General features: G+C 35.9%; 4 protein-coding genes across 6 annotated transcripts in view; 2 read left to right on the top strand and 2 right to left on the bottom strand.

The window, feature by feature from the left end:
* Positions 1 to 8,122: 8,122 nt before the first annotated feature.
* On the bottom strand, positions 8,123 to 12,122 carry LOC117327275 (dnaJ homolog subfamily B member 13-like). The gene is made up of 7 exons (XM_033884193.1): positions 11,979 to 12,122; positions 10,976 to 11,082; positions 10,594 to 10,755; positions 10,159 to 10,316; positions 9,728 to 9,860; positions 9,276 to 9,447; positions 8,123 to 8,793 (listed from the first exon to the last, which is right to left on the bottom strand). Exons 1-7 carry the CDS (start codon positions 12,044 to 12,046, stop codon positions 8,640 to 8,642), a joined length of 954 nt encoding a protein of 317 aa, XP_033740084.1. The 5' UTR covers positions 12,047 to 12,122; the 3' UTR covers positions 8,123 to 8,639.
* Positions 12,123 to 12,357: 235 nt separating this feature from the next.
* LOC117328320 (cilia- and flagella-associated protein 47-like) lies at positions 12,358 to 55,887 on the top strand. The gene is made up of 64 exons (XM_033885844.1): positions 12,358 to 12,608; positions 13,909 to 14,063; positions 14,321 to 14,528; positions 14,662 to 14,708; positions 15,097 to 15,325; positions 15,889 to 16,058; positions 16,531 to 16,667; positions 17,217 to 17,477; positions 18,053 to 18,211; positions 18,832 to 19,045; positions 19,374 to 19,526; positions 19,831 to 19,934; positions 20,419 to 20,501; positions 20,725 to 20,821; positions 21,013 to 21,116; positions 21,335 to 21,447; positions 21,826 to 21,959; positions 22,196 to 22,306; positions 22,845 to 22,975; positions 23,521 to 23,643; positions 23,888 to 24,097; positions 24,412 to 24,480; positions 24,672 to 24,753; positions 25,075 to 25,172; positions 25,675 to 25,956; positions 26,177 to 26,191; positions 28,320 to 28,527; positions 28,950 to 29,145; positions 29,723 to 29,814; positions 30,118 to 30,247; positions 30,810 to 30,909; positions 31,239 to 31,410; positions 31,612 to 31,864; positions 32,186 to 32,413; positions 32,723 to 32,945; positions 33,463 to 33,658; positions 34,553 to 34,650; positions 34,996 to 35,112; positions 35,349 to 35,483; positions 35,697 to 35,960; positions 36,640 to 36,657; positions 40,045 to 40,312; positions 40,424 to 40,679; positions 41,009 to 41,046; positions 41,178 to 41,317; positions 42,970 to 43,095; positions 43,924 to 43,974; positions 44,770 to 44,893; positions 45,739 to 45,944; positions 46,251 to 46,394; positions 46,872 to 46,990; positions 47,111 to 47,165; positions 47,915 to 48,063; positions 48,516 to 48,663; positions 49,066 to 49,241; positions 49,546 to 49,653; positions 50,110 to 50,326; positions 50,785 to 50,941; positions 51,803 to 52,049; positions 52,751 to 53,019; positions 53,325 to 53,496; positions 53,770 to 53,931; positions 54,458 to 54,626; positions 55,086 to 55,887. Exons 1-64 carry the CDS (start codon positions 12,459 to 12,461, stop codon positions 55,308 to 55,310), a joined length of 9,795 nt encoding a protein of 3,264 aa, XP_033741735.1. The 5' UTR covers positions 12,358 to 12,458; the 3' UTR covers positions 55,311 to 55,887.
* Positions 55,888 to 57,125: 1,238 nt separating this feature from the next.
* LOC117327273 (nucleolar protein dao-5-like) lies at positions 57,126 to 68,212 on the bottom strand. 3 transcript variants are annotated; one of them, XM_033884192.1, is made up of 8 exons: positions 68,076 to 68,212; positions 67,225 to 67,280; positions 66,809 to 66,895; positions 65,262 to 66,207; positions 63,558 to 65,162; positions 61,747 to 61,815; positions 61,447 to 61,533; positions 57,126 to 58,539 (listed from the first exon to the last, which is right to left on the bottom strand). In XM_033884192.1, exons 1-8 carry the CDS (start codon positions 68,184 to 68,186, stop codon positions 58,378 to 58,380), a joined length of 3,123 nt encoding a protein of 1,040 aa, XP_033740083.1. In that variant the 5' UTR covers positions 68,187 to 68,212; the 3' UTR covers positions 57,126 to 58,377. The 3 variants fall into 3 exon arrangements, with proteins under 3 accessions (XP_033740083.1, XP_033740082.1, XP_033740081.1); XM_033884191.1 differs by having other exon boundaries at positions 63,843 to 65,162; positions 68,076 to 68,206; XM_033884190.1 differs by having other exon boundaries at positions 63,558 to 65,246; positions 65,364 to 66,207; positions 68,076 to 68,206.
* A 38,024-nt stretch (positions 68,213 to 106,236) lies between these two features.
* Positions 106,237 to 114,358, top strand: part of LOC117327272 (frizzled-9-like) — an 8,296-nt gene continuing 174 nt past the window's right edge. The window contains exon 1 of the mRNA XM_033884189.1: positions 106,237 to 114,358. This exon is cut by the window's right edge and continues 174 nt beyond it. Coding sequence (XP_033740080.1) covers positions 106,427 to 108,244 — 1,818 coding nt within the window. The 5' untranslated portion in view covers positions 106,237 to 106,426 and the 3' untranslated portion in view covers positions 108,245 to 114,358.

The raw sequence follows: 114,358 nt of genomic DNA, 5'->3' as shown, positions 1-114,358 counted from the left end.
AATGCACCCACAGCTCCGACAACACCTGCTGCTCCCACAACTACAGGAGATCCTCCTAAGAAGCTAAAACCATGCTGTGCTTGTCCTGAAACCAGAGGACCAAGAGATGAATGGTATAGCTTTCACTTTGTATGTAGATGATGTACTGTCAGTGACTGGTTATTCAAGTAACTGTGACCATATAAAAAATTATATATCAGTCAAATTGTGGTAACAGTAACCGGTCATTTCGGCTGTTGGTCAGTTGAAATAAATGTGTTGTGAAAATGTGACTGAAAAGTTATCAAAATTGAGTTTAGTTTCCATATGAGTGGTTAAAAATTACAATGCAGAGCACAGGCGTCTGCTTCTGGTTAGTATTTATAGATGAAGAATATCAGTTCCTACTCGTGTGCAATGAACAACTTGTATTGATCACCTCATCGTCAATTTATTACATCCGGCTCAGTGTAGAAAATTTGCTGTGAGCTCATGAACATGATTTTTCATCAAAATCAAGAAGGATGGAAGCAATTTATAATTAATAATGTAGCGGGACTAGACTGGGTCGATCATCGGTGACCAGGTAGCTCAATTGGTAGAGCATCCGGCTAGTGTTTGGAGGTCCCGGGTTCGAACCCCGGTCTGGCCGCTACATTTTCTCCTCTCCTGTTACAAAATTGGAGCCCAACTAAAATACCCATGGTGGTGGTATAAGGGTCTCGCGTGTCTTTGAGGGCAAAGACTTGGAAAAAAGGAGGGAGGTGTGTAGCGGGACTACCGGACTAGACTGGGTCGATCATCGGTGACCAGGTAGCTCAATTGGTAGAGCATCCGGCTAGTGTTCGGAGGTCCCGGGTTCGAACCCCGGTCTGGCCGCTACATTTTCTCCTCTCCTCCGCTACATTTTCTCCTCTCCTGTTACAAAATTGGCGCCCAACTAAAATACCCATGGTGGTGGTATAAGGGTCTCGCATGTCTTTGAGGGTAAAGACTTGGAAAAAAGGAGGGAGGTGTGTAGCGGGACTAGACTGGATCGATGACCAGGTAGCTGATCAATTGGTAGAGCATCCAGCTAGTGTTCGGAGGTCCCGGGTTCGAACCCCGGTCTGGCCGCTACATTTTCTCCTCTCCTGTTACAATAACAACAAATCAAAAACATTTGTAATATTATCTTTGGTATAACTAACTTTTTAAAAAATTGTTGAATTTACCAGATCTATATATGTAGAAAGAAATTAATTGCCACAGTATAACATACAAAATGTACTTACATCTTCACATTAGCACATTGACGAGAAAAACATGAAGAAATGTTTCAAATTTTTGAGCTAAATAGAGCATAATATGCACATGCATATTTTACCTATAGGCTCTTAAGGACAGACTCGATCAGGCCAGAGATCTATATTGTCTGCTTTGCAACCAGACAGAAAAATATATTGATAGTTAAACTTAAAGGAAAGTATATCAAATAAATGCATGGTACTAATCTGAGGATCATGAAATCCGAAAATGTTATGACTTGTATATAACAGTTTAATATTAAATGAGAGTATTTTGTCATGTTCATTAAATTTTAGCTGACCTGGCCAAGGGCCGGTGACCTTATGCCATGGTGCAGCGTCCGTCGTTCTTCCGGTGTCCGTCAACATTTCCTTTAAATTCCTGTTAGTCTTGAACACCTGAATAAATTTTTATGAAATTTTGTCTGGGGCAAAATTTGGCAAAGGAGATATCTAACATTGTGTAAACAGAGGATATGGCTCACATGGGGCCAGAGGTGTGGGGCCAAATAGGGGAAATTGAGGTAAATCCTTTAAATCTGGTCTGAAGCATTATTGGGCAAAGGAGATTGATGTTATGTTATAAAAATGAAGGATGTGGCTCCCCTTGGGCCAGAGGGGCGGGGCCAAATAGTGGAGATTAAGCTTAAGTTAAATCCTTTAAATCCCTATACTAGACGTCTTGAACACATGAATGGATTATGATGAAATTTGATCTTGAACGTTATTGGGGAAAAGAAGATATATTGTTTTATGAACAAATGATATGGCACTCTTTTGGTGGGAGTAAGCTAAGGGGGCCCAATAGGGGGATTATAGTAAAAAAAAAACAACCGAAAAACACATAAAAATTCTTTTTCTTTTTCAAGAATGACAGGATTTGATCATGAGTCACCTGTAGTTTGAACCATTGTTGGGAGAGGCAGTTCAAAAGTAGGAAAACATTTGAAATATAACTTCAATGAGAGTATTTTGCTATAATTACAGAAATATTCAGGTGAGTGATACAGGCCTTCTGGGTCTCTTGTTTTTTTTCAATATGTATCCTGCAGGCTAGGTGAGATATGAGTAATGCAGGCCATCTTGCCTGGATGCATCGGTTGTTTTACCTGCCATAAGATGCATTTAGTTGTTGATAAATTAGCTTGCCTTGGTAGTTCAAAATTAACTGTTTTTTGTTTGTTTGTTTTTTTGCAGCATAGTTCTAAAGGGAGAGGAAAACTGTAAAGACCTGATAGAGGCCCACAGGGAATGCATGAGGAAGCTGGGATTTAAAGTGTAACATAAGACAAATGTTTTACAGACAGAAAGAGGTAAGTTAATCACTTTTGTAAGAGTACTAGCAATTGGCTGTTCTATAGTAAAACAAAATTAATGTACCTGAATTGAATTAATTCCAAAGTAGAATTTTCAAATCAATGACCTTGACCTACATTCAAGGTCACAGGCCTAGTGATCAAATATGCTAAAATCTAAACAATTCTTCTCAATAACAAAGAGCCTAGAGGTCCAGTCCATATATTGGGCCTTTAGCATGTAGTGCTGCTTAGTTGTTCAAATGAATGTTTCTTACCTACAACATTCAAGGTTATGAGGTCAAATATGCTAAAATAATTAAACAACTTCACCTGATAGATTTGATGGTAAGTTTACATACTGGTAGGTCTCGGGGTTATGCTGCTCCTTGATATTTTCCTCCGTTGTTAAGACACAGGGTTCTCTGAATTGTCTGCTTTTTACACATCAAAGATGGCTGACATTGGTTGTGATTGGTCAAAAGCTACATATGGCCCAATTTTTACCAAATCACAGTACTAGTAAATGCACCTTATACATCCTCCAATATGGCCACCATTTATGACTCAATAACTTTTTGTTTATAATTTCAGACATGAATGAGATTCTGGATTAAACTTGAGATCTTTCCCTGGATGAATGTTGCATTTGCTGTTTATGAAAGGATGAGTTTATTTATTGGCTATGAAAGCACATGGACCATTGAACAAGGATATGTATTTATATCAGATTAGCCAGATGCTATCTAAAAGTACTATTACAGATATAATAGGACTAAAACATGTTGTCAATCTATAGTATATAGAACTATCAAAACACTGTGGGACACTCCACATTTCTTCAACAGTGGATGGATTTCAACTGCTATAAACATTCTTTTCTTTAGTTAACTACATGCATAGTGGATTAAAACTACTTTATGTGATAGATTTACATCATTTTCACGAAATCCCTTTAAACCACCTATGCACACATGTACAAGACAAGTTCAATGTGGTAGAATTTACAAATAACATTTTTGAAGTGCTTTTTGAATTATTTTATACTTTGTTTTGTGTATATATTGTTTGTAATGTTATGATTTTGTGATATGATGAATCAAATCTAGCCTTGATCTGTAAATAATAAATAAATGTAGAACTTGTCCATGTTTTGTATCTTAATTATCCATTTACAATGCTTTTAATGATTATCAGATGATTGGCTATTTAGGTCAACCTTCCTTCATGGTTCATTGCCTTCTATCCATCAGATTACACAATTCTTGTTCACTATTTCTCAAGAAGTATGGAAGGATATATATATAATATCTGTCTCCAGTTCATTATGTAATGTAGGATCCTAATGTACATATGAACGCAAAGATTGATCACTTTGTTATTATGTACTAATACTGTATAAGAGACTACTTTTTAGGGGCCACGGTGGCCGAGTGGTTAAGGTGTCCCGACACTTTATCACTAGCCCTCCACCTCTGGGCTGCGAATTCGAAACCTACGTGGGTCAGTTACCTGGTACTGACTGTAGGCCGGTGGTTTTTCTCTGGTACTCTAGCTTTCCTCAACCTCCAAAACCTGGCACGTCCTTAAAAAAAACCTGGCTGTTAATAGGATGTTTAACAAAATAAACCAAACTAAAGCAATGCTTTTTAGGGCTTAACAGTATGTATATGTGAAATGCCAACGGTTATTTGTTCAGGATACAAATATTTAAAATGACAAATCAGTGTGTGACATGGTTATGGGTCTGTATGCTCAAGGTCAAGGTTATTGGCCAGGATTACTCACTTTAGATACAGGTCAATGAGTTATTTTAAGGATACACCTATGCATGTTGGAAAGCTGATGTCATGTTCCAGTGTCAGGTATCTCATCCTAAGGTCAAGGTCACATTGGTGTCAAAAGTCAAAACACAGGTCATAGATTCTTACAAAGGGTAGGTCAATGGAATTTTATGGTTTTGGTAGTCATTGTTCAATGACAAAAATTCAGCTCTCAAGGAAGTCATTGTTTGAGCTCTTTGTTAGCTCACCTGTCATAAGGGAAAGAGATTTTATGTTGTGGTGCAGCATTGGTCCTTTATCTGGTGTCGACTTTTCCCTGTATACAAATTTTAAATTTACAATGGGACCATTATTTTGAGCGAGTAGCATACTGAGATGAAGATCTACAAAAGTTTGTTCAAGTCAATCATGTTTATCTACTTTAAAGCTCACAGAGGTTAAAAGTGCAAATTTTTCATATGACTTTTCCTAAACCAAGAGTTCCCGGGTCATGATATTGGGCAAGTAGCATACTGGGATGAGGGCTACAGAGTGTTTTCAAATGAATCATTTTGATTGACTTAAAGATGTCAGAAATGTGTGAAATTTTCTAGATGACTTCTCATTCACAAAGAGTTCCATGGTCATAATATATTGGGCCAGTAGCTTACGGAGATTCAAATTAGGAGAGATTGCTCACTCGAATTTGAATGCAGAAGTGTTCTGCTTAACGTCCAAGTCAACGTTAAAGTTGTATTAGTAGGAGCGATACATGCCATCTTGGTTGAACTACATGTATTTATAAAAGTATAGGTAGGTGGTGTTACAAACAATTTTAGGGTCATGTGTACCAAGTGACCACCTATCTTTTGGAGTTCTGTTTGTGAATTCTCTGAACAATCAGTTTACACAGTTAACATATAGAAATGCTCTTTGATTTGAATCCTTTGTGCAATACATGCTTGCACATTCAAGTTGAGGTGAAATTTTGGAGTGCATAATCAGAATTGGAATCACCCTGTCAAACTGAAAACTTTTTATATGCCCATCAAATATGACGTGGTATGATGTTGGTCCGTCCATCCAGCATAATCTTTTGTTTGTTCAGAGATCTCCTCCTACAGTTTTTAACCCCGATCTCTTTAAACTTTGTATACAGTATAATCATGATATGAAGTTGTGTTTTCCTGTGTAGAATTTTGATTTGAATACAGTATATTTCCGAAAGTTATTGCCCTTTGTTTATTTCAGTATTTGATTTTTGTTCAGAGATCTCCTACATTTTCGGAATCATCTCTTTGAAACATAGTATACATTATAATTTTGCTATGAAGTTGTGTTTTCCAGAAAAGAATTTCTATGAAATTATTTTTGCAAAAGTTATTTCCCTTTGTTTATTTCAGTATTTGATACTTTGTAAATTCTTGTACATTTTTAGCTCACCTGCCCGAAGGGCAAGTGAGCTTATGCCGTGGTGCGGCGTCCGTCATCCGTCCGTCCGTCCGTCCGGCGTCAACTTTTTCATTTAAACAACTTCTTCTCAATAACCAAGAGGCCCAGGGACTTGATATTGGGCCTGTAGCTTGCTGGGGTGAAGGGCTACAAAGTTTGTTCAAATAAATGACCTTGACCTTCATTCAAGGTCACATGGGTCAAATAGGCTATAATCTTCAAACGACTTCTTCTCAATAACCAAGAGGCCCAGGGACTTGATATTGGGCCTGTATCGTGCTGGGGTGAAGGGCTACAAAGTTTGTTCAAATAAATGACCTTGACCTTCATTCAAGGTCACATGGGTCAAATAGGCTATAATCTTCAAACAACTTCTTCTCAATAACCAAGAGGCCCAGGGACTTGATATTGGGCATGTAGCATGCTGGAGTGAAGGGCTACAAAGTTTGTTCAAATAAATGACCTTGACCTTCATTCAATGTCACATGGGTCAAATAGGCTATAATCTTCAAACAACTTCTTCTCAATAACCAAAAGGCCCAGGGACTTGATATTGGGCCTGTAGCATGCTTGGGTGAAGGGCTACAAAGTTTGTTCAAATAAATGACCTTGACCTTCATTCAAGGTCACATGGGTCAAATAGGCTATAATCTTCAAACGACTTCTTCTCAATAACCAAGAGGCCCAGTGACTTGATATTGGGTCTGTAGCATGCTGGAGTGAAGGGCTACAAAGTTTGTTCAAATAAATGACCTTGACCTTCATTCAAGGTCACATGGGTCAAATAGGCTATAATCTTCAAACGACTTCTTCTCAATAACCAAAAGGCCCAGGGACTTGATATTGGGCCTGTAGCATGCTTGGGTGAAGGGCTACAAAGTTTGTTCAAATAAATGACCTTGACCTTCATTCAAGGTCACATGGGTCAAATAGGCTATAATCTTCAAACGACTTCTTCTCCATAACCAAGAGGCCCAGGGACTTGATATTGGGCCTGTAGCATGCTGGGGTGAAGGGCTACCAAGTTTGTTAAAGTAAATGACCTTGACCTTCATTCAAGGTCACATGGGTCAAATAGGCTATAATCTTCAAACGACTTCTTCTCCATAACCAAGAGGCCCAGGGACTTGATATTGGGCCTGTAGCTTGCTCGGGTGAAGGGCTACAAAGTTTGTTCAAATAAATGACCTTGACCTTCATTCAAGGTCACATGGGTCAAATAGGCTATAATCTTCAAACGACTTCTTCTCAATAACCAAGAGGCCCAGGGACTTGATATTGGAGCTGTAGCATGCTGGGGTGAAGGGCTACCAAGTTTGTTCAAATAAATGACCTTGACCTTCATTCAAGGTCACAGGGGTCAAATAGGCTATAATCTTCAAACGACTTCTCCATAACCAAGAGGCCCAGGGACTTGATATTGGGCCTGTAGCATGCTGGGGTGAAGGGCTACCAAGTTTGTTAAAGTAAATGACCTTGACCTTCATTCAAGGTCACAGGGGTGAAATCGGCTTAAATCTGTAAACAATAATTTTGCGATAGCCATGAGCCTCCGAGACCTGATAGTAGGCCAATGGAATGCTGGAATGAAGGACTAGAAAATTTATTAATATGAATAAACCTAGATTACTATATTTGAATAAAGAGGTAATCAGCATAGTATCTGTAGAAATGACCTCAATCAACTTCAAAGTTGCTGTAGAGCCAGGTGAGCGATATAGGCCCATTGGGCCTCTTGTTCATTTTTTGACCAATTTCTTTGAAACTCTGTAGGTTTTATAATCCTGATATGTTGCTGTGTTTCTTTGAAAAGATTTTCAATATGACATATTTTGCAAAAGTCATTGTCCTTTGTTTATTCCAGTTTAGTTATGGTCTGGAGATCTCCCAACATTTTTCGACTGGTCTTCCCAACAAAATTTGATTTCAATATTTTTGCAGAAGGTAATTGCCCTTTCTTTATATTGAATACTTGAATCTTTCCCAGAGATCTCCTTTTACACTTTTCTATCAATATCTTTGAAACTTGGTAGGCATTACAATCAGAAATCAAATTGTGTTTCTGTTTAATGAGTTGATGGACTTTGTACAAAGTTAACTCATTAAATGTAACTTGATATCCGACACAACTAATTACACTCAACCTGCTATCTGATTGTAAAGCCTATCAAGTAAAAGTTCAGATTTATAGCATGCCAGCTAGCCAGGCAAGTTGATGTGAATCTTATTATCATGCAAGATAGTATTCTTGTTTAGGATTTTTCATTTTTTCAGAATTTTTGTAAAAGTTTGAGTAAATGTTGGTGATATACAAACATTGGTAAATATACATACAATATACAAAACATAGTTGTATACTTATTTATTTTTATATTATTAAATATATGTACAGTTTTATCTGAAAATTAATTTCAGATATGTGGCAGGGCTGAAATCTGCTTCTAATTGATATTTACAAAAGTTTAGAAAATATAAAAGTATCAACACAATTCACAGGTATCTGTCTCCCCTTTGTTGATACTTTTCAGGACCTGAAATAATTTTTAGAAATAATAATATTTCATAATATGAATGACAAAGAAAAGTTTAAATTGGTATGCATTTCAAATGCTGTAATAACAATTTATGTATACCTTGTAAACTTCACAAATATTTTTCATGATATAATTTTTAAAAGCTTAACATATTTGATGTAAATAACATCTATCACAGTTTGAAGATCAACACAAGCTGATAAAATTTCGACATTTTATGATGCTCTTCGTATCATTTTCTTTTTCCAAATGCACTTATTTCAGAATTCACACTTGATTTTTCTTGTAAATCTTGTTGTCCGATGGTATGTTGGATTTTGTACAGTACCACTACTGTAAAAGTGACCTCCTTATCATATCTTTCCTGTCAGGTGTTAAAGATGTAGGAAATTCAATGTCAAATTCTATCACTAGGTCTCCCTTCTGTGATGGGTTTTGTGAAATTGGCATTCCTTCTCCAGGGACTCTCTTTGTGTATCCAGGCCTGAACAGGACAGTCAAAGTATTAATAACAAAATCACATAGACATTACAACACAGTTAATAATCATAACATTAAACAATAGATTTTGATAATAATATTTGAACCATTGATTAAGCTGTATATGCCACTTTGGTTTTCAGGAAGATGTTGAAATTTTTTTTAAGGAATTTTTGATAATGAATTATCAATATTTCATTACTGCTTGCTGTAAATAGAGAGCACCAAATTTAAATGAAAAACATCACAGCATTTAGAATACAATGTGATTATATTTTATTTTCATAGATCTGTACTTGGATCAAATATACTACATTATTTGTATATTATATCCCAAGTTATTATTTTTGATTTTTAAATTTGTAAAAAGCTTTAAAGAAATACATTTGAGGGTGTAGCTGTCACAGACCTTGTGAACATCTAAAGACCTATGTGATAAAGTTATCAGCACTTTACACTATAATATATACAGAGGCAATTACTTACTTGATGATGTCGTTGATGGGGATGTGTAGTACACGCTCGTCCAGAGTGATGATTTCCACATCACACCCTGTGAGAGCCTTACCAAGTGGTACTTTGGCTGTGTGGACAAGGTTTACTCCACTACGTCTGAACCGAGGATGGGGCTTGTCTTTTACGATGAATACAATGTCAGCTGAAAACAGAAGATTTTATTGAGACTATTTGCTAGCTGGTAAATAGGTTAACCTGGAACATACACATTTTAAAGCAATTTATTTTACAAATAACAAAAGAAAATAATTTCATATGTAAGTGTCATAAGACGAAAATATTAAAATTTGTCAAAGATCATTTCAGCTTGACAAGCAAACTACAATATCTTGAAGGATTGGTATACATTAGTGTCTTGGAGATTGAAAGTAATTCATACACATTGTAGAGAATTCCAATTACTACATAACCATCATAATTACCTGGTACATTGTTTGGTCCCTGGTCACCTTCCTCTGGGAAAGTGATTTTTGTTCCAGGTTTCCATCCCTTTTTTACTGTGATTGTCAGAATTTTGTCCCTAATGCTTGAAGTATGGCCGTCCTCATTCATAACCTGAAAATATGTAAATATTATATATATACATGACATGACTGCGACACAAAATTCAAAAATTCATATCATTGCATGCATAAAACATCTTGGAAAATTTTGCCCACAATTGCTAACCATTATTTGCCAGACTGCCAGTTTTTTAAAAATACCATGAACACTCCCTATTAAAATTATCCATGGAGATACCATTAAAACCACCTAAATGTGCAATGGAAACACATTAAAATGACTAGAAATGGTCTTATGACCAATAGTAAGTTTACACCCACCAAAAAGTATGTCAAACCATTTAACACACCCTTCTTGAAATCTTCATCTTTTTTGTGCAACCATGGAAAACCTCTTCTAGTGACAAAAATAAGTCTCTCTCAATGGGAGGATCTTGCTTCTTGCGACCTCTACCCTGCAGACCTCCAAAACCCATGCTGAGATCACCATCCACTCGGTCATAAAATTCTGTGGAAATTAAAATTTACATTAATTATAAACAACTATCAATTTACCCACTGATACTATCTCTTGTATATGAATTAATGATCCACTGTAAAATTGATAGATTTCATAACACATGATTATATCATCACTTGGTGAATTTTAATTATTTTATGAAATCCAATTTGAGATATTGGGATGAAAGACTACTCAAATCAAGGCTTCATACATTGATTTCAGTTTGAAAACAGATGAGAACTTATATTTGCTTACAACTTCTACAAACAGTTGTCAGTGTTACCTTGATATGGATTATCTCCTCCGAAGAAGTCTCTGAAAACCTTGTCGGAATTGCCATGAAATGTGTATCCCTGAGTCCATGCTCCAGTTTCCCCACTTCCCTCAGGCACGCCATTCTTCAAACCTTCTTCTCCAAACTGATCATACACTGCACGCTTTGGAGCTAAAGTAAACATAAAATTTTGGGATGGAACAGTAATTCTAATAAATTTTCCCGGTATTCCTGATTTCGAAATGTATGTGTTTTCATAGTAAAATCTCTAAACAACAAATCTTTATAATTTTTATATAAATGGACAATGCTAATTAAGTCTGTACAATAACTAAAAGTCTGACAGTGTGACAAAGTCAATAAATATTTTCCAGCTTTGTGTATGACTTACGGTCACATAATACATCATAAGCCTCTGCCACCTGCTTGAATTTGTCATACGCTGCTTGGTCTCCAGGATTTCTGTCTGGGTGGAAACGTAGTGATAACTTTCTGTATCTGTAAATAGAGAACATTCATGGACAAGGTTAACTTTGTTTAATTATTTATGACACAGGATCACATCGAACTTCACTATGCTTCAGGATACATGAGCATTCTTGAGTGTACATTAGCATGCATTTAGTACTTTACTCAAAAGGTGTTATAAAACAATTAACATAAAAAAATACATGCAGGGGTCAGTGTAATAAAGGCGATATAAACATCAGAACCCTTCAGATTAGTAGAATGTGTGGCGATTGGGTTTTGACAGGCTGCATTACTTATGCTTGCAAATTGTCTCCTTGTGATTGCATCGAACTGACGCCAACTTTACAGTGCTGCTTCACTGGAATATACTGCACATTGTCCAAGTTGTTGGGTCATTTGGATAATTTTGGATAAATGCAGAATATATCTACGCTAAAACTACTGTACAGTACTGTAGGTCTACAAGAATTATTTCATGCTATTTTTCTTGTATTAGTAGTATTTAGATAATTATCCATTTCTTACAATTGCCCCATATACCCGTATTTGTGTCCACCGGGAACAACACTAAAAATAACTCATTTGGAAAAAGAATAGCTCATCATTGTCATCAATAATAACCCAGAGAACACATTTCGAGTTTCTGGCCACACATAACAGACGTTATTAGACCTAAGCTATTTGACGAACAGATGCCTGTGTCTAATGTCTGGTGGTGTGCCAGAGAAAATCGGACTAATTCATATTTACCTTTGCCAAACGTCTATATTTTATGACAATGGCCATAAATACAGTAGACTACTGTATGTATTGTACAAATCGAGCTACACAACTCACACGGTGGTTTGTTTACATGGTTTCAAATACAGTTATGACTTAATTACAATATATGTAAGAACGTGTTCACCCTCCTTTTGACTTACTGTTTCTTAATGTCAGCATCGGTTGCACTCCTCGATAGACTGAGGATGTTGTAGTAATCTACTCCCATTTTGACGTTTCAGTGGCTGAGACTCGTGAAACGTTATTGAAAAAATGGCGTGTATCGCCTGGCAACGGTAAACACTGAGCTACGCTTTATGGGTTAGCTGTAGTTTCGTATAAAATGTTTTTGCATTTATGAAGTATTTACTTTGTGCCTTCTTACAATATGTCGTTGGTTATATACATAGACAATGTTCTTATATTTTAATAACTGTAATAAGTATTTACTTGTTCAATTGCTGTTTTTAAATTTCTACGAAATTTCTACGATAAAAACAAGGATATATATATCTCCGAGCAACAATATCAAACAATATGGCCGCGTCGTAATGAATACATTGAGCGGCAGGAAAGATTGATGGAAAGTGTTTATTGTTGGACTTTTTGACGTACGTTGCTATCGTCGTCTATTCGAAAGAATGGAAGGGGATAAATGTGGCGTTCGGATTACGCCATCGGTGCTAGAATTTTATGATGCCGAAGTTAACACCGTGCATCAACTAAATGTCACTGTCAAAAACACAAGTAAGACCAGCAAAAGTATTCGTTACTATGGCCCAAAAACTAAGGTGAGTGTTTATACCATATTCGACATACCTTATGCAGTTTGGATGTTTATCATTTCAATAAAGCTCGCAGGAAAATGTATATGTTATGTAGTTACTTGCCAGATGACCACAGGTTCGATTTGCCATGCTTTGCTAAACTGATCATCTTCTGTATCATGCAGTGTACTATGTAGTTGATGCAGCTAGTAGGTTTCCTTCCCATTGCAATTTTACAATGTGTCTGTTTGCCCCATTACACTCGTATTTTGTTAATCATTTGTACTCAATGGAATAATATTCTGAGATAGGCATATATGTATAAAATAATTCAACTGCATTTTTGCTGGATTTATTGCACCATATTTTGCATCTGCAGAAATGATTTACCTGCTGGGTAACTGTCAGTTACTAACAGATGCAATTTAGATTTAATATTACTTGTAAAAATGTAATGTTATATTCAAAGAAAATCTCGGAATTAGCATGATCAGATCTAAAAGTAGAAGAGGTACCTGAGGTGAACGAATTCAACAGCATGTCAATCAGCAACATGTTCATTTTTACTTATGATAAAACTCGCTGTATTTCATAAAAACTTGCGGTTTTTCGTAAAAACTATATTCATGCTTGGTAACGCCGACAGTGTATGTTACATATAATTATTCAAAGATAATGAAATTAGCAGAGAAAAAATTTAAATATGCAAATTGCAGTCTATATGTCAGTGGTAATCAGATGGTTTCTGATGATTTGTCGGCCTAAAAAATCTGGATATTCAACCCACATAAGATTTTTAAAAGCCTTCTGTATAAAACATCCAAAACCTTAGATTATGTCAGCGAGTGCAGATTATAACACCTTGGATTGGGATCATTCTATAGAAGTGTGACATCACTGGAATGTATTATGTTTTCAAAAATACAAATACACATATTTCGAAATGCATGGTATATGATAGAGAAATAAAATCATTAAGTCTTGAAATCAAGTGACACTATCAAGATGCATCAAAAGAACCTAAGAAGCTTAATGCGAGGATGTCAACAATCATGAACTATAAAAGAATGATACAACAATACATTTCATTCAATAGTCATATACCTGGTACCAGATCTATACTTATGACTTCAGCTCAACCGTAATGGTAATAAAAGATCCCAAAATTTTTGTTCACAGTCAACATTAGCAAAATCTCATAAAAACTGTAAGTACATGTACATGATACGACTGCCTCTTTTATTTAGAAGTATTTTAAACATTTATATTAAACAAAATATACATATATGTACATGCACTGTACTGCAAACTTATCATATTTCAGCATTTTCAACTAAAAGTAAGAAACCCAACCAAACCTGTAGCCCCGGGACTATGTGTGCCCGCTGTGGTGGAATTTGAAATCAAAGAGGAGGAGGAAGTCAAAGATAGACTTGTAGTCACCGTAGATGGAGACGTGATCGAAATACCATTGGTGGCGTAAGTCAAAAACAACAGATTTCATTATTTATTGTTTTATTAATCATAAATTTAAATCCAAAAAAATGTGTGGACGTCATAAAAATAAAACTGAATCCATTCATATTAATCTTGTTTGGTAGGAAAAGTTTTCTTCTTCAATTTATCATTACGTTAATTTATCATTACGTTAAACATGTACTGCTATGTGATAATGTATTCATTTCACGACAGTTTTATACTGACTTGTTATTTAGAAGTAAACATTGTTTCCCCAGATATCCACCACAACCTCTGCTTGAAATTGAACAAGTAGTAAACTTTGGAAATCTAGTGGCCAACAGTAAGACTGTCTCACACGAGATCTCCTTGGTAAACCATGGCTCAAAGGCTGGAGACTTTAAAATCAAGTACGGCGGGGACAAGCCCATAGCCATCATGCCCAGTAGTGGCTCTGTACCCCCTAAGAGTGTCCAAATGATAAAGGTATGCAATTATTTTTTGCAATTCTTATACTTTGAAGATTTGCTGAAATTTGTTGATTGCTTGTTTATAAACATGTAACAATACACAGTATACTTTGTGCACAGTATAATTGTTGTTAACTTGTTTATTTCAGGTTGAATATGTTACAAAACAGGCTGGAATATTTGAAGAAGTAGCAAAGTAAGTAATGTGTTATTTCTACCTGAAATATACCATAGCATGTGACTGCTTAAATTAGGAAAATAATGTCTTATTCTTGATAAGGAAAACTTTCATGTTTTTCTGATTTTTTTGGGAAATAACAGGTTTCTTATTTAGTATAAACAACACGTTGGGTTTTCAGCTGTTAATTAAGAAGTATAATCCATTTCTTGTCTTTCTAGATAAAGTACAATGTGGATGATGAGTGTCCCTTACAGTTTAATTGTTTGTGTCTCAGAATATATTGTAAGCAGAACATGAAAAAAGAAAGAAGAAAAAATAATACAATGTGTACAATAAATTGATTTTTTCTCCTTTACTAATTACATTTTTATTAATGTACTACATGGTCATTTTTTCACAACAGGGTCAAACTTGAAGGGAAGGAAACCAAAAATCTTGTGATAAAGGGGATGTTAGTGGACAGAACCCTTGAGGTTTTGGCCATGAACTCACGAAAACCTTTAGAATGTGTTCGCTTTGGAAGTACTTACTATGGCTCGGACAAAACAGAATGTGCTCTACTGTTTAACAACGGACCAGAACCTATCAATTTTGTGGCTGTTCTGGATGAGGATGCAGTTGCACAAGAAATGGTATTAAACTATTTTCTATAATAAAAAGTTAATTATCATAATTATATGAGAGAAAAACAAAAATGTATGAAAATGTCTTAATGATTCTTTGATATTGTCATGAAAGTGCGTAAAATGTTTAACAAATATTATTAAAACTTAATGCTTCATATAAGATATCTCATCGAAATATCATCACTCTTCTTTAAAGTTGGGTTGCATAGCTTAAGAAATGCATACAGACATTTTATCTTTATGTGATGATTTGTTAAAGCTTGAAAGTTGGAAGATTAATTATAAAAACCAGAAGTTAGATTAAGTCATGACTACAATGATTAGCTAATGATTTATTACTAAATTTGATTTTTGAAATTTCTTGTTATTTTCCATTTTTAGAGTAATTTCAATCTGCTGAAAGTCATTTAATCACAAGATAATGATTCTGTCAAATATACGGTAATGTTAAAATTTTCACATTAACTATTCTAAGGATTAATTAAGTTTGATATTTAGAAGATATTATAATCATATATTAGCCTGATAATCATTTCAATCTGCTAAATGAAAAATTTGTGCTTACCCAGGGTGTGGACTTAACCAAGAGTACTGTGGATGCTTTAGCTGACCAAGGTTCAGACGGTGAGAAACCTCAAGGCAGAACTAACGTTCTGACCTCTCTGATCACAGCTATCCCTAACCAGGGCATGCTGCAGCCATATGAAAAGATACCAGTATTCTTCAGGTTCAGTCCTAGGTATGTATAAACTGAAAAACACTTTTCACTGTAAACTGAGTAACCTAAGAGACATGATATACAATAAATGTCCTTGTGAAATATCAGAAAATGTTCTATGCCTTCAGTACACATTTTTGTCTTTTGTCTGTGCAATTTGTAATGCTTATAGAGTATTCCTTAGTTTTCTGACAATGACCCAGCTGTACTTCTTTGGAAATAACTTTCATATGTTTCACATTAAAGAATTCGTCTTGAATTGGTATTTATCATGAGAAAAAAGCAAGCAAACAAACAAGCAAAGGATCAATTCCATTTCTTTGTGAATAGCATGAAAATATAAGTGTATCTCACAATTAGATAATTAAGTTTATCATTTCCACAAGGACCTAGTGTGTTGCGGTTATAAATATTATGATGTCACAAAAACAATAAACAGGAAAATTGCTGCAATAAACATCTGTTTACTAATGGTATTCCACTTTGTATCTAGGTGGAATGCCTCTAAAGAGGGGTGGAAGGGACAGAAAAAGCCCCCTCCCAGGAAAGACTTTGCTCTGTTTATGAGGATTCAGATTGTAGGCTCAAGTACAGGATTCAGTTCCAAGTCGCCCAGTAAATATGCAGATGGTAAGTACAGCACTGGTAGAATTAGGGGTTTGTGATTTCTGAATACCATAGCTTTATTTCATCAATCTTATTGAGAAAATCATATTGCTTAATTCACAAGTCCTGAGGCTCTGAAATTTTGTTGGATTATGTTGGGGGGTTTTTTTGCAAAAAAAGGGAAATTAAGGATATTAAAAAGATAATTTAAAATCAAAAATATATAATGAAAGTCATATTGATATTGGATATTGAAAAAAAGGGAGGAAAGATAAAATTGAAAATTTTTGTCTTTACACTTTCTTTTTTCTTTCCTTTGTCAAGATCTTGTAAAATTTGTCTGGGTCTAAGTGATTAGGCCTATCTTATACCTATATAAGAAGGTTCCCTTTAGATTCAACCTGCACTGAACAAAAATTAACACCAATATTCATCTTCACAATGTACACGATTTAGATAACTTTCAATCTAGCTGGTATAGACAAGTATGTTGATTGGAGCCTCTGTATTACATAGGGTGCTGTTTACACAGGTTTTACTGTGTAGTATTACAATGTATTACTATTACAACAGGTTCGTTTGTGGAGGTTGCCCTGACCGGTACAGCATTACCTGTATTATTGTCTGTGATGCCGTCACTGAAGTACGACTTCGGGGAGTGTCCTATCGGAGAACATGCTGACGTCCTGTGTACTATTAAAAACGAGTCCACAGATCTAGCCACTACGTTCCAGTTCAGAAGGGTGGCTCACTTTTCCACACATCCGCCGAGCGGGAAAATCCCAGCAAACCAATCCCAGGATGTTATATTCTCCTTTTCGCCAAAACAAATTGGTACGTTCATTAAAGGTGTTATCAAAGTTTAACATGTACTGTGAACATACAAGATTTAGTACATTGTAGTAATTTAATTGTGATGAGCACTTTGATCACTATTATCTGCGCAAATAGGGATATTGCTTAAATTGCAGTTTCTGTGTGTTATCATTTGTGGCAAATATATGGGTCCTGCAATTGATCATTGCACTAATTTGGCTACATGTGGTAAATTTTGAATGCAAAATAAGTTAATAATTTAGAAGAAAAAAAAGTTTCCTACCTTTTGTGTAGCTATAAGATGTGAAGATTACAAAACATTTTGAGGTCATTGAAAGTCTGTAAATGACGTTCACTTTTATTTAGAACTGATAACATATGTTGTTCATGAAGTGGATGTGCATTGATGAAAAATATCTCTGTAACATACACATTGACGGTATCAATCACTGGATTGCATATTTATATCTACTAAATGTATTAGAAATGTCGCGGTTGGTGTGTTGCTTGTTTATGTATCATTAATGACTGTCGTTTGACTATAAGGACTATCCGTGTTTGTAATATTGTCGTCCTATTATCTTTATAACCAGGTGGGTTCAAGACAACCCAGATGCTGGATGTGATAGGACAGGTGGCAGACAATCAGAATCCAATGGAGATCAACCTACAAGTTATTAGCTCTTTCCCTCTCACATTCCTCGGCAGAAGTGATCCTATCTTCAAGAAAAAGCAACCCAAGTACAACCCAGGTATATGATCATTTTAATGTTTAGATATTCAGAATTAGGTTATATTTAATCTGTGGACTGATGTTTCTCAAGTTACCAGCTACCACAGGATCTGTAATACAACATCAGGCCCCAGCTGCATCAACATTTTTTTATACAATTTAAAGAAATTCCTTGGACTAAAATTTTCAATAGGAAAGCATCACAAAATTTAAGGAAAGTCTTCACAAAATTGTCCTGTGTATTCTGTTATTTGAATGCTCTCGGATGAAAAAAAGTAAGTTGATAAGATTTGCGTAAGTTTGGGAAGATTATGGAACTGGGGTGAGGTGTCTTTAACAAGCCATAGATTCAGACAATGGAGTCCAACATCTGCCAAAATTTCTATAATATTTGCATCAGATTATCGCAAAGGTTATATATAAATTGCAAACTTAATTGCCTCATTTATTGTGTTATACAGTATCTCAAAATGGAATATTAGTCTTATTAATTGATCACTGTTAATAAGTGGTTTAACTGATTTGTAAACAGTAAGTACTACATAAGTTTTCAAGCTTTATCATTGCTTAAATAACTTGTACATGATGAGAAATACAAATTTGGACCATTTCTGACATTTGAGTCGTATTGTTTTTCAGGTATCACACCTTACATCAGCAACGAGGTGGGAATGTTTGTGGACACCACCTTCTCCCAACTTGACGAAAACCCCAGGAATGCCGTAGCAGGGGGTGTAAAACCCGGACTCCATTCTCAGAAAAATGTTGACCCTACCGACGAAAATGCCAGAGTGTCTTTCCCCAATGACAGGGCAACCAGCATCCGACCTAGTGAGAGGGGCGAGACCTATAAGTAAGTTTGAATACCATATTTGGCTGCTTTATATATGTAGGGTAGATTAGACACGTTTGCTTAAAACTGACGAAAAAAGGTTTTGAAATAATCGTAGTATTTAATCAGAAAATAGGAACTAGACTACTGATAGTAATAATTTTGTCTGAATTAATAGATTTGAAATTGATAACATGTAGCTGATTGTTTAGAATTTCCATCGTTAATGTTTGGTAAATAGAGTAGTTTTTGAAACTGTTTTTTGTTTGGCGAAACATTTTGACTGCATGTCAGTACTACCAGTAAGTGTTTGCTGAAGCTTTATAATCATGATCTCGCTTCATTACAGAACTATTTTTACCAAGACAAAACGTCATAACTATGTAGACCCTGACTATGCCCTGAATCTCAATGAAGAAGCCAACAAAGTAAATCATCGTAACAGCTATGTTGGCATGCTACGTCAAATGAGGCAAAACCGCCTAAATCAGATCAAGTCCAGGTACCTAGCATTTAAATCAGGATCAAGTTTTTAAAAAACCTTATCGATTACCAAAATTGTGTTTTATATATAATTGCTTAAAACATATTTTCAAAATGAATACTAAGATTGTTGCTATTTGTTGAATTTGTACATTTCTCTTTTATTTTTTGTTTCTTATTATGTGACAATGTATTAGAGCATATGTGTGTACAGTTCAGTAGTTCGTGATGAAATTTCAAAGCACAATGATTAACTTATAACAATGCTATCTAACCTATGGGGTCACGCTTTTTGATTTATTTCATTCTGAACAATTTTACAGAGAGTTTAAGGACACCAACAATAAACTGGATATAGGAATCAAGTCTGCTGCTGGTCTGAGGCCAAAACGTCTCACACAGATGGAGATTAAACCAGACCCTAGGAGTGAGTATTAACCAATACTATCACTGTCTTCTCGAGTTCTCACAAACAACAGTGATACACTTGTGTTTTGTTTCCTTCCCTCTCAGCCACCTATAAGATCTCTCCTTAACCTATATCTTGTTTTTGTTAGCCATCTATAGCTAGTTCAATTGATTAAAATCATCTGTTCATTGGTTCGTTATTGTGCTGCTATTCCTGAACATCTGAAAGTACCCCATGGTACAACCCTTGAACAAGTGATTTTAATAAGATTAAAGCTTGTTAGATCTGTTAGAATACTTTGCTGGTTGTTTGTCAAAATACTGTTACAGTAGTAACTAATAATTCTATTCCAGAATATTTAAAAAGGTATTTAAATTCATTCTGCCGATGTATTATGTAATGAATCTTCTTGAAATAGTCAACCTGGTTGTATATTTTGTTAGGAGACACTGTGCTGAGTGTATAATAAATTCAATTAATAATAAATTGTATTTAAATTTAGGTCCTACTCCACCAAACGCAGACTTTAAACTCTTGAGTACAAAGGAATTGTCTGCTGCGGAAGCTGAAACTATTACTAAAGAGGTAAGTCCATCTTATGTATACACTGCCTTTAATTACCAGCTTAGCCTGTTGAAAAAATGTATTTGATTGTTCATTCAATTTTTAATTCTTAAAAAATGTTTTAAATTCTATCCACACTTTGTTAATTGTACTGATATGAAAATTCAAAACATATGTGCACTATGTGTAGTGATATATATGTCTGGTTGTCCTTATGTATTTAACTTAAAATGTTTATGTTTAGGCTTGTGAGGGTCTGAATGCTGTACCAACTACCAAAAAGGAAAAACAGGACTGTTCCAAGGTCCTGTCACCACAAATGCTGCATCAGATCATCATAGGTTAGTTATCTATAGTGTCACCTCAGATTCTGATGAGTTCAAAATGTAGCATGACATTTGATTTGTCAATGGAGCCAGTTATAACGTTTTCTCAACACTGGAAACAAGAACATCACCATTAGGCATGCATTTAATGAATGCTGAGTGAAAACTCAATCATCTATATACATTAAATCTTATGTATGTTTTAGGTCCTCCAACCCTGGACTTTGGTCAAGTGTGTCTGCGGTCAGTCTGTACAAGGAATCTGTCCATCATTAACAACTTAGACATGTACATACATGTTGTGGCAGAGGTAGGTTGTTCATTACATCAAATGTCATACAAATTCTTTTATTTATTTTGGACTTACAACAGTTTCAGTAAAAACGTGTTTCCATACAATTTAGATCTTGATTTGTTTTTATAAAATTATAATAAAAAGATACCAGTTTCTTTTTTTTGAAGAATTTGGTTTGACAGCATTTGTGTAAAACTAGTTTTACTTAAAAAAATGTTCTCTTTTTTTTTCAGATTGACTGTCGTGAATTAAGACAGAGCAGTCCATTGTCCCAGGTTATTCCTCCGAAGTCCAAGGCTCACCTTCCCATCGTGTTTGAATCTAACTCTAAAGGAAAATTCCAGAGGTGAGATGCTGTCTGGTCTCCTACAATCAGTAAAAGTACAATAGATGCGTTATTGTATAAAAGGAACACCAGTTAATAAATGTAAAATTTTAACAACATCAGAAATTAAATAAATCTTGGCTTAGAGGCAGGAACCTAAAAATGACTGTGAGAAGTATTTAATGCTACATTTGAACAATGGGAAATTGAATTTGGATACTCTCCATGTAGTTGTCATCTCTTTTATTTGATAGATATTCAACATGAGAGGTATAAATTTTATAATAAATTTCTAGATTTCTGAAACTTTCAAATACTGATAGGCACTGTTAGGTCTTTACTAAATACTGAATATTGTAAAATTCCTCAACTTGAATGTGACCTTGCCCTTGCCTATAGGTCAGTTTCCTATACTGTCAATGGTCACTACAAGCACCATGTCACAGTCGTGGCCGAGGTTGTCCATGTAGCCCTAGAACTCTCCACCGAGGAGCTCATCCTCACACCTGCCTTTGGACTCCCAGCTGAAGCAGGTAAAACTTATCATAACTAAAGCAAAAAAACAGGTAAAAACGGATCATGAATAGAAATTAATCAAGACTGAATTACTTTATGGATTTAAAATCACTGAAGCTGGTTAGAAAATTACAATATTGATTGAGAATATGAATTTATTTAATTTGATCTTTCATTAATTGATTTAGGAGTCAATTAAGATATAAAAAAACAAACTTCTTGTATTCATGTTGCTCATTTGACTTTGTTTCAGAGTTCCGTGGAGTGATTACATTGTATAACAAACTCAATTACCCGGCAGAGTTTACCTGGGCCCCTAACCTTGGGGATAGAGGCACTGCTTTCTCTATCAGGCCAGCTACAGGTATGTAATTAAAACAGGTAAATTACTAGGCCAGCTACAGGTATGTTATTAAAACAGACGTAAAATACTAGATACCTGATGCGTCAGTTCCTACACTAATCAGACTGAATTATTTCAGAATTAGATTAATTTGCCTCAGAATCATAATTTATATATGTGACATAATTTTGACAGAAAATAAAATGGTTTGTCTGTGTATTTGTTAATTTAAAAGATGTATTTCAAAGTTGATATTTGTCATGTGAAATTTAATATTTGTGTAAAGTTGATAAAATTTGATATTTCACAATCCAGTGTAATTCAATTTAACTAGTTACAAGGCCCCATTCCCCCTACAACCTTCCCCCTCCTCCCTAATCTCTGTAAAGGTATTTAAAAAAATTCAATTAAAACATATACATTTTGTATACACAATTGCATTACATATTGATAAAGTAATAAAACATTAAATTCTTACTATACAGACTCAGACCCGGTTCCCCTTCCACCTCCCTCCCTCCTCCCTATTCCTATTCAAATGTATATAAATTATCCCCAGGTATCGTCGACGCCCACAAGGATCTGGACTGTGAGGTGGTCTGGCACCCCTCCTTCCTCGCCCCTGAGGATGGATCCTTCTCCCTCATGGTACATGGTGGACCCACGCTGCAGCTCCAGTGTAAAGTTGAGGTCAGTTATTGATAAATTCTCAGAAGGAAAAAAAATACTCTCAAAGTTTTACTTTTGGCCCCTAACATCACTGAAAAGTCCAAGAAGGACAGAACAGCTGTATAATGTCCCCTGCATCACTTACAAGTCCATGAAGGACGAAATAGCTGTATGATGCCCCTTACAACACTGACAAGTCCTAGAAGGACAAAATAGCTGTTTGATGTCCCTTACATCACTTAGAGTCCTAGAAGGACGAAATGGCAGTATGCATGATGCAGTTACATATTCAGGATTCAGCATTTATAGTGTCTATTGCTAAATCCATATCAAAATTACTATAATGTTCTGCAGTACCATTCTTCACATGTTCACTTAGCTTAATTCTTCAAAAATTTAACGGCCTACTCCAATGAAAGAGTAGACAAACATTGGTTTCCTTTGGAATGCTAAGAATTATCTTTGGTCAGGACTCAAAGCAAATAAAAATATTTTCTCAGATAGACAGAATGCATAGCACATGTGGATAATTTGTAATAAATTCTGTCCTATATCTGGGTTTACAGATGGGAACACCAAATGTCCAGTTCATGGAGAGGAGGGTGATGTTTGGCCAAACACCAATTAATCTGACCACAATAAGGAATGCCCTACTGGCCAACACCGGTCAACACCATGCCTACTTCCAGGTAAGGCACCTCACCTTTAATTTTAGAGTGTAAAGCTTCAGATATCTTAATATTTTGTTGTAGTTGATCTTTAAATATTCATTATTTTTTCACAGTATAATTAATGTTGTTAATTTTTGTCCCCCAGATTTCGGTGCATGGTAATGTACCATATTAAAAATCAGTTTTTTATTTGCATAAATCTTACTCAGTAAAACATAGCAACATACGAACAAATATTTTTATGTATGTTTTATTCGTGTAGGTGATCGACTCCAACCCGTTCCCTGGCCTGATGGTGACTCCCTTACACGGAGTGGTGCCTGTCGGAGGTCATGCTGAACTCAAAGTCCAGCTGACTCCTTCAGCCATCCTCAAGTTTGACACAAAGGTTCAGGTGGCCATCAAGGGGGGTAAGGTGCTGGAGTTGAGGATGGGTGGGACAGTCGAGCCACCCACCGTGGACATAGACATGGTATGTGATTAGTACCTTCATCACACTAACACAAACTCTTACCAGTACTGTCAAAAAGGTTTTTACTGTTTGACAGTGTTATCAGTTACTTTTGCATTAATTAGTGAAAAAATCAAAAAAAAAACAAAAAAAATCTTTAAGTTATATAATTTTGAGCATTGATATTGTTATTGTTATATCTTATATTGTTACAAAATTGTATAAAAACCTTTACAGACAAAAATGTAGACAATTTCTTTGTAGATTATTTACATTTGATCATATTTTTTTTCCATAAGATGTTTTAGATAAAATGACTGGCGTTTCTGTTACAGGATTCATTTAACTTTGGTGGTGTTTACTGTGGATCTGGAGCAACTCTCCCATTTAAACTCAATAACAAGGTCAGTATTGTGTTCTAGTACAGAATCTAAGGGATATGACTAAATCCTTAATGGGTTTTAATTACAGACTGTTAGACAGGTTTTTCAGGCCTGTCCATACGGTCCATCAACAGAAACAGTATGAAATATTTATACATTATGGAATTTTATTGTTAATGCAAAATCTATCTTTGTTCTTAAAAAACTTTCAGGCAATCACAAAGGTGAAGTTGGAGTTGGATTTGACAAGATACAAAGATTTCTCGCTCAACTTCTCTGGGTACCAGACTCAAGGTTTGTTTATAATTTGTTTGAAATGTATCATATAATGTATGTAGGTGTTAATAGTCTGGATACTAGATAGATTTTTCACCAAGAATATTAGCACTGGAAATCATTGCAGAAGTTTGGTTGTTTCGAAAATATATTAACTTTAATGTACTGAATTTTCTATGTATCTGATGACTGACTTTAAATCATTTTAGGTACCTGTGATACATTTAAGTGGATTTATAAAATTTTGAAAACCTTAATGTACAAATTGAATGAGAAAAATATCATTCCTGGACATAAACAATAATGATTACTGATGTTGTGTACTGTGTACCCTTTCAGATGACTACAGTTATCAGATGTTGAATCCAGGGATGTATACTGTTACCATGGCACCAGAGGAAACCATTGAAGGGGAGATAATCTTCACTCCAACTGAGGTAAGGATTTGTCAAGCTTCCAGGGTCTGTGATAAACAGGCCAAGCTTGATCATATATATATTTATACATTTAAGCTTTAATATTCAGAGACTTTAATTCCTGGTAAGATTGTTGTTGGATGTGATATTTAACAAAATTATTAGCTTGAAAGTCTGACAACTGGGCAGAGCCGCTGTGGCCGAGTGGTTAAGGTGTCCCGACACTTTATCGCTAGCCCTCCACCTCTGGGTTGTGAGTTCGAAACCTACGTGGGGCAGTTGCCAGGTACTCACTGTAGGCCGGTGGTTTTTCTCTGGGTACTCCGGCTTTCCTCCACCTCCAAAACCAGGCACGTCCTTAAATGACCCTGGCTCTTGATAGGACCTTAAACAAAAACAAACTGACAACTGGTTTACAGGTGGCTGTATTTACGAATGCTTCGAATCTGGTATTCTTATTAAAATTTATGTACACGATGTAAGCCTGGTCACACCTTGTGAAATTGATTATTCTCTATTGCAGGTGGCAGCATATGACTTCATCATGCCTGTTATAATTAATCAGATCGGAGCTCCATCTCCAGCCCCCACCCCTTTCCCTCCCACCCCGGCCCCCTCAAACAAGAACAGCATACAACATATCATCAATCCCCGCCCTCAGCCTGTGTCTATTGCCACTCCGCGGAAACATGTGATTGCCACAGCTCTCCGTCAACCACTACAACTCTCTTCTAACAAGATTGAGTTTTCATTGCCGTCCACCTTTGAGGATCCCACTGCCTCTACAGGAATCGGAGTGTCTAAGGTAAGGATTATCTATAATGATCACGTTTTTAAGTCCTTATAATATTTGGTTAAAAATTAATTTGCTATATCATATTGTGAAATTTTTAAAGAATCTTCAGATCTTTGAGATTTTAAATTCAAAGAAACATCAATTTACTGTAACATAATATTTGAAGGATTTTTAAAAGTCATTGTAAAATGTCTGAATAATTTAGAATCAACGATTGTTTAAATTTCAGCATGCTATTCAAAAGGTAAAACTACCACTTGTGATCCGTTACTTCCTATATACTGTACCTGCATCATGCCTATGTTATACCTATATATCATTAACAGCTTCTAAGTTGTATTACACAATACACCTGTCTGCATATCTTATACTTCGTAATAATCAAAACTCTGCTTCAGCTAGATATTTACTGGGAATAATGGATTCTAAGTCAAAAGGTGCTTTTTTAGTCCTAAATACGTACTATCATTGAACAATATATCCAAACTATGTTTAGAATATAATATGAAAAGATCTTGGAATATTTTCACAAAGTCCTCCTTGGTATATGGTATTTTATCGACAGCTAACAAAATTATATTCCAATATTTACAAATATATTCTCTTATTCACAACAACAGTTAAATCTAGCATAATGTCACAGTTACATTCTTTGCAGCACATGTAATGTCAAACTTTGGGTGTACGGTTTTTATACAGAAATGTACAAGTGATCATATAATTATAAGAGGAAATACTGACAGCTTAACAAAGATGTTGGTTATGAATTTAGAAAAAATAAGAATGGAAAAAGGAATTCAAATGTATGAGATGGGACAATGATGGGACAGTGCAGAAATAAAAAGAATACAAAGATAAATGAATGATATGGGACAATTCTTCAGTAAAAATGATAAAAGATATATTTTGTATCCTGCTGCATCCAACTCTGGACATTTCACATTTGTTCCTGGTATTATCAGTGAGCACCCATATTTCTCACTCCACAAAACCCACAAGTGTCAATTGTTAATCCATGTGTACAATAAGAAGTTTTGTATTTCCCAAGGATGATATGAGTCAATTCATGACGTCAGGTCACTTAATTGTCTGTTCGACTATTTGATTAGATCTTCAGTTTTGCTACATCAACACATCTCACCCCTTATTTACATGTTTGTCCTGTATTTTATATTGTTACACTTCGTACATGTCAGGATGTTTATGCAGTCAAGTTTGTCGTATCACTTTCACCTTTCCGCACAGCATGTCTTCCTTCGGCTTATTTCCTGCATCTGCTATGAAATATCAGATATGCTTTGGCTTGTAATTAAAAAAAAAAAAATAAATAAGCATGTATGTAAATCTGATGCATGGTTGTCAGGCTTGTTTATTATACTGGAGCTGAGGTATATTGCATGTTATTGTAATGAGTAAACAGTTATTTTGTCATTGGTTATGTTGTAGCCCTAAATATGTTGTTTACCTTACCCCATCTTCGCTAGCCAAGGCTTCTGATTACGTTACACTACACGAACCCTTGGCAGATATAGGCGTCAGTTCTGGCCCTCTAGCGGAGATTCAAAATTACCACTCTTTACGCATGAAATTTTCGACCAATCAAAACGAGCGTTACCGATTTACTTCATCTGTGATGTTAACAAACACACATGGAGGCTTGTGTCATTTCGATGAGATATGTGATCAATGACTTAAATAGATTTATCAAACACTGCGAATGTTCCCCTAAAGATTGTATGTCTCTGTATATAGGTAAAATGCCATGACATAGTCGACATTGTAGCTCTACTGGGTGCCGCAATTTTTGTTTTACTGCGAAACCAAGCCCTAGTGTAAAACGCGATTTGATTGGGTGCCCTGGGATTCCAGGGGGCGACGGTTTGAACATGACTATATCCACCAAGGGTTCGTGTAGTGTAACGTAATCAGAAGCCTTGGCTAGCGAAGATGACCTTACCCTGTATATAAATTGTTTACCTGTGCGTAATAGAACATGACAAAAGTGGAAAAAATAAACTTTTTGTTTCTGTTTCTTGGATCTTAAGACTAGTTGATAGAATTAATTTATATCATAAATGATATTTACTCACTATGCATGATGTATTTTCTAAAGACCTACTCTACTTGATGTATGACCATTAATCTCCCATGAACACCCCAAGACACAAACTCATTAAATTCCTGTTAATTTCCCAATTAATTCATGACATCTTAATTGAAATTAAATGGTATTTTCATGGTGTTTTAATGAGTTTATCATCTGATAATGTAAGTTGTCACATCCAAATTATCACTTGTAGTAGCTGTATTAATGGTTTTTTTTGTATTTTAAAGCATGTTTATCTAACATATGTGGACCTATTTGTTCACAGGGTACTGTGCTTGTCAATAACAGTGACAAACCTCTGAAATGGTTGCTGGATCTGACTGCTCCAGTCAAAGCTCTACAGGACGGAATCATCAAGTTCATCCATCCGTCAGGTGTACCGTTTGTGGTGATGAACCCACAGGACAGTAAAGGTGTGGAGGGTATTCTGGAAGCCGGACAGACACAGCATATTTCTGTCTTATTCTGTCCAAGTAAGTTTCATGACAGCTTCTTCCCTAGATTGTGTAAAAGCTAAACTAGTCCAAGTTGCTTCTGACTTTGCATTGACAAAAAAACTGATAGGTTGACAATGCTCGATTTTCATAACTCTCCATTTCTTATTAATGGAAAATCTTATGCCTTGACAATGGGGGAGAGTCGATCAGGTGTGATATCATGTAAAAATATAATGTCATAAACCCAAAAGATAACTTAAGGATAAACAGTTTAGTCTGATGTATGAATTCAAATAAATATAGACCTCAAGATCAAAACTTGTATTATTTGTATGGTAAATTAGAAATGTGACAGGTGCCAAATCAACAAGCACTTATTTTAATCAAAATTTTCTGCTCAGCTTTTTGTTTTGTTTTGTTTGAAGGTTAGGATATACATTATTTGTGTAATTTTCTAGCTGAGCCATGTCGTCACGAGTTGGTGATCCCTATTCTGATCAATGACCTTGAGAAGCCTTACCAGTACCTACAGGTCATAGCCGAGATGAAGTCCCCAAAGCTTTGGTTTGACCCTCTGGCTATCGTCATGACCCCTGTGCCTCTTATGACAGAGGTTTCGGCAGAGTTCACTGTCCTGGCAGGGCAGTACAGCAAGTAAGTTGGAAACTAGTAAGAGGATGCATGGAGGTGGAAATACTAGCTTCTAATGAAGTCATTTCAGTTAGTCTTTCTATGAAATCAGTGGAGACTACAGTTTTACATTGTGTTCATCTGTCCTATTGTCCTTCACTTAATCTTGTCAAGGCTCTATTATCTTTACAACTTGTTGCTTGAAATTTTTACTCGGAGCATGAGTTAACCTAAGTGATGCAGGGTGTAATGTATTAAAAGTAGGTCACCCTGACCTTTATTTTGACCCTTGACCTAAATCAAACAAGAAAGTTTGTCCATTTTTGTGATAGAATTTCATATTTGGTGGGGGATAATTCTCCTAATAATCTTGTTTTATGTACTATGCTCTTCTTGGCAGAATTTTTTTTTCATGAATTTTCAAATACTAAAAATTTTCATATGATCATTTCAAAGTTATTCTGATTAGAAAGTTTTATTCTTGAATTTAATTTTATCTTTAATCACCAAATGATGTATGAGATTACGACTGTTAAATCAACATAATATCCTGCAGATTTAAATTACCTGACACATCAATATTGTTAATGATCTATTGTAGGCCCTCCCATATCTCGGTGATAACTCCCACAGTGGAATGTGAGGATGGCAGTACAATTTCACCCATCAGTGTTGTCTGGCCTGAGGGATCAGGTAGGTTGTGTGTCCAACTGGAGTCAACTATTGTTGATAAACATCTAATTTTTGTAAAGATAAAATCGTTTTTAAATATCATTAAAACCAAACTGATAAATCTTATTCCAAAACTTCTTAATTCATTAAACTGATGATTACCATGTACAATGCATTAGAGTATTTAGATATTTGAAAGCTGAAATTTGGTTTAAAAAAAATATTTATGAAAAACTGGGTCATCCTAATTCATTTCCAGAAAAAAATGTGTCTGTAAACATTTACTTTGTCAATTGTATTAAGTTTTAACGTCTCCAATTACAGAAGTGAGTCCATGCTGCGGAGACGATGGACAGATAGAACCATGTGCTCTACCCTGTAAACTCATCTTCTCTAGCCCTAAACCAGTCTCCTTCGCAGAGCCAATCCTGTTTGTGGATTCTGAGGACAGGAAGTAAGTACTGCACAGACTAGTGTTGATAGTCCTGTTAAACAAGGTCTAGATTATTTAAGATTATTTTTTTATTTAAACCATCTTGGGTGATTCATTTGTATCAGGTCAATTGTAAAAGGTGTAAGCTTCTTTGCTAATCAGGGAAGTTGTGACATCAAGTTTGTTTTAGATTAATTTTGTCTTGATCTCACATAGCGTCCTGTATAATTTATAAAATAAACTTACGATGAAATGAAACCTACCTGTACTGACACTGTATGGGACAAAGTGTCGGATACCGCAGTGTGTCAGTAAAGTCAGTGTCGGTAATGACAGTGGAGCATTGTCACCGTTCTGGTGGATATGGTCGGACGTTACAGTATGTCGTTAAAGTCAGTGGTCGGTACAGTCAGGTTTCACTGTAGTAGTATTTAATCAGAAAACCTGTACACCCCAGACCCTCAGCTATAAGTCCTACTGTATACATTTCTATATTAATCCTATGTTGTCCAAGATACCACATTTTAAAAAACAAAAGCTGGTGTTGCGTTATATGATTTAATGGTATGTTTTGCGTGTTTAGATTTAAGTTGATGGTGATGGCGACAGCTGACAACTGTCTACTGACATGTTACCACTTCCTAGCCCTGCACAGGACTGACCACCAGATTGTGTGTGAACAGGTGAGGACAGAATTACCGTATATTTTACTGCAAATAAGCCCCCCACCCCCCCTCACCACTTTTAGTCATTTTTTTTCTCTAGGGGAGGGGGCTTATTTGTGGTAAAATACTGTACTTACAGGAGTACACAACCACAGAAAAGCACCTTTACAGCATAAAATGCACATGAATAATCAATTTGATGATAATAAAATACGCCAAAGCTTGTGTTTAAAAATTTTGATATAATAAAACTAGATTATTATAAATAGAGTATTTTATTATTTAATTTGCAAATTTTTGAAAGTAGATGGATTTCAGACAATGTTCCAATTTTGCTCTGGTTGTAGGGTGCATCACCAAAGGGTCGTAAGTTCCTGACAAAGGAGAACCTTAATGGCGGTGAGGCTGTGATTGTCCCCTGTGTGTCCCCAACACACAACAGTCGTCCCAGCACCAGTGCCACCAGCTCCAACTTCCAGATCTCCTCCTCCAGCTATGAGTCGTCTGGTAGTGTTACAGGTAGGTATTTTCTGAAAAAAATATTGATCAGCAACAGAGAAAAAAAAATTATTCCAGTCAACATGAAATAATCCAGTCACATATACCACTCAAAAATTGGCAGGATTTGAAGATGTTCGGACTATTACTTGTTATTATCATTCATATTTGGTGCCATTTCTGCCTGCCAATAATACATCACTGTGTTATTTTCACTTGCAGACTCTACGGACGGCAGTACCCCTGTAAATCGTGAGGGTGCTATGAACAAGCCTCCGTCTGGCTCCGAGCATGCCATGAGTCGTAATCAGCAGGATCTGGCCTCGCGTTCATTAGGCTCCGCAATGTTCCCAGATGAGGATTCCGAGGAGGGAATATTCCATTTGGAGGTTCTCCTGGCAGTCCAAAGGTGGTACTCATCCCAGGGCTGGCCCTCAGGACAGTTCCCCATCAGTATACCACACTCACTTAGAGGGTATGTGATTAATGTTTTACTAGACTTTGAGTGGTCCACTGTCCTGATAAAATACATGTACCTTGGTAGTATTGGCTATGACAGCTATTGACCTGCCCTGTGTATAGGAATATAGTATCGACTTTCAAAATAAAAAGATATCTGAAACAAAAATTTGAAATTTTTTATTAGTCAAAAGAATACCTATTCTCCTTATCTAATATGTTGATCATGTAACTGGTCTGTAAATTTTCGGAAAATTTTATATGGCTCATAAAAAGTCATTTAAGATCCTATGTGATATATACAATCATAATTATACGGAATGTGCTTCTCTCACAGTGGTATCAGTCGGAAGCCTGTCAATGATGACATGCCTAAACAGGCAAAGGCTGGCAGCTGGGACACCAACAACCTGAAGAAAGAATTCAAGACTATCTATGACATGATGTGTCACCTTGCTGGACGACCTATACCTGGTATCCCACTCAACTCACCTTTACCCTCTGACCCCATAGAGCGGGTCAAGCAGGTGTACTGGCAACACTCCACATTGCTTACATTCCTCAAGTAAGTTTATGAAGCGAAAAAACAAATTTGCGCTCAATTGATTTTTTTTTTTAATTCGGTTATCAACATATTAACACCAATATTTTAAATGGTAATATGTGAATGTAGTTAAGAAAATAAAAGACAAGTCAAAATTTTATACAGACTATTGTCTGTAGAAAGAAATAAAGCTTTCTTCTGAATCCTGGGTACATTTAATGGTGGATAATGTAGTTACCATGAAACGTCATGGTAGATGATGATCACATAACCTTGACAACAAGTCAAATTGCCTAAGTAGCTGACATGACCTTGACCTTTAACCCCTAGGTGTCAGGGTGCCTGTGTGGCGTCGATAAAACCTGAGTATCTGATGGAACCACGGGACTATCACCTATGGAAACAGATGCAGAAGCAGCTGAAGCTGGAGCTGGTGACCCAGGGAGAGGAGGAGGAGGCAAAGAAGATGGATGAGGAGGAGGAACTGGAGGGTGATGTGTTTGAGGCAGTTTCTAAACGTGCCTGGACAGATATCCTACTTCAGCTTGTCAAGGTAATGTCATCTTAGAAATAGTGGAATTAATTTGTCAATACAGTAGAATAGAGATATCCTACTTAAGCTTGTCAAGGTACTATCAATACAGTAGAATTAGAGACTTTAATAAAATCTCACATATTCATTGGTTTGGGATGGGATGTTGCCTCATTTTGGGTAGACAATTAGAGATATGGCAAGGAAATTTTCAGAAGTAAAGTATAAATTTTGTGAATTTGGCTTCAATATTAAAATAATTTCAAGTTGGAATATTAATTAGGCCATTATCAACCAAAAAGACAAAAAAAACAACCAAAAAGGATAATTAAAAGCCCTGATTTTCCTGACTTAATCCTGACTCTTTTGTGGGTTCCTCATACCACAAAAGTCACTGAAATAGCTGGCCTGCATAAATAAGCTATATACAGTATCTTAAACTATCTGTAGGCATTTAAATTGTATTCATAAGAATTTTTGTTCTGTTCATTTTAGAATAGTACTGACCAATTTGCTGATTTTGTCTTTACTGTTGCAGGTTATGGTCCTAAGTAAAGTGACTCCACGGAGCCTGAAGAGCCTGGTTGCTCCGGAGAAGAATGTTGAGATGCCCGAGGTGAACCCTGACCCACTCAGTAGCAACATCTATAGTGTAGGGGAGAGAATTATTCTGACATGGCTCAACCACCACTACGAACAGTACAGGACTCGCATCTGGTCAAACTGTAGCAAAGGTGAGTTTTATGTGTTTCATTTTGCATAAAATTAAAATGTTTGTTGTTAAATTTCCAACAATATCTTTCACAATGTGTTTATCATCTTCCTTCCTTTGAATTTTATGTACAACTTGATGTTTTATAACATTTGTAGGTGGATTATTTCCCCTCCTTTGAATTGTTAATCAAACTTAGGGCGAATTTGTTCTCCTAAAACCAGTTTTAGTTTCGAACCGGTTCTGTAAACTTTCCATTTGTTGAGTAAACCAGTTTCAAACCACATTTAAACTGAAACCGGTTCATTCATTTGTTTCTGATAAACCTAAACTAGTTTATTAAACCATTCAAACCACCACCGGTTGTGGTTTGGAAGGTTTCGTTTCTGAAAACAAGATGGCGAATGTTGTCAACACACATGCAGAATGTGCTCTTGAAGTGCGCTACGTGCTCCAAACTTGCCAGCTATAGCTTGTAGTGTCATTTGACTGGACAAATAAAATATAAATTATAAATATAATAATTGTTTTCCCATTGGTATGACAGTTTTCCCTTGTGTTTGAAAGAAAGTCTGCTAGAACTGCATGCGTTTCCCTGTCATTACATTGAATTGTGGAAGTATGTCTTCAACATAATTTGGGATTCGGGGGATTTTTGTGCGTTCATGAGGTATTAACGTTTCAAATACTGCTCTGAAGCTTTTTCTCCCAAAGACACCATATTGAAAACTAGAATTTCGCATTTGTTTCTCAAGAGCAAACTAGTTTTAGTTTACAAACCGTTTGGAAAACCAGGTTTAAACCATAAACCCAAACCTAAACCAGTTTATTTGCAACAAATTTGCCCTTAATATCTTATGAGATTTGTAGGTGGATTATCTCCCTTCCTAAACTCAATATTTGATGACATTTGTAGGTGGAGTTCCTCCCTCTCGCTGGATTGTGAACTATGACTTTGACCTGTTGGATGGACTTGTACTTGGAGCTGTCCTTGGGGCTCACATGCCCTTCCTGGTGAGTTTCTCAGTCAGACAGTCATGTCAGGACCTCGTACAGATACAACTGTCTGCCCAGTAATAATTTAGTCAGAAATTATAGAGAATTAACAGTGACCTATATATTTTAGTTGTTAACGATATTCAGTTACATTCAGTGTTTGGATGCTGATTCGACAAAGATAATTCCAAATTCTTTAAAAAACATTTCACTGTAAGTGATTTCTGTATACAAATAATTGTGACAGTTTGATGTTCCACAGTGAGTCAAATATTCCTGTAAGTTTGTACCTTTAACATTACTTTACTTTAATGGTTGTGATATAAGTAAAGTTTAATAAACTCTGTGATATCAATGTTACAGATCAAGACCCACCTCCAAGATATGTACACTCACCCTGCTACAGCAGAACAGTGTCTTCACAATGCCCTCAAGATTGTTAATGCCATGAGATATGCTGGTATTGACTACGACATACAGGTACGTCTCGAGTATAATGTCACAGGTAGGTCTCGAGTATAATGTCACAGGTATGTCTCGAGAATAATGTCCTTCCTCTACAAAGCTTCAGAAAGCAAAAAATTGTTTTCTGATTAATGATTTCATGATAGGAATATCAAAAGTTGGCTCATTAAAAGAAACATTACTGAAAAATGGAATTAAGATTGATATAACTTTTCCCAACAAATATAAGACATGTATTTATTTATTTTCAGGCCATTGACATCACTGACCCTAACCCGATCGCCCTGTTGTTACTGTGCGTGAATCTTTACCAGCGACTTCCCCAGTACATCCCCAAGGCCACTATAGACTACTCTGGTAGTCTACACGCCTCCGTCACCAGACAGGTACATCAGGCGACAGTCTACCTAGTTATCAAAATATGTAGTACCGTTCACATCTATATTATGAGTTAATTTTAACTTTGTAGAGTTAGGATTTGTTTTATTTTCTTGTTACAATGAACTACATTTTCTGATGTCAACTAACAAATTTATTTTGCTATGGAAAGATTTAACTATTGAAATTTCTAATTTAAAACTTTTTTTTTTTACTTCCAGGTGAAGTTGAGTAATCCAAGTGGTAAGACACTAGTGTACCAAGTTCTGATTGCTGGGTATGACGCTCGTGACTTCAGAGTACCCAAAGGAGACTTTGTATCCATTGCACCGAGATCGACCCTATATCTCAATGTTGACTTCGTAAGTCGATTCCTACGCCCTGCAGAGGCTACTCTGGTTCTGGTCGGCCGACGTCATGGATCATCAGTTGGGACGACGCTGACGTTCAGTCTAAGAACCCAGATAGATAACATCACACCGAAGGTAAGGCAATGTTCTACTAGTACTGTTTCACACTGTATATTTTTCTGGTTTCTGGTTTGTATGATTATAAGATGTGAAATTATGACGTAATTAATTGGTTATGGTGAAATTAACATTCTTCCTCATGTTTAATTTGTATCTAAATCTTCCCTATATCTTTGGTAATGGGATCTCTTAAACAATGCATGTTTCACAATATTTGTCTATTTTTAGCTAGAACACGATTAGAAATTAGATCCTTGACTATACTCAGAAAACTTCAGTAGAATAATGTTTCAAATCGATATATATGCCTTTCCTTTATTTTATCTAGTTTCATAGTTTTATTTTCATTGTACACCTTTTTGCAGTGCTAGATATTTTCTCATTGATAAAAGCACATCAGTTTTGTTAGTGCTATTCCACTATACAATAGTACTAGGTTATAAGGCCTGTATGTATATTGAAATGCTGCATTAGTGATGTACCGTTTTATGTATGATATGTCCTGTAATAATTAAATGGCTGATTATGTGTATTGCTATATGGTTATGTGTATTGCTATATGGTTATGTGTATTGCTATATGGTTATGTGTATTGCTATATGCTATCAGTATATATGTATGTATACATGTATATATCCCAAGCTTTCTGTCTCTGCTTGTGCTTATCAATTTTTGTCTGCCTATTTTATTTCAGCAGAAGAAAACAGAAGAGGTAGATTTCAATGCATGTTCACAGGCTCACTATACTAACTTCCTACTACAAGTATTGTAAAATAGTAGTCACGAACGACTCTAACTAATAAACACACTCCGAGGGTAGGTACTTCAGGTCTGGGACGACATCGCTGGTATTACTCTAACTAATAAACACACCGAGGGTAGTAGGTACTTCAGATCTGGGACGACATCGCTGGTATTACTCTAACTAATAAACACACTCCGAGGGTAGGTAATTCAGGTCTGGGACGACATCGCTGGTATTACTCTAACTAATAAACACACCCAGGGTAGGTACTTCAGGTCTGGGACGACATCGCTGGTATAACTCTAACTAATAAACACACCGAGGGTAGTAGGTACTTCAGATCTGGGACGACATCGCTGGTATTACTCTAACTAATAAACACACCGAGGGTAGGTACTTCAGGTCTGGGACGACATCGTCTGGTATTACTCTAACTAATAAACACACCCAGGGTAGGTACTTCAGATCTGGGACGACATCGCTGGTATTACTCTAACTAATAAACACACCGAGGGTAGGTACTTCAGGTCTGGGACGACATCGCTGGTATTACTCTAACTAATAAACACACCCAGGGTAGGTACTTCAGATCTGGGACGACATCGCTGGTATTACTCTAACTAATAAACACACCAAGGGTAGGTACTTCAGATCTGGGATGACATCGCTGGTATTACTCTAACTAATAAACACACCCAGGGTAGGTACTTCAGATCTGGGATGACATCGCTGGTATTACTCTAACTAATAAACACACCAAGGGTAGGTACTTCAGATCTGGGATGACATCGCTGGTATAACTCTAACTTCAGATCTGGGACGACATCGTTGATATTACTCTAACTTCAGATCTGGGACGACATCGCTGGTATTACTTTAACTTCAGATCTGGGACGACATCGCTGGTATTACTCTAACTTCAGATCTGGGACGACATCGCTGGTATTACTCTAACTAATAAACACACTCCGAGGGTATGTACGGTACTTCAGATCTGGGACGACATCACTGGTATTTCTTCTCAAGTTCTGTCAATACTTGTTCACTCTATTAAGATATATCGGGACGAAATCAAATCCTTGGAGATTTTATGTTGAAGGATATAAAAGGATGCTATACATTTCTTATCGAATGTAAAAGCATGACCTTTTGCCTCTTATTCTGGAGTTTCCCTTGAGAGTGTACAATTTCTAAACTCTTGATATGAATTGGTACTTGAAAATCTTTTCTTTCCTCCGACACTTTCATACCTTGGTTTAAGGGATAGTGAGTAGCAGGTCATTGACAATTTCTAAGATTAGCAGCTGCTGTACTTTGATACTTAAGTACTTTCATATGAATCATTTCATCACATCTAAATAAAAAAAAAAAACTACCTTAGATTACTATGATGTTTACCTATCAAAAGCCTCTACTCCTCCCCCCTCCGCAACCCCTGCCAAAAATAAAATATTAGTAATGATGAAATAAATTTGGGTAGAGAATATAGCTATTTTACAATACTTGTATAATATATAACATAACTATTTGTTTCCCATTATAGTCCAGTAAGGTCTTCTAATGACATCAGTTATCATTTTTCTAGAATTAGTTAATTTATTTAATACAAGGGCATGTTCCTTGATGTGTGCATTGGCTTTCCTTGTTTGTTTATTGTTTCATTAGGAAACCAAATTTTTGCCATCTATGTTTCATGTTCCAAATACATGTATTAATGAATCCATAGTAAATTAAATACTTGTTACCAATGTTTGTTGTCTCCGTAGCAAATCATGTACATGTTCATATGTTTGTTGTTTCTATAGCAACAAGGACATGTCCAAATGTTTGTTGTCTCCATAGCAACAAGGACATGTCCAAATGTTTGTTGTCTCCATAGCAACAAGGACATGTCCAAATGTTTGTTGTCGCCATAGTGAATCATGTATTGTCCAAATGTTTGTTGTCTCCATAGCAATTCATGTACATGTCCAAATATTCATTGTCTCCATAGCGAATTCATGTACATGTCCAAATATTCATTGTCTCCATAGCAATTCATGTACATGTCCAAATATTCATTGTCTCCATAGCAATTCATGTACGTATACATGTCCAAATATTCATTGTCTCCATAGCAATTCATGTACATGTCCAAATATTCATTGTCTCCATAGCAATTCATGTACATGTCCAAATATTCATTGTCTCCATAGCAATTCATGTACATGTCCAAATATTCATTGTCTCCATAGCAATTCATGTACGTATACATGTCCAAATATTCATTGTCTCCATAGCAATTCATGTACATGTCCAAATATTCATTGTCTCCATAGCAATTCATGTATATGTCCAAATATTCATTGTCTCCATAGCAATTCATGTACATGTCCAAATATTCATTGTCTCCATAGCGAATCAGACTCACCAAAGAGTATAAGTATACCTACATATACTTACCCTTCATTGTATCGTACATCATTTATCTCAACACACAAATTATTTTCATTTGTCACAGAATTTTTGTTCAACTAAAAGCACAGAATCACAAAATTATATATTTATTTTATTTAACAGATAAGTTTGTGAAGCACATCTACACATAAAATTTTACAAGTTATAACTCCATTCCATGTAATCATGCAGCCATATTAATGCATACAAATATCCATATAAAATTGATGTTTAACTTTCCTTACTCTGTCATACACATGTTAGTTATTTGTTCATTTGCCAAATCCTTTAGTTGAAGTCGTATTTTGAATGTGATTTGGTTGACCACTGACTTGCATGTCTGGGTTTTTCAGCAAAAAATATTGCCGCCAAAATGACTTGAAAGCATGTATTTTAACACAATGGGATTATTTTTTTTTTTTTTTTCACACAGTGGGTTTATTCTTTTCAAAAATATATAGTTTAAAAATAAAATACATGTGCCAAGTATGTATACTGGATTTAAAATAATGGAATCAGTACAAATATCGAAGATACAACCCTGAAATTGGTTTTATAATTAATACAGGTTGTATATAATAGACTGATATTATTTTAGGTTTGAAATCTTATGTTGACAAACAATTTGGTATATATTTTATATCAAGCCTCAGTTTAACTATATTTTGATAAGGTACTATGTATTGTAACTGATCATTTTTGTTATATAACTATGATCTAACAGTTAAGTGCCTTACCATTTTAAAATCTAGAATAAGAGCAAACATTTATTCAGAACTGTCTATGAATATGTATGTCTACACTTTGATAACACTTCATGAATATGCATAATTTTACTGATTCTCCTCATGAATATTTTCTATTGTTTGATGATCCTCATGTTTATGTATGTTTACATTGTTCTGTTTCTGTTCACAGTACACTATCAAGTGTGAGGCCCCATGTTATGAACTGGAGAAGATCCCTATAAATGTTCGGAATCCATTTGATGATGCTGGAGACTTTAGGATAGTTTTGGTTGAGGCCCAGTCTAGTCTTCTTGAACCGGGAAAACCAACATCTCTGTTAAAACCTAAAGACAGGAAGAAAAGGAAAGTGAGAGCTCGTATAGATCATGGTCAGAAACGTCCAGAAACTCCTCCGACTCCTCCACCAAAGCCACCAGAGGAAACTGATAAAAACAATGGTAAGCTCTTGATTCAGTTTTTCATATTACATAAAATTTTCATAAAATAAAGGTTTTCTTTATTAAGGTGTGTCAACCATATACATTTTTGGCTATCTTGTTTTTTTCCAGATGACCAGGCATCCATGAGTGCTTTCTACAGTCCGAATTCCAGCGTCCACCTGGATGCAAAGGGCTCCTCCACCATTGAGATCTACTTCTTACCTTTCAACATTGGTGAGCGACAAGTGTCTGTGATCTTCCTCAATGAGTCCATAGGAGAGTTCCTGTACTCGGTGGAGGCCACAGCCACCCTGCCCCTCCCAGCCGTGGTGCCCTTCGTCAAAACACCCCATAGTGTTAGGATCAGCAGTGCCTGCTGCAGCAGGTACGTTACTGTTACTCTTGTGGTTCTACTTCCTGTATGTTCCTTTATGGGGTCCATACTAGTTGTACCAAATAATGGAATGCATTTGAATCTCAAGTGAGCTCTGAAGATGACGACCTTCTCCACGAAATATATGCTTCAAACACAAAAAACAATTAATTTTTGTTTTAAACAATGTAAAATCACCTGAATAGCTATGTCAAACATTGACATAAAGATTTATATAATTTCATTACAAATGCAGGTTTCCCATCTTGTTTTCTACAAAGTTTAACACTTATATGTATGACAAATGTAGTATCCCTGAAGTTCTGCCATCTACATTTCAGGAAACGAACAACGCGAACTGGTTTTGTTCTGCTGTTAGGTAGTGTTACATTATGAGTAGTAGTAGTCAGCAAAGTTGTATCGGTATTACTGGTACAATCCTGTAAAAATCCCCCTGGAATGTACTAAGGACTAGTGTGTTGTTGGTAACCATGTTATTTACTCCCTCAGGTACTGGGCGTGGTCTCTTTGGAGGGGATGATCGAGTCGTGTACTGGAAGTGTGAGTCAGGTCAGACACTTCAGGAGACTCTCAAGGTCCCAGTCATCAACAAGACTAAGGAGAAAGCCCTCCTGATGGCTGCCCAACAGGTAAGTGGGAGGGGCTCGTAGATAATGGGACATATTTATTGTCGGTGTGAGATCACCCAAGAGACGTTCAGGTGAGGCTGATAAATAAAAGGAAGAGTTAGGGTGTTAAAAACTTGCACCTGAAATTTACTTTGGCCAAGACACATTGCTCGTTTAAATTTATAGACCAGTGTCTGGCTGGCCCAGATGTGAGATTCTCTGACACCGGTTGGTGTTACTAAGCATTGCGGGGCCTGACAAATAAATCCATTATGACACAACACTTATCTTGTGTAAATTCAGTATCGATGAATGTTGTAATCATTAAAATCAACCCAGAAAAAATAAACCACTGTTCTATGCAGCTCCCCTTGGTTCTTGGTTGTTAATCTTGGAATTATGGGATGTAAATGGGCAGATCTTGATGATCAAAGAAAAAGTGAGTGGCTCAGCACTGTTATACTGACGACATGTCATTTTCTAGCAAAGGATAAAATTGAATACTCAAACATTAAAGTAGGAATGTTTGACATAGTAATAAATTTGATATCACAGCATTTCAGTCTTATAAACTTCATACAATATTTGTTTTGCAATAAAATTTATCTTTGAATTTGTAGTATTCTATATGGTATCATGGCTTGGAGATGCCTTTTTTGTAGTTAATTCTTTTAAATATTCTTGCATCTGATGTTTTGTAGATTAGTTGATGAAGATAGATGTTATAGCTGATTAGTTGATTGATCACAGTAGATAAATGATCACAGAAGATAAATGATCACAGTAGATAAATGATCACAGTAGATAAATGAATGATCACAGTAGATAAATGAATGATCACAGTAGATAAATGAATGATCACAGTAGATACATGATCACAGTAGATAAATGATCACAGTAGATAAATGATCACAGTAGATAATTGTACATATTGTTTTACCTGTTAAATATGTAGATATCAGTATACATTGTATATGCTTTACCATGGTAACTATACTGATGGCACTATTAAGGTGGAGGGTTGTATGTGTGGATTTGTATACCTGGTATACTGTTTGATGTCCGTCATGTTATACCTACACTGTGATTAGTTTTGTTATGTAAGTCTGGGGTCTTGTAATCTCTGTTGCTTGAGGAATGTTTTACTGCATCAGCTTTAATTGATTAAAAGAGAATTACAGCTAACATGTCTTCTTTTTTTTAAAGTTATGTTTAGTATTGATAGATATTATGATATGCAACTATTTTTCTCAAATTTTCATGGCATGCAGAAAACAAAATGCATGAGAAAAAAATGACATTTATCCAAATTCTAATTTTAGGCATGGGTTCCCTATGTCTGTTTCACACATAGTTTCGTCACAATGCATTGTCATAGATTTATGACTTCCATAATTCCAGTATCTAAGTCGACTAAGATTTGAAACAAACCAGGTCACTTAAATAAATTTACATTTATCAAAAAAATCATGTTCCTGTATAAATTAAAGCTGATTCAGTGTTTTATGTTGTTTGGAAATTTTAATAATTTGAATTTTTGTGTGTGATTTATTTATGTTTCTGACATATGTTTGATAATGTCTGTATGATATAAATGTCAGACAAGGTGATGGGATACTTTGTTGTATGATGTGATGTTTCACTTTTGTTGTTGTGACTGCCTGTTTTTACAGCACATGTCATCTACGGAACTCCAGCGACGACAGATTACGGAAACCCTCAAAACTAGTAGTGTCACCTCGAAAACTATCTCTCTGCTCACCAACAACATAGCACAAAGCATTAGCAGTACTGCAAAGGTGAATCATGCATGTGTCTTCATTAACCTTGATCCTCCTCATCTCACGTTCTGTCATCCTCTCTCCTCCTCATCTCCACGTTCTGTCATCCTCTCTTTCTCACTAAAACAATGTATTCCAGATACTAGAGTCATAGTGCACAGATAAAAAGAGTATTTGGGATGATATTTATGCACAATGCATATTTTGTATACTGTATGAAATTAAACTTTTTTTTTTTTTTTTTTGTATATGGTGGTTGATAAGGAAACAAAAATAAATACGATGAATTAAGCTGTAATACTAGACTGCAAATTGACTATGTGGTGGGGTGTCTGAAAGTTTGCACAATGAAAGTGTCTAATTTCATTGAACAACAAATTTAAAAAAAAAGTACCTGCAAAAATGCATATTATACAGTATATAAGTGTTGGTATTAGGTAAAACATTCTTCTTTTTAAAGAGTTACAATGATGTTACTGCAAGTAAATAAGATAAAGACAAAACCTTTTGTTTTTATATGTACAAGCTGAAGGGGGGGGGGGGGGGGGGGGGGGTTATGATCCATATATATAGTTGTGTTAAGCCTGGATGGATTTCTGTGTATACCCTTATCTTTATCATGAGCTCCTTTGTGAACACCCATGATCATTCATTACCATTCACTACTGCGATGATGTGAAGACACCACTAACTGCATGATTTTCACAAGATAAAACTTTCCTGTTTTGTGCAAACGAACCACCACCCATTCATTCACAAAATTTCACTAAGTCCCCTCCTCTCAGATATGTTTGTGTTTTATCATTACTATGAAAATGTTAAATTTCTGATCCCCACGTTGGACAGGTTGTGTCATCTTCAACAGGACCACAAGAGACTAACGACTCCCAAAATGTGGTATAACTGTTTTTTTCGCTGTTAAATCATTGCATGCTACCTAATTTTTGTCAGTGGTAAACAGTACCTGTTGTCCAGTACCATATCATACACTGTCACTGTTGTTAAGGTTATGTCATTCCTGTCACAACCGAAAATAATCCACACGTATTTATCAAAATCAGTTTAGGATTTTAACTTTTTGAGGAAATTGTAGAAAAATGATTTTTCGTATGATATGTAGACTAGAATTAGCAGTAGTAAATTTTATCAAAGATTGCAATTTGATTGTCATTAAGTTGAAGTATCAAAGAAATATCTTGATTTGATTATACTAGATATCTGCATGGTATATTTCAGGCAATGCACACTACCCTTTTCTTTACTCATATTTCTCTTCATTTTAAAATTTTATCATTGCATGGTTTGTTTGATTCCTTTCCTGTAATAAAATCATTCTTAGATTTGTCTCCTTTTGTTTCATGTTTACTGTTACATCTTGAATTCACCAACAACTTTTTGATTTTATTTATAACTGAAAGCTTTTAAACGTTTTATCTTCTAAAATGGTAGTGCATTTAAAATGACATTACTTGCTGTTTTTTACTTTGCTTGATAACATTGAATTACCTAATGTGAATGTTCTGCTTTTTAAATTTTTTGCGGCGCCATTTTAATATCTAATAGCTGCTTCATTAGATCTTTGTTACCATAGAGATACCTATACAGTAAGTATATGATAAAAAAATGTATATATATATATATATATAACTAACAGAAGAATACCTGTACTTACTGAAATACCTGAACTTTCAGCCCAGCAAATCTCCATACGAGGCTGAGTTTACTGTGGAGGTGGACTCGGAGTTCTTCACTCTACCCAACAAACTGACAATGAAGCCTCCTCCATCATCACGATCACAAAGCGCTTCAGCTGCTGGTAAGATATCCGATGAGGCTCTCAATTACTTTGTCACTTTGGGTTTGCACCATTATATTTAATGTATGATTTTAGACCTGAAATTTAATAATTTAAGTACTTTGACTCGTGAAAGAGAAATAACTGAAGAGGTCGCATTTGGCACACATACGTCCCGTGCAACGTGACTTTTAAGTTCTCAAGCAAAGGAGAAAACAATTTGTTTATAGTTGAAACATGCTTTAATAAATGACTGTATTAAAGAACTGTAGTTATATCTGCATTGGGCCTTTTTGTTGAAATAACTGGGGTTTTATTTCGACAAAATGTTTCAGGCATAAACATAAACTGCAGATATTTACACAGTACTTATTAAAGTCTTTGTCAAGTCCTGCCAGAAAGTAAAATGAAGTCACCAAGTCTGTCCTCTGTGAATGTGATTTCATTAATGAATAACTCCAGACCATGATAAACAAAATCAGCCCTGGTTATGTCTTTACAACAAAATAAGACATATTTACATATTTGTCTAATAAACATGTTGTTGTTTGATTGTTTCTTGGGACTGAGAACAATAATTAAAAAAAACACATTTTGTTATCCCTCTGGGATGAAGTGTTCCATTTATATGTGTGTTCGTATGTTCACTTTCTATGAGCGTTCAAGCGACTTCACTTTTAAACAGATTCTGATCAAATTTCAAATAATGGTAAAGTATGAGAATACCTCAAACAAGTTGGGGTGCCAAGGTCAAGGTCACTGTTACTATCTATATATAGCAGGATATTTCAGAGGTCTAACTTGGCATGCCAGTGGATTTGTATCGCTTACTGTGCCTTGTTAATGAATGTGACATCTTTTCCCAGAATGCCATGGCAGGGAGCCTTTCATGGAGCTTCCCATCAAGTTCAAGGCCAAGGAACCCGGTCACTACCCCTGTCAGGTTGTCTTACGCGGCTGTGACGATGTTAGGGTCTACAAGATAGAGTGTACCGTCAATCCAGAGGGCAGCACTGCAGAGTTACAGTTCAAAACACCTGTCCATCAGTCTGTCTCACAGGAAATACCAGTTGTAAGTTCCTCTCTTCATTCATTGATCATGTGAACCATGCCTGATAGTCTATCTATAATACGCATGGTATGGTGTAACCAACATATATACATTGTGTTAAAATAAAAGACATATTCAAAATTGATGTAAAATATTGTAATATTTTGTATTAAAGGTAAAATACTTCAAAAATTGTTAAATCTTAAACAAAATTCTTCAAATTTAGAAATAGAACATGAGTTTCCAATAAGTTAACAATAACATAACGGTTTAGTTGTTTTTGCCAAAGTTTATGTTCTGCATTCTTGATAAAATGTTATTTCACAGGTAAACATGACAAATCATGATTGGCCACTAAAAGCATCCATAGAGGGATCTGGGTTCTACGGACCCCCCACAGTGCTGGTGAAGGCATACAACCCCACCACCTACCCGCTGGTCTTCAAACCTCAGAACGAGGTTGAGGTCAAGGTCAGTATATTGTTACTAGTCCTCACCAGTTAACTATCTAAAATGGATATAAGTTGCAAAAAACAAATTGGTCAGTTTGTTGGTGTGTATTACATATTGTCTGGAGTATATCTCATACACTATATACACTTGACTAGCTTTCATCAAAATTCTTTAAAACTTTGAGTGTGCTGTACCTCTTATGATAGTGGAGTTCCAAAATAGTGTTAATGTACGAGAGTGGTTCACTCTTCATAACTTCCTGGACAGTATATATCTGATATACTATCTAATTTATCTACAGTTGGTAAATTTTGTGTGCAAGCAACTCTGTAGATGCCAGAGTGTAACATCGATCCTAGTAAACTCAATGCTCTGTAGTCTTGTTTTATTCATAAATTTATATACATGAATATTTTTAATTTTACAAAGTTATCAGGATTAATCTATGATTAATTGTAAGACATTAGACTTACAGTTGTAATCTTTGATTTGTAGGGAAAGCTGATACTTACTAACACTGAAGATGGTACGGAGCACATCTACCACCTCCATGGCCGTCCGGAGAAACCACTTGCACTTGATCATGTGGTCATCAAATGTGAGGCTAAGAAAAGGTCAGTCTGACAATAGATATGTTTATTTAATGTTCAGTTCTACAGAATGTTTTATCTACCCTTGAAGTAAACCGGTATCCTTGATGTTTTTTACTGACTTTAATTTTTCTTCTTTTCCAGCACATCACATATCCTGAAGATTCCAAATGTAACCAAGAAGAAAATGTGTTATAGAGTAAGTTGATATATGTTTGTTCATCAGGCTGAGTATTTTATAAACTTTATTTAAATTTCTTTTTATTTTATTTGAAGAATCTGTAAAAGACTAACATTGTGAATACAGATAATTAATGTCTGCATTACCAAACCAAATCTGTTCTCATTTGTCTTTATTCTAGTTACCCTCTCTTACCTCCCCAGGTTGAGTGTTACCTGCTGTTTTATGTGTCGTTCCACCTCCCCAGGTTAAATGTTACCTGCTATCCTATGTATCTCTCCTCCCCAAGTTTGAGTGTGACCTACCATCCTGTGTATCTCCTCCTCCCCAAGTTGAGCGTGACCTGCTATTCTATATGTCGCTCCACCTCCCCAGGTGAAATGTGACCTGCCATCCTGTGTATCTCCTCCTCCCCAAGTTGAGCGTGATCTGCTATTCTATATGTCGCTCCCCCTCCCAAGGTTGAGTGTGACCTGCCATCCTGTGTATCTCCTCCTCCCCAGGTTGAGTGTGATCTGCTATTCTATATATCGCTCCCCCTCCCCAGGCTGAGTGTTACCTGCTATTCTATATATCGCTCCCCCTCCCCAGGTTGAGTGTGACCTGCTATTCTATGTATCTCTCCTCCTCCCCAGGTTGAGTGTTACCTGTCATTCTGTGTATCTCTTCTCCTCCCCAGGGTGAGTTTGTCCTGCTGTTCTGTGTATTTTTCTTCCTCCCCAGGTTGAGTGTAACCTGCTATTATATAATTTTCCCTTTCTCCCCAGGTTGAGTCCGATCTGCCATTCCTGAGTGGAAACACTTCCCTGACAGTACTCCAGGGTAAGACTGGAGTGTACAACATGTCCCTCACACCCTCTAAACGAGGTGTCTACAAAGGCATTGTCGCCTTCATCGCTGGCAAGAACCCAGTCATGTAAGTATCAATATTTACTGATCAGTCAGAGAAAAATACATGTGTGTTGATCTTACACTGCTTGTTATCCATTACATATGATGTATCCGAAATTCTGGTAATTCATTAATGCAGTTATTAACTAAATTCAAAATCTTAATTGAATGAAACAAGCATATTAAATTTTTGTCAACGAATAGAAACATTTACCCTCTCAAGATTGATATCATGATCTCAGTCTGAGATGGAACTTGTTTTGAATGGGAAACCCCACTCTAAACCCTAGGGTGAGATGTGGGTTACACTTGTCCAAGATGAGAATAGAATATTTTCAAATGGATTTTTTTATAAAAAAAAAAGAAAAAAAAGCTTTATATATGTGACATTAATTTGTTACCTAACACAAAGTTACTTAAAAAATTCTACCTCAGTCTTTAACATCATGATAAGAATTGAATTTTCTACCTTGACAGTGAGGTGGACAGTGACGGAGATGAAATTCCCGAGGATGAGGATGAGGAGAGCAGGAAATACTATGGTTACCGTATCTGGTACTCCCTGGAGGTCCATGTGAAACCCCCACCACCAGAGCGGATCATGTCTGTTGTCTGTGCTTGTCAGGTATATAAACTTTCAGTAAAGTTTAAATAGTTAAGTAGGTATGTAATACCTGTGATGTACAAAACTTTTTCCACACCTCTGCAGCATTAAAAAATATAACTGATACATTTTCTTAATAAATTTTTCTCTGTGTTTAACAAATGAAATCAGAATGGATCACAGATTGGAGATATTTAAAAAAAATATATATATACCTTGGTATAATAAGTACACTGTACCTGCATCCCTCACTAACTTTAAAAAAATGGTCTGAGAAACTTTACTTTTTTTATTTGGTTTAAAGCTTAGTTAGTGATTGATGGTCAATCTCTACAAAATGATGTTATATTCATAACCTCTGTAAATCCAGTTTTTGTAACAGCTAGATAATTGTAATCATTCTGTGAATCTTACCTGTTATAGAAAAAGGCAGTGATAGAAGTGATTGTGAGAAACCCCACACCAAACAGCATCACCATACAGGCCCAGATAGAGGGACGTAACCTCTCTGGACCGTCCAGCATTACTCTGGATGCTGGAGAAAAGGATGTGTACACTGTAATATATGCGCCGGCCATCGTAGGGAAACAGAGGGGAAGGTAGGTTCTCATGGCTTTTATTACAATCCTTTTGTACAAGTTATGAATTATTTTTTATGCATCATCATTTTTTTCTTGAATAATTTGATTGAAATCTTAAGTTAAAGTCTGGCAATGATGAAACAATACATAATCATACCAAATATAAAATGGTGTGACAATGGTTTCTTCAAGTTTTTTTTAAGAATAGCTTTTGTCAGTACTTATATGATATTTTTTCAAGTTTTGATTTTAAGTGTTAATGCATATTTGCATCATGATGTCAGATAATGATAACCTGCATCATATCTAATCTAAATTCCAGTCTGATATTTTACCATGAGACTGTTGGAGAGTTCTGGTACGACCTTCGTCTACAAGCCGAGCCCCCACCACAGACTACACTTCCTCACATGGAGTGTGATCTCGGGCGGTAAGTTTCACTTTTTGTCTGTAAAGGGAAATGTAGTGTGTACATGTACTCTGTATACTTTGAAGAGTTAATAACTACAATGTATAAATTGTATGACAAGTCGTAAGAGTGAAGACTAGATTATAAAGTGCTCTACATAGAGTTATGGCCTCGTACAGGGTGTTCACTAGACATACGTACAATTTGTAGGTTATATAATGTACTATCCATGTTTTCCTGTAAAATGTGATATGTCCCTAAGTTGTCTGTTAAGTTCTTATGTCTTGCATCAATATAGGGAAGGTAATTTCATTTTGATGCATAGGCATATCATATCACAATATTTACCTTTGAAAACCAGCAAATTTATTCCTAAAGCTTTACGTAATGTGAAACTTGGGTGTGAAATTCCCATAATCCATAATTTCAGAACTGTTGTTAAATCTCAATTGCTCAATTGCTCTATTTCTGCTTCAGGTGGACAAAGCAGACAATTTTATTGGAGAACCCAACAGATGAGACACTGGAGCTGATCCCGACGATGTCGAACACCAATAATTTCTCACTGGAGCGTGACAATGAACGGCCTCTGGTGCTGCGACCACGCTCCTCCATCGAGGTGCCCATCCACTTCATGCCGTCCACTCTGGGGCAGGGTGACCATCTGACTAAGGTCATCTTCAATAGTGAACAGGTGAGAAGAAAGGTTTTCAATCATTTGACGGATAGATAACCTTCTAATCTCTGGAAGGTGATGATCTAGACTTCTGTAATATTTGTCGTAATAAGAGCATCTGTCTGTATAGAAGCATATCCTCACGCTTTTCTTGGAAGGAGGATGGGTGTGCTTAATTGAAATCCATAAAAATATTGCTTTTTTGCTCTTTGTTGATTAATATACATTCCAGAGAAGCACTTAAAAAACTCTAATTATAATGATTTGTTTTGTTTTCCAACCCTGATTTTACATGAACAATAGTTTCTCTTTTGTTTTATTCTAAAAGCACTGTGCGCTTGTTAAGTTGAATACTGTAAAAAAAAGAAGAAAAATCATATATTCTCCAGACATTAATGTATATCAATATTTTTTTATGCTGGAACTATTGTTAAAACATGATCATAGCAGTTAAATGTTATTTTTCCTGCCCACAGCTTGGTGAATGGGTGTTCATCGCTTCAGGGACAGGGCTGCTGCCTCTCCCTCAGGATCCAGTGAGCGTATTTACAGAGGCTGGGTCCAACACCACTCTCATCATCCCCTTCCGTAACCCAATGGACCATGCTGTCCTTGTGGACATCTTACTGAGAGGTGGGTACAATGTAGATTTCTACCAGTTATCATTATACCCCCCGCAACAAAGTTAGGGGGGGTATACTGGAATCAGGTTGTCCGTCCGTCCGTCTGTCCGTCTGTCCGTCTGTAGATGCAACGATGTACCGACTACTCCTCCTAAACTACTTATCCGATTTCAACGAAACTTCTTGACAATAACCCTTATACATTGTAGATGTGTGTAATCTATATAACATCGTAATTTTTTGGTTACCATGGTAACCAAGGGCACAAATACCATGGTAACCAGGGCACAGACCTTTGCTTTCTCATAACCTTTTTAATTTTTTCTTTGTTATAAATTGATCAATTGAAAAGATTTTCTCATGTGAAATCATTTCATAATGTCATGTACAACAATTTATTCATAATATAGATAAAAAAAGAATTAGGGTAACCAAGAAAACTGAATACGACTAAGTGAGATTTAACTGTATATCTCGTTTATTGTATAAATGAACACATAGTAACGATGGGGGTTGCAGGAGCGGGGGGTATGAGTTGGCCCTCTGGACGACAGTTCTAGTTTATGATATACATTTGATCATTATGGAGCAGAGAGTGACGTTCACAATTGCCATGTTTTTCAGCCATATAGGTAACATATAGTAATGGAAACTGACTTTCGTGCCAGAAATTGATCTTATGTACATATACATATTTGTATTATAAAGTGTTTTCCTAGACTCCAGCTAAAATTGAAATACCTGTGTAGAATTTGTTACAAAATTTCTTTTAATTGCTTCTTCATAATTTGATCAGAATTTTACTCTCAAATTAAAAAATAAAAATGATTGATATTTTTCTTAATTTTCTGAAAAAAATCTTCCATTGTAGACACCAACTCTGAGATTGAAGGATTGATGAATGGGAAAACAAGTCCTTCATATAAAATGGATGAAGATTCGGCCTTCTGCTTGCTACTCAAACACAGAAATATGATCCGAGTCGGACCAAAATCCACACTGGACATCCCAGTATGCTTTGCTCCGACAGAGATGATGAAGTATGATGCTCTGTGTACAGTGGTGGTACGGAAAGAGAACAACGGAAAATGGCAGTATGCTCCTCGGGATAATGAAGGGTAGGTCAACCATACAGTATAGCCGGTATAAACTTGTGTAGGCCGTCCGTTTTCCTTTATTGCAGTCCAAACAGTTTCGCCGACTGCATGGAGCAGTTGTTTGTTTATGAAATAAGGACAGGCTTAGCGCTTTTATGTTGATATCTTGGTACAGATTTCTATGCCTGTATTAACAGGTCCATCAAGATTTATGCCAGAAATGTTGTATTTAATAATTTGACAAACCAGTCTGTCTGCATATAACAATTAAAGGCCCCCGACTGCTGAAATGAAAATTGCAGCATGTTAATCTGCCTGTTGTACAGACAAAATATCAGGGAATCTTTCAGTCAAAATATAAGTTTTTGTGTGAATAAAACTGGCATTTCTTGAAAATTCTGAATAGTATACATATATATATATATATATCTGGTCCTGGTGATGTGCAGTCTAGCTAGATAAATTATACATAGAACCTAGCTGGCTCATCAGTTTCACCAATGTTAACTTAGAGATATTCCACAACATAAAGTTTCCATAAGGAAGTACTATTAGATTTAAAGGAAAAATTTCCATTAAATACTTTAGTGAATTCTAAGATTATAAGTTTAGTAAGAAATGTTCTTTATGATATAAGGAATATTGATGAAACTGCATGAGGACAATTGTACAGACAATTATTTCTGCTTTTCACGTACTGTATATTCATTGTTTGTTGACAGCTACCAGTTGTCCACTACGGGCAGTGATGGTCTCCAGGAGATCAGATGGGTCTACCCCATTAGTGGCATCCCAGAGTCCAAACCAGCGAAGGACACACAGGGGGCGGTCATCGAGTGCAAGGCTAGGGACCGTGTGGAGGAGAGGTTAGAGGTCACGCTAGCAGGTGTGGCCCCAGCCAGCTCGGGTCCTCAGAGAAGCATTCTAACCAGATCTGTTACCCCGAAGAACCAGAAACCCAAGGTCCCTGATGGTGTGGTGATTGGAGAAAGTAAGATTCTTTCAATAAAAAAAAATCATGTTCACTAAGAAAACACCTGTCAATGTTTTAAAATGTATTGAGTTTTCTCCCTTTAGTGATTTTAAAACGTTAATTTTGTTTCTGTCAATAACAATACAAGTCAGTATCCAAGTAGTATACATCCATGCTAATTTTTTTATACTATTCATACAAATTTCATAACCAAAACCAAATTAATACATATTAAGATATTTCTACATAAGTGCATGAAGACACATTTTTCTTCACCAATATTAATTTGATAATCTCACATGTTGTAACACTTTGGTTTACAGCATTAGCCACAGCAGAAGAGTTTGTTCACGAGTTGGGTTTCACTGACAATGAGGCTCGGGAGAATCTTCAGAATTCTGTGGCTGTGACGTTGGTTCGTCAACAGCGCGACACCAGCTCCGGCCTCGTCATCCTCGTGTACAATGTTGTGTATGCACCCTTCAAACCAATGAGGTGAGAAGATTGCCCCCTTGTTTTTTTATCTCGCTTTATTTCCAGTAAATGTACCGTAATCCTTAAAAGTGTTTGCCAAATTTAGCTCACTGGATATATCAGAGAACTGGGGTAGGATAGATATTTGGCTTGAATGTAGCCATTTTAAACAGCTGTTTTCATGATATGATCATCAGACATTACAAAATCTATATGACATGTCAGAATATAATATTTGTAAATCACATGTTTGGACATTACTGCGTTGCAATACTTATTCATTTTGTGTTACAGCCATAATGTTGAGTTGGTGGTGAAGGCGGCCACAGGTGGCCTGTGGCGCTTCCCCCTGAGGTTTGTGGCAGCAGAGCCACCAACAGACGACACTATCACCATTGAGGCCACTGGCCTGAACCAGGAATCCAGTGTAGGCTTCCGACTCACCAGTCAGGCAAAGTAAGTATAGCAAGGTGTCTCTTGTGTCCGGGGGATTCAATCCATTGTGTCCTTAGTCTTTAAAGATGCTATCTTTATCATGTGTTGTGTGCGTTCTGCATGATTTTAAGGATAATGCCACAATTAGAAATCAAAGGTCTTAAAATATTTTTGTAAAATGAATATGTGCATGTGTTAAGAGCTGATACATCATGCAACACTCTACTATTCATACAAGGGACATAAATGTACTACACTATATTTGAGCATGTTTTGTTTGGTGTCATAAATATAAATGTTGATACCACTATATAGGTATAAATGATCATTTACACAAAAAAACAATCAAAATTAAAAGAGTACATGTTGTATAGATTCATGTTTTATAGGCAAAACGTAGATGTATTTTATACAGTAGGAATTTTTCTATGGAATTGTCATAGGAAAATTAGAAAAAGTTATTGGATATTGATGAAATTAGTCAAAATTATATACTATGAAGTGACTGACCTCTCCATTATTCCTGTACTAATATCCTATTTTGCAGACACCCTGTGATATACAATGCATATTTTGCGGCGGGAAGTGATCCAGAGTTTCTTGTAAGTCCACAGTCTGGCGAACTCCTACCACAGGGAACCAATGGAACACTGCTCAAAATCAACTTCAAACCAGCAGTCTACGGCAAACTATATCAGGCTAAAATGATTATACAGGTGTGTATAGACGAGATAATTCTCTCAATTTATTTCACTACTACTGTAAGATTTATGGGTGAAAGAGGCAAAGTTTTTGGCTAACAGTCAAGAAACAAATTCACTTTACAATTGTATTATTCCTGAGAAGTAAATTTTTAAAGACTAGAAATTCCTTAAAATGTCATTTGAAAATTAAATTGCCAATTGAAATAATTTTGCATAATTAATTCTGTGCTGGGGTGGTTGTGTTGGGAAAGACACTTTACCCTGATTTCTCTGGATGGCATGCAATGGGCCTTCCATATATTGTTTAGTGTGGAAGCCACCATCTAATACAAGAAGACCCAGCCTCCTTAGTTGTAGTTGCAAGTGACATGGATTTCCCTCTCCAAATTCCATTCTATGGTATGTGTTAATACATACATCAAATGCTTGTCAGGTAGTTACATAGTTAATCCCCTGTATATTTGTGTTTAGACACCCGACATGCAGTGGAGCTACAATGTAAAAGGTGTGCTGCCACAGTACAATCCACCTCGAGGGATCTCCACCCAACCCATGGCTGGACCACACCCTGACCCCCGACTCAGAATGGAACGGGTCAATTACATCCGTGAAAACATTCGATTGCTAACCACTGCAGTGTCGTCACCAATCAAGGGAGCAAATCTAGTCCCTCGTAAACTTGTCCAGTTCTCGTGATGTTGAAAAAAATTAATATAATATACAACTATATCGGAAGAATGAATATCAATAAAGATGGATATCAATAAAGATTTTAAGAAACATGTGGAATTTATTCCAAACTGTGATGGAAAACAAATGTGAGATGTTTGGGAGTGATTTCAGAGTCATTGAAGTGCTGCTGTGTAGTACATTAAAATATAACGTACAAATAAAGAACCTGTTGTTAATGGATGTACTTGTTATTGATAAGAACTGTGATATTTGTTAAGAGATATGAAAGATATTTATGATATTTATTACAGAATATGGAATCTGTACAATCCGTGAAACAGCATAAGAAATATTTTGGTATATTTCTGTATATAAAGTTGTATTGTTAATAGATATATATATATATGGAAAGCTTGTAGTTTTCTATTTTTCAAAGTGTATAAATCATGTCAAAGAATTTATGAATTATTGTAAACCTTGCTACCCTACTGAATGCATTATCTCCCTTTATTGTTTATATTGTATATATAACTCAGTATTACATATCAAAAATCACAAAATGCCAATAAATGAATTACTCACGTCTAGGTCAAAAAGAATTCTATAATTAACACTTATTAAAATATAATGCGTGAACATTTAATTCACAAATGGAACAAGGACTAAATAACCCCAGGACCACTGCTGCTTTCACAAACTCAGGCATTGCAGATTTACCGAAAGTATATTTTCTACTTTTATAATAGGATGTATGATATTTTATGTGCAATCAACTCAATGATCCGTCCATTCAATTTGAAAAGGAAAAAAAAGTGTCTATGGAAATATGTAATTAAATCTTTGTCATATAGGAACATGTAATAAATGAAGAGGTGAATCCAATTTGAGTTCGGGTTTGTAAATGCAAAATTTTCACTAACAAATTATATGTTATGTCATCATTTGTCCAACATTTTGACTTGAGGCGGACCTGGTTCAATTTCACTTCTAGAAGTGTTATGTGTATGCTATCTGATATTCATGTTAAGTTAAAGTCCTGTCAGCATTCTATCATTACTGTCAGCATTCTGTCTGGTTCTGTGATAAATAGTATGTACTAACTGATACATAATCAGGTATTTTCGCATTAATTACACGGCGTGCTTTACAATGGAGGATAGAATCAATTCTCCATACAAACCAATGTACACGGCAATATTTCGTCAGCTCTGTTTAATGGGCTTTGGCTGATCTGTTGTTTAAGTCACTGTAGGCTAATTGTACTCCTAGTCTCCCTATACTAAATCTGAACACTTAGTTTGTATGCTGTTGGTGTATGAGGATTTGTTAGACTTATGTTGACGTTACCAAGCTGTACAAATTATATTTTCTTTGTCAAATAAATTATGATCTGTACATTTATGAGCTGTTGACTTATCATATTTTCATTTTATATCCTTGGAAATATATGTAGATTTTTATTAAACACTTAAGGGCTACCTATTCAAATAAAATATCTACCCTATGGGAGGACTCCAGGTCTGTTAAACAGGAGTCATTAACAGAAATTATTTAATTGAAACAGTACATATACATGTACCAGTATATTTACACATTGTAGAGTAATAAGCACATTTTTATCATGTGCTCACCATGGAAAGAATTTCATTTCTGGAGTCCTCTCGTAGGATATGCATTTTACTATATTCTTCAGTTTCAATAAATTATCCTTTATCTTAATCAGGTCTATATGATGTACATATGTGTATAACTACACTTTGAAGTTTAAATCGATGGATAGATGAGAAACTGCTAACCATTGTTAAATGGTGTTCTAGGAAACAATACACTGCCACATCAATTGCTTTATAACCTTTATTGAGCTGACAGAGTTTCAGAGTTGTAACATCGATGCCAGTTTCATTGTACAATTGAAGCAATGATACCAACAAAATGAATATGAACCAACATCTTAGCACCTTTGACAACTTCCGGTAAACATTCCCTCATCCAACAATCTCCTAGCCAATCATTTTACAGCAAATCTGTTCAGATGTTACTGAAAACTATGCTCCAATTTGGTGTTAAGCATTTATTTTTTGGGAAAGCATATGGTGTTTGGATCCATCAAATGACAATTAGAATTATCAAGAAACGAATTACAGACAGAATTTTTATAATATTTATTGCTATGTAAATAAGTTCAGAAAAGCCATGAAAAAGAATGCCATAATACCCAAACCTTTTATGAATACAGCAATTAAGTTCTTTTTCAACTACTTATAGCTACAAAGTAGAAATTTCAGTTCACTAATTCTTTTATCTACAGTACATAGCAATTTCCAAAGCAATTCTCAAATATCCTCAACCTCCGATAGCAGCTCTCTATCCTTTTAGTACTAGCTCCCAACTTCATCATTCATATTGAAGTGGCTCTACCTAGATTCAAATTATTTCCTATATAGAACTCCCTGAAAAATATGATACCCAGGTGATCAATTTTTTACAAATACCTGTTTTAATGAAAAATGATCCTCTATAGGCATTAAGTAAAAGTTATTCTCTGGAATCAACCAATAACAAGATATCCCATTACGAGCCTATGCTGAATGACATGCTGGATGGAAAAATAGCAACATGTGATATGTTGTTGTGAATGACAACCTATAATCAAAGAGGTATAAAGTAAGAGACAGTGTACAATCTTACTTAGTTTGTGGACAATAAAGTATATACAACAACACCGGTGTTCTTAGTGAGTAATACATATCAACTGCTGACAACACAAAAATATGATTAATCTTGTCCTCTTATATCTCGGTTAAAAATAACGTTTGTAGATATTTTGTGTGATAGACCGGTAAGAACTGTACATGGAGACACATATATACAAAATCTGTTTTGAGGCAGTCGAAGTATTGAAATACATAAATATGTAATGTATCATCGATATTAATTCACACAATATCCCAATAATTGGGAAGATCACCTATACATGTTGTAATGTCTTTCTCCAATGGTGGAGTACAGGAGGATCTGTTTCATCATTAAAACATACATTGTTTTTACATCTCTTGTACGTCTGAACACATTCTATTGTCTCTTTGACGATCTAGTCACTGTCGTCAAATTTGATGGAGTGAGTGGATGTGTCGATGGCTCCTCCTCGGTAACTCCCACGCTTTTTCTTGGTCTTTTCATGCCGGAATGATTTGCCCTTTGTGAACTTGAGATCTTTGTTGGCCCGCTCTCCCCATGACCCAGTGGCACCAGACTGTAAAAGAAAGAAAATATCAATGAAATAGGACAAGAAGGTGGCTCCTAATTTCTCATCTTAAGGCCAAAACACAAATATGTTTAGCAACATCGTAGATCAATACCGAAGATCACGTGGGGACAACATTACATAAATGTATAAATGAAAACAGGAGGCCATCACAGATTTCAGATTTTGTTGGGTAGAGTTGTCTTCATTACTTCTCAGACCCGAAAGATGTTCATCATTGTATAAATGGCTTCTGTATGTGTACTTATTATACATAAGTATTCTGTTATAATCACTACAATGTCTTTATAACCTTGACAAATATCTAGATTCAGATGCTGTCAGAGTCAAAGTCTTTGATTTGTTGAATGTTAAGTTCCTACCAACTTTTCTATGTTGAGAATCCACTTTTACAACTAAATACAGAATCTCATATTATAACATGATACAAATGACTGAATTGATGATTCAAACAGTGAAACTGAAGAACACATGAGGACAATATGACATAATTTTATAAATGAAGAGAGGAAGCCATCACAGATTTCAGATTTTGTTGGGTAGAGTTGTCTTCATTTGTTCTCAGACCCGAAAGATGTTCATCATTCTATATTGGCTTCTGTATGTGTACTTGTTCAGAAAAATTCTATGAAAAATAACTAAAACACTGTCTTTAAAACCCCTACAAATATCTAGACTCTGCTACCGACTTTTCTATCTTGAGAACCAACTTTTACAAACTACATACACAATCTAATATTACAAAACAATGTGAAGCACTAAACTGACAATTCAAACAGTGGTACTGAAGATCACCCGAGGACAACATTATAGAATTATATATATATGCAGACAGGAAGCCATCACAGATTTCAGATTTTGTTGGGTAGAGTTGTCTTCATTAGTTCTCAGACCCGAAAGATGTTCATCATTCTATGAATGGCTTCGGTATGTGTACATAATCAGAATTATTCTGTGAAAAATAACTACAACAACATCTTTATATCCCCTATATATATATCTAGACTCAGATTCATAATTCAAATGATGGCACTGACAATCATGTGTGCATTGCAAAGGACTGAACTGAAGGATCACGTGAGGACAACATTATAGAATTATATACATGCAGACAGGAAGCCATCACAGATTTCAGATTTTGTTGGGTAGAGTTGTCTTCATTTGTTCTCAGACCCGAAAGATGTTCATCATTCTAAATGGCTTCTGAATGTGTACTTATTCAGAATTATTTCGTGGAAAATAACTACAACAATGTATTTATAACCTCGACAAATATTCAGATTCATAATTCAAACGATGGCACTGATATTCACGTGTGCATTGAAAATGACTGAATTGACAATTCAAACAGGGGAACTGAAGATTATGCGAAGACAACATTACACGATTATATACATGCGGACAGGAAGCCATCACAGATTTCAGATTTTGTTGGGTAGAGTTGTCTTCATTAGTTCTCAGACCCGAAAGATGTTCATCATTCTAAATGGCTTCTGTATGTGTACTTGTTAAGAAGTATTTTGCAAAAAATTGCTACTACTAGTACTACAGCATCTTTATATCTCCAACAAATATTCAGATTCAGATTATGTCAAAGTCTTTGATGTGTTTAATGTTAAGTTCCTACCCGCTACTGACTTTTCTATCTTGAGAATCCACTTTTACAAACTTCGTACAGAACCTTATATTACAATACATGCAAATGACTAAATTGACAATTCAAACAGCGGAACTGAAGATCATGCGTGGATAACATTACATGATTATACATGTTTATACATGCAGACAGGAAGCCATCACAGATTTCAGATTTTGTTGGGTAGAGTTGTCTTCATTACTTCTCAGACCCGAAAGATGTTCATCATTCTAAATGGCTTCTGTATGTACTTTTTCAGAAGTATTTTGCAAAAAAAATACTAGTACAGCGAGACAGTTCACGTGTACTGTAACCACTCGACACAAAAAGACGAAATAGTCGAAATACAACACAAAAACGGACTGACAGTTCAAACGAAGTTGAAATAGCTAGTCAACAAAGATAAATGGAACAAATTACAAATGCAAAGCAACAGAAAAACCACTGAAATGCAAAGAAAACCCATGAAAAACTAAGCTCAAGTCAAAATCCTGCAGGAATGATGGCTGCCATACGCAGAAGTGAGGTTTTGGGTCATGCGCAGTGCATTCGTATCGGGCATTAAGGGTCCTCTCACGGGATATTCATTTTCTTTTTTTGGTAATGTAATTATGGGCTGCCAGGGGCGATACGCTATTGTCTATATGGTGGTGAGCTATTATTGAAAAAAACATTTAAATTCAGATTATGACAAAGTCTTTGATGTGTTGATTGTTAATTTCCTACCCGCTACTGACTTTTCTATCTTGAGAATCCACTTTTACAAACTAAATACAGAACCTTATATTACAATAGTGAATACGATGCAAATGACTGTTTTGACAACTCAAACAGTGGTACTGAAGATCATGTGTGTGCTGAGAAAGACTAAATTGATGATTCAAACGGTGGTACAGATTGAAGATCACCCGAGGACAACACTATAGAATTATATATATATGCAGACAGGAAGCCATCACAGATTTCAGATTTTGTTGGGTAGAGTTGTCTTCATTACTTCTCAGACCCGAAAGATGTTCATCATTCAATAAATGGCTTCTGTATGTGTATCTATTCAGAATTATTCTTTGAAAAAAAACTGCTACAACATCTTTATATCCCCTACAATTATCTAGACTCAGATTCCCTCAAATTCAAAGTCATGGATGTTTTGAATTTTGATACAAGGTATCAAACACAAACTCCTGATTACCTAATGATCGAGACACTCCATAGCCTACATACAAAATCACCCTACAGCCTCCAGTCTTATTACTAACCTTAGCTTCAAATGAATTGTCTCCCAAACGAGTATCAACCGATATCTGCTCAGATTTCACACGACGGAAAGGTGTGTTTGGAGTTTTCTGAAAAAATAAAGGTATAATTCCTGTAGTACACAATAAAATGTACAAAAATCTCACAAAGACTTGCTATCAAGTTGATAGATACCATGGTTCACCAGTACTGGGACCCTGTGTAAAGGTAATTTATCCTCTGTATGATGTCAAAGAACCCATTTTATTTTCTAGACGATCAAATTTTAAATAATTTATCGAAATACATGACTAAGTACTCACTTTACTTTTTGGAGTGTTTTTCTGTGTATCTTGATCCTTTGGGGTGTTGAAATTGTCTCCATTCATCATCTGGAAAAACAATGGCCATTATTTACTGTACATATACTGCAGTGTGTATTTGACAATATTATACCTATGATGTGCACTTTCATTCTCTTATTAGAAATGTTTAAGTGATTATATATATGCATTTGCACATTAAGTTTAAACTTTAAATTTAAAATGTTAACTGCTATCAATATCAAAAGAGTGGTGAATCAAAATCGCATCTTAATCTCAATAGAACTTTTCAATTAATAAAAGATTCCATGGCCTGTTTTTAGCAATTATTAAGACAAATTACATGACAACGAACAAATGAAAGATGCTCAATGCAAGCATGGTGCATGCATAATACAATTTCACAAGCGTACATATATATGCAAATGTAATAATTTTTAGTAATGTGACAATATTCGTTGAAACTGGTGTCTTGAAACAAGATGCACACGACTGATCCATAGTCTTCAAACACCATAAAACATTACTGTAGCTTGTTATCTTACTGGATATTGTCAGAGGAACTATGAAGATTTCAAGAGTTCAAGTTGTATATTCCTAAAATTCCAGTTATTGATGAAATTTATCATAAATCTGGTCATAAATTTCTGGGCATATGCATATTTTTAAGTACAGACCTGCTAGAAATTCAAAGGTCTCCCGAAATATGGGCCTTATATACAACTAATCCTGTTAACTCGAACTGGTAGATTTTTAAGTAGCTTTTAACTTATTATATAATTACAGGTATTTGTATATGGACCAGAATTTGTGAGAGTAGTCGAAATGTATAGTAGTGGTGTACTGTACAAATGTATTTTAGTTTTCAAAGCTGCTATTTTCACTTTATGGTTGATCGAGTCAAACAGCAAATTAAGTGTCACTATCTCATGCGTGTATTTATACTGAAGCTACACCCAACGGTTGTGCTCGTAAGACGAGGGACCGGGAATGAATATTACATAATAAAACTTCAATGTGAAAGATTAGTTTCATTACATTGATAAAATCAAACAATTTTACTAGTTAGGTGACTGGCATGGCAGCTGCAGGTGGCTTACCAAATGTTGTATTTAACTGATTTAATACATTAACTTTATAAGTTTACACACTGCATCAGCTTAGACTTACTGAAATTTTCAGTCACCAAGGAATTGACACCAGAATAATGTTTATCAGTCACAAACATTACTCATAATGCCATTGTCAGTACATGCTTGCTTGTGTATGTAAAGTATTAGTTACAAATACAGGTGTGATATGTAGTATGTTGACCCAACTTGCTATTGCCATTATATAATTAGAGGAAACCCAAAATCATGTTGATCAGCCACAAACATACTTATAATGTTAGAGTCAGTGCATTGTGTTAAGCTTGCGTAGGGCTATTCCAGAATTATGTGTGGAAGGGGAGGAAGGCACTTGTATTAAAATTGGATGGGAATAAACCCTCATTTTTCTAATATTCTTTATGCTAAATGTATTTAATAGTTGATGGGTGGAGGGGTTTCCAAATAAATGCCTCTTGCCTCTCCCACACAGATTTTTGGAACAGAAGTCCTTGCTAACTCTCTTAATTCTGTATGTATAATTAGTGAGGAAGATATATGAGAAATACATTCACCTATTTACTATTGCTTTTGGAGGAAACCCAGAATCGTGGAAAATATTAGTTAATAGTTATAATGCTATTGTCACTTTATAAAAAGCTTCGCTTGGTTACTATATATATCTACTCTACAGTATTAGTGTAGAACAGACAGGGTATTCACCTTTTTACCGTCACCATTGGAGGAAACCCCAGAATCATGGTCATCGGAATCATCGCCCTTCCCTTTCACGGTCACAGCTGGGGTTGATGTTGCTGGACGGTTTTTTGTTTCAGTTTCAGATTCAGAGCTGTCCGAATCTGATGAGGAAGAATCTTTCTTAATTTTAGATATGTTCGGAGATTTAGGTGTAGATTTAGTATTTTTTTTAGCAGAATCATCATCTGAAGAGTCAGAGTCACTGGAACTACTAGAAGCTTGTGCTTTCTTTTGAGACACTTTACTTACACTTGATGGTGTAACTGGTTTTTTCTTTGATTTTGATTTCTCGTCCTCATCTGAACTAGAGTCACTTGAATCGCTACTACTACTATCATCCTTTTTCTTTGCTGGTGTTGCTTTAGCTGGGGTTGCCTTTTTAGTGGGTGTTACTTTAGCTTTCGATTTCTCATCTTCATCTGAACTAGAGTCACTTGAATCACTACTACTACTATCATCCTTTTTCTTCGCTGGTGTTGCTTTAGCTGGAGTTGCTTTTTTAGCGGGCGTTACTTTTGCTTTAGATTTCTCATCTTCATCTGAACTAGAGTCACTTGAATCACTACTACTACTGTCATCCTTTTTCTTCGCTGGTGTTGCTTTAGCTGGAGTTGCCTTTTTAGCGGGCGTTACTTTTGCTTTAGATTTCTTGTCTTCATCTGAACTAGAGTCACTTGAATCGCTACTACTACTATCATCCTTTTTCTTCGCTGGTGTTGCTTTAGCGGGAGTTGCTTTTTTAGCGGGCGTTACTTTTGCTTTCGCTTTCTCATCTTCATCTGAACTAGAGTCACTTGAATCACTGCTACTACTATCATCCTTTTTCTTTGCTGGTGTTGCTTTAGCTGGGGTTGCCTTTTTAGTGGGTGTTACTTTAGCTTTAGATTTCTTGTCTTCATCTGAACTAGAGTCACTTGAATCACTACTACTACTGTCATCCTTTTTCTTCGCTGGTGTTGCTTTAGCTGGGGTTGCCTTTTTAGTGGGTGTTACTTTAGCTTTAGATTTCTTGTCTTCATCTGAACTAGAGTCACTTGAATCACTACTGCTACTGTCATCCTTTTTCTTTGCTGGTGTTGCTTTAGCTGGGGTTGACTTTTTAGCGGGCGTTACTTTCGCTTTAGATTTCTTGTCTTCATCTGAACTAGAGTCACTTGAATCACTACTACTACTATCATCCTTTTTCTTCGCTGGTGTTGCTTTAGCTGGAGTTGCCTTTTTAGCGGGTGTTACTTTCGCTTTAGATTTCTTGTCTTCATCTGAACTAGAGTCACTTGAATCACTACTGCTATCATCCTTTTTCTTTGCTGGTGTTGCTTTAGCTGGGGTTGCTGCCTTTTTAGCGGGCGTTACTTTAGCTTTTGTTTTCTCATCCTCGTCTGAACTAGAGTCACTTGAATCACTACTGCTACTGTCATCCTTTTTCTTCTCTGGTGTTGCTTTAGCTGGGGTTGCCTTTTTAGCGGGTGTTACTTTTGCTTTAGATTTCTTGTCTTCATCTGAACTAGAGTCACTTGAATCACTACTACTACTATCATCCTTTTTCTTTGCTGGTGTTGCTTTAGCTGGAGTTGCCTTTTTAGCGGGTGTTACTTTCGCTTTCTTATCTTCGTCTGAACTAGAGTCACTTGAATCACTACTACTGCTATCGTCCTTTTTCTTTGCTGGTGTTGCTTTAGCTGGTGTTGTTGCCTTTTTAGCGGGTGTTACTTTCGCTTTCTTATCTTCGTCTGAACTAGAGTCACTTGAATCACTACTACTACTATCATCCTTTTTCTTTGTCGATGCAGCTGGTTTAGTTGAGGCTACTGGCTTCTTGGAAGGAGTTGCTTTTGCCTTTTCATCCTCTGAGCTGGAATCACTGGAGTCACTACTGCTGCTGCTATTGGCTTTCTTTGCAGGAACTTTCTTTAAAACTGGTCCAGCTGGTTTTGAAGTAGGTTTGGTCTTTTTCTTTGAATCACTGTCAGAGTCTGAAGAATCACTGCTAGAATCACTGCTGTCACTGTCAGCAGCCTTCTTTGCTGAGACAGCAGCCTTTGTTGGTGTAGCCTTGGTAACGGGTTTAGCTTTTACAGCCGGTTTAGCATCCTCATCAGAACTGGAATCGCTAGAGTCATCACTGCTACTTTCTGCCTTTTTCTTTTGCACTGTCTTTGCTCCGGTTAATTTGGTCTTTTTCACTTTCTTGCTACTTTCTTCTGATGAGCTTGACTCGGAATCGCTGTCACTGCTATCATTTTTCTTGGACACACTTTTCCCCTTACTAGAAACTGGAGTAGTTGCAGTCTTTGCTTTTGTGACTGCTTTGGTATCTTCTTCTGAGCTGGAATCTGAGCTAGAACTTGATGACTCCTGCTTAGCCTTTTTACTGGGTGTAGGTTTGATTGCAGAAGCTTTAGCCGGCGTAGTTGCTTTCTTTTTCTTCTTGTCGTCATCAGAGCTGTCTGAACTAGCACTATCTGAACTGCTACTGTCCTTCGCAGGCCGTTTCTTTGGGGTTTTCTTGGCATCACCAGTTGCTGTTGGACTGGTCAGACTTGAGGGTGGTGGAACATTGCCATACTTGGCTTTAGGCTTGGTTGTTTTTGGTTCGCCATCCGAGTCAGAATCACTACAAAATATAACAATACCAGTTTTACAAACATTTTCCTGCAATATATATATATATACATGTGCGTGTGTTTGCTGAGCCAGATATTCATGTATTGGACCATTTCATCTCACAGAAGTCAGTATCTGTAACAGGATTTCAGCTTGTTTTTGGTTCTTGTAATATCTAAGATCATGTAAGAATGTCAACTTCATAAACCATGCAAGTCTACATGTAATCCTTGGTTTGGTATAATTTTTGTTTAATGTCATATTAACAGCCAGGGTCTTAAAGGACTTGCCAGGTTTTGGGGTTGGAGGAAAGCTGGAGTGCCCAGAGTTCCCGAAGAAAAATCCGGCCTATGGTCAGTACCTGGCAACTGCCCCATGCGAGTTTCGAACTCGCAACCCAGAGGTGGAAGGCTAGCGATTAAGTGTTGGCCACAGATACCTTAACAACTCGGCCACTGAGACCACAATGTAATCCACAGAGCAACTTATCAGATATCATCATATAGACATAACAAGTATTAACCTGCAACATGAACAAACATGCACAACTTTGCTGACCCCCTAATACTAATACAAGTCAGATATCTGTCAAGGTTACTACTGAATACTACCTTGAGTCGTCACTGCTAGAGTCTGTTGTCTTCAATTTTTTTGCAACCCCTCCGCCTGAAGCAGACTGCTTTCTTTTTCCTCCAGATCTGTAATTACAATGAAATAATTAGTGAAGAAAATTTTTTTTAAACAAGATACCTATTTATTTTCAAATTAAATACCATCTTAAAGAGTAAAATCACATTTTAAATTCCACACTTTTCACACATACTTTCTATCATTTCGATTAACATTGATGAATTGTTCTGTCACTGTGTATGTCTGCTTACACAAAATCTTTCAAAACTAAGAACGAAATAAAGAATGTTTTCATTTGCATAGAAAAAAGAACGGAATAACACTTAATTGTATTTTCATAAATTTTACTTAAAATTCTACTTTGCAAAATCACTATGTAGTACCACAAAAAGCTTACTGATTCCAATGACTGTAAAGTTCCTGCAATTTAGGAGATCCACTTTCAGGAGGATTCTGAAGTAAAATGGAAAAAATGAATTAAAAAGTTGATAAAACAAAACAAATTTATGAATATATAGTACATTCAATAATTTTGTAGAAGAATTAATATTGGTTCAAAGATATCAAGATAATACTGCTACCATTTTTTGCAAAAATAGACTATATGGTTTACCGTTAAAATAACTTCAGGGTAGGCACTTTTTTTGGCATATTTATCTGACATTTTCGTTTTTTAATTCTTTCCTTTTATATCAAAATGTTAAAAGGAGAACATTCACACAAAACCTGTGTATATATCGAAAATGATACACGTATAAATTAAAACGAAACTTATACATATGTTGTACAAAGGTACATGTATTGATATTACAGCCAATTATGTTGTGGTGTACAGTACTATACCTGGTTTGTACAGTCATCTAAAAGTCACCATCTAACATAAATCAATTTCATTATAACAAGACTTTCAGATTGTTTATGAAATACCTTAAATGTGACTGTATTATATACTAGTCCACACCCACCATGAACAAACCCCCATTGATCGTATTATCGACACTAGTTCGTTGTCATGATCTGACTAATTTGTTCTGTCAAAAATTCATTGCACTTACAAATAAAGTATCATAATCATTAAAAACATATAATATTGAATTATCATGAGCAGATGGAATACAGTGCATTCCACTAGGCCTATTGTGGAATTAAAGCCACGTGCTCGTCTGTTTACTACACACATAGCACAGTGGATCGAGCATATAAGGATAGAAGGAGGACTTCGGCTACCGTAATTTCAAGTGAACTTACAACTTTTAGTTTCTTCTTCAAGTTATCTGCAACGTCTTTGCATGTTGCTTTCAGATATTCATATACCATCGGCAATAAAGCCGCAGACCCGGGTTCACCACCAGAAGCCATTGCAACACGCGAAAAAAGGACAGGATGTGACGTTGTGAAGAAAGTCTGCGTTTTCGAAACGCTTTTAAATTGCTTTTGTGAGGCCCTTCGACGGGTTGTGCCCCAAGATTAAACTGGTATCTTGAGCGAAAGGAACATCATGCATTCAAATGAAAGACACAATTTAGCCTACAAGCCAATCAACCACAAAATAGTATTGAGCTTGAGAGCAAACACTGTAATATGATTTTCATTATTTTCACGAACCTTAAAGACATGAAAAACCTATTCAAATATGTACAGCTATACAAAAAGAGACATTCAAAATGTATTTTTTTTTTAAATTAATTTTGACGATTTTTTTCTATGAATTCTTATAATGAAAAAAACATGTACAGAATTATTTGCTTCTTCCTCTAATACTATTTGGTATTACTGTCGGTAGCCGATTCAAGATTATTATAGAAATGGTATAACCGTATAAGAATAAAGAGCAAAACGTTTATTTAAAGAAAATTAAGCACGGGAATACTTTGTAAAAAATACCGGGTGAAACAATTTTCCACTTAGGTATGAAATTTAAAGAAAATTCTTTGAAAATTTGTCAAATTGAATCGGCGATTCATGTTTATAGTAAAATTATTGTGCGTCTCAATACTTTTTTGCATGTCTCTGTAAGTAGCTAGGTACACGAAGTTTACATACTTTTGAAAAATAAAAAATAAATCATTCACGGTATAAATGTAAATTGTAGTAAGTTTGAAGCCACTCGGTCGATATAACTTTGCCAGATCATTTCTGCAATTTGTTCTGTAATTTATTTTGGAATAATTACTTTCACCCAGGCAATGGTTTTAAGGAATCATTGCCTGGATGAAAGTAAATTACAGAAAAAAATTAACCTTGGTATCATTTTCCCTCCAATTGTTACATAAGGAAATCGATTCCGTGTCCATGAAGATAACTAAAAACACACAAAATAAATATTTTAAAAAGTCTAAATGTAACACGAATTATACACTAGGCCACATGTGTCTCTCTTTTGCCGAAAACTTCGCTGTCTATTTTGCTTTTTTGTAGTTAGATCGATACAGTATCATATTTATCATTACACCAACTAGTTCTAACTTTTATTTCATATTGCATTATGATTGATACGTCCCTAATCTTATCAATAGTATATGAAATTAGTTCAGTATCATTTTATTAACACAACTTTTTTCAGATTTCATTCAAATATAAAGCTGTTTTTTAAACATCATGAATTGCACGCATCCAGATGGAAGTGCGTTGATTGTAGTAATTAAAAGTTATGTAAAACATATTGCCTATAATGTTACTACGGACGTATAGATTGCATGCAGTCATATCATTCCGTTATACAAATCCCAGATTTACGGGCACTTACAAAATTAACGACGATCATGTCAAATTGAAAAAGAAAATAACAACACCACTGTAGCATTGTTAACTACCATGGTCATTTGCAAGGATATATAAAAACAAAAACAAAACAAAAAACACACACACACATACCAAACAAACAGATAAAGATAAACAAAAACAACATCAGTATAGCATTGTACGTGCAAGTTGCCAGCATATTAGTATGAGAGTTGTCTTTCTTGGCTCAGCATTCAGCATTCAAGAGGAACTTTCAACGTTATGATTTAAAAAAATTACTGAACAGTTGCGAAAACGAGAAATAAAACCCACTTCTCTATGCCAGGTTAACACATATAGTTAAACAGATGAATAACTTTATGAGAACGAAATATATAATTCGCGATTTGTCATTCGCAACTAAAAAAAAAACAAACTTACAAATAGCTAGTACGCCAGACTGTCGAACAAGATAGTATCAGATCCATAATTATAGGAACGGTATTGTGACGTCACAATACAATTCCCGATGACGTCATTGTTATAGTGTTGTTATGAGCCTGACAACCCGAGCCCGCAGGCCGACATGCTGTTGACCACGGGAAGGTAGGAGCGAGGGAATGGCGAGGAGAATTGCAGTATGGCATGAATGTTCACGGTCAGTATATAGTTTCAGAGATGCATTGTACAGTGTTAACGGAACCGAGTTATGACCATCGACATGGAGACTTAGAGGGTTACACTTAGCAGTGTTGGCATCGAAGTCGTACATGACCACGTTGTACACATTAGATAAATCCCATATTTGTAATGACATCAGGTCCAACTAGTAGATGAGTAGGCCTAATGGTACCAAATGAAATTCTGTAGAATCTCTAAGACCTTTCTCTTGGATACCGCATACTAATTGTGTCTGATTACCTGCTCAATGAGCAGACGACACATATTGATATCCTCGCGATCGTGCGTGGTCCCAACAACTAGATCTAGTCCTCTCTATATTTTTTCAATATCAACTGAAGAGTTTCTCACATAACATTGTCAGTTTGACATGATCTTAAATGCTCGATTGTCCAGTAAATATCGAATGAAAAATATCGAGATGTGCAGCAAAATTAGCCAAACCAAGTCGTTAGGTATTGTCTACCATTATCAGCCTCCCACAGCTAGGGATGTGACACACTGTAGTCACTTCAAGAGAACGGCATGAAGATCGTAGTGTGTAGTCGACCCAAATCACAAATCTACAAAGTATGTCAACTCTCCAAAACTTTCATGATCATTACTCGCCCTTAATTCGAACACTAGAGGCAACCCAAATTGGAATGGAATGTAAGGATCGACTCCCATTTTGTTAAACTTCAATCAATTTTTAAGCTTATAAATATCACCACCCTGGCCAGATTTGCTTGGACAAGTTTAGACAGAAAACATTGTCAACTCTCCTCCCAGTTTCATCGCTCCTTGCCTGTGACTCAACCTCACCTACGTACATGCACGAATGCATTGGCTTAATTGTAATTGGCAGCAAACTGTAAGTCTTTCACCGAACCACACGAGGAAAGCTGATAAAATTCAAGTAAGTGTGTTGTTTTTTATACATAGTTTGTTTGCATGACATATGATTTGTTGAAATGTAATTATTTAATATCGTCCGAGGAAACGAGTGTTTCCAATGGTTAAACTGTCTATGCTATCACCCAATCGCATGGAAATAATTGTTTGTTAAATTGTTAAATATAATTTTGATTTGGTTATAGAGCTGTGTGATGATTTCTCAAAAGAAAGAGTACTAGTTTGTGCGAGAAATTTGGACATCTCTTATATTCAAAGGTTGAACCTTTCCACGTATCTGATAAAGGTAGGAGAATATGTAGCGCGCACGCGCGTCGGTTGCTGAAATTCATAAACATTTTACAGAATGGCCTACTGCATGAAAGGAATATTGCTAGGCGACTGGATTCTGGACTGGGGTAATATTTTTTGTTCAATCCAAGCAATGTGCCAGTTCAATCGAATGACCTTTCCTATTGAGAACAACTGAGCAGGCTTTGTAGTTTGTCGTACCAATAGGTCAATAATAAAGAACATCTATATTACTTAGTATTGTCATCAAAAGTAACAATGTCTAAAAACATATTTAGTAACAAATAGTGCATGGTGAAGTAAGTACAGGAGTTATCTCTCTTAGTTCGTTTTCTGAGACATTGTAAATCATCCTAGGGCCCTGTTTGTTTATGCGGACAAACCGGTTCGTCAGTTTTTAGATGTAATGTTTCAAACATATATCTTTACCGACCTGTAGATGTTAATACAGGCCATGGAAGTCTTTGTAAAAGCTCGTCTGAAAACAATATAAAATCACCAGGTCCGCCTTTATTTAATAAACGAACAACACTGGTACAACTGGTCCAACCGTTTGGACAGCAAAAAACGAAAACGGCCCTGTGCTCAAGGAAGCAAGTTCCACAGTATGTTAGATATATGTCGGCTAAATGCATCCACCTGTTCGTAAACAAAACCAAGTATGGGACGTGGACCTATGAAGGGATCTGGTATACAAGGTTTGCTATCGACAATTCACAAGAGATTTTTGATGTCTCCCGTCTGTCCGTGTCAACAATATCCTCCCTGATGGTTTTTGTGTCTCCCGTCTGTCCGTGTCAATAATATCTTTCCTGTTGGTTTTGGTGTCTCCCGACTGTCCGTGTCAATAATATATTTCCTGCTGGTTTTGGTGACTCCCGAATGTCCGTGTCAATAATATCCTTCCTGCTGGTTTTGGTGTCTCCCGTCTGTTTCTGTCAATAATATCTTTCCTGTTGGTTTTGGTGTCTCCCGACTGTCCGTGTCCACAATATCCTTCCTGCTGGTTTTGGTGTCTTCCGCCTGTCTCTGTCAACAATATCCTTTCTGCTGGTTTTGATATATCCCGTCTCTCCGTATCTACAAGATCCTCCCTGGTGGTTTTTGTGTCTCCCGACTGTCCGTGTCAACAATATATTTCCTGCTGGTTTTGATGTCTCCCGACTGTCCGTGTCAACAATATCATTCCTGCTGGTTTTGGTGTCTCCCGTCTGTTGGTGTCAACAATATATTTCCTACTGGTTTTGATGATTCCCGACTGTTCTTGTCAACAATTTTCTTCCTGCTGGTTTTGGTGTCTCCCGACTGTCCGTGTCAACAATATCCTTCCTGCTGGTTTGGTGTCTCCCGACTGTCCGTGTCAACAATATCCTTCCTGCTGGTTTTGATGTCTCCCGTCTGTTCTTGTCAACAATATATTTCCTGCTGGTTTTGATGTCTCCCGACTGTCCGTGTCAACAATATCCTTCCTGCTGGTTTTGGTGTCTCCCGACTGTCCGTATCAACAATATCTTTCTTGCTGGTTTTGATGTCTCCCGACTGTCCGTGTCAACGATATCTTTCCTGCTGGTTTGGTGTCTCCCGACTGTCCGTGTCAACAAGATCTTTCCTGCTGGTTTTGGTGTCTCCCGACTGTCCGTGTCAACAATATCCTTCCTGCTGGTTTTGATGTCTCCCGTTTGTTCATGTCAACAATATCCTTCCTGCTGGTTTTGGTGTCTCCCGACTGTCCGTGTCCACAATATCCTTCCTGTTGGTTTTGATGTCTCCCGACTGTCCGTGTCAACAATATCCTTCCTGCTGATTTTGGTGGTGTCTCCCGTCTGTTCTTGTCAACAATACATTTCCTGCTGGTTTTGATGTCTCCCGACTGTCCGTGTCAACAAGATCTTTCCTGCTGGTTTTGGTGTCTCCCGACTGTCCGTGTCAACAATATATTTCCTGCTGGTTTTGGTGACTCCCGTCTGTCCTTGTCAATAATATCCTTCCTGCTGGTTTTGTTATCTCTCGTCTGTCCGTGTCAATAATATCCTTCCTGTTGGTTTTGATGTCTCCCGACTGTCCGTGTCAACAATATCCTTCCTGCTGATTTTGGTGGTGTCTTCCGTCTGTTCTTGTCAACAATACATTTCCTGCTGGTTTTGATGTCTCCCGACTGTCCGTGTCAACAAGATCTTTCCTGCTGGTTTTGGTGTCTCCCGACTGTCCGTGTCAACAATATATTTCCTGCTGGTTTTGGTGACTCCCGTCTGTCCTTGTCAATAATATCCTTCCTGCTGGTTTTGTTATCTCTCGTCTGTCCGTGTCAATAATATCCTTCCTGCTGGTTTTGGTGTCTCCCGACTGTTCGTGTCAACAATATCCTTCCTGCTGGTTTTGGTGTCTCTCGACTGTCCGTGTAAAAACAATATCCTTCCTGCTGGTTTTGATGTCTCCCGACTGTCCGTGTCAACAATATCCTTCCTGCTAGTTTTCGTGTCTCCCGTCTGTCCGTGTCAATAATATCCTTCCTGCTGTTTTTGATGTCTCATTTATGTCCGTACGTCTTTGGATGTTGATGTTGTGGTTGAGGTTTTGCCAATTTATTCATATATATATATTTTATGTTTTAAAAAGTTTTTACCTTCCAAGAAGTTAAAAAATGTGCTGCACGTGTTCAAATTGTAAAGACTAGACATAGTGCAGTAAGCGATTACAACGAGCCTTTAACGGGAAAGTTTACAACCCAATAGAACACCGCAATGAATTCAACCTTAATGTTTTATTCTGACAAACGACATTACAAATGGCGTGTTGCACGCCCGATAAGGCAAGAAAAACAGTGACGCTGTCGGACAACACTGCATACCTCCGCAGTCCCGATCTCCCTCTCATTATACACATATTACAGTTGTCTACCCTTCTTCTCGTAATGCACCACTATTACAATTAATGGCGCTTCGGTGACTCCTAGCGACCTCTTCGTCGGGATACAGGCATTTTGAATAATATCAATCACCAAAGAAGGTCAAATCTCGCGATATCTCGGGGTAAAAATTTATTGGCTATAAAACCGTTTTCACATCGATAGAAAGACATTCGTGTCGGTTCTTTTCTCTTGGTAACACTGACACAGCTTTCATATGGTTTCGAAATTAATGTTGCATAGGAAATTGGCTTGCTTGACACCGATAACATTGAAGTATCTACTATTTTATATCAATTTGTTAAGTACATATCCCGGTCGTAATATTAAATATTACATTGATTTGACACTTGCACACAAAAAATCCCTGAAATGTCGATTTCAATTTTGGTTATAAATGTGGCAAGGCCGGATATGTTTGTTTCGTTGTGTAATGTTGGTCGCTCAACGTGGCAACATTCATTGAAGGGGCGATGCTAACGCTTTATATAATAATATCAGGGTGTCTTTATATACTGTATAACATATCTTACATATCTTATCAAATGTAATAAGTTGATGACTTTTCTATATTAGTGATGGTAATGTATTGTTATTTAATTCCTTTGAACATCAACCAATTTCAACATAAATTTCATCTGTTCACGGCATACTCATTCACAAACAATTCGTATTTTTGTTTCATGATCCGTGTTTCTCTAATGGTATTGACCAGGCGATAAGTGTACACGCTGGTCATGTGACATCATCACATGACATATAACGTCATGTGATGTCACCTGACATATAACGTCATATAATTTATATTTATGACGTCAGATATACTAGTATGTGTTGTTTAGACCAATTCAAGGGAATGTTTACAGCAGAAAAAAAATATTATTGAAATGGATGTTTTTGAGACGTTTGGCTTTTTTGCAATTATTTACCAAAGACATTGAAAATGATAACATGTAATTTAAAGTCAGCTATTAAGATAAATGATACTGAGATATCTGTGAAGGGTGTTAATTGTTTACAGCGACACTGATAATGGAAAGACCCAAAACAGAACACAACTTTGACTTTTACTTTCATCACGTGCACGTGGTGCATGTATCGCTTGGTTGATAAAATCTTAACTTTCTTCCCTTTCCCATTATATCCTTAACTGATAGTTCGATATAACATACTGGTTTTACACTGGTTATTTGTATCAAGTTTTCGTTACATCTACTTGCGATAAAAATATAACGAAGAAGTTCTGAGGACAGTCTTAGATTGCCAATGCTCCGATATGTTATACAGTGGGTCTATTATCGTCGTTATGTGCCGGGAACAGAAAGCAAAAGCATGTTAATGGAGCTGTTTATTGTATCGAGGATCTCCGAAAAACGGATAACTGGTGTCCACACAGGGTGGTAATGGATCGGCAGAGATTGGACAGATAACAGAGACACTGCGAAGTGACAGACAACTTACGTATATTCTAGTACTTTAACATAATTGTCTCCATGACAAGAGGACTAAGACACAAAATTTCACCATTAACTCGAGAGAAACATCTTTAATGAAACAATCCACTACAGCAGTGACTAAATAGCGATCTTTTAGTACATGTATCATTATATGTTAACGTGAAAATATCGTGAAGAAAAGAATAACTGTATCGGTACGATTTTTGTCTTTTTCTATTTCATTTAATTATTTATTTACTTATTTTTGCTTATATGGTCAATCATATTAAATACGTGATGTATGGTATTGGTATACATAAAGGAGAGTCAACGAAGCAAGACAACACAGAAGGAAATACCAATTAAGTACTGAACTTCATATAGCAAAGCCAAACAAGTTTTTAATTACGCAAATATGTTATGGGAGAAATATGACACTACCCCCTAAAGGGCATTGAAGCATGAAGTAGCATATCAAATGTTAATAAGACATATATATAGACAACTCAATGAAGTGTGAAACTATAAATAGGAAGCAAGTTTTCAATAAAAAAAAGTTGGCAGAAAATATCTCGTCTACTTTAAATTGAAGAAAAATATGTTTTGGCATTTATTATTGACTTAATAACTGAAACCAATCAATTGAGTGTCAATGTATGCGACACTGATGGTGCCGAGTTCAATTCCATCCTGTTTCTTTATAAATATTTATCTGGTGATGTAGTATTTGATGTTTTTATTTGGCCAAATCAAGTACTCTTTTTTGCTCTTTTTATGTCTGTCGTTGCCCATTCTATAACGTTTGGGTTGGCATCAGATTATATTTTGTTTACATGGCCTATTCATTCCCTCTTTAGCCCGTGATTTACACAGACCAAAGATAGTGTTGATTCTCTGAACTACATGTATACTCTTTGTTTTAAAGTCGTGAAAGCAAAATACTATCCAGAGTATTCCTGTATAGTATCGTGTCTAGAGAACAGTCGGTCCAACATTATGTCTGTGAATCTTTCTAGAATTGTACACAGAAAGGAATGGCGTCTAGGATAATGTTCATTCGCATTTGGTGCTTAACCTCCTTGGTCTCACGTTATTCTTTAATGTTTCATCTTGCCGTTGAAATGCAATCTACCATTTTTCGTAATCCTAATGCCGAGATGTGTGAGCTGTCCGAGAGCATATATCCCTGTTGACTTCGGTGCTTATTAGTCAAACTTTGGTAAAGGTTGTAGAATTGCTGGCTTTGTGTATGCTCCTCCTCCTTCCTCGTCCGACAGGACATTGTCTATAGCGGTGTTAATGGCATTAATCTTTACCCCTTAACAGATTAACTTCACTGTTTTATGTATTATTTCTATCTTCGAGGTAAATAGTTGTTAATCTTGTAGGAACAAACAGAGTCAGCGCCATATTCAACAGGCATGCCTTTTCTGCATAGATACACATTGGATACTATTAATTCAATTATGTTGCATCGCTCTTGGTGAAAATTACCAACGTTCATCGGATGCATATTACTTAAGCTAATACATGTATTTAAGTGATGAAATAACAACCACAGACGAGGCCATTGTTGCTTTCTGAAGCAATTCACACTATCGTCAATCAGGATCTACAGTAAACAAAGCACACAATAGGTACACACACCAGATGACGAAGTTTTGTTTGGATCTGCTTGTTTAATAAATATCTACGTTTACCAATGAGCGGACCAATAACATGATATACTGTGCATGTATAGTGCATTCAAATAACACATGGTTAAGTGGTAATTGGAATTGAAAATTTTAACCTCTTTTTCTGCCTTTGGCGTGGTTTGGTTTATGGTTTATTTTGTTTAACGGCCTATTAACAGCCAGGGTCATTTAAGGACGTGCCAGGTTTGGAGGTGGAGGAAAGCCGGAGTACCCGGAGAAAAACCACCGGCCTACGGTCAGTACCTGGCAACTGCCCCACGTAGGTTTCGAACTCGCAACCCAGAGGTGGAGGGCTTGTGATAAAGTGTCGGGACACCTGAACCATTCGGCCACCGCGGCCCCCTTTGGCGTGAACTTTCGAAGTCTATATATAACATTTCTATAATATGTGAGCTAAGGGTTTAGCGCGAAGCAGTAGATTTTCATATGAGTAGGTTTTCACTGTGAAAATAGCAATTCTGTAACATGTGAACTCGGAGTTTTGCTTGAAGCAGTAGATTTTCATATGAGTAGGGTTTCACTGTGAAAATAGCAATCCAATAACATTTTAACTCGGGGCATATCGTCAGTAAACAGGAAAACGTTATATGAACGGATTGCGAATAGCATTTCTTTAGTATGTCATAACGAGGTTTAGCATGTTAGAGAGGAGTTATTTATATAACGTGGTCTCGTGGTCTACCGTGAAGCCGGAGAGTTTTATATGAAGTGATTCAGGCCAACAGAAGGACTGGATTTGTATAAGACGCAATAACATGTTTTATCAGTTGCCATAAAATATAAATGTTTAGATATTAAACGATAAAACTGGTGGGAATATTGAGTGTGTCACATGTTTTACAGCATCTCGTGGTTTTTATGGACCAGTGTTGCGTCTTTTGAACACATGTATGCTGACCGAAGTTGCGAATTCATATTTATTTGGTTTTTGAGTGTTTTACCTGCGACACAGGTAGACGACTTGGAGGAGAACCGTAGGCGGTGGACGAGTTTTACTGGCTCTTCGGTAGACGTTTTGGTCGTAAGACTAAATTGTCTTGCAAATTGCTGTCATTACATTTTGGGTGACCGAATACTAGCCACAAAACACATTCAATTTGGAAGCCCTGTCAACAAGCTTATCGCCTTTTTTCATCGAATATTTTATCGCGCAAACTTATGTAAATTTATTTTAGTAGCGATGTAAAAGCCATTGAATCTGTCGATAAAGGAATAGCAAACCCAACATAAAACGCTGACTATTATAAATGGTGTTTTATCTGTGCCTGTATCTCCGCGTCCCCAGTCTTTACGAGATAGGGCTAGTTGTGATGGTCACAGAGGCGTGAGTTATTCTCCTCCTCGGTCCAGGGTCAAAGTAACGCCCAAAACGCGCATGAGGTTTTGTAATAGTACATTCCAACACTTTAAAATCCGTGTATTTGGGGTTTGTACAACACACATGATATTGATAAACAAAATAATTTCTGTTTAATTGGTTAGCATCAACTTTAGATGTATGCCAAAAATGAGTTTATAAAATTATTCAAAGACCTCTGACGTCTTTTCGTCACATGCTTATTGAAGTCGTCGGGCATTTTAATTTACAGACTTGATACAATATATAAGTTGATAAACTTTTACTCAGTTGATACAATAGTTACTCAGTTGATACAACATGATTTACTCAGTTGATACAATAGTTGCTCAGTTGATACAACAGTTACCCACTTGATACAATAGTTGCTCAATTGATACAATAGTTACTCAGTTGATACACCAGTTACTCACTTGATACAACAGTTACCCATTTGATACAAAATGATTGACTCAGTTTATACAATAGTTACTCAGTTGATACAACATGATTTACTCAGTTGATACAATAGTTCCTCAGTTGATACAACAGTTACCCACTTGATACAATAGTTGCTCAGTTGATACAACATTTACTCAGTTGCTACAATAGCTACTCAGTTCATACAACAGTTACTCAGTTGATACAACATAAACTTCAGCAACAGTTACTCAGATGATAAACAAACAGTTACTCAGTTGATACAACAACATTTACTAAATTGATACAACAGTTACTTAGTTTATACAACATATATTCAGTTAAAAGAACAGTTACTCAGTTGATACCCAGTTGTTACAACAACATTTACTGAATTGATAAACGATATGTACACAGTTGATACTCACGTAATTCAACAGATAATCAGTTGATGCTACAACAGATAATAAGTTTCTACGACAGTTTGGTTTGGTTTGGTTTGTTTTTGTTTAACGTCCTATTAACAGCCAGGGTCATTTAAGGACGTGCCAGGTTTTGGAGGTGGAGGAAAGCCGGAGTACCCGGAGAAAAAACCACCGGCCTACGGTCAGTACCTGGCAACTGCCGCACGTAGGTTTCGAACTCGCAACCCAGTGGTGGAGGGCTAGTGATAAAGTGTCGGAACACCTTAACCACTCGGCCACCGCGGCCCCTTTATACGACAGATACTCGCTTAATGCAACAACAGAAAATCAGTTTTTACAACAGATACTCAATTGATACAACATATACTCACTTGATACAACAACAGTTACTCACTTGATACAACAGATACTCACTTGATACAACAACAGATGCTCACTTGATACAACAACAGATAATCACTTGATACAAAAACATATACTCAATTGATACAACAGATACTCACTTGATACAAAAACATATACTCAATTGATACAACAGATACTCACTTGATACAACAGATACTCACTTGATACAACAGATACTCACTTGATACAACAGATACTCACTTGATACAACAACATATACTCACTTGATACATACAACAACATATACTCACTTGATACAACAGATACTCACTTGATACAACAACAGTTAATCAGTTGATACAACATATACTCACTTGATAAACATTGTCTCACTTGATACAACAACAGTTACTCACTTGATACAACAGATACTCACTTGATACAACAACAGATAATCAGTTTATACAACAGATGCTCACTTGATACAACAGATACTCATTTGATACAACAGATACTCATTTGATACAACATATACTCTTTTGATACAACAACAGATACTCACTTGATACATGCAACAACAGATACTCACTTGATACATGCAACAACAGATACTCACTTGATACAACATATGCTCTCTTGATACAACAACAGATACTCACTTGATACATGCAACAACAGATACTCACTTGATACAACATATGCTCTCTTGATACAACAACAGATACTCACTTGATACATGCAACAACAGATACTCACTTGATACAACAGTTACTCACTTAATACAACAACAGATACTCACTTGATACAACATAAACTCACTTGATACAACAGTTACTCACTTAATACAACAACAGATACTCACTTGATACAACATATGCTCTCTTGATACAACAACAGATACTCACTTGATACATGCAACAACAGATACTCACTTGATACAACAGTTACTCACTTGATACAACAACAGATACTCACTTGATACAACAACAGATACTCACTTGATATAACAACAGATAATCAGTTGATATAACATACACTCACTTGATAAACATTGTCTCACTTGATACAACAACAGTTACTCACTTGATACAACAGTTACTCACTTGATAAACATTGTCTCACTTGATACAACAACAGTTACTCACTTGATACAACAGTTACTCACTTGATAAACATTGTCTCACTTGATACAACAAGTTTCTCACTTGATACAACAGATACTCACTTGATACAACAACAGATAATCAGTTTATACAACAGATGCTCACTTGATACATACAACAAATGTTCTCTTGATACAACAGATACTCATTTGATACAACATATACTCATTTGATACAACATATACTCATTTGATACAACAACAGATACTCACTTGATACAACATATGCTCTCTTGATATAACAACATATACCCACTTGATAAACATTGACTCACTTGATACAACATATACTCAGTTGAAACAACAACACTTACTGAGGTTATATGGCAAATATGTATACCCGATTGGTGATATTTTCGTGGTTATTTATTCCTTGAAACGTTAACGTTACGGACAAACATTCTTTGTTGTGCCGTTCGTATTTTGTACTTGAATTACGACCAATTATCATTGGGGTATGGAGAGATGAATGGAAATAAACACTATTCGCTTTGTGACTGCCGGGTGATGCGGTGCATACATACACATCTGTGTCGATTAATAACGGTATCAGTTAATGGAATCTTATGCAATTTGCAAGCCAGGGAAATTATATAGGTATCTCTGTATTAAAATCGGGATGACAAAATAAGCTGTTGCCTGATATACGGCAAATCACGGGTATTAACGGCCTGCTAACGTTTCGGTGTCTTATATCACAGAGGAAAAATCATCACGAGAGTTGCACTAGATTTTACCTGATGCCACATGTGGAGAAATTATGGATGTTATAGAGCTTGATAGAAAAGGTTAACCCAAGCTAGATTATGTTTAGATCTTTATTATACAATCATTGAAGTTAGGAATAATTTTCATATACAAGTACATGTCGGTTGGTTTGGAAGAATGCAGTAATGTGCACGTTTCCCTGCTTTTTCCAGGTTTTGTAATCCCTAGCATCACTGATGAGCCTTAGAATCACTGAATAGTTATGTTTGTTTTGTTTTGTTGTTGTTTTTTTTGTGTGTGTTTTTTGCTGTTTTTTTTTTTTTTTTTTTAGAATTCGGCATATAATTATATGCTGTGGGTCATTTAAACAGTTAGAAGAATACATATTGTCCACAATTTTATTTAACTGGTCACGATTGAGGAGGCGTACACACGATTAATGATGTATCGGAACTGAGTCTTTATCAATCATCTAGAGGAATACGTAATTACGAGAAAGTCCCGATGACCTGATGGCGGTATATTAAATACGTGTTATGTTATTGTGATGGAAAGGTGAATGGACAGCCTCGCTGGAAGACTATTACTATATGAATATTCATATTTTTTCAGAATAGCGATACCTTATGAGATAACCTGCCTGTAGTAATTCCTAAGTTGCTCGTTTATAAGTCTCACGTTTACTGCCGGCGATAAAACCAGTAAAAACGGCGTCTTTCTATAATGCATTCTATTGTCATAAACACTTTAGTCTTATCGCAGATTTTGATAAAAGACACGTACATAAAGAAGATAGATAACAACGTGCCTTGACAAACCGATGTCTTCTATGTAAATGGAAATTACAAATTTTATGTTTCGCAACAACGAAAAATACATTTGAGAACATGATAGTGTTGGCCTCATAATTTGTCGCCGAGAAGTGCGGATGAATGGATGTGAGTAAAAAGGTCCAGAAAAGACGAGATGGTGTTTTCTTCAAGGCTCTTCTTTCCGTCGCCATTATAAAACAGCCTCGTCTCGACTTCAAAGCTCTTGAAAGAGAGTGAAAGATGACACTGTCAGACTGTCTTTTGTTATGGATTCCTTGGTTTAAAATACATCATTAGAGTGTCAAATGTCGTCATGTTATCTCATACTTATCGGCATTTAATCTCGATACAATTTTTTCAATGAAAAGAAAATGGCGGGAAGTTTTCAAAAAGAGCAGACGTCATCTGGCGAACACTGGAACGTTTTTTATATCTTTCTTCATCGCTGATAAAATATTTCCAAATGAATTTCATTAATATTTTTTGAATATTATATACATAATTTAAGAAGATCATTGTACACAGCGTATTCATTATAAATGATTTTAAGATATTATTCGGGGGGGATTTTTTTTTTTTTTTTTATTCTTACGATAAACCTTTTGCATTATGAAATCTATTGGCTAAAAAATATTCAAGTCATCACATGTGCTTTCTAGTTCTTTCTTTAACGATTGTTCACAATGTCTTTTGGCTGCGATTGCATTGTGTTGCTATTTTTGGCGAAATTGAGTTCTCATTTTGTCAGGATATTATGGCGACTTTTTGATATCAATAACTTAAATAACAAAAATGACATAGCTTTACCTTATCTTGGTACATGTAGATGCTACCATGCATCTTATCCCGATAAAAATCGTCAAACTGGCTTAAGCTAAAATATTTAAGCCACTATGTTCACACATGTCTGACTAGTTAGCCTCTTAATTTTCTTGACCTAGAATGTAAAATAGCAAACTGCAAATACCGTAAACACATCTATGTTTTTACATTATAAGCAAACCACTCCCTGATCAAATATGTTACGGTGTTAAGGATTAATGAAGCTGTCCTGGTTTTTTCCTATGTTCCTTTCCACATCAAAGTCAGCACGCGGGCGCGTACAGAGGGTAATAACGTACCTGTCTTGTCCCCGTTTGTGTACACATCCATTTTACCCTTACGCTGTAGTATTGTGCCTTGTTAAACATTTGTCTTCCTATGTATACGAGCAGGTGAATTATTCCCGACTCTATCTCAGTGACATATCCCTGGGATCTAGGTCCAGTTAATTTTGTCTTTTCAGATTACTACACGGTGTGCTTTATTATAAACACATAGTACACAGTAGCCTTTCGGCGTTATATAGAATATGATTGACTGTTGTTCACTTAAGGTAGTTTTGTCAATATATAGAGCACAAAACATGGATAAATAGCTACGATGTTCACGAATACGCCATTTCGGCCGTTTCTGAGTGCATAATAGCCTGGGTGTTCTCTTATAAGCGATTTTAGCATTATATAGAGCACGATAACCCGGATGTTCACCAGTTAACGATTTTGGCGTTGTATCGTGTATGATAGCCCGGATGTTCACCAGTTAACGATTTCGGCGTTGTATCGTGTATGATAGCCCGGATGTTCACCGGTTAACGATTTTGACGTTGTATCGTGTATGATAGCCCGGAGGTTGAAATCCGTCTTGAAAGCAGAAATACACGTTTTTTTTTGTTTTTTTTTTTACGTAATGATAAGAAATGAAATCAATATTTTCAAACATTTGTAATGGTAGGGAGTAAATGGTTCCGTTTACATATATCATACTAGTGCGCATCGTGTAATAAAAAGGTTCATTTGGGTCCTGAATGAAGGTAATGCCACTTATGACGTGGCTCCCCCTTTTCTTATGTATTATCTACAGCATGGCTAGGAGAATGTCTTAAATGTATGTTTGAATGTACTCTAAATATTGAGATTTTTACGATCCCTGACAAGCAAGGTGTAGCTTACACAAATAATATGCTTTGACAAAAAAAAAAAAAAAAAACATACAAACAAACAGAAAGCAAAAAAAAAAAAAACAATAAAATTAAATTGTTTGTCATCAAAATTAATATTTAGGGTTTCCTAACGACAAAAAATGTGCTCTCTTACAAACAAATCTGTTTGTAACAGTTCACCAACAGTTTAAGTTTGATACATCACTGGTAAGTTATAGCATGGGTTGTGAATAGCTCATCATTTCAGATAATTTACAATTCTCACAAAGAATTCAAAACAAAGGGGTTGCGAGTTTGCTGCACCAATTGCAAAAATATGTACGTAGTTCAAATTCATTGGTAAAATTTAAATGTTAAATTCCATACATTTTTATGCTTTAACAATTATGACTAATTTTATATGAAATATAGTGTCTAACATAAATGTAAATTAGACCGCAAGAAAATATTTCTGAGTCACGTCTCATTTTTGTAAAATTAAAAGAACAAAAGAATATGTGCATTCCAACTACAATCCGACTACTTGAAACAATAGCATTCAAAAGATATACCGATGCATTTGATACGGCTCAATAGAATTTGACAAAATGCCAAGCTAGTATTATATTTCCAGATAGTGTACAGTATTTTATATGATGTTAGACTTTCTCTGATGTGTCTGAAACACATATATTATAGAATAATATAGTATCCCTTAGTTTACACAGACAGACATCCACTCATGTTTAAATGACATCATATCACAACAGTTGCTCTGTTATCAGCTCCCGTGGCATATACGGTCTTCTTGAATGCGTACCGAGTGTCGCTTTCGCACCTTTTTGCTCCTACAAAATATACGTAATAGACATTTATAGGGTAATATGACAAGTATAATATCGTATATGCATTCTACCAGAAACATTTGCTTACATTTTAGTTTTTATTAATTTTTTTATCTAGTATGAATACCAAATAGTTGGACCGTTAATATTTATTTGTATAAGACTACAGATAATATGTTATAATTTCTTTGTTAAGTAGTGTAAATAGGAAATGACATTTAAATGTTAATCTAATGACATGGACAATAAGCACTGCTCGGGGACTGCTGTTCATGACCCATTACTCCTCTGGTGATGATAGGTTATGACCGTACCGCAAGGGAACAAAGCCGCATGAGCCACAATTTATCATGGCCCGCCGCGTGTAACAAACGCCCAGAACATTTCATTTGTTATAACCATCCAAAGCAGGTGGTTTTCAATGGTGTTACTCATATTTTAGCTTTAATTAAAAGAACATTGGTTGTGTAAATTAACATGGCTTTAACAGTCGTTTATCATAAACAAGTCTGTTTTTATTGCTTTTTTAAGGGTACGGTATAGATTGTATGTCGACGGTTTTGTTCCTTACTCTTAAAAATCTTGTTTTCCTCATCAAAAAGATTAGAGGTAGCAACACCATTCGTTCAATACTAGTTGTAAGTATATTAACTGATTTTAATTATATTTCTCGTTCACATTTGTTCGGTTTATGATTTAAACGGCTGTGGAGGGATGCAGCATTCCCAGATCCAAATGGAATGCTACCTTTCCTATAACTGTTTTTACCATCACCCTTGGTCCGTAATTCTGACATTTGAGACAACGACCCATCTGTTGTACTGATATTGCCAAAGCGGAAATAAAACACATCTTTAGCGTAATTCGTGAAATTACATTTGTATATACGCTTTGCTATATGCTGCTTACAGTCTCCGTATGATTTATAGAAAGAATCGTTGCTCAGCTTTGTGAATATAGACCAAGAAAGCTTTCAATAAAGCAGATTCATAACAGTGCATTCTTTAAGAAGCGTACAATCCGATTAATTGATTTATATAACAGTTGTGCACGCAATATTTGCATTTACGGTTTTAAACGGAAACGGAAATCATCGGATTTTCAATCTGATGAAAGTTGACGAGGGAAATAACAACTCAATTTGATAAAATGTTCGATTCCAAACTCGGTCAGGCCTTCCGCACCATTAGGTTTCACCGACTGGTGTTGAATCGCAAAGTCTAAATAGCGATTAGAGCAGCATCAATAGATTCAAATATAACTTCAAAGGAATAGTGCGTCCTGCTTCCCGGGAAACTAAATATGTCTGATATACAATAAGCTTTCCCTACAGAGGATTCGGAAAAGACTCCAACGTTTCCCAAGTGACGGACAAATTACACAAAGCATGAACTGAGTGCATCTTTTCATAGAGATAACAGTTCCCAATTTCAGATAAAATGGGTTTTATTGAATAAATGAAAATAGCACAGCGGCAAAATTTGACCGTGAAATAACATCTCGGTTCTATATGCATGTTGGGAATGGGATTTGTTTGTCTCCAAGCGAATTTCTTTCATCATCAAAAGCAAATAAATTTGGTAATGTTAATTCAAAATATTAACTGTATGACTGATCAAAGGCTTGTCGAAATGATATGTTCTGTAATTCTATTGGTTTGGATATCATTTTTGCGTTTTCTGCAGCCACTCTTACCAAATGTGGTACGTTCATGAGAAAAGGCTGGATTCGTTTTTGAGGATAGAAAATGTCATTCGTAATGTATTTCAGTAGATGATAGTATCAGCGGTCATTGGCGTAGAAACGAATCCTTATTAACATCAAAGGAGAACTATTTAAACCAAATATATTGATAAATTTAAAGAGTTGTTTAGTCCATTAATGTTTATAATAAGCCTTTGAGTACAAATAGAAATTAAACAAATGAAATATGCTTTGATTGTATTATAGGCTTTTTGTTAATCTTAAAATACGACATCGTGGTCTCTCAATGTCTGAACCGTTTTTTTTTTCTAACGTTACTCTATCTATTCGTGAATCTCCGTCAAAGTTCGTCAAATGGAATCGCCGTTATTTTATCTTCGTTCCGTTTAGTCTCTCAGTATGATAAAGAGTCTCGCATAAATTTCCATGCAAAACTTTTCACCTTTAACAACACTCAACAGTTTGTATTATACTCTCAACACTCAACAACAAACACTATGTTTTCATTAAAACTCTCCCAGTTGTGTCCTCTTCGGTTTTTGGTCTCTCTCTCATCTTTAAATATCGCTGGAACTGTTTGTGGATTTTCTCCCTTTTTATATTTACAAATAAATATGGAGCGCGCCTGACCTTGTGATTAACTGAACAGCCCCCTCGTGGTAAGGGCAATGTGATCAAGATTGTTTTTTTACCTAGAACGCTAAAACGTTTGTTTGACAGGCAACTGTGCGAAGCGAACTTAGGCACGGTCCTCTTTAATTTTCATTAGTTCCGGTTCGCCTGCCACAGCAGAAGGAAAACGCCACTACAAAGGATGCCGTGGACAATTTATGATCCGATGACCAAAACGAGTCCGTTTATGACATCATGTCCTGTTCCCAGGATTCCTCTGGGGAAACACTGGTAATGAAATCACTGACTTTACTATGCTTTATAACCTGGAAACGAGAAGAGGATTCAAAATAGAAATGAACTATTTTTTTTCAGTACGAAATAAGTGATTAGGTAAAGAAACAAACTCCATGACCCCGTGAGAAAGGGAAATGGTATAGTATGTTTTTCAAACAAATGGTGACCCACAATTTCGAAGGTGATAAAATACAACAGATTTTAACACAAGAAGTATAGTGATACAGTGTTATACCGCCTTCACATGAAAATCTCCCCATAGAGGAGTCCTATGTTATCATTGTCACATGAAAATCCGACTAGAGTTGAGACCTAAGTTATCGTTTTCACGTGTAAATCCGACTAGAGATGAGTCCTAAGTTATCATTGTCACGTGTAAAACTGACTAGAGTTGAGTCCTAAGTTATCATTGTCACGTGTAAAACTGACTAGAGAGGACTCCTAAGTGATCATTGTCACGTGTAAAACTGACTAGAGAGGACTCCTAAGTGATCATTGTCACGTGTAAAACTGACTAGAGAGGACTCCTAAGTGATCATTTCCACGTGTAAATCCGACTAGAGATGAGTCCTAAATCCGACTAGAGAGGAGTCCTAATTGATCATTGTCACGTGTAAAACTGACTAGAGTTGAGTCCTAAGTTATCATTGCCACGTGTAAAACTGACTAGAGTTGAGTCCTAAGTTATCATTTTCACGTGTAAATCCGACTAGAGTTGAGTCCTAAATCATCATCTTCACATGCGAATCCGCCTAAAAACGAGTCCTTAATCTAGCGAAAGTCCAGCAGTATCACTTTTTTATGTAAATCCGCAAGGTCGAGATTCCTTCATGTACAATTGTTCAAAAGAAACACAATATATTAGCCCCCTTCAATCAAAATAGACTTGGATTTTTTTGCTGTTTCGTCCTTGTACGACACGTGATTGATAATAAAGGCCTATTTTTATACATAGACGGTGACGGTGGAAACTCAAGATATCCGACAGAGATGCCAAGATCTGTTTGAGATGTTCAATAGCCCCGTAATTCAATAAATTTCATAAATTTTAACATTGGATTTGAGTTTGTTCTGAAATGGGCCACTATTTCAATAAATTTATAAACGTGACATGCAGGTTACTGCAAATATAGAGGCCTAAAATCCTCCAGCAGGGTCTACCACCTAAACTGTCATAGGATTGTACAAAAGATCTACATAATATTAGCAACCCATTCTAACATACACATGCACTACGGTCCTTTCATATGATAATTAAATGTCAATCCGCCTATGTGAACAGTAGTTCTGTAGTACTTCCCCGTGGGAGATTAGTGAGTATGCAATACTTATTGTGCCTTGAATGCCTTATTGTTTAAACATTAACAAATATATCGGAATAAGCGGGTGTGACGTTTTTTGAAAACCATTGCCAACTGTTTTGTTAATTCAATTTCGTGTAAGACTTAATAATTGCATTTGTAATGAATATCTTGTCTTCGTCGTTGTGCCATCATGGTTTGCTTCAGCAACTTCCTACAAAAACCTTATATCCGGGAAAAAACCAACATCCAATGTGTTGCTCCCTATCATGCCTGTATTGGTGTTGCTACGTTATCGATCAAAGAAAGCAGAAATAATCTCGACCATTTCCTGCAAGACGGTATGATATATGACCACGGCGACAAACGCCCTTCACTGTAAACGGCCAATATTTGTGCAGTGTGGCATACAGTTTCCTGGTAGCTCGGGACCGATAAGACAATTTCCTCGTTTTCCATTCTGCTTGAATTCCCGAAGAATCTTTGGTCATTTTCTTGTATAGTGTTTCGGATTGATTAATCGAGCTTCGAGTTATTTACAGTGTTACAGGCATATAAAGATAACCTAGACCGAATATAAAGCTGTCAGTCATCTACTTTCTATTTCCATATATAAAATAGTGTCTCCACGTGGATATTATTGATGCAGTAAATACCGCGCAATAATATTTATTCATGCAATATTTTACGTTTCCATCAAATAAAAACAAACTAATGAAATTAACGACCCTGAGTTTTTTATGGAAAGAGATTTTATCACCCGAAGGCAACTTTATGAGAAAGCCATTGTGTACCCAATTTACCGATATGGCCGTCCTTCCGGTGTGTATGGTAGTTTTACAGCTATGTCCCTGTGATCAGCATACGATGTAGTTAGTGCGGAGATGAGGCGGGACATTGCGTCGATAAAATGCATTGCCTATCTCAAATGGTGTATATTGTTTAATGAAGTATACAGATATTCATAAATATTTATATTTTTATTTATTATTTTTCGTGAAATTTGATTTTGAAATAAACTCATCTTTGTCTGAGATTGGGAAATATGCTCGTACACGCAATTTTAAACACGGGGTATGGGATGGAGTATGTTAAAATATATATAAAAATATTTTTAATATAAATAGAAACTCGTTACGTTAGAAGTGATATTTTTTAAATTTCACGTCACTATCACGACATTTACAAGTATCCTTTGTAAGTGGCATCAGTTATGATAAATCCACGATCGCTACTCCCACAATAAGGAGGACATTTTGTCCAAAATAGTTACAAGACTGCAGTAGGCGTTATAACCGGGTGATACTAGTTTGTAAACTTTGATGGCGGTTATCTACTCTCAACTGACCTATATTGATAGGGAAAGAGGATGCAAAACAATGCTTCCAAAGGTTGTCGCTTATCATAATAGCTACTTTAACCAGACACATGATTACGTCACTTGCCGAGGATGTACCATGTACAGTGTGTAAAGGACAACTTGTCCCTGTTTGTATCCTCAAATTATGATACAGGTTACACAGATGCTGATAACTTATCACTGATCGTTCTGATATAAAATTATGTCAATGTTTATTTTTTACTAAATTCCTAATGCAGGTATAACGACAACCACTGGAAATAAAACAGAAGTAAAACATTACCACGCCGTCTGAACTCGTTGTCAGCCCACTTTAACAAAATCTCAACTCGTCGTCAACCCACATTGGCAAAATCTCAATTCGTTGTTTTAAAACGTTTTGACAAATGTGAACTCGTTGTCAACCCATATGGACAAAATGTGAACTCGTCCATTTAATCCTCATTGACAAAATGTGAACTCATTGTCAACATACAGTGACAAAATCTGAGCTTGTTGTCAACCAACATTGGCAAAATCTAACCCGTTTTTTAATCCACATTGACAAAAGCTGACTCGTTGTCAGATCATCTTGACAAATTCTGAACTCTTTGTCAACTTACATTGACAAAACCTGAACTTATCTATAGTGCACAAGGACAAAATCTGACTATTCGTCAGAACACAAGGACTGTATATGAAAACATTCCGGTATGAGAACACTCCTTTACCACCTTTGATGACGAGAGATTAATCGTTCAACAGTCTATGAACTCCGTCAAAATGGCAAGTCGACAGAAAACCTCATGTTTTGGTGCAAATTCTTCTAGCAGAGACGTTGACATCATGTAAAAATTAAAGTACAAAAAGTACGCCATGTTACTTTGTAGAATTGCCGTACTCCGCACATAGGCTCTTTACTGCTGTACAATTTTGGTATTTTCCTTTGTTAAGGGATATTGTTTACCTGACTGATATTTGTAGGATTCATGTCACATCTACCTATACATATGCATTTACTAATACATATTCTACTGCAATGAACATGTCGCGTTATCCATGGTATTTTCACAACATCTTATGCACAGATATTGTTGTGTACGTAGTGACAGTTTTATATTATATATATCTGACGCCAAATCAAGTATCAAGTATAAATACTTTTATGTTCTATTATTTTCTGTTTGCGAAGGGGCCGCGATATCTCAGTCGATTAAAGCGCCTACCACGTTAACTAAGGTGAAGGTCAGAGATGCCTGGTTCGACACTCCCTACCCGTGTTGGTTTGTGTTTCTCGGGAAGCCGAGAGACGAGTTGGTCCGTGCTGTTATGGTTGTATCCTTGGGTAAGACACTTTATCCTTATTGCTCTGGATGGCATGCGACTGGCCTCCCCTATGTTGTTCAATGATGTACTGTAGTCACCAACTACTACATGGGGACTCCTCTCAAAATGACCCTGGATATTCATGGTTCAAGGTTTACAATAGGCCCCTGCATGTACGTTTACACTCTCGTCTACTGAGAGGTATTTCAATCATAGTGTATTCACTGCCAATTGGAACCATCACCAGGTATTGGATCCAACGTGGAGTCGGAAACATTACCCGGTATTGGTTGTGGCAAATTAGTTTCCCTTTTGACCTAGTGCATACCAAACCTCTGAAGAATGTTCCGGTTTTATTTTATCGACACAATATGATGATGAATAAAGTCTGTGTTGGCTTAGCTGTGATGGTTGTGTACCAGACTCCCACCCATCCACGTGCATTTATCTGAGAGACACACCACGTGCTGCTGTAAAGCTGTCCCATTACCCAACCTACAGCATCCCCCATTGTAAACGCTCAGTCAGGTTCGGTTTCTTTAACGACGAACAGAGTTCGTATATTGCAAACGACATTTATTGCGATTCTTGTGTTGAGTACAATTTACAGGAGATTGACATTTACGTCGGTTCGGAGATTGACAAAACAAGGAAATAAATGTTGTCTGCGTAAGTTAAGATGAAAATTGGTGTAAGTCGTGTTTTAGGTGAAGAGAAAACTACTCCTACATGACATTTGATAGATAAACAAAAGGAGAATTTATATCCAGACATCGCGAGAGTTTTCCCATACCACCGGATGTCGGAAATAACAGTCCCGCATTAATTGACTATAAATTCACAAGGAAATCATTAAATAAATGCATTCTTTTTTCTTTTATTGGAAAGAAATGAATATAATTGTCTAAACTTTAAACTGACTGGTCGAACCATGTTCCTGTAACTGGGTACATGGATGTGCACCATTGTACCAAGCGAACTCTCAAACGAAGGGCGACCAGTTGCAGTCCTGTGTAGGAAGCACTTTGGAAGCCATACAGGGTAGAGGAAACCCCGACAGATAAGATAATCTCAAGTTTGTACTTTTTTATCGATTTCTTTTCTAGTTCCAAACTACTTAACCCTAAATCTGAACCATTCATATCTTAATCCTAGCGGAGGTGTTGTATCATGTGGGCGGGGCGAAGAGGATGTAATTTGTATGCAGCCTAATATTATGCAGTCACTCCCTGCAGCTCCCTAAATTTGCTTGTAAAAGCATGTCCCCGACAAAAGCATTTTCGAATTTGTACAGTCTTCCTCCAACTTTTGATTCCCTGAGAGTCCCCACATACGCTTTTAATCGTATACTGGTATGGTGCTTTATATCCTATTTTCCGTTTCCGTTGACACGTACCTGTATTGTATTTGTTTTAACGGTACAAGACACTGTGAAGTATGAGTACGTTAATATCAATATGCTCGACACACGTTTCCAGTGTTTTGTTCTTTTGGTCATTTTAGTCAAACTTTTCTAATTAATAAAATAAATTTAAACATATTTTATTGTCTCAATAAATGCATGTTCAATTAGATTTATATCGCGTGACATACAAGATATAACAATGACATATATGTTTGCTAATGCAGTGTATGCAAAGACAAAGGTACGCGAAAGTGTTGAATGTGTGATCGCCTCTAATCGCTGAAATTATACCTAGAACATCTTCATGATCAGGTATGTAATTTTATATGCAACATTTCCCTCAGCACTATCGTCACCACACCTGTATCCATTCAGATCGACCACATACGTTTTGATGAAACCCTGGGACAGCGATATGTATCTGATACATTATTCAATTCCAGATGGTATCTCAAAAAGCATGATTTTCTTTCACAAAATGGAAAGATAATGGACCTGTGCACGTTGTAACACGTGCTTCTTATTGTAAAATACGGATGAATTAACATCGAACACACTCTGAAGTCGTTAGGGATACACTTGTTTATCGTTAGTATAAATCCATATAACGATCTAGGTTATTTCATGTTTTATTTTCCTATGTAGTATCCTATAACTACATAGAGATATCAGTTTTACTAATATACTCCAAAGAGAAATATCAATACAGTCTGTGTACCTTTTCTAGTCCTTTGAAAATGTCCCGTCAGTGGACTCCATGCCACGTGTCAAATAACGAAACTGATTGCATGCTAATGTTAATTTTAGCGAGGTGCTTATTTTAGCTAATTTAGCGTCTAAATTCGAAACGCTAATACAAGAACCGATCAATATCAACGTTACTTAAAATAAACTCCCTACGGATGTGCATTATTCACATGCTTTAATCAACTTCTAATCTTTTTCGAATTTTGGTACATTTTAAAAGAATATGAACCTCCGGGGCTGAGCGGAGCAGTGAAAATCTATAACAGCTAACTTTCTTCATAGAAATACCACTATAGTAAGTTCAATCATGTAATTATTATCTCATCATCAGAAGTTATGAAATATGGATATTTTTTCTGTAAAAAGATCTTTCAATGAAATTTCATTATAGCTAAGTTTTTCCCTTAGAAAACCCAATATATCAAATTACTATATAGCGATTTGTTAACCATTTAAGTCGATTTGTTATATTACGTATGATTGTTTAGTTGCAATTTGTAGATTGCAATCCGAGTTGTGTAAAGATAAATGCAATTGCACTCACTGCAGGTATACGTATGCAGCGATACCCATGTACGCCCGGTTAAGTTTTACGTATCATTTGAATACTGCATTAAAACCTTTTCTAAATCGCTAGCTTCAAGTCTTACTTAGCATGTTAGTTACGACTTGGTTGTTGCTTTTATTGTGGTTGACAGACGCGGTATGTGAAAGAAGTTTACGTATACCGCTATCTACGTGAATATCAATAGACACAGTAAAAGGGAGCGGAAATAGAAAACGGAGAAAATTCGGTGTGCTTACCTTGAGTCAAGTCTAGGTGTGGTTTTACTTTTATTAAAATCTCAAATGAAATGTATCACATTATACAGATATTCTCTTAACTGACATTATTTTTATTTTTATTTCCCGGATACCCAATGAAGTTACTGTGTTTTCTTAAGATATCATAGAAAAAATTTCAATGATAAGTGATAGCATTGTATCTTTTATAGATATACGTCATTGTTTGCACTATGGTGATGTCATACCTAAATTTGTACATATGTCATACCTTAATCTATACATATGTCATACCTTAATATATACAGATATCATACCTTAATCTATACAGATGTCATACCTTAATCTATACAGATGTCATACCTTAATCTGTACAGATATCATACCTTAATCTGTACAGATCTCATACCTTAATCTATACAGATATCATACCTTAATCTGTTAAGATGTCATACCTTAATCTATACAGATATCATACCTTAATCTGTACAGATATCATACCTTAATCTATACAGATATCATACCTTAATCTGTACAGATATCATACCTTAATCTATACAGATATCATACCTTAATCTATACAGATGTCATACCTTAATCTGTACAGATATCATACCTTAATCTGTACATATCTCATACCTTAATCTATACAGATATCATACCTTAATCTGTTAAGATGTCATACCTTAATCTATACAGATATCATACCTTAATCTGTACAGATATCATACCTTAATCTATACAGATGTCATACCTTAATCTATACAGATCTCATACCTTAATCTATACAGATATCATACCTTAATCTGTACAGATGTCATACCTTAATCTGTACAGATGTCATACCTTAATATATACAAATGTCATACCTTAATCTGTACAGATGTCATACCTTAATCTATACAGATGTCATACCTTAATCTATACAGATGTCATACCTTAATCTGTACAGATGTCATACCTTAATCTATACAGATGTCATACCTTAATCTGTACAGATGTCATACCTTAATCTGTACAGATGTCATACCTTAATATATACAGATATCATACCTTAATCTGTACAGATGTCATACCTTAATCTATACAGATATCATACCTTAATCTATACAGATATCATACCTTAATCTATACATATCTGATACCTTAATCTGTACGGATCTCATACCTTAATCTGTACAGATGTCATACCTTAATATATACAGATGTCATACCTTAATCTGTACAGATGTCATACCTTAATTTATCATATGACTACCGTTATATACGGTGTCATAAACCCATCACATAAATTTTCTTTATGACACTAGTGTAATAACACCTTTCGCTACGCTGATTGGCTGGTTCCGTGAGAACTGTATTCATACGCGTGGGAACGACCTACTTCTTTTTACTACGACTCGTAAAAATGGCGACTAGTGCTTGTAAACTTTGAAAAAAAACCAACTGAACGACAAATTGGTCTATTAACATAACATATTGTACAATCAAAGATAAAATCCAAGATGTAAACATCCTAAGTTTTTTAATAATATGTATACTATAAGATGTTAAATTAGGCCTGGCAAACATCTATTTTATGACCCCTAGTAACATATTTCAACTCCGATAGAAAATTGCGGTTGCGTTGTCCGATGAGACATATCTAGTCTAGATTCTTTTCAAATAAACAAATAATAACATTATTTAATAAAATCCTCATGAAAAAACGGCAATGTAGTTTGTTACAACTTGCCTTCAACGGTTACTCAGAATAACATGCTGACACTGTCGTCGACAAACACGTGTAATGTCAAAACAAACAACACTGCCAACAAATCGGCATCCAAAGTCGCTTTTCACGGCAGTCTGAACACGATGTTCAGTGGGAATATTCACGGTGGAACATTTCACATCTCCATAAACTCCCGCAAGGACGAGGATAAACACAAAGCAGTGAAAAGGCGTCGTACAATGGTTCTGTACGACAGCGACAGCGAATAGACATTTGTACAACGAAGCCTCCATTATCGCGCTAAGTGACGTCACGGCTTCGTCACATCAAAAACAGTCGCTCATGAACTTTCAAACTAAAATATTTTCCTCATTGTTTCAAACACCAAGGACAATTTATCTATTATAGATTAAATGAAAAAATGCTGAAATTTTGTTTTGAGACGTGTATTTAATAAAATGAATCCTTTTCAAGAGTCAGTTGTGTTAGAACTATTTCTTCTCTCGTCGGTATAATTGACCTACTTCGAAGGTTCTGGTGATTTGGTTGAGATGTGACGATTCAAGGCAAAAGAGAAAATCAGTTTTTGATGGGGAACGATGAAAGAAAACGTCATATGATAAAAAGAATCTGTCATTCGTTTCCCTTCATGTTAGATTTATGATACTCGTTTAGAATTTTTTATTTTTGCTCGCCAGAGGCTCGCAAAAATAAAAAATTCAAAACTCGTATCATAAATCTAATATGAAGGGAAACTCATGACAGATCCTCTATATATACAGATGTCATACCTTAATCTGTACAGATGTCATACCTTAATCTATACAGATGTCATACCTTTATCTATACAGATATCATACCTTAATCTGTTAAGATGTCATACCTTAATCTATACAGATATCATACCTTAATCTGTTAAGATGTCATACCTTAATCTATACAGATATCATACCTTAATCTGTACAGATGTCATACCTTAATCTATACAGATATCATACCTTAATCTGTACAGATCTGATACCTTAATCTGTACAGATGTCATACCTTAATATATACAGATGTCATACCTTAATATATACAGATGTCATACCGTAATCTGTAAAGATCTCATACCTTAATCTATACAGATATCATACCTTAATCTATACAGATCTCATACCTTAATCTATACAGATATCATACCTTAATATATACAGATGTCATACCTTAATATATACAGATGTCATACCTTAATCTATACAGATGTCATACCTTAATCTATACAGATATCATACCTTAATATATACAGATATCATACCTTAATCTATACAGATATCATACCTTAATCTATACAGATATCATACCTTAATCTATACAGATATCATACCTTAATCTATACAGATGTCATACCTTAATCTGTACGGATCTCATACCTTAATCTATACAGATATCATACCTGAATATATACAGATGTCATACCTTAATATATACAGATGTCATACCTTAATCTATACAGATGTCATACCTTAATCTATACAGATGTCATACCTTAATCTATACAGATGTCATACCTTAATATATACAGATGTCATACCTTACTCTATACAGATCTCATACCTTAATCTGTACCGATGTCATACATTAATTGAAACAGATGTCATACCTTAATCTGTACAGATGTCATACATTAATCTAAACAGATGTCATACCGTAATCTGTACAGATATCATACCTTAATCTGTACAGATATCATACCTTAATATATACAGATAGCATACCTTAATCTATACAGATGTCACCTTAATCTATACAGATGTCACCTTAATCTGTACAGATATCATTCCTTAATCTATACAGATCTCATACCTTAATCTGTACAGATCTCATACTTTACTCTGTAGAAATGCTATGTCATAATTTTCATGGATCTCAATGCTCACTTTTTAGAGATGTCAAACTTTTCTCGGTATATTGTCAAACTTTTCTCGGTATATTGTCAAACTTTTCTCGGTATATTGCCAAACGTTTCTCGGTATATTGTCGAACTTTTCTCTGTATATTGTCAAACTTTTCTCTGAATAGTGTCAAACTTTTCTCTGTATAGTGTCAAACTTTTCTCGGTATTTTGTCAAAATCTTCTCTGTATATTGTCAAACTTTTCTCTGTATATTGTCAAACTTTTCTCTGTTTATTTTGTCAAACTTTTCTCTGTATTTTGTCAAAGTTTTCTCTGTTTTTATTGTCAAACTTTTTCGGTATTTTGTCAAACTTTTCTCTGTATAGTGTCAAACTTTTCTCTGTATTTTGTCAAACTTTTCTCTGTATATTGTCAAACTTTTCTCTGTATATTGTCAAACTTTTCTCGGTATAGTGTCAAACTTTTCTCTGTATATTGTGAAACTTTTCGCGGTATTTTGTCGAACTTTTCTCTGTATAGTGTCAAACTTTTCTCTGTATTTTGTCAAACTGTTCTCTGTAATTTGTCAAACTTTTCTCGGTATTTTGTCAAACTTTTCTCTGTATATTGTCAAACTTTTCTCTGTATATTGTCAAACATTTCTCTGTATATTGTCAAACTTTTCTCGGTATGTTGTCAAGCTTTTCTCGAATCTTTTACAACATTTTAAAAGAAAAAAATGATGATTATACATAACTCTATGAATTTATGGTCGATATTTGTGCTAACATTGTCGTTGATCTGTGATTGACATAGACAATGATGTCTATTTTATATCAACTTTTTTCCGTTGATTCCGTTAAGATGAGGCGTTTTGGGATTTTCGTTATACTGAAATCCTTTTCGATTCCGTTACCCCGTCTCGAGCGAGCGAGCTCGGAAACAGCACGGCATGATATTGTAATGCAGTCATCTTAATACATATACATATATACATACCCAGATTTACGTCCACAGGGGTACAAGTGCAATCTCCCTGCTCTTCTACAAACATAACTGCTAAATCGGCAAAAACCCGATAGCCGACGAAGTTAATACTCTCTGCTTCTCAAAAATCAATCTCGCCTGGCCATTAGGGTGATCACATACTGGGACTAGAAGATATCTGGCTCTATCAACTTAACTAATCTACGGGCTAGGTTAAAATTGCGTCAAATAACCCAAAATTAAATCTGGAATCGAAAAAAAAGCTATCTGTTATATAACTATAACGTTGCTGCTTTATTGCCGAGACCCAAGGCGCCTATCGAAAAGAAAGAAGATGTAGTGCCTAGTTTTTAGTTATCTCCCCTTTTAAAGGGCCCTCGACTGGGTCCCCTCTGAGCCCTTTCATCTGCTAATAGGCAGTCCCGATCTGCCAGTAAGAGGCACTTGTCGCTAAGAACACTTCACGAGTTTTCTCATTCCGAGGTATTTCAAGTGTAGTAATGATTTTATGGTTTCTTCGTCTTGTACAAAATGGCAATTAGAAAAGTAGATTAATCCGCTTTATGACCACGTCCATATGTCTGATTGTAAAATCAGTACGGTATACATATATATAGCGCTGAAGCTCAGTGCAATTTTCTTCCAGGTTTGGTTCGTTCGTGACAAGTGTTAAGACGGTTGATGTTCCACAGGAAACACCATTGAAAATCTTTTTTGGACTTAATCATTCCTACTTTTGGAATCAGTCAGTCTCCTTGGAATCTTCATGTACATGCTTACTACATTACTATCCGCAGTGCCAAGTATACCTCCGTCTTAGATCAATTGGATAGAGGCTCGGTTCCGCGATGACTTATATAATGATATACATATCCATTGGTTTGCTCCGTGATCTGCAATTCCTTCTTATTTTCACATTCACGTAAAAAAATATATTTCGTGCTTGAAAAATTTCACACATTCTCGAAGAGTTCGTTTTTTTTTTTTAGAAATGTCCAGTCTGTCAGCGTACACAGGTCCCTAAGGACTCGTAGTTTCTGTATCGGTAGTTTCCGTAAATTCTCATACCTACCACGGCACCGACTGGTTCTTGTTGTATATCTTATGACGCACGTGTATTGCACGTCCATCATATTAGGACATTCTCGCTTTGATTTCTCACGTGAATTTTTATTATGTATTTTTTAACATTTTCTAATCTCAAATGACCCATCCACACCTATCCACTTCGCTGACTTCGGTATCAACGCATTGTTTACCAATCCTATTAAATTAATTACGAACTTTCTTCGTCGTAATTATATTTTCATTATACTACTGTTTTACATTAAAACAAAAACCCTCCCTCTCGAGTTGTAGTCATCTAACAACCTCTTAGGGGACCTTTATGAGCTCAGTATTTCCTGGAAGAGTTTGCGTGTGGTCCACGTAATGGGAGTTTTATTTCCTAGTTAACCAGAATAATTTATAGAGAATAGCATTTATTTGATTAAATATTTGCTACTAAAAACCATAAGGTCAGATGGAGGACAAGCATCAATGCGTAAAAGGTCACACCCTACATATGGAATAATCTTGAATAAATTCCAGATAAAATAAGGTAAATACACGATAAATATACTTGTAGGTATATTCCAGGTAAATAAAGGTAATATACAGGTGTTATCTGACAATACTAATGTTCTTCCTGTTTTACCATGTATCATTGTTATCCATTTGTTAATGTTCAAATTCTCTGCACTGTACTGTTAATGAAAATAAACAATTGTCATTGATCAATTCCAGTTGCAATATTTACTTACACAGTACCAGCGATAGTGTATCTTGAAGTCTATTTCTACATTATAATAAGTATGAGTTAGAGTTAACAATTGATTATAGCGTAGGTTTTGTAAGTTTTGCCTTTACTTTGCTTAAGAGGTTTTAATGTCCATTTGTAGCGTTTTAGGGAAACTAAAGGTATGACTTGGGAGACACCGTCGTAAGTGAGGTATAAAAAGTGTGTGTGTGTGGGGGGGGGGGGGGGGGGGCGTAAATTGGATATAACAGGTTCATTTGGTTAATAAAAAGATACAAAACAATTGCGAATTCCACAACAGTTACACATGATTTTCTTGTTATTCTGCGTTTGCTTGAACCTCCATGGAGGGTTCCAGTCAGTGTCCGTTCGATAGTCATGCGTCCTGGATTTGGAATTACACTTCATCTCCAGCCTGGTCAGGTGACAGTTGTTTATTTTCGTCAGAATGTGGTGATAATCATCCCCCATTGCTGATAAAAGCGCTATATGTCATCAGAAGTGAAAGGGAACTGCGCCCATGAGTTATGGCCCTTGGCAGTAGCGCACTCACAGGTGTGATACAGGTGCGATGGTCATTTAGTTTGACCTTGTCATATGGGAATGGTCATTTAAGTCCGAAATTAATTAAACGCTGAACTCACTTACACGGATGAATACTTACGCATAAAGCTTGGGGTATAGGGCATTCAAATGTTTCGAGGTATTTTGTTGAGCGTTAATTTTGTTTGGAAATCGAAATTCTACTTTTAATTATATTCAATGAATGCTCTATTGAGAGTACGTAAACGAAATTTGTGTTAGATAAATAAACTCTGACTGATACAGGAACACAAATAAAGCCGCAGTTTTCACAGTTATATGTTACACGAGGTGGCCCAGTATTGCCGTATGTTCACCACGTCGGTCTGTCTATTAAGTTTTGTGGTACTTCAGAATAGTTGTTACTTTACCTTAAATATTTTGCTTACACTTAAAGTACGTACGCGAACATTCCCTTAGGGCCATCTACAAACTACTGGGGTACAGTATTACTTACACGTAACAGAATATTATCAGAATTGATTTATTTTTGTATATTTCATCATATTTTATCATCAACATTAACAATATTTAAAGAGGGGGATGAGGCATTGGGGATGTATCTATAATCTGAACTAACATCTTAGATTGATACAACATTGATAACATTTTCTGGCGTTTTGTTGAAGAAAACTTTACCTTTATTCTGTACAGTTACGTTTTGTTGGTGACTTTGGCCAGATAAACTTTACAGGTGACTTGTGTAGATAAACTTTACAGGTGATTTGGCCAGATAAACTTTACAGGTGATTTGTATAGATAAACTTTACAGGTGATTTGTATAGATAAACTTTACAGGTGATTTGTATAGATAACTTAGATGATTGTATAGAATTTTACTGGTGATTTATATAGATAAACTTTACAGATGATTTGTATAGATAAATTTTACTGGTGATTTATATAGATAAACTTTACAGATGATTTGTATAGATAAATTTTACTGGTGATTTATATAGATAAACTTAACCTGTGATTTGGATATGTAAACTTTGCTGGTGCTGTGTATAGCTTAACTTTACTGGTGGTATGTATAGGTAAACTTTTCTTGTGATTTGTAAAGTTAGACTTTCCAGGTGAATTTTAAAGATAGCTTTACTGTTGATTAATAATGATACATTTTACCGGTGATTATATAATATTGTATAAACTTAATTCGTAATTTATATGGATAAACTTCACTCTTGGTTGATTTGAATATGTTAACTTTACTGGCGATATTTAAAGATAAGAATTATATTCAAATGCCGAACATAATTTTTTGGGATGAAAATATTGAATTAATATTACACACATAACATATAGGTCCTTATTTACTCGAGTCCGGTTAACAAGTGTCCGGACAAATGACGATGCATCAACGATCGTTGATTTTTGAATGATATGTCCCGGGTCTAATGTTTTAGTATGACGAGAACGCCCTAAATCGGGGGAATTTTTTATCTTTCACGTTTTGATATTTCAAAAATAGCACAAGGAAAATAAAAGAATATAATAAAAATACCATTTGATATTGACGTGTGTGTAATAATGTGCTACATTAACGAAATCATATGATTCCAAATTATTCTAAAAAGTTCTATCACGTTACTACAGAAATCGTAAAATCTTAATCAGATTTATCAATGACTTGAAAAGAAAAACTCCTATTTTTCGATAACAGAATTCAAGATTTAACCATTATCAATGTACGTTGTTCCAACATTTGTAGCAATTATTTATAATTTATCACGGGAACTTTCCCGGTATACAAAAGGTAATTTTACACGCACGTTGTGTGAAATAGCGATGGCTGATAAAATAGACAATCCAACAAATGGTCTAACGAACCATAAAATGCATTTGACATTTCATCAACTGTTTGAAATTAAAATTTCAATGGCAGATATATTTTAGAAATAAAAGTATGTCGACTTAGAAGATAACCGTTAAAATATGACATGTCTGACCCTATTTACTATTCCTCTCACACGCCTAGATCGCAAAGATTGAATATTTCTCATATTTTGGTTAAAATATGATAATTTCATGATAGACCTGTCTACACAATTTCCTATCAGCGAAATCTTTTTAACACGCTGTCATCCGGGCACTATTGGCGCAGGAATACACCTGATATTGCGGTTGCATTTTTTATAAGTATGTGTTAATAACTTGAGGTGTGAGAAAGTTAGCATGCTGTGCGATGCCTGCCAGTGATGGTTTTTATTGAGACATGTTTTCAATTAAACCTTAATATTTTTCTCGGCCGATAAATTGCTACTGTGTTTCTTGTAATCAGCTCTAGTGATGCAGGGTAATCAAATTATCTCCCGGCGTATGTCTTATTCTCTTAACTTTCATTTACTTTCAAAAATACCAAACGTTCGTTACTTTATCAATCTATCAATATGAATTTAAATTCTACCCCTTCTATCACTCCAGCTATCTATCCATTCATCCATCTACAATTGTAACCTAACTACTGCTGTATAGCGGAAAAACAGATGACACTTTTTTTTACTGTCTTTTCAAAATGTCAAATGTTTTCCGCTAAAACGGGGCTGTAGCTGTATGCCTTTCCTACATCCACCCATCCATGCATATATCTCCCATCCTCCCTTCATCCAGCTTTTTACATCCATCCATCTCTCCCATCTTCCCTCCATCTATCTTTATATACATTTAGAGCAATCTATATGTCAATCTATTCATCAATATATTCAAAAATCATTAATATACATGTGTAGATACATGCATATATACATAGGGCAGCTAGATAATTGACAAAATATGGAATTGTTTACCAGAAGGTGGTAAGTATGTTTAGATATGAATATGAAAAAAAATTGAACATAGACAGAAACGTATAATTAGACGGAGATAACAATGCTTTTTATCCATTGTTTGTTTTAATAGTCTAGTGAATATCACATAAACATACAGCTGAACGATGATTTTATTTATCGATCCATCTTACGTTTTATTAATATTAATTATCGATACATTTCAATTATACTGATAGCGACGTCAGGCTAGTTTACGAAACAATGACTGATGCAGCAGAATTTATCTAATAAAAAGTACATGTATATAAATGGGTACATCTGATAATGATAATGTCGATATTTCCACAATAATCTCTTTTTTACTATCTTTGAAATTTATTTTTTATGTATCTAATGTATCGTATATGAAGTAAGATTATCGATAAATTTCAATCCAAGGAAACGTTTAGGCACAGGGACCTGGCACAAAGTCCCAACCATACTAAAAAATATTATGAAAATTGAATTGATTTTATCTTCAAGTCCCTGTGAAGCAATATCCATGCCCAGCGCACCGAGTTTAGTAAAAAAAATGTCGACAAACAAGCAAAGTAGTACACACTGTTAAATTTTGTCTTTTAGCTAACTTACTAATAGAATAAGAAAATTAGTAAATATTACATTTCTTTCCCTCTTTACTTTGATATATATCATATTGTGATTGCATTTCTGATAAACCCCAATGTATTATCATTTGTTGCATCCTTGCATGAAGACATTTAAATTATATTTGTATTTCATTTGATAATCTCCAATCGATAAACGTAAAATTCGATACAAATTCCAACCCATTGCAAATGGTAATCGTGGTTTTTAAGAGATCTGAAAGCTAAAATGATATTAATCTCTATAAGCTTATTGTAAGTTTGTTCGGTAATTCCTTCAAAACATGCTTCGTGTATGGTTTTGTGTTACAGACACGGACATTAAAGCTAATGTAAAGAAATCGTGACTCCAATGCCGATCTATAGCAAATCTGTGAAGGCCCCCGTGTGTAATACATTACATAACCGCCCAAACGACAATCTAACTGTCGATACATCATCATAAATTCAATAAAGTAACATTCTCACTGAAAAGAAGATATTCTACCAACAAGCAAGGGGCGGGGACATTGTGCACGATAAAAGCCCTGAGAAGCAATTGAAGTTAGGCATGGAAGACTAGCCATCAATGATTGACACTAGGTTGGCTTGCCTTTCCGCGGATATCAAAGGGATTGTAGCCACGCCTCCTCTTGTGCGGAATATCAATTCTACGTGTAATATGTCCCACAGAAAATAGTCCGTATTTTATATAGATACAAAACTCAAATGAAAAAAGTATTCAGACTAGTAGAAGGTTGAATTATACGTAGTGAAGTTTTATTTTGTAGTAGGTGTTTCTACTTCCGAGAATCATTGTCTGGTAGATGATTTTAGTATGATGATCAGAGAAGCGCATTGATCGTCTGAGCGCCGTGTGTTGTGTTTACAGTAGAGCGAGCGCGGCCCGTTGATCTACTGTCAGTGTTATAAACAGAGTGTCCATATCGCTCCCACAGTTGGCTGCTCTCTCGGCACACATACAGAGAGCATGTGTCTATCGTCGAGATATCGACAGTCTACTGGCGGTGGTGAAAGACGACTTCATCCAAGTAATACATAAAGTACCGTTGGGATATATATCATATTCGGACGTTTTATGAATGCATTCTTCGAAATGTATGTGTGGATTTTAAGTGTTCTTTTTGTCGTCTGCTACGCTGTCCCGGGCTCGGTCCACGGTATATCGCCGTTTGACACACGACCCCACTATCAAAGATGCGAGAGAATAACAATTCCGATGTGTTTGGATATGAAATACAATTTGACTCGCATGCCAAATCTTGTCGGACATCATAACCAAAAGGATGCAGCTATCCAAATTCATCAATTTTTACCACTGGTACAACTAAGCTGCTCCAGACTGTTACGTTTTTTCCTGTGCTCACTGTTTGCTCCAATGTGTACTGAAATGGGGGACGAGACATTTATCATACCTGTCTGTCGTTCCATGTGTATTGAGGTACGTACGAAGTGTGAACCTTTACTTAGCAGGTTCAGTTTCGAGTGGCCACCAATGTTAGACTGTTCAAAACTACCGAACAAGGACGATCGGACACCTATTAATCTGTGCATGGAGGCTCCGAATGTCACCTCTGATCACGAATTTGACTCGGGTATGTTCGGGTCGGAAGCTGAAAGTGCTGAATGGTGGAAGATATTAGAGAGTTGGAGAGAGAAAAAGATGCCAAATTATGACGATAACAATTCCAAGACGAAACTTGTTCGGGTGACTAAACCTCCGCCGTACAAGTGTCCCGACCGATACGTGCACGTGGAAAAAATAGACAGGAATAACTCGTGTGCTCCTAAGTGCAACATTGACGTTTTCTTCCGCCAAGAAGACAAACGATTTGCGGAAATTTGGACCATTGTTTGGGCTTCTTTCTGCTGTCTATCAACAGTCATGACATTCCTTACGTTTGTCATCGACACCAGTAGATTTAAATATCCTGAGAGACCCATCATATTCTTGTCCATGTGCTATGCTATATACTCCATGGCGTTTATGATCCGTGCCATCACAGGTCCTAACGCTATTTCTTGTGATAAAACTCGAGATGGGACGGAATTCTTGATTCAGGAGGGACTGGAGAGTACGTGGTGTATTATAGTGTTTTTAATCTTGTACTTCTTTGGGATGGCGAGTTCGCTGTGGTGGGTGATTCTGACTGTCACATGGTTCTTGGCAGCCGGTAGGAAGTGGGGCCAGGAAGCTATAGAAGCCCTTAGTAGCTACTTCCACTTGGCTGCCTGGGCCATACCCGCTATAAAGACCATTATTATACTTACAATGCGTCGTGTTGATGGGGACGAACTGACCGGTCTCTGTTTCGTAGGCAACCAGGATCCAGCAGCTTTAACTGGTTTTGTTTTAGCGCCGTTAATTGTATATTTAATTACAGGCACACTCTTTATTTTAGCTGGATTCGTTGCTTTGTTCCGTATCAGAAACAATTTGAAAATGGACGGAAGTTCAAATATTAGAAAACTTGAAAAATTAATGGCCAAAATTGGTGTTTTCTCTGTCTTGTATACTGTGCCAGCAACGTGTGTTATTGGGTGTTATTTCTATGAACGGGTACACTTTCCCATATGGACAAAGCAGTCAATGGACACGCCATGTCGTTTGTCCAAAAACCACAAAGACTGCACACTGGACAAATCCATACCTACAGTGGAGGTTTACATGTTGAAAATATTCATGTCACTCGTTGTAGGAATCACGAGTGGGATGTGGATTTGGAGTTCAAAAACTGCAAAATCTTGGAGTAACTTTTGTTCACGGAGATTCACAAGGCGGAAGTCCAATTTTAATGGTGCAGGAACTGCGGGGTACCACCAGGCACCTGTCATAGTGATGAAATCACAACACGGCCAAAAGTATGTACCCAAACCGAGCGGATCACGGGTGTAAATGTGTAAATGTGTGACTGTGTACATGTGTATAGATGTGAGGAACGTGCCAATTTAGTAGTATGCGTGTCATTCGTGTGCGACTGGAGAATTGGCGGAAGTCTTTCAGGTTTTGTTTCATTATAATAACAGGTCCAGTGGATTCTACTATTTATAATTGCGTTATGTTATAAAATATACATACTGCAGTTTGAAGGTTTGAATACACAAAATGTTGATTGATAATTTATACGCTGAAGAAGGTGAATAGTTAATTAATTTTAAAAACAAATCAAAATCTTCAAAGGTATTTTAGAAAGCACCGAAATGTTCAACCTCGCTTTATTCAATATTTTAGGGTGCTTAATTATAATATCAGGTTTGTCAACGTAGGTACATGGACCAAGTTTCTACACGGCAATATTTACATGTTCTCAGTACAGGAGAGTTAAGTTTGGGTAGGATATTAGACCGATTAATTACGCTGTCTATAGCGACTTAATTTCGGTATTTGGAGTATCACAAGGTCTAGTTGGCAAAGGGAATTCTAGCTTTATTGCTACCCATCAACCACTCTACAAATAGGGGTTTAATATTTCAACGTGGAATCTGTGTTGTATGTGCTATTACCGGGACCACAATACATTGTCGTTGTATAACATTACACAGGGCTATCGAGTTTACGATACATCGGCACTACAGTGCAATGGAGCAATACTCCGGTATTGTCGTCACGTCCGTCAGTAGGGGACATCAGATACCCCTCCTATTCTACACCAACTAATGATATAATCGTTCGCTAATATCCCCCGCTTTGTCTATATATCCTTTGTCCAGATAGGCGGAGTTCCACCAATTTTCTCCTTTTTTTCATTTTTAAAAAGGATAATTCCATTTAATTCTTAGGTAGCATACTTTGTACGGTAGCTAACTTTTCATGTTTTTTTTTTTCACTTCAAATTAAAACCCCGCACAGGTAGTGTGTTTTTTTCAAGTCTGTTGAACAATTAAAACATTGTTAAGTCGAGTTTTTATTTCCGTCGGTCGTAAATTTCCCATCTCGATTTGAGATGATATTCATGTGCCCTCAAGCAATTCTGTCTTGCTGTTTTAAATAAATTATTTTTTCTTAAATAAGGAATAACTTATAACAAACAAGAATTATTCATGAGGTAGACGCTAGTATTTATATTTCAGACCACCGATGCATTTCGCCCTGAGTGGGAAGCGGCAATCGATTTTTGTTGTTGTGTAGTCGGTATAGTGTACTGGCAGTTAACGAAAACTGCGCCGAGTGTAACAGTTGTGTATATTATTAGGTATATCGCGAATATTACTCTTTCCTCTCGTTAAAAGTAAGTCTCCTACCAATGACACGATAATTTACTCCTAATGTACAGTTGCTTATTTTTATTTACTCTCTCCAAGAAATGGAAGCCGTATTTTTCAGCCATTAAGTAGATGTTTTTCTTGGCTATTAATGTTCTACGTGGATATGATATTTCCACTTAAGATAAGTGTACGCAATCATAGGTAAGGTTACCACGTGTTCGGAACATTTTTCTATTTTTTTCCCGGTTAATGACAATAATATAGATTATACCCAGAACAATATGTATCATACAAAGACTACTGCCAATGTAGTTTCTATTTTCAGTCATATTTCTATGAGCATTGAAAATATGACTTAGTATATCTATCTTCGGTTTAGTAATTAAGTAATTTTGTGAAAATTCCACGTTTTTTCTTTCATTTGGTTGGTTTTGCTCGAGATCAAATAACCGTTACAGTCGAGGCGGACGGCATTTTGATGAGAGTGTGATAGTTTGCAGACGATGTTCCAATACAAGGCAGCGGGGACTCGGGAGAAAACTGCTATTCCAGCTGCCACTAATTTCATACTTTCTTTTCATCTTTTTATGTAGTTACTGGTTTTTGGACGGCGAGTACCACAACATTAACTAAATAACATTCAGGCAATTCAAGGCGCTTACCCATTACGCTAGTGTATATAAACGCATATCGGCTACTGGGATAGTAAAATTGCTCTTTTTCTTTATCTGAAGTTGAGCTTGTAAATGCTATTTTATATGTCAGGGATTGGGCATTAGCTTATAAATATCTTTCTGTATGAAGCCGTATGTTTAAGACTGGGTTATAATTTTGTTTATAGCGTTGTACGCCGAATGTTCGGTTCGATGTTGGTCAATTTTAATTCTCTATCCGAGGTTAAATATTGGGCGGTATTATGATTTCTCTATCCCAGGATGAACATTTTGATTAATGTTGTTTCTTGTCCCAGGTTAAAACTAAGGCTGTACCTCTGGGTTGTAGCTCTTACCCAGGTTTAAGCTAGCATTGTACTTCTGTCCTAGGTTAAAGCTGATCTTGTAACAATGATTTCTGTGTCCCAGATTTGTGACGCTGTTTCTGTGTCCAAGGTTTGTGACACTGTTTTCTGTGTCCAAGGTTTGTGACACCATTTTCAGTGTCCCATGTTTGTGACAGTTTAACTTTTCTCTATCCCAGGTTTGTAACAATGTTGTCTATAGTCCAGGTTGAAGCTGAGGTTTGTGACATTTTTTTCTGTGTCCCAGGTTTGTGACACTGTTTCTGTGTCACAGGTTTGTGACACTGTTTTCTGTGTCCCAGGTTTGTGAAACCGTTTTCTGTGTCCCAGGTTTGTGACACTGTTTTCTGTATCACGGATTTGTGACACTTGTTTTCTGTGATCAATGCTAAAAATCGGTTTTTGGCAGTGTTTTCTGTTTCCAAGGTTTTTGACATTAATTTGATAAATTCTATGTCCCAAGTATATGCCATTAATTTCTATACCACAGGTAAAACATAGGTTGTAACACTGTTTTCTGTGTCTCAGGTTTGTTGCACAGTTTTCATGTGCCCCAGGTTAAACATTGGTTTTAATATTTTTTTCTCGACACTAAATTACAATATTCTAATAATTTATTTAAATTACTCGTCCGATACTTTAATAGATCAAAGCTCTTTAAACTCCATAAACTTGCTTTAGGTCAATAATTTTAATGAAGCTGTCCATTTTTACGGTATATTTGCATATTGATATTTGATACGAGAATGAAAACTTCAATATACACATACCGTTGAAATGTGAGTCAGGCACCGAGATGATTTAATGATAACATTTAATGCTGTACGTGTATTAATAATCACTAAAAACTAAATTAGTTAGTGGTTCAAAGTCAATTGTACATACAATGTATACTAGTTCAGTCGAAAGTGTTAACTATGTCGCAATAACTTCAATATATTGTCTTTTTTTCTGTATCTGTACTTACAATGCAGTCAGAAAAAGTCGATTTCTTGCACCAAAGTTCATTCACTTCAACTGGGTTTTAATCCATGAAAATGATTACCTAAAACTGTTCTGTCCTTTAAAACTTGAGAATTCAACAGATTACATGCAAAGAGATGAACAGGAATATAAATAACTCTCTTTTAATTAGGGCTCGGCCACTTATATACAGGTAAATACATACAGGTAAATATGAATGTGTTATATATACAGTATACCGACCTTATAAATAGGTGTAGTTATAATGTAATATTAGCTATATTGTATATGGAAGATTGATATTGTCAATCTTAGTCTACACAAAGTGTCCTTTGTATACAATGTAATATGAAAAACGACACACTTCCTGTACACTCTGTATTGTTCCGGATTTAGTATAAGAATTTCTTTGGCATATCTGTCCAGAAAGCATGTAAAACCACAAATCTACGTCGACATAATGTATCTAATTAACGTAATTAATATGCCCGTTAAGTCAGAATTTTTAATTTCTTGTACGTGTTGCTAATTAATTCAAATTAATACATTATCAACAGGGAGTGTTTGAGCATTTTCCTCTCATTACCCAACTTTTCACATCTAATTTTAATGTATTCATGGCATATATATAGATACAGAAAAGTATGTTATAATGTAAACTTATTATCCTTGTAGTATTGATGTAAACATTAGAAGAAAACACTTCAATAATTGATATAGCAAAAGTTGTTTTGACGTGGCCAACATCTGGCGAGTCTCCGTGCATGAGCACTGTCCCTAACATGAGTAAGATTTATTTTTGTTTTTTTTAATGAAAGTTTCAATTATTATTTCAAATTCTGTTTTACCTGTGTAAGACTACAGCTTTATACAGAGAAAGATCTATAGCCTGATCCGAAACAATGAAATAACAGAAAATGTTACAGAATATCTAATCAACTTTGAAATTTTGATTTTCATTGGTTTATGCCACGCAAGGAATTAGGTAACCCCTGAGATTCTGACCTCCGTCCCCGGAGAGCGTCTAGCTGGTATGATTAACTTCTAGAGACGTCTGATGTTTATCGTCAACACTAATTAGTGTGTGCCATCTTTTTTTTATCATTTTCTGTCAATTTTCTATCGATTTTGAAAGTTTAATTACATTGGCAGACCTCTGTCTAAATGAAACGATGTCACTACAAGGTCACTACGATTGTTAACTAACACTTTTTAAGTTCAAAATATTGGAGTGATATGGATTGGTTGAAGACTGTTAGCGAAATGATCCCGTACAGGACGCCCAGATCATTGTAATACTTGGGCATTGTGGATTCGATATATTGAAGCGGTATTCAGTATTTGGTTCCAATAGAAAATCGTACTTACTTACGGCACTTTAACGATTTGTAACAATAACGATGAATGGCCTTGTCCGATGAGAGCCATTACCCTTTAACAAATATAAGCATAGATTTATGATAGGTCTTTTTGATCTTAAAGTACTGCACTAAATATTTTTTCAACAGGCTGTTTGATGAAAGCGAACATGTTTGTTTTTGTCGATACGAATCCGTACAACATACTCTGGCCTTGTAGATACTTTACCTTAATTTATCTGCCCAAAATCAACAAAAATAGTATTTATGATATTCACCGATCTAATGAAACTCCCCGAATCGGGCGTTCATAGGGATATAACAGCACTCATAAATCACCTTTCTCTTCAGGCCCGGGTGATTGAACTCGCCTCATACAAATATATACACCAGATTGGAATTTCGCATGTAGCTATGAAACATATTAAAATTGTATATGTACTGTGGTATGTATTTGTAGCTTATACTTATGTAAAATAATTCCTACGTGGCCAGGGGAAATGAGTAACGCCTAACGTTAAATCAGACAGCCTTTATAAAAGTTAGTGGATAACTTTCTTGAACAAAGAAAACAAAACATTTGCCGTATTGTACACAGCCTATATACACAGTGCTTACACGTGTCTCTAAATAGATATAAAATACTATTCCCATTCAAATCCAACTATACATAGTTGTCTATACAATTTCGCTTCGATGTCCCTGGAAAATTAGAAATATATTCATATGTTAAATGGGTCTGATCGACAAGCATTGTGCTCGCGTATAGTAAGCCGTACTTTGATGTCCCCAATCAACAAGCTTTGTCCTTTGTAGAACACGTCTGCTTTATCACGCTACACAGATCGACACAGATTTCAGTTGAAATATTGCCGTATATATTTTTTACTGTATTTTATTTCTTACCTGGATCAGAAAGGGTCATAACTTAACACAGGGAATACTTTAATACGAGGGGGAAATCGCCTTCCGGATATACTTGACCGGAATTTAGTTATTATTTAAATTCCATGTTTTAATTTATCTGGATAATCCGGTAATGCAATTTTTTTTCCGGATTAAAGATTTTTTGTGTAACTTAGTATAACCTGGAAGTACTTAATTAAGATATTTACTTTTCGTACGAGACATAGGGCAGGACATTTATTATGATGAAACACAAATAAGACGGAAAGCAACTTCTGCCGTGAACCGGAAGTCGGTGTGAGGTATGACTGAAGTTGGTGCGAGGTGAAATTGATTTGAGGTGCGAGAAAATGTACGGTGCACTTTATGTGAGATACACGGGTAGCACTCGGTTTGAATGTGAAAGGGCAATATGTTTGTAAGAAAATGTATATGCTTGTGAATTTATGAGAAATGTGCATTATGTATAACTATTATAGTGCTAGATGCAGCAGATAGTTGCATCTTTAAAACAATTTGTAAAACATTGATTTTAAGGCGCCCTGTCTTGGGAATAGCG

This window comes from Pecten maximus, chromosome 5, assembly GCF_902652985.1.
Source record: "Pecten maximus chromosome 5, xPecMax1.1, whole genome shotgun sequence".
Taxonomy (NCBI): domain Eukaryota; kingdom Metazoa; phylum Mollusca; class Bivalvia; order Pectinida; family Pectinidae; genus Pecten; species Pecten maximus.
This window is presented reverse-complemented; position numbering and strand designations above follow the sequence as displayed.

What these genes read in the sequence shown, in the direction of transcription:
- LOC117328320 (XM_033885844.1), top strand. Translation starts at nt 12,459, where the DNA reads ATGGAAGGGGATAAATGTGGCGTTCGGATTACGCCATCGGTGCTAGAA. An exon ending in CATTTAAACTCAATAACAAG is followed by an intron (nt 24,481 to 24,671) that starts GTCAGTATTGTG and finishes AAAAACTTTCAG; the next exon opens with GCAATCACAAAGGTGAAGTT. An exon ending in GCATTAGCAGTACTGCAAAG is followed by an intron (nt 43,096 to 43,923) that starts GTGAATCATGCA and finishes CACGTTGGACAG; the next exon opens with GTTGTGTCATCTTCAACAGG.
- LOC117327273 (XM_033884192.1), bottom strand. Translation starts at nt 68,186, where the DNA reads ATGGCTTCTGGTGGTGAACCCGGGTCTGCGGCTTTATTGCCGATGGTA. An exon ending in CTTTACAGTCATTGGAATCA is followed by an intron (nt 66,896 to 67,224) that starts GTAAGCTTTTTG and finishes TTGTAATTACAG; the next exon opens with ATCTGGAGGAAAAAGAAAGC. An exon ending in CCAATGGTGACGGTAAAAAG is followed by an intron (nt 61,816 to 63,557) that starts GTGAATACCCTG and finishes TTGTTTTTCCAG; the next exon opens with ATGATGAATGGAGACAATTT.
- LOC117327275 (XM_033884193.1), bottom strand. Translation starts at nt 12,046, where the DNA reads ATGGGAGTAGATTACTACAACATCCTCAGTCTATCGAGGAGTGCAACC. An exon ending in AGGAGATAATCCATATCAAG is followed by an intron (nt 10,317 to 10,593) that starts GTAACACTGACA and finishes TAATTTCCACAG; the next exon opens with AATTTTATGACCGAGTGGAT. An exon ending in AGATGAAGATTTCAAGAAGG is followed by an intron (nt 9,861 to 10,158) that starts GTGTGTTAAATG and finishes ACATATTTTCAG; the next exon opens with GTTATGAATGAGGACGGCCA.